Source organism: Setaria viridis, chromosome 3 (assembly GCF_005286985.2).
Source record: "Setaria viridis chromosome 3, Setaria_viridis_v4.0, whole genome shotgun sequence".
NCBI classification, from domain to species: Eukaryota; Viridiplantae; Streptophyta; class Magnoliopsida; order Poales; family Poaceae; genus Setaria; species Setaria viridis.
In genome coordinates this window covers 22,331,993-22,465,693 of record NC_048265.2, presented here as the reverse complement: position 1 = coordinate 22,465,693, position 133,701 = coordinate 22,331,993, and the positions used below count along the sequence as shown (strand labels likewise).

Genomic DNA, 133,701 nt, shown 5'->3' with positions numbered 1-133,701 from the left:
GACTTGATCACCAAGTCAGTAGCAGCAATATTACTCCGTATCAGTTAGTCTAGCAGCAGCACAGTTACAATCAAGCGAGCAGGTGCCAAAGGAGAATTCAATAGAAGAGTCTGGAAAGGGAGTCTATCAGCAACTCTTACATTTGTAATCGCATTTTCAACTCGAGTGCAGTTTTCACTTTTTAGACATATCACCTTGTTTTTCGAGGTGCGGAGGCCTGTTCGCTTCAGCTTATTCAGCCAGCTTATCAGCCACCAAACAGTATTTTTCTCTCACAACAAATCAGCCGTTTCAGCTTTTCAGCCGGCTTATAAGCTGAAGCGAACAGGCCCAGTATGCTTCCTGATCTTAATTTAAGTCGACTTTGGTAATTCATTGCATTCTTGTTATCTGAAATGCTATCTGTTGATTCCGTAACCGCACCGTGCCTCAAGCACTACTCCCGTCGCCTGTCCTCGGGGTGATGCTGGTGCGTCCTGCTAATGGCATCGCTCTTACGCCCCGCTGCAACGGTGGTACCTGTGGCATACTGGCGCAGGCTCATGGTCACCCTCGAGCCTTCGCGGAGTTTCCTGCTGGAATCCGCAGAAAACAATGGCGGCAGCGAAACGGCAGGCTTTCCCACGCTAACGCTTTGCGATCATCGTTCTTGATCTTCTTGATGGTGCATATCGAGAAAAGGCGATGGCGGCCGATGATGACGTGGAGACACGCGCACCTATGGTGGATGGAATCAGCTACTCCTTGCGCCCATCCGCTTGCAGGCAGCCGCGCCACCCGAGGCAATGTCCCATGGCAGCGGACAGGAACGCCGGCCTGAAGCTCCGCTGGCGCCGGAGCACGCTGGAGATTCCGCCACGTCGAGGTAGAGAGGGGAGGGACAAGGTCACAGGAGGCATGGGGACACGGGGTGGGTGCACACCATTGCGGCGCCCCCATCGAACGAAGTAGAGACAGGGGCGCCCGACGGCCTTGACTTGAGAGGGAAACGAGACTCGTGAAGCGTCGCAAAACTGCAAAGGTCGGGACGTGCGTGAGAGGGACGACGGCTTGATCAGCTCTGCAGAGGAATCCAACAGTCAAGAAATGTGGGCGATGTGGCCCAATGCGTTTCCGAGATCAGGTTTTGTAGCAATTCCAAGAGTGTTTTAAAAAATTCTTCCCCAAAATTATGTATTGGGAGTTCTAGTAAAAATTTCTTTCCCCAAAATCATGTTATACTATAGCAAATCACTAATAATAAATTCCCCAATATCCTCAGCTGGACCGCCACGAACGCGGTGAGGCTCGGCTAGTCGGCCACCTCCACACGGTCTTGCTCCCGCGCCCTCCTCCGCCTTGCTCGCCCAGCTCACTACCGAACCGCACCTCCTCACAGTGGAGGAGCTGCTGGGCTCTGCGGCCCGCCGCGCTAGAGAAGATGCGACAGTGTACTAAGAAGAGAAGACATGGCGGAACGGCCCAACATCGTCAGTGACCGCGAGCCCCACGGATCCCTGAGCTCCAGCCACCGGCAACCCCTCACTCACCTAGCTGAACAACTCCACCACACGCGTGCACGCACGCAAGCAGCTGGAGCCGGGAACGAACACGACATGACCCAGACGGAGACAGAAGGAGGAGGAGGAGGCGGCCATGGACTGGATACTGCTGGAGCAGCTCGTCGGGAAGGCGCTGCGGGAGGTGCTGGGTGCGGTGCGGGGCACGCTCTTCTGCCTCGCTGCATTTTTTCGGGAGGGGACCTGTTGGAGCCTGAGTTCTCGTATTTTTTTTCCTTAAATAAGATTTGGGGTAATATAAAGGAGCTTTCTCTTAGAGATGCTGACGTGAAGAAAAAAGAAAAGGGGGAAATATATTTTTTCCCAAATGAAAAATCTTTGTAATATCTTATGTGGAGCATGTTGATTTTATTTATTTTACAGCCTGTGCATTACAACGTACAGTAGACAATTGTGATAGCAATTATATACTCTATGGTAACAGATGAAGTTCTGTTCAAACCGACAACAAAAATAAGAGCAAATGTAGATACTACGATTAGTCAATACAGCTGTTGTGGCAACTGATAAAAAACATGATTGAGGTGATTTTGTTTATAGATAGCATACAAAGTTCAGTACACTTTGATTGTCTTCGAAACAGATCACATAGTTCGCAGTTGTGACTTAACTATATAGCCACTGAATGATTCCAAAAGATAGCACTACGAAGTCACGGGAGCTGTGCTTCAACTTGTTACTTTGTGGATCCTCAAGACCTGTGTTCTGCCGAGTCAGCCAATCTCTTAACTTCAGTTCTGAAGAAAAGATCAGTGCACATACCTAATCACTCTTTTGTTTGGGCCACTACCAGGTATCTGTTTAGTAGTAAAGGGTTGGGGGGGGGGGGGGGGGGGGGGGCTTTGCAGGAGGTTTTATCACTTGCACTTCAAATAAAAGAAAGCAAATATGTGAGAAAACGAACAACCATGTCTATGATAAAAAAAAAAAATACACTGCATTAGCAAGATGTAAGAAACTTTTGGAACTGAATAGACGATTTGTCACCAACACTTTTAGCAACATGTCACAGGGTAAATAATTGGATTCACCAGCATCGCACTGCAGAAATATATGTTGATTCGGCTCATTTAAATACAAACAGGGAAAAGATATTAGTATTGAATAATCATTAACTTACCGGAAGGTCCTCTTTCATGGTTACATCCTGCAAGATATTGTGGTTTGGAGATTCAGAACCATCTTGTTGCTTGCTCTAATCATCATCTGGAAATGTAAGAGCCCCTTTTTTTTGGCAGGAATAGCCTGGAAAGACAAAGAACATGACTCTCCTCCAATGATAGCAAAAGCTGCTATGCACTGTCATGGCCATCAGAGAACACCAGTGAGATCAAAAGACCACTGATTGCTAGAGTCAGAAGGTGAAGCCATAGGTTTTGGAATGTAACGCTTGCTTTCTGAAAGATTACATTCACTTGAAATGAGACATTTCTCTGGGCTAGGCTCTTTTGTGTAACAGATGCTGAGAAAGTGAATCTCTGGGAAATCAGTGCAGCCAGCTCAGGAAGAATATGATCAGTATCTGCTATTGGAATGTAACAGAGCCACAGAGGCAGTCAGACCAAAAGTTTGATGGATTAGACCAATAGCTGGAGCACTGAAAGTTACTTGCAATTCCTCTTTCAAAGACTGACGGTTGGGGCTTCGTTATACATATCCGTGATTCTGATAGAGATGTAATCTGTGCTGGGCATGATCAGATTGATCATTTGATTGATGCTTTTCAAGCTGAAGCTATTGCTTTCTTACAAGGTGTGCAGGCAACGATTCTTTTGGAAGAAGGTTGGTCCTTTTCCCTCCCTGTCTTGGATAGAGCACTTGCACACCAGAACCATATTCAGAGCTCGCTTGCCATAATGCCATGGCTCAACGTGCTTCTCCCTAAGAGGCCCATGAGAGGAGCCGACGAGCTCCTTGCCATTGGACCCGAGCTCCTGCGCGCGAGAGGCTCTACTTGATGAACTGACTGAGTGAGGTCGCTGTCGCTGCAGCAGGTGGCACTGCTCGAGGAATTGTGCAGAACTACAGGTCAAAAGGAAGGCGGAGATGACAGAATTACAGATGACTAGACACATGAGAATTACATGTTTCTTCAAAGCTTTATTAATTCTGCTAAAAACATGAGAAGGAAGTCAACGCTTTCTCAGAAAGCTAGCTGAAAGTCAACACATGACACGTCCTGCTGCATGCGCCTTGGCTCCCGGATCACGGTCACAGAGGCGCGGTGAAGTTGAAGCCACTGCAGGTGGCGCCCGAGCCCCAGAGAAGGCCGCTGAAGTGCAGCACCTCCTTGTCCTCTTCGAACACCAGCAGGTTGTCCTCCACCTGGTACCCGCCGATCACCACCGCCGGCGCCGCCGCCTCCGCGCCGTGCATCTCGACGACGGCCAGGCACAGCGTGCGCTCCGCCGCCTGCACCATGGAGTTGCCGGCGCCCACCGTCCAGTTCATCGTGGCGCCCGCGCCCAGCTCCAGGCGGATCGAAGGCACGTCCCACCCCAGCACCTTCACGCGCCGCAGCGAGAAGGTGTCGTAGCACAGCTCGAACGGCGGCACCGCCGGCATCGTCTTCACGTACCCTGGCCTGCCGATGGCCTCGCCGAACGCCTGGACGAAGGCGCGGTACACGTCGGGGCGCATGGCCGTGTACCGCCGCACGGTGCTCAGCGTCACGCCGCCGCGCCCGGTCGCGGCGTCGAGCTCGAGCGCGCCCGGCGGCAGCGCGGCGCGGGTCGGCGCCACGTTCCAGTTGGACCAGGACACGGAAATGGCCTCGACGGGGAGGTAGTAGCCACCGCTGCCCCTGGGGTTTGCGGCCAGCGGCGTGGACGCGATGGTGGTCATGAGGTCGGGAGGGTAGGACCCGAGGTGGATCGGGGTGTCTCCGAAGATGGCGACGCCGGGCAGGCACAGCGCGAACCGGCGCCCGAACCCGCGCTGCGCGGTCAGCTGCGACGGCAGCGACAGCGGCGCGCGGCCGAACCCCGCGACGCCCGCGGCGCCGGCGGGGAGCGAGCTCGAGCGCAGCAGCCAGTTCGGCGCGCACGCGCCCACGGCCTGGAAGGACACCGGGTACAGCGCGTTCCGGCCGTCGGTGGCGTTGGCCGACATCGCGAAGCTGGTGAGGTCCCCGGCCGCGCACCGGGCGCGCGTGACCGGGTCGCAGGGCCGCGCGGTGCACATGCAGCGGTGGTCTCCTCCATCGACTGCGGCGCCGCCGCCGCCGTAATCCTCCTGCCCCTGCGGGGGCCAGCTGAACCCGCTGGCGGCGGCGCACTCAGCGGATCCGCAGGGGAACGTCGGGTGGCCGGACGCGCACGCGCATGCGGACCAGATGAGCGGGCCGGCGAGGTCGACGACGAGTGGCCCGCTGCCGTCCTTGATGAAGATGGTGTAGAGGGAGGTGGCGGGGTCCTTGGCGAGAGGGGAGACCAGGGGAGCGTGGACAGCGCGGCCGCCGCCCCATTGCGCTGCGAGCAGCAGCGCTGAGACGGCGAGGAGGTGGTGGAAGAAGAGACGGCGCATGGGAGCAAGAGCAAGCTGCTTGATCGTTGACATGGCGTGTCTGGCTAGGCTGCAGTAAAGATCTGGACCATGGACGGAGATCGAAGCGGTTTATAGAGTTGACAAGCCATTATTCGTAGGCGCGGCGAGTATGGATTGGATCGAACCAATTTTGGATCCCCTAGCTCTAGTTGATGATTATATTGGAGTAAATATGACATATTGATAAGCCAACGGATTGGAGATACTCCTAGTACTGAGCAAACACCAGGGGGGTTGACCTTGATAAACTCGCTACTCTCCCAACCAATTGAAAATGGATAACTGCAGTAGCCCCTCACTCATGGTGATCGTACGTCTATGAAGAAATTAACCAGATTCCTGAACACTAGCGATCAACTCGTGCGGCTAATGTGTTTTAAAGCTGCCTGTTCGCTTCAGCTTATTCAGCCGGCTTATCAGCCACCAAACAGTGTTTTCCTCTCACAACAAATCAGCCGTTTCAGCTTTTCAGCTGGCTTATAAGCTGAAGCGAACAGGCTTGTATCTTAAACTTATTTACAAATTAAACTTGTAGCTAATTTTCAAAATTACTACTATCTCATTTTTTTCAATATTTCAACATAATACACATATATAGATATGTACTTCCAGTTGTGATTGATTTTTATTTAGTAACTACTCTATACACTTTTTCATTCACATTCATTTCATCTTGTATTACATCTCCACAGGGCGACGCCACGTTATGTCACCATGGTGCACATGCACTAGGGTAAACCAAAACTTTGTTAATAACTTGATTAATTTTCACCATATATCTAAGAAAAATTTGTATGTTGCTTGAGTTGTGCACCACCTCCATTTTGATGCTAGCTTCGCCCCTGCACCTACATACATTGTGTTATTAAAATCAATATTTTTCATCAATTTCTCACATACATGTATAAATAGCCTACATGCTCATACTCGTCATGCGTATATACTTTAACATAATATTTCTATATTAACAACGACATAAATAAGTAATTTAGAATTATATATTATTTTATTTTTGGATATTTCTGAACGATGCACATGAATTTAGATGATTAAGATTTAGGTGTTACTTAGGTTATTTTTAATAACGATATACGTGGGTAACTTAGATACAAATTTAGAATGTTATTTTAAGTTATACTTTATAATAATATGTATAAGTAAACTAGATGAAGATTATGGAGTCACTTTAGATTATTTTTTATAATGACCAATCTCAGTAATTTAGATAAAGTTTTAGATTTTTTTTAGTATTTTTATAATGATAGTGGTGGGTAACTTCTTAGAAATTATAATAGACCAATGACTATGATTATTAGAGTTTATAAGACTGATGTAGATATTTTTTTATTTTTATGAGAATTTCTAGGATTTGTCTTTTTTTTCTAGTGTGTCCTTTGGGAACTAATGAGACCACATTGCTATCAAACTATTACCTTGAGCTACCTCTCATTTCTTAAATATTCGAATATAATACTTATATAGATATATACTTATTATCTTTATCCGATTGTGATAGATTTTAGTAAGTAATTACTCAACAATATTTTCATCCACATTTATAATCTTTAAATTTTCACTTGCATCTCATGTATGCGCTTGAATCTGTTTAATAGATCCTAAGTTTGAGCTATAATTTTAACATAGAAATATATATTCTCACCACTTTCTCTATATCTTTATAAATGGTTATACACATCATGCTTATATACCTTAATTATTATATCATATACCAATAGTGTAAAAAATAGACGATTTAGAATCATATATTAATACATATTTTTAATTAAGGTGATTTGAATTCAAACGTGGAGTTACCTCATGTTATTTTTAATAATAGTATATGTGGATAATGTAGATGCAAATTTGAGGGGTTATTTTAAGTAATTTTTAAGTATTAGTAGTGGACAATTTAGTTACAAATTTAGGGGGTAATTTTAAATATTATTTATAATAGTATAAGTGGGTAATTTTTATGAAGATTGAGGGGGTTACTTTAGTTTATTTTATATAATGGCAAAGGTGGGTAATTTAGATGTAGATTTTGGGGTTACTTTAGGCTATTTTGATAATGGCATAGGTGTATTTTTTAGAAAACATAATAGATCCAGTGGCTATGATGATTTGAATCTACCGATTTATGGCTAGATATTTTGCTTTTTTTTGATAATTTCTAGGATTTCTCTTTTTTTCTAGAGTATCCACCTAGGATCCTAGGTAGCTTCACCTGAAAGCTTCAAAAGAAGCCTCTAATTAGTAATAGTAAGATTATGAATATAAATGTAATGGTGCCGGTGAAGTGATTGCTTTCATTTTCATTTTCTTGGCATAACAAAGCTCCCACTTTTATAACTTCAACGTTGGTTCATTGAGATTACGAACCACAAGATAGTTTATTAGTGTCAGTGTTTTATACCCAATAATCTACTGAGGGGTATCCCGAGGTAGTAGATTGGTTGGTGGGGAATCATCGGACCTGGAACTCGAAGGTAAAAGCGAGGACACATGACATGGATTTATACAGGTTCGGGCCGCCAGAGTAGCGTAATACACTACATCCTGTTTAGGATTTTGTATATTGCGCCCTACGCTTGAATGTTGTTTGGTGTTGAGGATTTGATCCTCTGTTGTAATTCAATAGGTCTTCGCCTACCGATCTAGGGACCCCTGCCCTCCTTTATGTACTCCAGGGGGTGACATTACTAGTTGGTTACAAGGAAGAGTCCTAGTAGGATTACAGGATATGAGTCCTCGTAAGATTACAGAGGAAACCTAGTAGTAGTCCGTCTTCTTCCTCCCTTGCGGGTACAGGGGATCTATCCTCAACAAGGCCCCGAGCGCTTCATAGTCGAATGCAACAGCCTTAAGTAGTTTTCAGATCCTCGCCGAGTAGTTTTGGTGCTCTTCAAGTACTTTGTCTGGCTGAATCTTCAAAGTTCCTCATAGTTGCCATGAGGATATGGTGTGCTCAAGCCCTTGATCATCTTGATTTTGTAATCTTCATCTTTGGAATGTAATATGGAGGGTGGCGGACGTCGCACTCCATATGGAGTAGCCCCCGAGCATTAGGTTGAATCGAAGAATTAGGTTGAGAGTCAATAAAACCTTAAATCTTCTTCTTTCATCTTGAAAGAATCAACTTCTGGGTGTAGCTTATCAACCCCCGAGCCTTGGAATGATTAAGTAATCAATCCGAGGGTCTTTGATCTTCACACAAGTCATCATCTGAGTAGTTTTGCAGTGTCCATCCCCCGAGCTTATGCGCCAGGTGAGCCGTAGGAGCCACGTCGAGTAGTTATTAGCACTTAGCCCCTGAATTTGAGAACTAGTGGAGCTACCGGAGGTATTTCGAGTAGTAATTGGCGCTTTAGTCCTCGAGCTTGGAAGCTTGCTGAGGCACTGAAGATATTCCGAGTAGTAATTGGCGCTTAACCCCCGAGCCGGGGGAGCTAGTGGAGCCATTATAGATACGCTGAGTGTCCTGGGGAGTCATTGCCGAAACTTGATCTAAAAAAAGAAATGCATACATTATGTAGCACATTTGAAGAATTTGGAACTACTGAAATATATTCAATGATGAATATAATGTAAATATTGTGTGTCATGCTCTTGTTTCGGCTATTTTTCTCCTGAGTAGTTTGCCTATTACGTTTAGGCTTTTAGTCCCTGTTTAGCCATTGCCACTGCTTGTGAGATCTTAATCTCGTGTACACATACTAGCACTGCTGCTACGGAGATCTTTGTCTCGTGTCCTAGCGTTTAGGCATGACAGAAGATCCGAGGCTATCATGAATTAAGGCGTCAACTACTCAAGGATATTGGCGACTGCTAAGAGAAGACATTTAAAATAAGTAGTCAGCATTGCGACAGAAAGAAAGTGTGATTTCTCTTAAAGTAGTCGTTGAGACTTTGTGCTTTTTGGCTAGAAGAGCGTGTGTTGCCGCGTATAGGATTTGTGCCTCCTTAGGGTGTAGCCGCTGTGAGCCTCCAGCACTCAGTGCACCAAACTTCGTGGCAGAGCCTCCTTTCAGTGTACCAAGCCTGTGGTGGAGCTTACAAAACTCGGTGCACCAAACCTGTGGCGATAGCCTCCGTAGTTCGATATATCAAGCCTATGGCTGTTGATCAATATGCCCCAGGAATAATTGGTAAAGTGTAGCTCTGGAGGGTAATTCCCGTTAAGAGACGTACACAAATAAGTAGTCGGCGTGTTGCCCTGCATGCGGAAAACAAGTCGGAAAATTTATATAAAATAATTAAAAAGTGACTTAGCTTGATTCGTGGATGATTGTCGATGAAGCCGTGTCGATTGTTGATGAAGCTAACTAGTTGGAGTCGATTTCGACTAGTTATTGATCACGTGGAACCCGCCCTCAACTAGTTTTCTAGTCGAGACAAGTAGTCAAAATAGACCGTCGTTGACTAGTTTTCTAGTCGAGACGAGTAGTCGAAGTAGATCGTCCTCGACTAGTTTTCTGGCGAGATGAGTAGTCAAAGTAGTCGTCAGCGACTTAATTATTTGCCTCAATCTGTGCGTGACTTGATTGATGAGCCGTATGCAGCAGCCTACGGCGGAAACCGACTCGGTCTTTGATTGGAACACGGAGCGCATCAATTCTGTCTCGACATAGATTTATCTGCTCGAAACTCTGACTCGGCGACTTGCTTCTTGTCAAGTAGATTGATCTTGATGATAAGGTCTTCAAGCTCGCTCGATGATCTCGACGATCGCCCCTACCTGACGTGTTAGATGTCGGTGTTTTATACCCGACAACCTACCGAGGGGTATCCCGAGGTAGTAGATGTTGGAGGTATGCCCTAGAGGCAATCATAGAGATGATGATATCTGATTGTATCCATGATTTGTATATTGTGTTCATTGAATATCCATTAAAGGCTACTTGAATTGATTTGCAATTATGTGAATTGTATGTGAAACTCTTTACTTGTATGGTTATTCTAAAGTTGTCCCTAGTCGGAGTTCATGTGAGGACACACATGAATATTAGACTAGCACATGTATTAGTTGATGACTATGTTTCACAAGTCATGGACATGGAGATGTCAAACTAATAATGTGAGCACTTATAGAGACATGTGCTAAGACTAACCCAACACGAGAAGTAGTTCTCTCTTTACACATCGTGTACGCTTTGTCCTTAGATCTGAGATTGTCGCATGTACTCAAGATGTGGATCGACTTACTTAGGGGCTATCAAACGCTACACCGTAACAGGGTAGTTAAAAAGGTAGTTTTCGGGTTTGTCAAGAAGCATGCTGTGAGGCATGGTCAATCAAGATGTGATTTGCCCCTCTCTGATTGAGAGTGATATCTCTGGGCCCCTCGAGTGATCGGATCAGGAAATGAATGGCCATGCTACGTAAGGTTAAGAGTTAACCTACAAAGGGATTCCGAATCACAGGATCGAGAAAGAGCGGTCGGCTTGAAGCTAGACCAAATATCATAAGGTAAAGGGAATAACATGTACATGATGACGGTTCGTTTGATATGATCTTCGTGTGCGTATAGGAGTTGGCACGTCTTGTTAGAGGCCGCTACCGACTATTAGGCTCAGTAGGATTACTCGGGCCATGTCTATACGTATCGGAACCCATAGGGTCACACACTTAAGGGGCTAGAAGCCCAATTCGGATATGATCCGAGTTGGATCAGGTTTAGAAGTACTAATGGACCTCGGACCTAGAGGCCCGTCAGGAACCTCTATAAATAGAGGGGTGGGGCGCCCTAGGGTTTCAATCCTTTTGGCCGAACGTCAGCCGCCGCGCCTCCCACGCCCTCGCCTTGTTGCAACTCGCGGACCTAGCAGTTCGGCTTGCAATGCTTCCTCCCTGCACGTGTGGATACCTTGGAGGTGTTGCACTTGCAGCACTTGGACGAGCCATGACGAGCCGCGCCGAGCCACGACGAGCCAACGACGAGCAGCGGCACGAGGACGACCTTGTTGCCCGTGGACAAGCTGCTGAGGAGCTGCTCGACGTCGACGTGTTCAACTACGTTGATCGACTTCACTGCCCCGATGCGATTCTACATCTTCCGCACCAGTGCGTCGAGTGGTAATCCCGTGATCCATATACGGCAGTTTTCCTGGTTTACACGGTAAAAATTTACTTTTGCGCTAGGGTAGCCTACCTCGTATCCCAACAGTATTATTGGTTGGTGGCGAATCGTCGGACCTGGAACTCGAAGGTAAAAGCGAGGATACAAGACATGGATTAATACAGGTTCGGGCCGCCAGAGTAGCGTAATACCCTACGTCATGTTTGCAATATTGTATATTGCGCCCTTCGCTTGGGTGTTATTTGATGTTGAGAATTTGGTCCTCTGTTGTGGTTCTATGAGGTCTTCACCTACCGATCTAGGGACCCCTACCCTCATTTATATACTCCAGGAGGTGGGTTTACTAGTCGGTTATAAGGAGGAGCCAAGATTACAGGATATGAGTCCTAGTAGAATTACAAAGGAAACCTAGTAGGAGTCCGTCTTCTTTCTTCCTTACGGGTACCGGGGATCTATCCGCGACACTAAGGCCCCCTTTGTTAGGGCTTCTCCACCGGCTCGTGATGAAGCCCTACCAAAGGGCATCACCAAAATGGATTCAGCAAAAAAAAGGCTATGTGATACTTGCTCTGTGGAGCTGAAAGTCGAATGAGGAGCTAAAAAAACTAGCTCCCCACGGCTTCACCCTTGAGCAAGGGGCCACCTGACATTTTGGTCCACCGGATGAAGGAGCGAAGGCGCGGCGGAGCACCACAGTCGGCGGCGTTGGGGCGGAGCGGTGGAGCACCACGGCAGGGGGCAGCGGCGTGGCTCGGAGCGGTGCGCCAGAGAGAGGCTCGGTGGAGATGCAGTGGCGCAGGAAGGTCTGGTGGAGACGGGACGGCGGAGATAGAGAGGAGGCGACGGGCAGCCTTATTAGATAAGGAAGAAAGAGAAACGGAAGGAAAGAAATGAGAGGGAGAGAAAGAGATGGGATGGAGAGAAAAATAAATGGAAAATGAAAATAAAAAAGAAAATAAAAGAAAAGAGTATTATGATTATTTCACTTATCTAGCTATTAGCTATTTTTAACTACTCGGAAGAACTGTTTTACCAAACGTTTTCTAACCTGAGAAAAAACTGCTCCATTGGAAAAGTTAGAGTCGCAGCCAAATGAGTGAGCCCCGTGGGTTTCATTTATGGGCCGTCGCTACGATTCGGCAGTGTCATTCCCCTTGGGCTGGCTCGGCCCGGCCTGCCACGCACCGACTCCACTCCTCGCCACGACTGATATATAAAGCCCCGAACCCTAGCGGCCAGCGCCTTCGTCACCAGGTCCAGGCAGCCTCTCCCCCTCGCCGTCACCTGCGCCGCCGCCTCCTTCCTACGCCCCTTCTCATCCGCTTCCTCAGGTACCGTTTCTTCTCGGCTGCTCCTCGCTTGATCTATGCTACTTCATGCTTTCGCGACTAGATTCGATGTTGTATTGTGCCGCATCCTCGTGCTAGTAGTGATTTGGTCCTCTGATAGTGATTGCGTTGTTGGTACTCGCATGTCCATTTCCCTAGGGTTTGTGGGTTATACGTGCTCGCTCGGTTCTAGGATTTGACTCTTATGGATGGATTCATTTGGATCCGGATAATTACATAGATTCTGTAGGTTGATTTGTTAGTCGTAGTTCTGGATCGAATGTTTATAGGTTAGGGTTGCTGCAGTTCCTTTATTTTGAGAGGCTTTTGCTGTGTAGTTGATTTGCTGTGTAGTTGATGTATATGTTAATAGTTGCAGCGTCTTTGTTTGATCTATTTTCCGATCTGATCTGTGGAATTGTTCTGTCACTGCTTTTCATCATTTTGTATACACTCCTAGCTTGTTAGCTGGCCTTTAAATTCTGCGCAGATGCTTGCTTGTTTGCTCTGGTTACTGTTTCTAACAACTGATTTATCTGATGCAGCGGTTTAAGCTTCACCGGCAGCCATGGGTAAGGAGAAGTCCCACATCAACATTGTGGTCATTGGCCACGTCGACTCTGGCAAGTCGACCACCACCGGCCACCTGATCTACAAGCTTGGAGGTATCGACAAGCGTGTGATCGAGAGGTTCGAGAAGGAGGCCGCTGAGATGAACAAGCGGTCCTTCAAGTACGCGTGGGTGCTTGACAAGCTCAAGGCTGAGCGTGAGAGAGGTATCACCATTGATATCGCCCTGTGGAAGTTTGAGACCACCAAGTACTACTGCACCGTCATTGATGCCCCTGGACATCGTGACTTCATCAAGAACATGATCACTGGTACCTCCCAGGCTGACTGTGCTGTCCTTATCATTGACTCCACCACTGGTGGTTTTGAGGCTGGTATCTCAAAGGATGGCCAGACCCGTGAGCATGCTCTCCTTGCTTTCACTCTCGGAGTGAAGCAGATGATCTGCTGCTGCAACAAGGTATGATCCTAGAAATCGAAGTGCCAATCATGTTTAATTGGATGACATCTTCTTGAATATGCATGTCAAGTCTTGATAGTTTGGCATTGTATAATTCCAAACTAGTGTACTTGCTGTTCCTTTTAGTAAACTGGATGCTTCATGTTTCAAGGAAATTGTGAGCATGTGAGTCATTTACTGAATTTGGCAGGCTTTCAATTTCATGCATAATGATTGCCCATCTGTTACCTATACATTTATCAATGTAGTAGTTTAGTCTTAAACGATTTGCCTCTTTTGAGTTTTGTTCTGATCTTAGCAAACACTTGTGTTGTAATATAGAATTGGAGCACATGCTGTTAATCATTTTGCTTTCTTATAAAATGCTTGCTATTGTTTGTATACTGTGGTCCTTTTACTTTTATTCTGGTGAAATCTGTTCGCTATCCTACTGTTAGTTGGATGTGCTGTTATGTGATGTCTGTCTGTTTGCTCTTGATCCATATTTGCTCCTACGTATTTGTTTGTCCATGCTATCTGCCTGTTTACATTTGCTTCTTGCTGTTGATATGCCATTGAAAAATGTTAATTATCTGGAAGCATTTTGGTTGGCATGTTAATTTTAATTGGTTTGTTCTTTGTTCTCTCGGTGAAAACTGTATCTGCTGTCCATGTTTCTTAAATAATTTTGGTATAAGTTGCTCATTTAACTGTTTGGTACTTCAAAGTTATTGGAATATTTCCAATGCGTGCAGGATGTTAGGGCAAAGTGTTGCATCATTAGTTGTATAAATATGATTGTGCTGTTACTTATGTACTGTGTAATTTAGTAATAGGATATGATGCGTTACCTTTTGAGGTCTGTATTTTTGTTCTTGCTTTATTTGTTGCATCCTGTACTAGCTAATTTTGATGTGCGTGGTATATGATGGTCTACCTATTAATGCAAGTGTGATACCTGTTAATGTTATTGATGTGATGTTCTCTTGTATATACAGTTTGCCTACTGTTCATGCGATCTCTTCCATTAAAGCTAATAATGATGTTCTCCTGCTACTCTATTTATATAGATGGACGCCACCACTCCCAAGTACTCCAAGGCCCGTTATGATGAGATTGTGAAGGAAGTCTCCTCCTACCTGAAGAAGGTGGGTTACAACCCTGACAAGATTGCCTTCGTCCCCATCTCCGGTTTTGAGGGTGACAACATGATTGAGAGGTCCACCAACCTTGACTGGTACAAGGGCCCAACCCTGCTTGAGGCTCTTGACCAGATCAACGAGCCCAAGAGGCCTTCGGACAAGCCCCTGCGTCTTCCCCTTCAGGATGTGTACAAGATCGGTGGTATTGGAACCGTCCCTGTTGGCCGTGTTGAGACCGGTATCATCAAGCCTGGTATGCTTGTCACCTTTGGTCCAACTGGCCTGACTACTGAGGTGAAGTCTGTTGAGATGCACCATGAGGCTCTCCAGGAGGCCCTTCCTGGTGACAACGTTGGCTTCAACGTGAAGAACGTTGCTGTTAAGGATCTCAAGCGTGGTTTTGTGGCCTCCAACTCCAAGGATGACCCTGCCAAGGAAGCTGCCAGCTTCACCTCCCAGGTCATCATCATGAACCACCCTGGCCAGATCGGCAATGGTTACGCCCCAGTCCTGGACTGCCACACCTCCCACATCGCTGTCAAGTTTGCTGAGCTCATTACCAAGATCGACAGACGGTCCGGTAAGGAGCTTGAGAAGGAGCCCAAGTTCCTGAAGAACGGCGATGCTGGTATGGTGAAGATGATTCCCACCAAGCCCATGGTGGTGGAGACCTTCTCTGAGTACCCTCCTCTGGGTCGCTTTGCTGTCCGTGACATGAGGCAGACGGTTGCTGTGGGAGTCATCAAGAGCGTGGAGAAGAAGGACCCGACCGGCGCCAAGGTTACCAAGGCTGCTGCCAAGAAGAAATGATGGGCCTGGTGGTTAATCCTGCATCTGCTTTTGCAATACCTAGATGCCTTGCCTCTATCACGCAAGTTTTGTCCGCCACCACTTCTGTTATCCTGTAAACTGTTGAGGTCTGCTGGCGGTGTGCCATGTGTCTGTTGTTTAGGTACCATCTTAGCTTTGTTAAAACTTGAATGCTCCAATACCATGTGTACCCTTTTGTGAGACGTTATTCGTTGGATGTATTGTTGGGAGTCTTTCTTATCTTTGTGCATTTTGTTTATTGTTTTCTACTGTTTTGCTCTTCTGATTGGATTGTGTTTTTTCAAGCCTTGCTCCAGTAGAAAATAAAGGGTATTTGTTTTTGAGTTTTAGTGTAGTCTTTGGTGTTTACTGCAAAACGTGTTTTTCCATTGCCATAATTTTTTTTAGATGACAGTATATTATCTGGAGTTGGTCAGGAGTTCAGGACTTTGTCATCCTCTGATGCTCGTATCTTTCTGGTATCTTTTGGGTGTATATAGTTGTTAGAGAATCGAAGGAATGGAAGTGAAATTGACAGAATGAAGTGAGGGAATGAATTCTCTTGTTGATTACTGTGTGTCAGTGTTTACATATATAGACCCAAGGGGCATGAAGGTGTCCCTTCTGAAGGGGTGTGTGGCCCCTTCGTGAAGTGGTCCCTTCGAGGGAGTAACTACCACATGTCTAATTACATAATTAAATATTGATGTAAACATTGTTTGTATAGCTCCTTCAAAAATCTTATGGGAAAAATGTAAAGAGTGTATATATATGTTATAGGAAAAACTTCCTTTAAATCCTTTAGGGAAAATATAGGAGAAAATGTTATATGACATGTGTTTGCTTTGATTATCATATGGGAAAAACTCCTCTAAAATCCTATAGGAAAAATATTACCCACTTGTATGTCCATATGCCATTAAAACTCCTTTAAAACTCAATGGGAAAATATAAGGAGAAAATGATATGGCATATTTATATTATTGTCTCATTTCAAACTCATATGAGAAAAACCTTGGAAAGGAAAACTCATAGGAGATCAATAATATTATGATTTGAGGATCATATTCAAATAACCTTCCCCAAAACCCAATGGAAAAATATGAGAAGGAATTCTATGTCTTTAATATCTTCTTAAAAACTCTTAAAGAGAAAACAGAAGATATGACATATAATATATCTTGAATACCACCTTTAAAAATCCCGATGGAAAAATAGGTGATATGACATATATTCTTGTATTGATATTGCCTCATTAAACCTTCTATGAGAAATCTTTGTGAGGAAAACTCATATAGGAAAAAAAGCACAATATGATGATAGGTTAGGGAGTCTCCCCCTGAGCCTTGCAAAATTTGAAGTTGTTACTCACCTCTTACCATGAAAACCATTCTACGATGTAGTGGTTAATAAGTACATTAGTGAGTATATTTTGCAAGATGTTTCTTCCCATAAACATTTTGAGCAATATGATATTGCTATTTCATCCAAGCAATACAAGTTGCATTATCATTTATGGATAATGTTAGTGATTATATGCAATCACATTTTATCATTCATGGAAGTCATGCACATATACATGTGATGCTTTAGAATGATAGATGAAAGTTATTATTAGAGTCTATTTTGATGACTCATATGAAACTTTATTATCAATATCAGTCTATGATCTGGTAATATGGGGATTAGTAAGCTAGTATCTTCATATCCCACTTTGTCATGTCTTGAAATTAATTAAGATCTTTTAGTATCATTTCTTGGCACTATGTTTATCATCCCAGGGTCTAAATGGATAGTAATCCATCTTTAGGGATTGAATGACCACAAGTGTTGATGGATATGCTTGTCGAATATTATTTAAATATTGGTACAATATTAATTGAATATTGATAACTGATATATAAGTCTAAGTTGCAAACTTAAACATAATTTGGTTTTACCCAAATTTCCATCTCAAATTACGTCATAAAATGATTGCATGTTTGTTTATGTGTGTTGAGATGATGGAAAATCCAATTCAGGATTTATTTGTGAATACACATATGCAATCATTGTGTTTGGAGTAATTCTTCTGCGGAAGATACTCTCTTAGTCAGTTGTACTACAATCAACTTGACTATTTCAAGCCATGTAGTGACTTGAGTTATACACAATATATGTTGTCTATCAAAGTTATTTGATCTGCCAATGATTAAATATAGGAACATAATTTTCATATATACCATGATGGTATCTTGCTCGGTCTCTACGTGAAACCATTGCTACAATCTCTCATTATATCACCACCTTGCTTTCATAAAGAATGCATTTGTGAGAACATGTATTCTGTGGTAAATACATCTCACTAGTGAATGAGAGAAATACTCCATAATTGCCACCTTTAATTTGACCCAATTTGAGTGTTGATACACTCTGCCTAGGACTTTTGGTCTGGATCCAGTTTAAGGTGTATAGCAATTTTGAGGAGCATATGTCGATAATTTGTAGTCTTTGTATAATTGATTAAATGGAACCAATAGAGCATGTGAAATATTAACCCTTTAAAACTCTTATCCCATTTCCCATGATAATAGAGTTAGGGTGTTCCAATGACCCAGTGCTTGAATTTATGTGCACATGTACTAGGCTTTTGAATGCTGAACATTCATAGGCTTTGGATTTCAATATCCATAAAGTGTCTAATAACATGCATGATGTTGATTTGCATTTACTATCTTGGAGGATATCTCCCCCCATTTCCATCCCTAGTGACCATACTTATCCCCTTGTTATTTTAAATTGGGAGTTGAGTGATCTTGTTAGATCAACACTCTGTCTGGCACACTAATTGTAGGGATTGGATATGATGACACTTTTGATAAGTAAATGCATTTGGCAGACTATTTGTAATGTTTTACAAATATAAGATGTTCTGAACTGTTGATTCAGACATTCTGTGGTATGTACGTGGATGTGAGGATTGAATATGTATAATATTCATTTTGGATTCCTAGCATTCTATGTGTGGTATTAATATCCCCATAATGCCTGGAATTATCCTCAAAGTGTTATCAACATACGGGCTTGTGTGTAAATCCCCATATGATGCCTAAGGTATTATATGAATGACGGATAAGAATACCCTTTGTGGTCCATAATGCCCATGATGTATGTTGCGGTGGTGATATTAGTATGTGGAAAACATAACCAATCACGCACATGGGAAATATTTGGCTGCGGCCAAGTTTCCACGTACCAACTGCAATGTAGGGAGCCGCATGATTGCAGTTTTATGAATTTAGATTATGCGGTGTGTAAGTCCGCATATTACCAACTTGATGTTGATAAACTGAATTCTATTTGTTGATCATGCAAATAAGATATCTCGATAAGAGATTCAGTTAAGCCATAATTGATATGGACATATGGTATTTAATGATATAGTTCCCAAAACCAAATAATTCCATATTAATGGATGTGATCATTATGATTAGTAAGGACACATGGGAGACTATTTGCATATGCATGCATGAACACTTTAGAGTGCCTGTATAGTCCATAAAGGGCTTAATATGGCCAACATATCTTGAATGCATTCAAGAAACTTAGTGGCTCATTATTTGAAATTTTAAAGTAAGAAGACCTTAAAATTAATTCCCTTGTGACACATGCGGTGCACAAAATTTGAGAATTTTAGGAATGCATGCTATGACCAACATAATTGATAATAATTTTTCCTATCATTCATGAGTTAGAATGATCAAGGCTATCATGCCAATTCTTGATGTAATCAAGATTGAAAAATTATTTCAACATGTCATATGGGATTGATGTATGTACATATAACATATCCAGATGATATGAAAGGAATATTTAATTTCCATGTCCATTGTACCGAGTTGAGTGCTGATATTTCATCATTACTCTTGGTAATAGGTTTCGATACAAAACCATACAAAATTGATGTCATGAAAATATATTTGGGTATTTGTAGAATACATGAGTGCATCTATAATTAATAATTGAATACCCATAATGAGAGTGTATCTCTCTCATAATTGTGATAGTGGTGATCCACTTAATGAAATTCCTTTTGTTTCTGGTTTGATCCCAAATGAATACCATGTACGAGGTACATGATATTAATGATGGACAATATACTACACATAGTAGTATAATATTGAACTAATGATGATAATTCAAGGGATAATATGGAGACATTTTGAGGTCTCATGTTTGAAATGAGTTTCAAATTTATCCCCATGAATTCGCTTGCCTCCAAAGAAGTGGAGGTATTGTTGAACCAAATATTTAATTTGGAAATAATTTGTACATGAGATGTACAACCACACTTTAGACAAACATGAGATTTGTCATTCTGGTCACTTTTAAAGAAAGTGACATTTTATGTATGAGATCCATTGTGTTGTAAATTCCAAGAACTGATTTTTCTATTCTTTGTTGATAACTTTAATGAGAGTTCAAATAAAAATGGATCTTGCTCCTTTGGATACTCAGATTTGTAAAATCTGAATGGAGGAAATGTAGTAGCACACAAAGGTACATGTGTGGTAATTTCAACAATGGATTGGGTACTTTGATTAGGGGAGAACAATGGTGGCATTGAAGCCTTGAGTCTCCTAATGATATCGTTGATATCAAGTTTCAATGGTGGAGAGTAAATTCCATCCAATGCGAATTTAGAAATTCCATTTTGGAAACATTTGTCATGTCCTACATGAGTAGATCATGTATTTAAATTCACTTGAGGTGTAAGTTATATAGCATGAATATATTATTGTGCAAAATTTAATCAAGTTGATACTTGATTACAAGTGAACTATTCTATGATTGACAAGTGACATAAGTCGTTGCACATGTTGTGCACTCCAATCTTGTGAGAATGGATGATCTGATGATCATTGCCAAAACATAGTCTTATGTATATATGACATAAGATAGTCACTTAAATATTTTGCACTTTTGTGATATATTATTTAAGCAAAAGTCGATGCTTAAATTTAAATTCAAGATAATTCTTGAATTATTTGATGCAAGATCTTGTATATTCAAAATGCATTTTGAATTACAAGTAGTATGCACCTTATATTTGTTACGCGATGAAATCACTGTTATTTTCGAGTGTGACTCGATCACCATGTACTAGTGAGTTAACACATCACAAAGTAATCACCAGAATGGTGTAAACTTTTAAAGTAGTGAACGAGGAACTTGTTCCTGTAGGCATAGTTTGCATGATTGCAATAAATGCCTAGTGAGTTAACACATATGTATTACACTAGTAATATTAGGAGATCACATGAATAGTAATCCCCATGTTGGTGTTTTCAGTATGCAAAAATAGTGAAGGCAAGTTGATACTTTGCAACACAATTAAGGTATAGGACATGTTAATTCCTGCAGGAATAAATGACTTGATAGTCATATGCAAAGTTGTCCATTTATATGAAAGTTGGATATACACTTTGAAGGTAATCATCATAAAGATGTAGATCTTATGAGCAAAAGCTGCCTAAAAGCATGGTCTCAGGGCAGATAAATTCTTAGAAAGAACTTATCGCAGCCAGTGCCTAGGTCGCATCACCTTGTGTTATTCCAAAATCATATGTATAGACCTTAATTTTAATTTTGCTTGTATTTTCTACTTGATGTAGAATATTTATTATGCAAATAAAATGCATATGTAAAATTGTTCTAAGCACCCATGATGATCTGCGGATCATAATGATGCTTTAGTACTGCGATAATTTTTTTATCCATAATACATAAGTGCTAATACCTAATGGTATTTCTAATGTGCATAACAACACATATATACAAGAACAATTTATCTAAAAACATGTAAAAGATAAGCCTGAGGGTTATCTAAAAATTTGGAGGAGTCCAAAATGTCAGCTTGCGGGCTTGACTCGCGCAAATTCGGCCTGTTGACCCAATTCGCGTTCGCGTGGCCTGGTGGCCCGACTTGCGCTCGCACCGACCTGCGGGCCCGCTCGCGCTTCGCTAGGCTCGTGGCCTGGTGGGCCGCTGCGGCAGCTTGGTTGGCCCGTCTTGGTCCGGCCTGGTGGCCGGCCTATTGCAGCCTGGTGGCGGCCCATGGACTTCTAGCCCGTGATAAAGGAGCGGAGGGGGGGGGCACGGTTAGGGTTCCACACCCCCCACTCCTTGGAGTGCCGCCTGCGGGCTGTGCCCCTTCGCCGCCTCGGGTGTCCCCTGCGGGCTGTGCCCCTTCGCCGCCTCGGGTGCCGCCTCGGGTCGTGCCCCTTCGCCGCCTCAGGGTGCCTCCTGCGGGCCGCGCCCCTTCCCCGGCCTAGGCGGTTGGCCATGGAGCATCTCTGGCCTGCGGGTGGCTGCCGTTGCCTGCAGGCGGGCGCCGCCGGTTGAGCCGCCTGCGGGCGGGTACCGTCGGCTCGTAGATCCTCCTGCGGGCGGGTCTCTCCGGATGGGACCGCTGGCGGATGGCCGCCGGTAAGTGCTGCCGAGCCAATCCATTTCTCATCCTCCTCCTTCATCATCCCGATGCCCCCCAGGTTTGCCGGCTTGCGCCGGCTGCCGGCCGTTGGCCGGCTTGTTAGTGGTTGGAGGAGAGACCTAGCGTGGCTAGGTTCCAAGTGCCGCGCCGTATCCCTAGGCGGCGGTCCACGGCCGCCTTGCGGCTGTGGTTTTCTAGTGCATTGGTTGCCTTTGCATCCTTGGTTGCGGATGATGCATATATTAGGGTACCATTCTCCTTGAAGAATGGTGCCGCCCCCCGTCGAGCCGCCATTGTCCCAATCACGAAGCTTGGGTGTGTCGCCTGGTGCCTGCCGATGGCGGTTGGGCTGGCCTGAGGGCCAAAACTGGCGATGTCGGTCTTTGCCCTTGGTGCGTTAGCGTCAGGGATAACCCCAATGCCTTGTATTCCAGTTCCATGGTGACGAATGCAGACTATTATCGGACGGTGAGTTTGTTCCTGTTGTGGTGTCTGCGTTGGAAGCCTAAGCACTGGCGTTGCCGTGCGAGTACGCTCTGATGAGGTATTTTCACTGGTTGTGGTCTTGTTTGTAGGAACAGAAGGACCAGGCCGCTGGCCTGGACTGCGTGGATGACCACGACGACCATGACGTTCACGGCGTCCTGCAGGACGCCGTGTGGAGGACTCTTGCCGGTGGCCGCGAAGAGGAAGAACAAGGAAACCATCCTCAAGTGCACAGAAGCGAAGAACTTCATCCATGGTGTTTACCTCTGTGATGTCGAGGCCTTCGTGCCTCTGTTCTTTACGGTCTTGCGTGCGTGAGGCTTTGCCCAGTAGAGGCTAGCGTGACTGATAACGTGTTAGAGAATCGAAGGAATGGAAGTGAAAGTGACAGAATGAAGTGAGGGAATGAATTCTCTTGTTGATTACTGTGTGTCAATGTTTACATATATACAGGCCCAAGGTGCATGAAGGTGTCCCTTCTGAAGGGGTGTGGCCCCTTCGTGAAGTGGTCCCTTCGAGGGAGTAACTACCACATGTCTAATTACATAATTAAGTAATTGATCACTAATTAGTGATTCACAACAATAGTTATAGCATGTGTTCTATGGAATTTGATCGTTTTCGTGGTGCTTAGCTATGAATGGCCAGGGAACCGGTTCCTCTGCCATGTTAGAGGGACTGCTTCATCCGAAGTTTTGGTTGAACGCTATGATTGCTATCTCAATTGTGGGAAAGTTGAAAATTGAAGTGCTGTACCACAACAATGCGAATCTTTTTCCTTGGCTGGACACTAGTTGTAAGGCTCTAACAGATCAAGTTGCTGTTCAAATCAACATATATTAAACATAAGAGTAAATGTAGATTCTACGATTAGTCAACAAATATACTACAGCTGTTGTGGCAAAACATGTTTGAGGTATAGCCTAGGAGCAGAGACAGTCTCTGTTTTTTGTTTATAGATAGCGTGCAAAGTTCAGTACACTTGGCAGGCAGGGAGGGAGGGGCTTTGCAGGAGGTTTTATCACTTATATGAGAAAATGAATGTCTATGATAAAAAATAATACACTGCATTAACAATAGGTAAGCGAACTAATTAATTTTCTGGAGCTGAATTGGATTTACGAGGACCACACTGCAGAATATATGTTGATTCAGCTCATTAAATAACAAGCAGGGAAAATATATTAGTTTAGACTATTATTGAACAATCATTTACATACCTGAAGGTCCTCGTTCATGGTTACATCATGCAAGATCTTGTGGTTTGGATTCAGAACCATCTTGCTTGTTGCGTGTCTCATCATGATCTGGAAATGTAAGAGCCTTTTTCTTTTTGGCGGCAATAGCCTGGAAAGACAAAGAACATGACTATCCAATGATAGCAGGAGCAGAAGGTGCTATGCTTGTGATAACAATATTATGGTATTTGGTGATCTTACTCGGCGATTTAAATCAGTTCACTTGCAAAAGAGTTTTTTCTGATGTCTCGGCACTTTCAATTTTGGTTTCCAGGCCAAACAAAAATGTGATTTAGGAAATGAGAGTAGCAGTTTTCAACCATTTTCTATCGTTCTTGTAAATTGCCCTTGCTCTTAAAGGGAAGGCCATAGCTGGTGGCTAGACCGGCAGCAAGAGATGGTCTAGGGTGCAGCAAGGCGGCAGTGGCACCACAAATCCGCGGGTGACCGGAGGATAGTTGGTGACTTGGTGGAAGGTCCTAGTGGATTCAGTGGTCGGAGACGCTTGAGACAACGATGGAGGGTGAGGGTGTTGTAGAAAATGATCCATAAGGCGGTGAGGAGGGGATGGTGGTTGAAAATCTCGCTAGAATACCACATCAGTATAGGAGGCACGAGGCCGGATCCGCCCTGCCGTGGCCTCCTCGACACTGCGGTCGGATCCCGCGCCTGGCCCTGGCTTCTGCGCCGCCGCGGCCGCATCCTGCCCCCTCGCATCCTCCACACCATCGCGCCTGTCGTCTCCGCGCCTCCAGTCGTCGTGCGCCGTGGCCTCCTCCCACCTCACCTCCTAGCCGCACGCGCCCTCTGCTCACTGTTGCTCCTCCGCGCGGCTCGCTGCATGACACCGCTCCCTCCACATGTCGTCGCGTCCTTCTCCCACCTCACCTCCTCCCACACGTGCCTCCACTTCCTCCACCGCGGAAAGCAGCTACGCAAGCGTTGGTTGCTCCCGCACGCACTTCCTGTTGCACCCTGAAATTTTTAGATTTCAGGATGTGATTGGAAAGAACAATTAAACAATAATTTCCTTATAATTTTAAAATTTTTTCAACACTTATTTTCTTGACTAGAAACTTAGTATAGGAAAATAATTGAGTGTTTTTATGAATTAAATATAATGGTTTTGCGTGTGTGTTGCATTCATTCATATGCATCTTGGTATTCATGAGTGCAAAGGTTTTAAAATGTGTTTAGATGTCGATTAGGTTCCTCTGAGAATTTTTCAAATTTTTCTGGTATTTATTCTCATTTTCCTAGAGCTAAATATTTTTATTAGAAGGCTCTAAAATCTTTTTCATGAGCTCCAAGGACTTTATTTAGATTCCTCATATCCCAATCTATCTCTGCGATTTTTCCTGGAATTATTGAGATTTTTAGAAGTATTTTTCATGGTTTAATCGAATTATCTAGATTTTTCTGGATTTTTCCTTTCACGAGAAATTATTTCTGAAAATAATCTAATCCTATCCTTTTGGGCCAAGCCCACACCCGCGAGCCCGACCCGTGGCCCATCTCTCTCTCTATTCCTCGGGTAGAGCCTGCGAGGCCCGGTCCAAGCTCGAATGGCCCCGACAGGCCCATCTGAGCCTGCGGCCAAGGCAGCTCTCCCCGAGCTGCACGCCGCCGCCACCGGCCTTAGCGTGCGCACCAAGCCGTGGGGCCTACTTCACGCCCCTATAAAATGCGCCGCCCGACCCCTGCGTGCCCCTGCTGTCGGGCATACTCCCCAGGCCCACGAGTAGGCCTTGGACGGCCCACTAAGGGACGTACTCGGATAAGATCAGAACAAGGATAGGCGTATCCTTCTCGGACTAGTCTTGTATGTTTATGGAAAACTACTCGGGCCAATACCGAGTAGAACTCTGTAATAGTAGCCGACTAGGACTCAGACTTGTAACCCTGCCCTCCCGCATATATAAGGCCGGGCAGGGACCTCCCTCAGGACAACTCGAGATCATCAATCCCCAAGATCAATACAAACCAACACACAGGACGTAGGGTATTACGCGATCTAGCGGCCCGAACCTATCTAAATCGTGTTCCTTGCATCACCATTGATTCCTTGATTCTCGACGACCCTTACCGCATAAAAGACCACCTAGGGTACCCCCTAGGCGGGTTGCCGGTCTAAAACACCGACAGCTGGCGCGCCAGGTAGGGGAACTCGTCGAGTTTCTCAGTGCGAACTCAATGGCAAAGATCATCATCAGGCCCGCCTTCTTCATCGAAGCCGGCGCCACCTTCGTTTTTGGATCCTGGCTTTGCATCGCTGAAGGCTCGGGATCATTCCGACGCTAGATCATCGACGTTCAGGAGAAGAAACCAGAAGATTTGACCAGAAAAAATCTAGATTTCAAAGTCAACGAATTCGAGTTCGACTACACATCGGATTCGACTTCGCCTCGGACTACTCCAACCTCCCGACCCCAGGACTCAGGGTCGGGCGAGGCGGAGCTACTCCTTCAAAGGGTCAGGCTCAGCCGACCCCAGGACTCGGGGTCGGACTCGCTTCGGACTCGACGGCAACAGTCAGCATCCAAGTCGGTTTCGATTTCAACGCGGTTCCCGCACGGACTCTGCAACGCAACCAAAGTCCACCAAGGCTTTCTTGCTCAACCCCGAGTCGAACTCAGGCATAACGAGGATTTCAACTCCGACTCATCCTACTCACCAGAGATACTATTATTTGGCCTAGCCCAAGGGTTGGTAATCACTTCGACATCTCAAGGCAGATTCGTCCACTGGCCGGGATTGCGACCCTCTCTTCCCGACCATGACTACGACTCACGCCTTGTCGCCCATATAGACGACCTACCATATCAAGAAGGCGTTCCACTCACTTCCAACCACGAAGAAAGTTACACAGAGATTGCAACATCAAGCTCCGGAAGCTACTACCCGGACAGGGAGATACTTATTATCACTCAGAACAACAACTTGGATACTAGCCAGAACAGAACCTCCAAGCGTTTGGCACAAATCGACTACATCTCCAAAGACGAATCTATAGCCGACGCCCCTCACGTCGAAACTTCCGAGCAGCGCAACCAACGAAGGGCGCGCAATGCCACTCGAGCTGAGTGACGACAGTCGATGGCTACAAATATTCCTATTACAAATCTTGAAAGGGCTTTCAACGCAGTCCAGGCTCAGGAGCACAATACTCCACTCGCGGCTATCGCTTCAATCAACCTTTTGACAACATTGATGCCTCAGGACAAGGATAATGCAGCCATAGCTCAACTCGTGCAGCGCGGCAACGGACTAATCGCACAACTCGTGGAGCAAGCTCACAAGCTACTCGACAAAGAATCACCAATCCCGTCCGTTCCTTGTATCACTTATCATCAAGAAGGTAGCAGGGGAGCTGCAGACAAAAATGCCGCCCCACGAAACAATGATGTAGTCAACCAACCCCGGCAACACAGCCAAGGTCCAAGCAAGCATAAAGCTCATACACGACAGAAGAACGCTGGAGAGGTCAGCTGCACCAACTCGGTTAAAAGTATCCGCCCTACTCGGAAGACCCGCGAGATGTCTAACTTCAGCGATCTGCGAGAAATTCTCAACAGTCGGCGTGAACGAGAAGTTGACAGCTACAACCATTTTCCCGCTTTCACAAACCGCGTAATGAAAACATAATTACCCGAAAAGTTCAAGCCAACCGGAATTACCAAGCTGTAACAACTCTACCTAAATTAAGTGCTTTAATTCTAAACCAGTGTCAAATCAAATCCCTAAGTTAAGAAGTGAAATGACCTTTATAAACCTAAGAAGCTCCTTTTGGAGTTTGATTTAAAGCTTGAGATTCTATATACAAACTTAAGTTTCTGCCCAAATAAGAGTTGTAAAACTTTTAAATTCCAACAACTTTTGTTAAAGGCACTTTGACCATTTCAGAGTGAAAGGAAGTCAAAAACAACAACCAAAGCCGGCTTTTCCTAAAGGACCCTGAAAATCTCTTAAGTCCTGAAATTCGAGTTTTCCTCCATCTTTGCAAGCTTTCATCTCCCGTTTTTCTATCTAAACTCGAGTCAAAGCCTTAATAGAAGTTGTAGTACCTCAAGAGTGTTCCAACTTTGTTACACTGACCCAGATCCAAATCAGACCCGAGCTTGTTCAAAATCCCGGTCAAAGTGAGGTAAACCAGTCAACCCACCCCGGATGCTTAAAAATCCTAAGTCTGGAATCCCAGATTTTTGCTAACTTTGGCCGGAAATATCTTTGAATCCTCTCACAATCAAAACCGACACCTTAAACAAAGTTTGAAGAACGATCAGAGTTGGGCAAGTTTGTTTAAAGGAGTTTCGGGAGTTGTGTTGAAAGATTCGGAGAAGGATCGCTCCAAAGCTGGTCGGGCTTGCTGCCCGAAGGGAGCCTCGACGCCCGCGCGCCCGAGCATGTTCGCTCGCGCGCCGTGCGCCGCGTGGCCGCCGGCCACCGGCAGCTCGCCGGCGCCCTATCACCAGCGCGACAGCGACAGGACGAGAGCCACGGCGCCCAACCCGCACCCACGACAGGACGGAGCGAGCGCAGAGCGAGCCAATCGCCGGCCGCGCGCAGGTCGCCTTCCGCCTGCCACGGCTCTGCTCCGCCAACCCTGTTCCGCCCGTTCGCCGAGAAAGCTGAGATGCCCCCGACGTCCCGCTTCTCCGCCCGCTCGCCCAACCCCCACGGTAGCCTTTCCGCCTCGCCCGCCCGACAGACCGGAAGCCCCAGACGCGCGCCGCCCAAGGCCAATCGCCGCCGAAGACCACCCGGAGCTCTGCCTCCTCCGCCTAATGGCGTAGTCGGCCAATGGCCGCCTTGCCCGCGCACTCGCCGCTCCCGGCCTTATCTTTTCCCTACCGGAGCCCCGCCTCGACCCTCCGCGCCACCCCGGCCCTATAAAAGGGAACCCCCTCACCGGCAATGCCACCCCTTTGCCACCGCCCGCACCGCGCCGCCGCTTTCTCCTCTGCGCCCTGCTTTCTCCTCTGAGCCACCGCTTTCTTCCCGCGCCGCCGCTGAGCTTCCGTGGAGCTCACCCCCTTGCGCCACCCCACACTCCGGCGACTTCGCCGCCACCCTCAAACCGCTTCTTCCAACACACCAGCCGCCCGCTCCTCCGCGCGGTACTAGAGCTTGCTTGTGTCCACCAGGAGCACGCCGCCGCCGGATCACCATCGAAGTCTTGCCGCCGCCCAAGCCTTCGTGCGTACAACCTTTCCGCCCCAGCCTGCTCCTGTTCGGCCCCAAGGCTTCGCCGGTAGATCTGGAGGTAAGCTACTTAACCTCCCTGTCTTTCCGTCTCGCCCGACCCCTGTCCTTTTCGTTTTGTCCGACCCCTGTCTTTCCGTCTCGCCCGACCCCTGTCTTTTTCGTTTCGCCCGACCCTTGTTTCGGTTCGCCTGACCCCTTTTCTTTTCGTCTCGCCCGACCTTTTTCCCGTTCGCCTCGCCCGACCCTGCCAAGTTCGTCGACCCTTTCTCCGCCTCGCCCGAGGGCTCGGTTGTAACTTTTTCCTTGACCCGAGGGTATCGGTGAAATGTTTTCGGGGATTCCTCTGTGTTGAGTCTGAGGACCTCGGTACGGTTTTCCTTAAAACCTGAGGGTCAGAGCCTAAGTTTTCCCCAATCTGACCCTCTCATCCTGCTCTCCACCAACGGAAGTTGAACTCCCCACCTTCTCTGTAGCTTTGCTACAAGTGTCCGTGTTAAAAACATGAGTGTGTTGAAATAACCATGTAAAATGTTTAACCCCTGCATTGCATTCCGTGTAGAGTTGAACCTCGCCGACGGGACGTACGAGCTTCATCCAGCACCGAAAAAAGACCCCGCCGAGGAGCTGCACCCCTTCGAAGGAGAGCCCGAGCCAGCGCAAGACCCCGAGGACCCGCAAGCTTTTTCTGAAGGCAAGCCCCGGTGCATAAACTCCCTGTTTTACTTTCATGCCACTTATTGATTACTTGATTGCGCATTTACGTTTCGAGGAGTTGTAATGGAACCTTAGATGCATAACTTAGTACCTTGTTTTTGAATACTAGTTGCTAAGACCGAGTAGTTGCATTGCTTAATAGGTTTCGGTAAAAGTCGAGTGATCTACTGTCACTCGCGAGTTGTAGGAGTTGAATGTTTTAGATTATCGCAACTATAAGGACGACGGACGGGGTCAGGCTAGTGTTCGATGCTTGGTGGATTGCCCCGTCTGTCTAAATGAAAATGAACTAAGGTCGAAACATGTCGGCGTTCGTGATCAAGTGTTTGAAAGTACTAATCTCATACCTAGTATGGGATGGGGAAACCTAGTACCTGACTGAACTGGGGCGTGGCATACCTTCCGGCTGTCGTTGGAACGTCGTTCCCATGGTGCATCATGTGGGTGCAAGTGCGGTCACAGTGCAGCAATAGGCCGGGACTGTGGAGCATTGCATGCCAAAGGAAGTTGGCCCTGACACGTGCCTAAGGGATCGATGGGGATGGCTGACAAATGAAGAGACCCTTCGTGGTGCGCGGATGTCGTGAGATTAGGTTTGCCATGCATGGTTAATAAAATTCAAATCGATTCGTCTGCCTCTCACAGATTGGGACTACTTGATCGCTATTCTGCACTGAGTAAAGAGGGAACATGATGATGATTTTAATCTTGATGTTTGTTAAGTAATTGCTTGGAAACCATGTTTGTGTATAAGTTGCTAATCTAGAACGAATATAGAACATAGAACATGAGCTAAAAGGTTGAAACAAAGGACTGACTTTAGACGCTTTTGGCAAGAAAACCCCATAGCCAGAAAGCCTTGCATGTCTAGGTCTCGGTCGTGTCTTTCCGACGGGTCAGTCTTGCTGAGTACTAGTTGCTCAGCCTTGTTGTGGCTAATATTTTTCAGGTAATGCTAATAGCTTGGGTGTTGGTACCACTTGGCCGACCCAGCTTCCTCCAGGCTGGACCGTCGAGTGGGATCCTTCGTCGGACGGCGAAGGAAGGAATTTTTGATGTCATGATCGGCTCCGTCATGAGGTCATGTATCGACGTTTAGCTTCCGCTAGTTTTATTTAATTCCGAACCTTGCAAAATTTCGGTTTGAATTTCCAAAAACTTTGATGTAATAAATCGTTGAACTATGTTGTCATGATGGAATGTTGTAATCTCTGTGCTGTCCACGGTTGTTGCGCTGTCCATGCAGCGTTAAACGCATGGGTGCCGTTTCTATAGCGAACGGTAATGATTGTGGACGCTTTCGTGAGTGCTGGCACGGAAGGTTCAAGCTGTGTTGTGTTTTTCTGCAGGTACACTAACAAACGTTGTGTTCGAAACGATGCCTAGTAACTCGACTAGTTATTATAGTGAGGGCCGTATTGTTGCCTTGCCACCGGCACTAACCACGTAAGTCCAAAGAATTTTGGCAATTATTTTTGGTTGAGAGGACGACTAGGACGTGCATGCATTCAGAAATAAAAACAAACTCGAGTACGTCGTAAAAAGTAATGCACCGCGTCAAGGATTGTCTAGCTGTCCTTTTTCCGACATGATAACTCTAGAAGATTTGTATAAGAAAGTTGTGCTAAAACTCCCAAGTAAAACTGCCACAAGGTACTACCATTTGAGTTAAGAGTTGTGATCAGTTTGGTGACCCCCTGTTGGCTGTTAGCCCAAAGTGCACACCAGCGGAGTTTCTGCTGTTTCGACCACCTTAAGGACCATTTCTGTGAGGAGTCCTTTAAGCAAAGTTTTTCAGAACTTAGTAAAGGACTTACTAGTAGAGTTTCAGCTTTGTTAAGTGTAACATCCGCCATTTTAGTCATTAAAGTGACTTTGAAGAGTTGGAAGCAATTCGAGAAGAAAGGAAAAAGAAATTGACCGAAAATCAAATTCGGGTCAAGTTTGGCCGAAATTTGAATTTTGAATTTGAAATTCAGAAAAAATTCGGCAAAAGTATAGAATAGAAGTGTAAAGATGATTAGAACTTAAGGGTCAAAAATTTGGAGTAATATTTGATCCTAAACACTCAAAAGAAATCAGAGAAGGAAATGAAAAATTACGTTTACTGTTCCCCGTACGAAAACGGGAAATCAGAAAAACGGCCTCCGAGTCCATTTTGGAAAGTGAATTTTGATAAATTTCTCAAATAAGTAAATCAGGACAACTATACCATGTTGAAGTATGAACTTTGGACTCCAAAATTTGGGTGTTGTTGATCAGGAATAGTGGAGGGAACCATTTTAAATAGAGGCCTAAATTTGGCACTTTGTCACAATAGGCGGCTTTGCTGGAATTTGGTTAAGTCTGGAAATGGTATTGAGTACATGACTTTAGAACCAATTTCTGGAGAAATTTCCTTAAAAGTGAGCAGATGTTTTTGGACATTAGTGTAATATGGACTATGGAGAAGGTAAATAAATTGTTTTTGTCCAGAGAAAGTGGAAGATTTGACTTCAAATTGGAGCCAAAATTCAGCAAATGAGCAGATTTCGAGCTCCTTGCTGAAATAACTCTAAGTCTGGAAAACATGATGAGTATCTATTTTTGAAACCGAATTCTGCCCAAATTTTCAAGTAAGTGAGCAAAGGCAACTAGACAGAGGTGAAGTATGATCCTTGGACATGTTTAATAAGGCGTTGTTGCTCAGAGATAGCGAAGGAATCAAAATTAAATCAAAGCTCAAAGTCAGCACTCTAACTGTTTCGGCCAACTCTTGAGCTGCATAAATTCTAAGTCTGAAAACAGTGTTAACTAGCAATGTTTGGAGCGAATTGCAGGAAAATCCAGTGCAAAGGTTATATAGTTTCTTGTGCAAAATGGAATCTTTATTGGTTGTAGAACACAAATGGTGAGTGGTTGGCCTATATGGAATACAATTGGGCTACTGAAATTGGTGCCAAAGAAGGGTAAATGACCACATTTGAGGACTGTCGAAACTGAATCGACAAGGTTTAGTTACAGGAGGTTCTGGCCGAACATCGAGCTTCAAAATCTAGGTGTTAGGGTGCTCATCTCGGGTAGAGGCCCATCTATCAATTGAAGTGCTCGGATTACTCTACAAGATTGCTTAAGAGATGTTCGAGAGATTGGGTTCGGATTTGCCGATTTTGAGGCTTGAACCTGTAGACTGGGAGGAGATAAAGGGAAGAAGACAGCAGGATCAGAGCAGAGCGGCAGTGCCGTGCTGCCGCCGGCTCTCGCGCACGACCGGCCAGCACGACGGCCACGTCCGTGCTCACGCAGGCGTTCAGGTTGTCGAGGTGGCACGCATGCACGGTGGAAGATCGCGACGTCGCTTCCCGCGCTTATCCGTCACCCTGCCGCTTTACATCATCACGAGCCGAGCTCAAACAAACCAACGCCCGCCGCCGGCCGATTCACTCACGTCATCGCTCCCCTGCGCGATTCCACCGCCCAAGGGTCCGCCCGGCATCTCGCCGACATCCCACACCCCACCTTATCTCAGCTCCCCGCCGTCGAAGCTTCGAATCGCCGCCATACCGGTCCGCCCACCACCACCACTGTCCTCCGGTGAGCCCTCCGCGCCGCCCCTTCTTTCACTCGTTTGGTCGGGTTTAGGGGGTGCTTGGGTCGTGTAGAAGCGTAGGGTGCGCCGCCGGCCGTCCTTGCGTCGCCGTCGTGCGTCGCCAGGGCCGGCCGAGGGCCAAGCCGCGGCCGCCCGTGGAGGGGCTGGCTCGGACCGCCTCCCGGCGAGCTAGCGGTGGGCACGGGCGCGCCTGGCCTGGGCGCCGCCGCTCCGGCCGGCTCGGCCGCCGGCGAGCCGCCGTTGGCCGGGGCCCCGTCCCGTTTTTCCTGCCGGCGTGCGCCCGACCTTGGCCAGGGGAAGAAGAAACCCCCTGACCGAGGGGGCCCGCCCGTCAGCCGCACGGAGAGGAGAAAAAGGAAAAGATGAGGGCCGGCCGCCCGTCGTGGGCCAAAGGAAGGCGTCGGCCCAGCTGGCCCGCGCGGCATAAAAGAAAAAGGAGGGGATTAGCAGGCCGGTCGAGTGTTGTTTGGGCCGGGATGCCGAGTTGCGGTAGGAGAGGCCCAGGTGGAGCGGGAGAGAAGGAGAAGGCCAGCGCCGTCTTGGGCCAAGGGGAGGCGACGGCCCAGCTAGCCGCGCGGTGTAAAGAAGAAAGGGAAGGTGGGCCGGTAGGTAAAAAGAAAGCCGTGGGCCGGATTGAGCAGGCCGATTGTTGGAGAAAGAAAAAGAAAAAGAAGAGATGGACCGGCCGGGATTGAGAAAGAGGAGAGAAGGGGGAACCGGCCCAAAAAGGAGCTGCCGCAAGAAGGCCCACTCGGGGAAGGTTAAAGTTGACGGGCCACTTTTTTTTCGGCCCGAGGAAAATGCCGGCCGTGGGCCCCACTTGTTAGTAGAGAAGAGAGGAAGGAGAATAGGAGGCCGGATGGGCCCTAGGTGGAAATGATGGTGGGTAGAAGCAAGCCGAGTGAGAAAAGTTTGGGCCGGGGGTTTTTGAATAAACCTTAGGTTTTCTTTTATTAGATAAATAGATTAAATACGATTTTCACCATTTAATTCACAGGAAATTCTAGAAGTGCCCAAAATTAGTGAAACCAATTTTATTAGGATTGTTTTATTTTCCTTTATGCATTAAAATTCTTAAACCCTAGGAAAAATAATAAAAATTCGGGTATTTATTTTAATGCCTTCCTTTTAAGGTAATTAAATAAATACTTAATCTTTATAAAATGTATAAAACTTGAAAGATGTTTTATTATCCACAAATCCTTATTAAGTCATAGGAAATAAGTTTTGAGATTAGAAAACAATTATAATGCTTTTAAAAATAAAAGAAAAGGTCTAAGTTAGGATTAGTAAAGGAAATAAAAATGGTGGGTTAATCTTTAGGGTTTTTTTTTGTGTGTTGGCTTGCAACTTTATCATGATAAATTGTATAGTCCTTGTTGGCTTGCAACTTTATCATGAAGGAAAGTTGTATAGTCTTGTATTCAAAAGTTTGCATCTCTAACTCTTGCATATACTGAATCGTAGACGTCACAACTCCTGAAGTGGGAATTCATGGAATTCAGCTGGAGATGGACATCATTCGCGAAATGTGGAGTGCCTCTTTTAATAAAGAAGTTTTCTGAAGAACTAACCTTTGTTGATCCCAGGCAAGCCCCCGTGCATTTATACCTATCTATTTTAGAGTCGTTATTTCATGTGTCCAATTATCGGTTATTTGCTATATGTATGCACTAAGTCTAGGAGTTGCTTGAAACCTATTCTCGTGTATAATCATACCTTGCTTTAAGGACATCTTTGCCACTTGTTCAAACCTTAGGACCTACCCAAGTCTAGAATTGCTTACTTGCTTACATGCTTGGTTTACCAACCTTAAGGAAAACTCTTAAGTCATACATGTTGTTTATGAAGGATAGCTTAGAAAGTGAAAGCGGACAGAAGCTAGAGATATAGTTCTGTCTGTTAGATTAATTTGGTTAAGGCCCGATTCGTGTCTTAACTGTTGATCAAGTGATAAGCATCTGATCACTTACTGGGTATGGGACCAGTAAAGCCCAGTAGATTAGTAAATTCTATGATCAGGAATGCTTCGTACCCGCGCTTGACTTGTGGAGATTGGCAGGGGTGTAGCCTGAAACTCACATGGAGATCAGGCCAGACGTGGGGTCCCATGTGGGGGTGCATCCCTGGGTCCGGGTAGTCGTATTCCTAATCATTGACTTTGCTAATCGAGAGGTTGTTAGTACGACCTGGACAGTCGTATAATGCTGGTGATCAGGGTACTCTCCTGCAGGATGTAATTAGATCCGGATCGCCGCAATTCTCGGTTATGAATGCACTTGATCACTGTTGAGCATCGTAGTATTACTTCATGCAATATAAAATCTTCTGTTGTCAAGTAATGTATGATTTAACAGCTATGGTTGCTTTTACTTCTGTTATCATTTAGAATGGTTAGGTAATGACTTAACTCAAATAAAAGATAAAACTAAGGCCTTACTCGTAGTAAGCTTTTTCGGCAAAAATTGTGTCAACCAAGCACACCCAAAAGGCTAACATGCATTCCAAAGAAAATTATTATATTGGTTAGTCGGGTAAGACTTGCTGAGTACCCCGTACTCAGGGTTTTCCCTTTGTGGTTATCTTTCAGAAGCTCCACAGGAGGCTACAGAGGAGGAGACCCCAAAGCCCTAGGGTATTGACCTAAGTCTCACAATACCCTAGAGAAAAGTTTTTCTACGCATCTTCTCCTGAACTATTTATGTTTAATCTTAGGACTTGTCTAACAATGCATCACTAAGTTTGTTTCAACTTATGTCTTGTAATAACTCGTACCTCTTAATTATGTATGTAAAAATGTAATGTTTGTTGATATTATCCCATCGCGGATTTTATCCTGATGTATGGTGATGAGGCACGCCGTGGATCCTTCGAGGAGTCCTAGGGACACTCGACGGACTACCGGACTTATGCTGTTTTAGGTGCGTTTCGGATAATTGTCGTTCCAACGGCGATTAGGCGCACTTAAACCAGCTTAAGTTGGGCGGTTCCGCCACATTAAGTCTCTGGTTTGGAAGTTGTGTTCAGTTTATCTTGACTCGGTCTGGAAAATTCCAACGGGTACAGTTAATGGGAATCTGAGATTATCACCTTGTTAGGTTCTGTTCTAGCCCTACCTTTGAATACCAACCTTGTTACATACTATCTAAAGAACATGCGGGTAAAATTTGAGAAGTTTTGGAGGAATACTTGCTGAGTTATGAGCTTTTCTCTAAACTGCCAGAAATCTGTTTGATTTCCAAGTGTTAGCTTCGTTTCTCACTTGACCTTTGGTTACAGATGGCGCAGCCCGTGCACGTTGCAGTCGGCACGGATGGCACCACCTACTCACGGTGCCTTCACTACGAGGGTTTTCCAGCTGTGTTGTGGGACACTCTGCGCTCTTTCGGGTATCAGTCGCCGCCGGTTTATGCGGGCCGTGCGTACCAGGACCACGGGATTCCGCGGAGCCGCGTACACGTACGGGTATCCCCGCCTCCGGATCAGCCACAGTGGCCGCTGTTGGAGGTAGTGGCTGAGGGACACACGCTCCACGACGCCTGGGAGTTCGCAGCCTTGCAGACCTTGACCTAGTTCTGCCGGGCACACCCTCTTGAGATCGTGCTAGACCCGATTGGGTTGTTCCTTGCCCGGGATACGAGGGACCCGGACTGGTTGGATCGTATGGAGTATATGGACTTGCTCGGGCTTATGGATCCTCAGCGCACGATTTTTGTTTCAGCTCGTTGCTTGAATGTGTTCTACAGGATGGTTGAGCTGCAGAGCCGAGCGATGGCTACAGTGATTGGGATGGCAGTGGCCAACCAGGTTGCCTTGTCTACCGTGCAGAGTGGCATGGTGGACCAGTCGCTCGAGCTGGTACAGACGGATGTTCAGATTGCTGAGATGCAGGACAAGATTACTCGTTTGGAGGAAGAGATTGTGGACATGGAGCACGATATGGAGATCTTGGCTGACCAGTTCTATGATGGGAACATGGAGCTGGCGAACGCCAATGAGCAGTTGCAGGAGCATCATGATGAGCTTAATGCCATCCACGCCTTAGAGGTGCAGCTGGATGAGCAAATGGCCCAGGAGGAGGAGCCTGAGGAGATCGAAGGCTTTTCGAGCATGGACTATGAGAATGCCTCACCGGAGCCTCCAGTTGGTGACGCTCACTATCTGGCCCTTAGCTTTGCCTCCGTGGGCAACCTCGACGACTTCTAGTTATGACAAACTAGGTTGAGCGGTTCTATTTTGTTTTTGTTTGTACTCCTCGGCGACCTATATTTTTGGCCAGTGATGTAATAGGTTAGCCTTGAGTTGAGTACTCCTCCTGTATGTAAGACCAGCAGTGAAATGATCTTGGTGAAAGCAGTTCCTGTTTTTCCTTTCACTCTTGACTCTTTTTCTGACCCTTGCGACACGCCGTGGATGCCAAGTTGTGTGGGTTTTAGTGCTGTGACCACGCAGCCATCTCCTTTGGGCCTGTCCAAAGCTGACCGACCCCGAGTCGCGAGGTCGGACCCGCTCGACCCCTCGCGAATGGTCTCCGCCCCGCCCGACCCCGGGATGAGAGGCTCCGTTTCGTCCGATCCCATGTTGGAAGGTCTCCGCCTGGTCCGACCCCGTGTTGAGAAGCTCTGTATCGCCCGACCCCGGCACCAGAGGTCGGAAATTAGTGGGACCCCGAGGATAAGGTTTTGGCTCGCCCAAGGGTGTGTGCAGACCAACCAGGAAGACACCGGATCTTGTGGACCCTACAAAACGTGGATCCAAATACCTTTCCGATCGGTAACAAGGATAAAATGACGCTGCAGAAACGGGCTAGTTGCTAGCTAAGATATGTGCACCTCTTTATAAGGATATGTGTTGTGCTGCAAAAGTTGCATTTGACGATTTAACGCATACAATCCCACATTTTATTTGGGATACTTCTGAGGTTATGGAACTAATGGGAAGGTGAATCTTGCAGATGGCGCATCGCACATGCTCCGGCTCCGTTCCCAGTGGCAGCGAGGTGCCTCCCCCACCTCCGCCTCCGACCACCCTCGAGTCGATCTTGGCAGCCCAGACCGAGCTGTTGAGGCACATCGCTCAGGGGCAGCAGCAGCAGCCCCAAGGAGGAAGGGCCCATCATCAGCCACATGTTGCTCGCTATGAGGATTTTCTAGGGACCCAGCCTCCTCTGTTTCACAAGACGGAGGACCCACTTGACGCTGATGCCTGGATTCGTGCTATCGAGTCCAAGTTCTCCCTTCTCACCGCATATTGCCCGGATGAGAACAAGGTTCGGTTCGCCGCGCAATAGTTGCGTGGTTCTGCTCTCCTGTGGTGGGAACACCACCACGCCATGCAGCCGGCCGACCACGTCGTCGGCTGGGAGGAATTCAAGATGGCGTTCAGGGGCCATCACATCCCTGAGGGTCTTCTGGAGCGCAAGCTCAATGAGTTCCTGGCTCTCACCCAGGGAGGCCGCGATGTCCTGCACTATGCGCAGGCTTTCAACGACCTGTGTCGCTATGCAGGCTATCATGCGGACTCCGATGAAAAGAAGAGGGACCGCTTCCGTAGAGGCTTGAGTTTGGAGCTCAAGGAAAGGCTGAACCCCATCAAAGTGGGTTCCTACAATGAACTGGTGAACCTGGCAATTTCCCAGGAAGATTGCATGAAGGCTCTCAAGGCTGACATGAAGAGGAAGGCCCCAATGCCGGCACCTAGCCCGCCTGCCCAGAAGTACAGAATGGTTCCCCCACAAGCGCCTCGCAGGCCTGCACAGCCTGGGAGATGGGTTGCTCGACCTCCACCGCAGGCAGCACCTCGTTTCCCCGGGTTCCAGCCGCAAGGGCCCCGCCCTGCTCTCCCGATGCCACTGCGCCCGGTCGCTGGAAACCGCTGTTTCACTTGCGGGAACTCAGGTCACTTCGCCAAGGACTGCCCCCGCAACCAGAATCAACGACCCGGTCAGAACAATACATCGGGCAACAAGGGGAAGAAGCCAAAGGTGCAGGTCTGACAAGGCAGGCTGAACTTCACCACCCTTGCTGAACTTCCAGAGGGCGCACCAGTGATGACGGGTACCTTTTCTATCTGTGATCAACCCGTCCTTATTCTGTTTGATTCAGGAGCATCCCATAGTTTCATTGGGACTAAAATCAGTGCTAAGTGTAGGTTAGATTTCTGTCACACCAAAGGTACCTACATAATCTCTACCCCGGGTGGAAAGGTAGCTTCACACCAAGTGAGCCGCAAAGTACCTATCCAGTTAGGGAGAACCCTCCTTAAGGAAGACCTGCTTACCCTTGGGATAGAAGGAATAGATGTTATCTTGGGTATGGATTGGATGACCCGACACCGAGTGACCCTAGATATCCCTGCCAGGGCAATCCATATAAATTCACCCAAGTATGGTAGCTCCACTATACACTTACCTCCCCGAGAGTGCCAAACTTCTTGTGCCTATCCCGTGTCTGAAGCCCGTTTGGAAGATATCCCAGTAGTGTGCGAGTACCCGGATGTGCTTCTAGACGATTTGCTGGGTATGCCGCTTGAGAGAGACATCGAGTTTGCCATCGAGTTGCAACCAGGTACCGCCCCAATCTCAAAGAGACCATATCGGATGCCCCTAGCCGAACTGGCAGAAATGAAAACTCAGTTGCATGATTTGTTGGAAAAGGGTTTTATTCGCCCAAGTACATCACCTTGGGGTTGCCCCGCCTTGTTTGTGAAAAAGAAGGACAATAGTCTGCGAATGTGTGTGGACTACCGACCTCTCAATGCGGTGACAATAAAGAACAAGTACCCTCTACCCCGCATTGATGTTCTGTTCGACCAATTAGCTGGAGCTAGAGTTTTTTCCAAAATTGACCTCCGTTCTGGCTACCATCAAATCAAGATCCGCCCGTGCGACATTCCAAAGACTGTCTTCTCTACACGATATGGACTCTACGAGTACTTAGTCATGTCGTTTGGGCTTACTAATGCACCGGCTTATTTCATGTACCTCATGAATTCGGTGTTTATGCCCGAACTCAACAAATTCATCGTGGTATTCATTGACGACATCTTGGTGTACTCGAAGAATGAACAAGAACATGCAGAGCACCTACATACTGTACTCCAACGCTTAAGAGACCACCAACTCTATGCCAAGTTCTCTAAGTGTGACTTTTGGCTGGACAGTGTTAAATTCTTGGGACACACCATCTCCAGAGACGGTATAGCAGTAGACCCAAGCAAGGTGCAAGAAGTAATGGACTGGAAGCCGCCCACTTCAGTTCATCAGATTCAAAGTTTCTTGGTTTAGCCGGTTACTACCGTCGTTTCATCCCTGACTTCTCAAAAATAGCTAAGCCAATGACGGAACTGCTGAGGAAAGGGAGTAAGTTTGTGTGGAGTGACAAATGTGAAGAAGCTTTCCACACCTTAAGGCAATTATTGACTTCTGCGCCAGTTTTAGCTCAGCCCGACACCACTAGGCCATTTGATGTGTATTGCGATGCCTCTGGCACTGGACTTGGTTGTGTTCTTATGCAAGACAGCCGAGTCATTGCCTATGCCTCGCGAGCGTTACGGCCACATGAGTTGAACTACCCTACTCATGATCTTGAGTTAGCGGCAGTCGTTCATGCTCTGAAAATATGGAGGCATTATCTCATGGGAACCCGATGCAACATCTATACAGATCACAAGAGTCTTAAGTATATATTCACTCAAGCAGACCTCAACATGCGTCAACGAAGATGGTTAGAATTAATCAAGGATTATGACCTAGAAGTGCATTATCACCCAGGAAAGGCCAACGTAGTTGCAGATGCACTCAGCCGCAAGGTCCATTGTAACTGCTTATCGGCGGTTAATTATGCCGAGACCCTGTGTCACGAAATGGCTAAGCTCAACTTGGAAATTGTTCCACACGGCACCTTAAGTCATATTTCTCTGGAGCCCACCCTGCTTGACCAAATAATTCTAGCACAGCTAGAGGACGAAGAGATAAACCTTATCAAAGCGAAACTTGCACAGGAGGACGAAGGATATAAACGTTTCCGACGGGATTGGAAAGGAGTGGTACTTTATGAAACTCGACTTGTAGTTCCAAATGATCCCGAGCTTAAGAAACAAATTCTGGACGAAGCACACCTGTCCAAGTTCTCGATTCACCCCGGCAGTACCAAGATGTATCACGATCTCCGACAAAATTTCTGGTGGAGTGGGATGAAACCCGACATTGCTCGATATGTTTCAGAGTGTGATACCTGTCAGCGAGTTAAGGCAAGCCACTTGAGGGTAACTGGCCCCTTGCAGCCGCTGCCTATTCCCTCATGGAAATGGGAAGACATAAGCATGGACTTTATAGTCGTACTACCCAATACCTCCCGCAAGCATGACTCCATATGGGTTATAGTAGACCGACTAACCAAAACGGCACATTTCCTTCCAGTACACACCACCCACACCATACAGAAATATGCAGAACTGTACCTTGATCGGATTGTTTCCTTGCATGGTGTACCTAAAACGATCATCTCTGATCGAGGTAGTCAGTTTGTAGCACGCTTTTGGGAGCAGTTGCAGTTTTCACTTGGCATGAAATTGATCCGCAGTTCCACATATCACCCTCAGACCGATGGGCAAACTGAAAGGGTTAATCAGATTTTGGAAGATATGTTGCGCGCCTGTGCTATTCATTATGACAAGAACTGGGATAAGTGTTTGCCATTAGCGGAATTCTCCTACAACAATAGTTACCGAGCTAGCCTGAAAATGGCACCTTTCGAGGCCTTGTATGGACGTAGATGCTGAACCCCTTTGAGCTGGTCGCAACCCGGAGAGAGAACGGTGTATGGACCTGACCTGGTCATAGAGGCCGAAGAAAAAGTGAGAGTCATCCGCGAAAATCTCAAGGTCGCCCAATCTCGACAGAAGAGCTATTCCGATCAAAGAAGAAGACCCATCCAAATTAAGGTTGGAGATTTTGTATACCTACGGGTTTCACCGACCAAAGGCGTACAACGTTTTGGAGTAAAGGGAAAGTTAGCTCCGCGCTATATTGGTCCCTATGAGATCGTAGAGGCAAGTGGACCCGTAGCGTACCGAGTAAAACTTCCAGAGAAGATTGCAGCGATACACGATGTTTTCCATGTCTCGCAACTCAAGAAGTGCATCAGGATTCCAACTGAGATCATTACCCCGGAAGAATTGGAGATTGAACCCGATTTATCATATAAGGAGTATCCAGTGAAGATCCTCGACCGGAAGGAAAGACACACTCGTCGGCAAATGGTGTCAAGATGTACAAAATTCAGTGGAGTCACCATACGGAAGACGAAGCGACATGGGAGACGGAAGAATATCTCAACGCTAACTTCCGCGGTTTTCTTTTCGATCAAGGAGGTACGTTGCACCAGCCACACTAGTTCTTTCTGCACTTGAATCTCGGGGCGAGATTCCTTTAAGGGGGGTAGGCTGTAACAACTCTACCTAAATTAAGTGCTTTAATTCTAAACCAGTGTCAAATCAAATCCCTAAGTTAAGAAGGGAAATGACCTTTATAAACCTAAGAAGCTCCTTTTGGAGTTTGATTTAAAGCTTGAGATTCTATATACAAACTTAAGTTTCTGCCCAAATAAGAGTTGTAAAACTTTTAAATTCCAACAACTTTTGTTAAAGGCACTTTGACCATTTCGGAGTGAAAGGAAGTCAAAAACAACAACCAAAGCCGGCTTTTCCTAAAGGACCCTGAAAATCTCTTAAGTCCTGAAATTCGAGTTTTCCTCCATATTTGCAAGCTTTCATCTCCCGTTTTTCTATCTAAACTCGAGTCAGAGCCTTAATAGAAGTTGTAGTACCTCAAGAGTGTTCCAACTTTGTTACACTGACCCAGATCCAAATCAGACCCGAGCTTGTTCAAAATCCCGGTCAAAGTAAGGTAAACCAGTCAACCCGCCCCGGATGCTTAAAAATCCTAAGTCTGGAATCCCAGATTTTTGGCTAACTTTGGCCGGAAATATCTTTGAATCCTCTCACAATCAAAACCGATACCTTAAACAAAGTTTGAAGAACGATCAGAGTTGGGCAAGTTTGTTTAAAGGAGTTTCGGGAGTTTTGTTGAAAGATTCGGAGAAGGATCGCTCCAAAGCTGGTCGGGCTTGCTGCCCGAAGGGAGCCTCGACGCCCACGCCCGAGCATGTTCGCTCGCGCGCCGCGCGCCGCGTGGCCGCCGGCCACCGGCAGCTCGCCGACGCCCTATCACCAGCGCGACAGCGACAGGACGAGAGCCACGGCGCCCAACCCGCACCCGCGACAGGACGGAGCGAGCGCAGGGCGAGCCAATCGCCGGCCGCGCGCAGGTCGCCTTCCGCCTGCCACGGCTCTGCTCCACCAACCCTGTTCCGCCCGTTCGCCGAGAAAGCTGAGATGCCCCCGACGTCCCGCTTCTCCGCCCGCTCGCCCAACCCCCACGGTAGCCTTTCCGCCTCGCCCGCCCGACAGACCGGAAGCCCTAGACACGCGCCGCCCAAGGCCAATCGCCGCCGAAGACCACCCGGAGCTCCGCCTCCTCCGCCCAATGGCGTCGTCGGCCAATGGCCGCCTTGCCCGCGCACTCGCCGCTCCCGGCCTTATCTTTTCCCCACCGGAGCCCCGCCTCGACCCTCCGCGCCACCCCGGCCCTATAAAAGGGAACCCCCTCACCGGCAATGCCACCCCTTTGCCACCGCCCGCACCGCGCCGCCGCTTTCTCCTCTGCGCCCTGCTTTCTCCTCTGAGCCACCGATTTCTTCCCACGCCGCCACTGAGCTTCCGTGGAGCTCACCCCCTTGCGCCACCCCACACTCCGGCGACTTCGCCGCCACCCTCAAACCGCTTCTTCCAACACACCAGCCGCCCGCTCCTCCACGCGGTACTAGAGCTTGCTTGTGTCCACCAGGAGCACGCCGCCACCGGATCACCATCGAAGTCTCGCCGCCGCCCAAGCCTTCGTGCGTACAACCTTTCCGCCCCAGCCTGCTCCTGTTCGGCCCCAAGGCTTCGCCGGTAGACCTGGAGGTAAGCTACTTAACCTCCCTGTCTTTCCATCTCGCCCGACCCCTATCCTTTTCGTTTCGTCCGACCCCTGTCTTTCCGTCTCGCCCGACCCCTGTCTTTTTCGTTTCGCCCGACCCTTGTTTCGGTTCGCCCGACCCCTTTTCTTTTCGTCTCGCCCGACCTTTTTCCCGTTCCCCTCGCCCGACCCTACCAAGTTCGCTGACCCTTTCTCCGCCTCGCCCGAGGGCTCGGTTGTAACTTTTTCCTTGACCCGAGGGTATCGGTGAAATGTTTTCGGGGATTCCTCCGTGTTGAGTCTGAGGACCTCGGTACGGTTTTCCTTAAAACCTGAGGGTCAGACCCTAAGTTTTCCCCAATCCGACCCTCTCATCCTGCTCTCCACCAACGGAAGTTGAACTCCCCACCTTCTCTGTAGCTTTGCTACAAGTGTCCGTGTTAAAAACATGAGTGTGTTGAAATAACCATGTAAAATGTTTAACCCCTGCATTGCATTCCGTGTAGAGTTGAACCTCGCCGACGGGACGTACGAGCTTCATCCAGCACCGGAAGAAGACCTCGCCGAGGAGCTGCACCCCTTCGAAGGAGAGCCCGAGCCAGCGCAAGACCCCGAGGACCCGCAAGGTTTTTCTGAAGGCAAGCCCCGGTGCATAAACTCCCTGTTTTACTTTCATGCCACTTATTGATTACTTGATTGCGCATTTACGTTTCGAGGAGTTGTAATGGAACCTTAGATGCATAACTTAGTACCTTGTTTTTGAATACTAGTTGCTAAGACCGAGTAGTTGCATTGCTTAATAGGTTTCGGTAAAAGTCGAGTGATCTCCTGTCACTCGCGAGTTATAGGAGTTGAATGTTTCAGATTGTCGCAACTATAAGGACGACGGACGGGGTCAGGCTAGTGTTTGATGCTTGGTGGATTGCCCCGTCTGTCTAAATGAAAATGAACTAAGGTCAAAACGTGTTGGCGTTCGTGATCAAGTGTTTGAAAGTACTAATCTCATACCTAGTATGGGATGGGGAAACCTAGTACCTGACTGAACTGGGGCGTGGCATACCTTCCGGCTGTCGTTGGAACGTCGTTCCCATGGTGCATCATGTGGGTGGAGGTGCGGTCACAGTGCAGCAATAGGCCGGGACTGTGGAGCATTGTATGCCAAAGGAAGTTGGCCCTGACACGTGCCTAAGGGATCGATGGGGACGGCTGACAAATGAAGCAACCCTTCGTGGTGCGCGGATGTCGTGAGATTAGGTTTGCCATGCATGGTTAATAAAATTCGAATCGATTCGTCTGCCTCTCACAGATTGGGACTACTTGATCACTATTCTGCACTGAGTAAAGAGGGAACATGATGATGATTTTAATCTTGATGTTTGTTAAGTAATTGCTTGGAAACCATGTTTGTTTAGTATAAGTTGCTAATCTAGAACGAATAAAGAACATAGAACATGAGCTAAAAGGTTGAAAGTAAGGATTGACTTTAGACGCTTTTGGCAAGAAAACCCCATAGCCAGAAAGCCTTGCATGTCTAGGTCTCGGTCGTGTCTTTCCGACGGGTCAGTCTTGCTGAGTACTAGTTGCTCAGCCTTGTTGTGGCTAATCTTTTTCAGGTAATGCTAATAGCTTAGGTGTTGGTACCACTTGGCCGACCCAGCTTCCTCCAGGCTAGACCGTCGAGTGGGATCCTTCCTCGGACGGCGAAGGAAGGAATTTTTGATGTCATGATCGGCTCCGTCATGAGGTCATGTATCGACGTTTAGCTTCCGCTAGTTTTATTTAATTCCGAACCTTGCAAAATTTCGGTTTGAATTTCCAAAAACTCTGATGTAATAAATCGTTGAACTATGTTGTCATGATGGAATGTTGTAATCTCTGTGCTACTCACCTTCACGTGAGCGATGCTTCTCGATCCTGTTATGTGGTTTATCGGAGGAAATCCGACGGTCGACCAAGTTAACTTGCTTAAAGTGCATAATCGCGTGTCAGGCGACTTCAATGCATTTTAGTCAGGTTAATTTGGGCGGTTCCGCCACACAAGTACGACGGCAAATAGGACCCTGTCCAATGTCTACGATGTTACTCACTAGCCGTCCAAGCAGCCGGGGGCAATAACGACACCAAAGTCATTCATTTCCCCATATGCATGGAACCCACGCCACTGACCTGGCTCGAGTCACTCAAACCCAAGTCCATTGATTCTTGGGCAAACTTGACAAAGGCTTTCACCAACAACTTCGCATGCTCCATGGCTAGACCAGGCAACAAGATTGACTTAAGACAAATCAAGCAGAAAGAGGGCGAGATCTTACGCGACTATCTGCAACGGTTCTTCGAAAAGAAGGCTACCATAGTAGACATCTCCGAAGCAGACGTCATCGAGTGCTTCCAAAACGGACTCTATGATCGACGAACATACCAAGACTTCGGTCGCCGACGACCAGCTGATGTCAAAGAACTCAAAGTCATGGTGCAACAGTGGGCTGATGAAGAGGACAAAGAGCGAGAACGGTTCGATTCCCACCGTAACAGCGGGCGCGACAACAACCACAACAATGAAACAGAAAGAACTCAGCATAACGATGATCGGAACTCCTATCCGAGTAACCACAATCACAAAAGGAAGCCCGACAACACCGTTGCTGCCATGACCAGCTCCGGCAAAAAAGGACATCGCAGAAACGACGTAGGGCCATCCTTCACAAAGCTACTCAAAAAGTAGTGCCCATGGCATCCAACTAGCAAGCACTCAGCGATAGACTGCTACAGCATGCGCCGAGTCATGCAAGACTTACCCGTACCACCAACTCCTAAAGAGTACACCAAAAACAGAGATAAGGCCAAAAATAAAGCCCGCAATAAGGAAGATGAGGACGGCGACTTACAGACAGCTGCAAAAACCGTCAACGTCATTTTCGGCGGCATTCCAGGCACTGCATCCAAGCGAGCTAACAAACTCGTACTCAGGGAGATCATGGCCATCGAACCTATGGACCCCACACCGTTAAAATGGTCGGAAGTTCCAATTTATTTCAGCAGAAAAGACCAATGGACAAAATTTTCAGAACCAGGCTGTTTCCCACTAGTCCTGGATCCAGTCGTGGCAGGTTCAAAGTTAACTAAAGTACTCATCGACGGCGGAAGCGGCCTCAACGTCATCTTCGCCAAGACATTAAGGAAAATGTGCGTCGACGTCACTGAAATGCTCACCCCAACAGATTCACCTTTCTACGACATTGTACCCGGCAACGCGGCCATACCACTCGGACAAGTTGTCCTTTCAGTCACCTTCAGAACTAAGGAACATTACCGCACCGAGTACATCAGATTCGAGGTCGCCGACTTCGAGACACCTTATCATGCCATACTCGGACGGCCAGCACTTGCCAAGTTTATGGCTATACCACATTATGTCTACCTGGTACTCAAAATGCCAGGCCCTAAAGGGGAGCTCATGCTACGGGGAGATCTCCGAAGATCCTACGAATGCGACACTGAAGCCGTGGAAATTGCTGCGACTACTCAATCTCCTAGTCCCATGCAGCAAGTCTTCATAGCCTCCAAGAAGCTGCAGCCAACCAAACTAGAGATCCCAGAAAACAAGTCAGGCTCCACAAAGGTGAAACCCACCAATGAGCAAGACTTCAAATCGGTCGACCTCCAGACCGGTAATCCTTCCAAGACAGCCCTGATCGGAACAGGGCTGGATCCTAAATAGGAATTCGTGCTCGTCAGTTTCCTTCGAGCTAACCATGATATCTTCGCTTGAAAACCGGCTGACATGCCAGGTGTGGCCAAGGAACTGATCGAGCATTCCCTCAACGTCGATCCCAAAGCTACTCCAAATTGGCAATGACTACGCCGGTTCACTCAGGACAGACGAGAGGCAATCAAGAAAGAGTTAGCCAAGCTACTCGCAGAAGGATTCATCAAAGAAGTCTTTCATCCTGACTAGCTCGCCAATCTTGTGCTTGTTCGAAAGAAAAACAACGAATGGAGAATGTGTGTCGACTACACCGACCTTAACAAACACTACCCGAAAGATCCTTTTGGGCTACCCAGGATCGATCAAGTGGTCGACTCCACCGCTGGGTGCGCCTTGCTATGCTTCCTCGATTGCTACTCCGGCTATCACCAGATAAGCCTCAAAGAGGAAGATCAAGCCAAAACAGCGTTCATCACGCCCTTCGGAGCCTTCTGTAACAAAACAATGTCTTTCGGACTCAAGAACGCAGGAGCAACTTACCAAAGTTCCATACAGATGTGCTTCGAAAAGCAACTTCATCGCAATGTCGAAGCTTATGTTGATGACGTAGTCGTCGAAACAAGAAACCGAGAGGAACTCATTGCTGACTTGGAGGAAACTTTCTCCAGTCTCCGCACTTTCTGAAGGAAACTCAATCCTACTAAGTGCGTCTTCGGAGTACCTTCCGACAAATTACTCGGGTTCATCGTTAGCCACCGCGATATTGAGGCCAACCCGGAGAAGATATCTGCCATCACAAACATGCAGGAACCAGCTAGCATTAAGGATGTGCAAAAACTCACAGGCTGCATGGCCGCTCTCAACCGGTTCATCTCGAGACTTGGAGAACGGGGACTACCCTTCTTCAAGCTTCTCAAACGCCAGGACAAGTTCAAATGGACGGAAGAGGTAGATAAGGCATTTACACAACTCAAAGACTTTCTGTCAAAGCCTCCTGTACTCACCGCTCCCTCGCCGAATGAAGACTTGCTCCTATACATCTCCGCTACTACTCACGTCGTCAGCACGGCAATAGTAGTCAAACGGTCTGAACCGGGCCACGCTTACAAAGTCCAACGACCTGTCTACTTCGTCAGCGAAGTACTCTCGGACTCCAAAACTCGGTATCCACCGATACAAAAACTCTTATATGCTATTCTGCTCACCTCCCGGAAGCTGCGCCATTACTTCCAAGAGCACAACATCACCGTCATCTCCGATTTCCCGCTCGGCGAAATTCTCCATAACAGAGATGCCACGGGTCGAATTTCCAAATGGGCAGTCGAACTCGGAGCCCTCACTTTGAACTTCAAGCCAAGGACAGCCATCAAGTCTCAGGCTTTGGTCGACTTCATAGCTGAGTGGACTGAAAATCAAGTTCCAACTCCAGTCGAACGACCAGAACATTGGGTAATGTACTTCGACAGATCCCTCAAACTTGAAGGGGCCAGCGCAGGTGTCTTACTCATCTCCCCCAAGGGAGACCAGCTCAAGTACGTGCTGCAGATATTTTGGAAAGCATCTAATAATGAAGCCGAGTACGAAGCACTGCTACATGGCCTTCGCCTCGCAATCTCCCTCGGCATCAAACGTCTACTGGTGTACGGCGACTCCCTAGTCGTCATAAACCAGGTCAATGACGAGTGGGACCGAAACAAGAACAACATGGACGCCTATTGCAAAGAAGTCCGGAAACTGGAAAAAAAATTCTCCGGCCTTGAGTTCCATCACATCGTCCGCGACAACAATGTTGCCGCCGACATTTTATCCAAAATGGGCTCAACTCATGCAGAAGTTCCAGCAGGAATTTTCGTACACGAAATACGCAAGCTGTCCATACCTGAACATGTCATACCGCCAGTAGTCTCGACTACTGACGTCTCCCAAGAAATCATGATGATAGAAGTCGACTGGAGGGAACCCTTCATCGACTACATCACAGATCACCAGCTACCATCCGACAGGAATAAAGCTGAGCAAATCTCCCGACCCGTAAAGAATTACGTTCTAGTCGGAGACAAGCTCTACAGGAAAGGTGCATCATCTGGAGTACTCATGAAGTGCGTCACCAGAGAAGATGGCCAAGAAATCCTAGAAGAGATTCACAGAGGAATCTGCGGCACTGCGGCAACCACGCATCTTCAAGGACACTAGTTGGCAAGGCTTTCAGAGCGGGCTTCTACTGGCCAATAGCTTTGGCCGACGCCAAACAACTGGTTCAGAAATGCAAAGGTTGTCAATTCTTCAGACAACAGCAACATGTGCTGGCCTACAAGCTAGTCACAATACCTCCAACATGGCCATTTGCCTACTGGGGGCTCGACATGATTGGCTCGTTACCAACTGCGCCAGGAGGATTCAACAGAGTACTCGTGGCAATCGAAAAGTTCACCAAATATATCGAGGTCAAACCGGTCACTTGCCCCAAGGCAGACCGAGTCCTCGACTTCTTGGATGAAATCGTACACCGCTATGGTTTTCCCAATAGGATTATCACAGACCTTGGGTCAAACTTCAATAATCATGACTTTTGGGAATATTGCGAGAACAGCGGCATCGACGTCCGCTATGTCTCGGTTGCTCATCCGCGAGCCAATGGATAAGTCGAGCGTGCTAATGGCATGATACTCGATGCTCTGAAGAAACGACTACATGACATCGGCAACACCAAAGGTGGCCGATGGGGCCTACGTACCCAACCATGCAAGACTACGGGATTATCACCCTATTTTCTGGTATATGGCTCGGAAGCCATATTACCCGCTGACATAATGTGACAATCACCATCCGTTGAGCGCTACGACGAAGAACTTGCAATAGAAACACGGCGAACGGATATAGACAGTTTGGAAGAAACAAGATGCGCAGCACTAGTGCAATCTGCCAGATACCTTGACGGTTTAAGGCGTTATCACGACCGCAACGTCAAGGAAAGATCTTTCAACTCGGGCGATATGGTCCTCAAACGTATTCAAGACACGTCAGGATTACATAAACTCAATTCACCATGGGAAGATCCTTACATCGTATCAAAGGTTACAGGACCCGGATCTTACAGGCTCCAAGAGCTCTCAGGAGAACAAGTGTCAAATTCTTGGAATATCGAACATCTGTCGCTACTACCCATAGCAGCACCCGAGTAGTCGCTTCAAGGCCGCTACTTGGGCCAACTGCCCGACTACCAACTTCAAGATAGCTTCGACATGAGTTCTCTACCACAAGGATCATTGCCCCAGTACAAAACTCTTCGTATTAATCTCTACTGAAACAAGAGTACATCATGTTACATACGTGTACAAGGACTCGGCTTACACGAAGACTACAAGCAACTGCCTACTGGCAGGCTGCATTTAGGCCTCAGGCTTTTACTATATCACAAGGCCACTCAGGTCTGCCGACCACAGGAAGGGCCCACACGCAAGGAAGCTGTGCAAAACGTAGCCACGCCCAGGCACTCTACCCAAGGCAACGCCAGGTACTCCATCATCGCCACTGCCTTGACAGCGGCAACGCCAAATCCGGCAAGACGCGCCTAGAGCGAACCAAGGCTGCTCTTCTGCTAGCCTTGCGAAGCCCATCTACTCTACGGCTGCACCTCCACCTCTTTTAGAGCGGGATAAAGACCGCGGCACTCGTCACCCATCACTCGCGAGTTCCAGCGCGTACTCCACTGGATCACGAGCTGCAAGATGAGGCGTGCGATGAAACCTCCTACGAGGATTCTTCTAGCATCGTGACTATCCCTACGAGCGCAGGAGTCTGTGGAGCGAAGGTGGCCTCAACCTACGAGGAATCTTCTAGCACCGGTGCACTCTTTGATGGCTCTCTACACTCAAACAGAAGCAACCGTAGGCAATCCATCGCTACTCAGGAGCTTGAGTTGGTTCGCCCTCCAGATGGCCCTATTTATAGCCGAAAGCCCCAACTACCACATGCTCAAGAGTTACTATGCACCCGTGATCAATGAGTCTGACGACTCCTGACTCTGCCCATGTGACTGCACTCATGCCACAACAGACAAAGGAGTACACTACACCCGTGCATCCGCAAAGGACAAAAGAGCACAGTACACCTGTGCATCCACAAAGAACAGATGAGTACAGTACACCCGTGTCCCTCAGAAGGCGAGTACTCAAATAGCATTACGACTACTCGGCACTCGGGACTAGTACAAGCCAAGCATGGCCTACATCTCAGGGGCTTCGACTACTCTGACCCCAGGTCGAGCGAGGCGGAGTTTTTTACCCTCGAAGAGATCAGGCTCAGCCGACCCCAAAGGACTCAAGGTCAAGCAGGATGAATCTTCCCCCCTAGAGTGTCAGGCCCAGCCTACTCCAGTACTCTGGATTGGACAAAATGGAGTAGAGCTACTCTTCGCAAGACAACGAGCTTCAAAAACCAAAGGCTTGATATTCAAAAGTATCAAAGTATTCGGTACAAGAACAAGAGTACACACAAAAGCTCAAAGCTCCTCTAAGGAGACAAACTCCAACATCTTGGCGGCAATAGGCTCCGCCGCCTCGAGGTACTGCACATATGCATCCTTTGTGCAGTTGCGAGCCACGCCATCTCCAGCTGCCGCCAAGTCTGCCCTCGGGTAGTAGGACTTCACAACTGCAAGAACCTGTTTGCAAACAGTCTTGCAGAGCCCCGCCACTTTACTAGGGGCAGCTCTTAGTCGCTCTACTAGCGATTGCGGCCCTGCACCTTCCTCCACGGGGGCTATGGCATTCACCAAGACTTCGGCTGCTCCAGACAGTTCTTGGAGTTCGCCCCGAAGTCTTCCCAAGGTTTGGGCATGATCTCTACATACCACCATGGCCATGGCAAGCATCACACCATTTTGCATCTTTCGGTCCCGCTGATGTTCGCAAGCGGCTTGTGCTTCCGTCAGCGCCGCCCGAAGATGTTCGGCTTCATCTGCCACCTGGTCGTGAGTGTTTCTCCAATCGAGTTTCTTGCCCGTCGTCGGAGCCTTGCCCTGGATCTTCTCGGGTTTCTTGCCCATCTTCTTGGTGCGCATTCGATGGACTCAACCTCAAGTTAAGAGGGGGGCTCACACTCGAATCTCTCTCACAAAGCGGCAATGGCGGAGGCGGCGACACTGGCGGCGGCGAAACACCGGGCGGAGGCGCAGTGGGGGAAGGAAAAAGAGATCTGATTACCGTACGGCGTAACAGCAACCGAAAGGAGGTCTTCCCGTTTTATCCTCGCCGGATCCGGTTTTCCACGTATCAATTGCGCTACGGACAGATTAATCGCGTATCAATCACCTTAAACATCCAATGGCTACACTATTCAACGGATTGCTGACCACTTCAACGACAGAAATCGCCTAAGTGCTCGGGGGCTACGGGTACCGTACCAGTTGGTCAGTTTTTTCTTTTCAAGATCTCCAAGGTAAAATGGATAAAAGCTGGTTTGACCTTAAGCCTGACTCTTCGACTCAACCTAAGGCTCGAGGGCTACTCCATATGGAGTGCGTTTGACATCGCACTACCATATAAAACTACTCGGGAACGAAAACAACTCGAAGCTACAGAAAAAAGTACCTTCCAGCCACGCGACAGTACTCGAGCACTTCAGTCTGCAAAACTACTCGGGTAGTGCCTGCAGTGCCCAAGACTATGGTGCACGACTACAAAGTACTCGGGGGCTTGTCGGGCATACTCCCCAGGCCCACGAGTAGGCCTTGGACAGCCTACTAAGGGACGTACTCGGACAAGATCAGAACAAGGATAGGCGTATCCTTCTTGGACTAGTCTTGTATGTTTATGGAAAACTACTTGGGCCAATACCGAGTAGAACTCTGTAATAGTACCCGACTAGGACTCAGACTAGTAACCCTGCCCTCCCGCATATATAAGGCCGGGCAGGGACCTCCCTCAGGACAACTCGAGATCATCAATCCCCAAGATCAATACAAACCAACACATAGGACGTAGGGTATTACGCGATCTAGCGGCCCGAACCTGTCTAAATCGTGTTCCTTGCGTCACCATTGATTCCTTGATTCTCGACGACCCTTACCGCATAAAAGACCACCTAGGGTACCCCCTAGGCGGGTTGCCGGTCTAAAACACCGACACTTGCCGCCTCGCCCTGCGCCCTCACCTCTGCACAGTGCCGCCACTTGCTTTCTGCTCGATTCATCGGTTCCCCTGGCCGTCGGAGGAAGCCGCCGCCTCTCGGAGCTGTGTGACGCCGAGCCGCGTCCAGAGCTCTGTTCCCCGTCTCCAGATGCCCCCGGAGCGCCCCGTCCAAGCTCCATCACCGGCCGCTGCCAAATTCCGGCCATCTCCGTCCACCTCCGACGCCGGTGAGCACCTCCCTCAGTTCCTGGTGACCTCCTCTCTATCATGCGCACAACCTCCACAACCCTAGGAGCCCGAAGCGCCGGCAATTTTGCTTCCAAGAGCCGCCGTCCACCATGACCCTGGAAGTTCTATGAGCTTTTGCAGATAACCCCTGAAAACCCTTGGAAACTCGCAACCACATCTAACTATGATTTTTTTATAGATCTAACCCCAATCTTTAGCCTTTTGCAAGCCCTATTTATAGTGTCTTGTTAATCTTACCTGCTACTCCTTTAGATCCATGGATAATTCTGTTTAGATCCCTAGAACCTTGTTTTAGCCATCCAACCTTTATTTTGGCTCCAATTCGATCCATTCAAGTTGCTTTAGATTCATGATAACATAAATTACACGTCAGTGGTGATATTTTCCATTATGCATGTTTTGAAAATAAATTCAAATTTAATTTGATTAAGGCCTATTAAACATGTCTTCTTTAATTAAAAGCTACTTAGAGTTATACACCGCTTTTCACAATAAATGTTCATTTGATTAATCTTACTTCATATGCTTTTATAAATAAAAGTTATCTAGTGTTATACATCGATTTTCATAAATAAAGTTAATATGCTTAATGATATTATAAATGCCTTTTCGATATTAATATGTTTAGTTGAACATGAAACACAAAGTTATTGGATTAGATGTTTCTACATGCTTTGTATTTCTAAAGCTAATTGTTAAATTGCATAACTTATACTTGAGTAATTATAAATAAAATATGATTAAGTTTATTATGTTTTCAATTTTCAAATATACTTTCTGATAATTCCAAATATAGTATTTCTCTGAAATAACGTATGTGCATGATTTTATTTAATTAAAATAAATCAAGCATATAGTTTTTTTTATTTATTTTATAACTCAAACCTCTCGATAGCTTTATCTTTTCAACCATAGTTCCATTCCCAGTGTTTCTTGTGTTCACGTGACCATAGAATCGAGCCCTATCCTTTAGTACGCTCTTTTAAAACTTTTCTTTTGATTGGTGCTATTCTTAGTTGTGCTTGTTTATTTGATTGTATGTTTGTGCCGATGATTGGTGCGAGTAGAAGGAACATCGTTCGAGAGCTTTGAATAATAAGAGCTCAAGATAATCTTAGCAGCTATTCTTTGGAGAAAGCCAAGTGTGTCCTTGTGCTTTTATCCCAATAACTATATTTAATCACTTTTGCATTGCTCTGCATTTTGATAGGATCATGTGATGCCTAGATGGGGGGGGGGGTTGAATAGGCTCGATTTGAACACCTGAAAATTCTTCGTAGTAGAATTAAATATGTCGGAACTTCCAACAATGTGCCGAAACTTCCGACAGGGTTGGACATTCCGGTACACGGGCGAAACTTCCGATAGAGTAAAAAGTACTCTACGAAATTCAAATTTAAATGTTTCAGCAGAATCTATTTGAATCAAAAGTTCAGGAAATATGTATAGAGATTACTGCAGCTGATCTTTATGAGAGAAACTTCACAAGAATATAGATCGGCACAAATCAAGCTCTAGGTCAACAAGAACTTGAAGAACACAATAAGCACACAAGACAAAGGATTTGTTTATCAAAATTCACTCCCACAAAGGAAGCTACATCTCCGTTGGGGAGCTGACAAAGAGCCGGGTCCTCACGAACCCTTTACCTCTCAATCAACCACAAAGGAGGATTGAGTCACTTACTATGAATCCTCAAGAGAATGGGCAATACAAACTTCCCGGGCGCACCACAACAAGAGGGCGCTCAAACGAGCAACACTGAACCATCTAGAAGCAAGCTTCAAGAGTAACAAACGCGAATCGAAGACCGAATATGCTTCAAGTGCTCTTGAGATGAACTTGGTCGACCTCACACTCAAAGCTAGAGTCACACACCTCAAATCCTTCTCTCACCCAGGCCCTAGCTCAAAAACTCTCAAAGATTTAGCTCAAGGAGGGAGTAGGGAGGAGTATTGAATGCTCCTAGAGGTGTTTGTCTCGGGTTAGGTTAGCAGCAAATGAAGAGGGGGCTGAGGGGGTATAAATAACTCAGCCCCAAAAACTAGTTGTTGTTGTGCTGTTAAGTGACTGTCGAAACTTCCGACACTGGGTTGGAACTTCCGACCCTGATCAAATATATCTGCTGAGCACCCCCTGTCAGAAGTTTCTGAAAACATCCGACATGTGTCGGAACTTCCGACTCGGCATCGGAATTGTGAACACTCATAGAAACTGTGAGAAATAAAATGTGCAAGTGTGTGATTAAAGGTGTCTCTCATGGGTAGTTAGCATCTCAAGTAAGCACTTTGACATCTTCAAGCCAACTAACCGCGTCCCCCTTTATAGTACGATGTTCCTATACTCAAATTCAAAAATAGAAAGTAATAAATCGATTTTCATTTATGCTTGTACACCTTTCCACAAGTACTTAGGGGTCCTTTCTTACACATTTGCACTTCTATAGATTTGAACCTGTCAATTTCTCGATTAAATCATTAGTCCCTTAATTATGCATGTCATCAACTCCAAAACCCACTTAGGGGGCCAAATGCACTTTCAATCTTCCTTTTTTTGGTGATTGATGACAACAGAATTAAGGTTCACAAAAAATATATAATCATTTTGAATCCAATCATATAGGTGAGCTCCCCCTTAATATGTGCATTTTTCAAAATAGAATCAAAATGACCTCAAATGCCATTTGCGCATATTGTAAGAGTTCCCTTTATATCCTTACATTCGTGCGGGTTCAAAGTGTAGCATGAATATCATGGTGATGCATATGATAAAATATAGCATAAAAAAGTGGAAATAAATAATACATCAAACCATGATCATCACACAAGCATTAAGTTCTAGATCCACACTAACATAGCAAAGCATGAATAAGTCTTACAAATTTAAAAATCTCACTTGGCGCACCACACATCACACCACGTTAAATGTCTTACATGTCCACAAGCCAACAAACTAAAGCCCATAGCGAAAATATAAAAGGATAGATAGCAACGACCACATACAACACATGGTCTATGGTGAGCTCACTCCCCCTTTGACATTAAGCTCCAAAAAGGGGAGGCCCTTCCATAACCATTATTCATCATCATCGCCGTCCTCAGCATCATTTTCACCTTCATCAGTAGGAGTGTTAGCTTCGGGGGCATATTCTTCTTCCTCTTCCGACTCCTCGTGCCCACCCAAATCTTCATCATCTCCATCATCCTATTCTTGTGGAGCCCCAAAGATCATGGATGGTTGTCCTATTTCCTCAAGGGTTATAGAAAACCGGTGGAGGAGGATAATCCATAGGAGTACGAATGGGAGAATGAGGCGTGTCATTCTTTGCCATGAGAGCCTTTTGCCTCTCCTTAATCTTTAGCAGCTGCTCATCAACATGCTTCTTGTGAGCATAAATCTCATCTGCATTGTGGCGACCCACATTAAAGCAAGCAAATAATCCTTGAGATAAGAATTGATAATCCCTTCCTTCTTAGGAGCACGAGAAGGTGGAGGGTCTTAAGAGCTACATAGTCCATGAGAAGAGGAAGGTCCATGAGATGAAGATGCACCATGAGAAGATCCTTGAGGTGGAGGAGGAATAGCATGAGAGCCAATCTTGAGAAGACGTTCAATGTGACCTTTATTGGGTTTATAAACCGGATGGCCCTTGTCTATTAAGATCTCCAAGTTTGTTACTTCCTTGATCATAGCAAAGATATAGGGAGCAGAGTGACAACTCTTCTTCGGTGAGTAGGAACAAATGATGATCTCTTCCCAAATGAAATCAAACACACTAAACTCACCCTTTATTGGATCCATTTTTGCTAGCAAGTTCTTTGACATGTTTGAGATGTTATCCGCATCACCACCTTTGGGATTGAGAGTGTACCAAAAGAGTTGATTGAGAAATTTATAATAAGGCCTTTGTGGTCCCAAACTCAATGTGGCCATAAGTAGTATCATAGATAAAGGCCATCTCGCCATCCCCAAGCATATTCTCCATCTCATGAATCTTGTACCTACCAAGATCATCATCATTAAAGCCAAGAATGTTAGCAAACTCTGCATATGTCACTGAAAGAGGCTTCCCTTGGATGGTCCAATGCATCGTTTTGTTAGGGCGGTCAATGTAGAAATTTGCATAAAATTGAGCAACCACTTCTTCATTCCAATCACAGTTGGAAGTCATTAGGGAGGAAAGATGCTTGTTCCTACACACTTCCTACACTTCTTCAATGATGGGCATGTCAAGTTCTTCCAAGTAGTTCCAATTTATAGACTTCATATCGGTGGTGGGATGAGACTTGCATAAGAGAACGGACTCGTACCAATCAGCGTGAAATGCATGCAAAAGCGAACATCACCAACAAACTCCTTTTGATATTGAGAGGGCCTATCAAAGCATGGAGCTCTAGTGTCATGGTTGCCCTTCTTGTAATCCACCATACGGAGTCCATTGTACCCCACTCTCTCTTGTCGAATAAGTTTAGACATGCGAAGAATGATTCGTTCAAGAAAATCCAAAGAGATCCCCGCATTGTCATCAAGATGAGCACCCGAAGTGGAGGCATTCTTCATGCGAGGTCTACCACCTTGACTAGAGAATCCACCTAGGATAGGCCTGCACCGACCTTGAGCATGCTTGGGAACCTTAGGGGCGTCCTTCCTTTTCCCTTGGCGTTGAGCAATAGGAACTTCTTCCTCGGAATAGGACTCAATCTTGGGAGTCTCCACACGCTATTTTCCTCTCTTGTCACGAGCCATCTGATAAGGTACACACTAGAATTATGATGGACTTAAGAGATGAAACAAATGAACTATCACAGAGCTAACAGACAGTTGTCGGAACTTTTGACCAGGGGTTGAAACTTTCGACAGAACCCAAGCCCAGCTAATGTTCCATGAACTGAGAGATTTAGCCCACCAAACTTGACAAGATCAAAGACATGAGTTCTATGGCATATTTAAAGGCTATCCCACAAAGTAAATCACTTAACTCCAACTACATTGAGAGATCTGGCACCAGGATTTTTGAATGAATTACCCTGAAGATTTCCTACGCGAATCGAAGGAACTCTGATGGGGATCGGAACCTCCGAGGAGTGGGCAATCCAAATATAGCACTAGCAAATAAATCCCATGGCTAGAACACAAGATCCCCTCATGGGATTTTGAGAGAAGAGAGAGGGAGGCACCGGTTTAGAATGAGAGAGGAGTTAGGGTTCGAAGGGGTATCCAACAGGTATATATAGTCCCTGGCAATCTGTCGGAAGTTCCGATGGAGAGTTGGAAGTTTCGATGAAAATAAATCCAATCTCCTGAGCACCCTCTGCCGGAAGTTTGTTGAAACTCCCGGTGGTCATCGGAAGTTCTTACGTTATGTCGGAAGTTCCGGTAGCTTAATTTCCATTCTCGTGAGAACCTTCTATGGCATTTTGCTCATACTTCCGGTAGTTGTCGGAAGTTCCAGTGATGTGTTGGAAGTTTTGATAGGTACTTGATAGCTCCAAAAAGATTGATTTGAGATAGATAAAGATTGAGATTTTGAGATTTATGGCTTATGGACATATACGACAACTTGACACTTAGTGATCAGTTAACAAGCAACATTACATAACAATGATCACTTGAGTCAAGTTTTGATCCAAAGATCAAAATCAAAGTTTTGAAAGAAACTCAACATAAAGAAATCCATTTTTCCTATCTAGTCAACAATCAAGTATGTGCAATAAGTCAAGCCAAGTGACGAGAATCCAAGATATTTAGCTCATTCCTCAAAGCACAAAACCTTTAATCATCAAGAGGCTTAGTGAAGATATCGACAAGTTGCCTTTTGGTGCTCACATGACGTAAAGCAATATCTCCCTCAGCCTCATGATCCCTTAAGAAGTGATGTCTAATATCTATGTGCTTTGTTCGGGAGTGTTACACCGGATTGTTAGCTAGCTTGATGGCACTCTCATTGTCACACAAGAGTGGGATCTTCCTAAACTCACAACCGTAGTCACTCAACGTTTGCTTCATCCACAAGAGTTGGGCACAACAAGCACCGACTGCCACATATTTGGCTTTGGCGGTGGATAAAGCAACAGAATTTTGCTTCTTAGAGCTCCAAGACACCAACGATCTACCAAGGAATTGGCAAGTCCCCATTGTACTCTTTCGGTCTATTTTGCAACCGATAGAATCCGAATAGGAATAGCCAAGTAGATTGAAAGTGGAGCCCATGGGATACCACAAGCCAAGGTTAGGAGTGTATACTAAATATCTCAAAATTCTCTTAACAACCATCAAATGACATTCCTTAGGATTGGCTTCAAATCTTGCACACATGCACACACTAAGCATAATATCTGGCCTAGATGCACAAAGATAAAGTAGAGAGCCAATCATGGAGCGATATATGTTTTGATCAACCGACTTTCCTTCTTCATTGAGATCGAGATGTCCATTCAATGCCATTGGTGTTTTAATGGGCTTAGCATCGGCCATGTCAAACTTCTTGAGCATATCCTTTATGTACTTGGTTTGGCATATGAAAATCCCTTCCTTCATTTGCTTGACTTGAAATCCAAGAAAAGAACTTCAATTCACCCATCATGAATATTTCAAACCTTTTGGTCATGATCCTACTAAATTCCTCACAAAACTTTTGATTAGTAGAACCAAATATAATGTCATCAACATATATTTGGCAAACAAAGATATCCTTATCAACTTATGAGTACAAAGAGTAGAATCAGTTTTGCCCATTACAAAGCTATTCTTGAGAAGAAAATGCTTAAGGCATTCATACCATGCTCTAGGAGCTCGCTGGAGCCCATATAGCGCCTTATGGAGCTTTTACACATGGTTGGGAAATTTAGGATCTTCAAAGCCCGGCGGTTTGTTCCACATACACCAACTCGGATAGGGGGCCATTCAACAATAACAAGACCATATTTGTTACCGCCAATGCAAACGTAAGCAGTGGATCCAAATAAATCAATGTGTAGAAGCTTCAATGGTCTTGAAGTAGTCATGATATTCTTGGCGAGGTGTGAAGCATCAACTTGCTTCCCGGCTTGACATGCACTACATAACCTATCTTTCTCAAAGACAACATTTGTTAGTCCTAGGATGTGATCGTTCTTTTGAAGTTTGGCCAAGTTCCTCATGCCAACATGGGCTAATCGGTAATGCCAAAGCAACCCTAAGTTAGTTTTTGCCACTAAACAAGTCTCATGCTCAACTTTATCCATTGTGAAATCAACTAGATAGAGCTTGCCTTTCAAGCGACCATAAAAGAAATAGAGAAATCCTCTCTTTTAAAGATGGTCACACCCTGATTATTAAAGAGACAATTATAGTCCTTCTCACAAAGTTGTGAGATGAACAACAAATTGTATCCCAAAGATTCAACCAAATAAACATTAGAGAGAGAATTGTCATTTGAGATAGCAATGTTACCCATTCTAATTACATCCCCTTTGCTATTATCTCAATAGACAATACTTTCTTTAGCTGTGTCATAATGATCTAGGGATGAAAACATATCCTTCTCCCCGGTCATATGATCTGAACATCCACTATCAAGCAACCATATGGTGCCACTGGAGGAGTAGGCCTACAAAACAAGTTAAGCTTGAAATTTAGGTACCCAAAAAGGTTTGGGTCCTTGTAGGTTAGAGGGATACATCTTTGGAACCCATACACTTCTAAAGATAGCCTTCTTTGTGTAGGCCCCAACATACTTGACCACTATTTTACCATTGTGGTCCATTGTAATCATGTAGTCGGTGGTATAGCTTGGTGAGGGCTCATGTGCAACCACCTTGTCTTTTGACTGTGTCATGAATTTTTCCACAACGTTTACCTTGGTAGTTGCTTCAACCATTGGCTTGACTTGAGTTGGATTGATCTTTGTCACACCATGTACCATGTCCATCAATGTCGGTGTTTAGATCCGGCAACCTATTGAGGGGGGTGCCCGAGGTAGTGCTTAGTGCGTGGGGCTCGCCAAGATCAGGAACTCGAAGGTGAACTCGAACACATGATTTGAACAAGTTCGGGCCACTAGATTGTGTAATACCCTACGTCCTGTGTGTTGGTTGTATTGAATTGCTTTAAAGGTGGTGCTTGTCTCGCCTTATATTGCCCAGGGGCAGGGTTACAGGTCGGTTGTTTACAAGAACACTATTTGGATTCGACTAGATGAGTTCTACTCTAATTGCTATGAGTAGTTTCCTAATCCTCGACTAGTTCCTATCCTGCCATGTAGACTACACCGTCCTGCATCGTAGTCTCCATGTCTGACATGTCTCGGTGTCCAGCCCTGTATCTAGGACTGACCAAACCTTCTGGTGGGCCCATAGATGTATGTACAACAAGCCCCCCGAGTACTTTTTATTCAAATGTAGCAGTTCCGAGTACTTTTGTAGGCTTCTTCGACTAGTTCTGGTGCTCTTCGAGTATTCCATCGAATTGAGTCTTCAAACATACTCGAGCACTGCCATGCGGCTAGAATGTGCTCAAGCCTCATTTAACTTGGTCTTTAATCTTCAATCTTGAATTTTATATGAAAGTGCGATGAAAGTCGCACCCCATATGGAGTAGCCCCCGAGCCTTAGGTTGAATCGAAGAATTAGGCTAAGGGTCAATCTACAATTTGCACCTCTTTTTACTTAAAAACCAAAGAAAAAACTTTTTAGCTGATGGGCAGGTGGCACAAAGCCCCTGAGTTGTTACACAACTAGTTTGGTCGGTATAAGGGTCAACCTCTGCTCAACGTGCTCATTCGCCAACAGTAACCTTATCTCTTCCGAAAATAATGGAAACTGTCAACCAGGTGCAAAATCTTCGAGCCATTAAACCAGAATATTCCCTTTAATCCCATTGTTATTACCGCATTGTGGTTATAAATAATGGAGGAAACATCCCTTCCATTTTACTTGTGCCACCTACTCTTTCAACTTCCGCATTATAGCCCTAGCGCCGCCGCTACCCGATCCTTGAGCTCTAGCGCCACCATCCCCCACCACTTAGCCCCCGAGTGTATGTGAAAGAAGGCACTCGTGGGAACAAGGATGGGGAAGAAGGCAACCGCATCCAAGGTAGTGAAAGGTGGGAAGAAGAAGGCAGACAAGAAGAAGGACATCCAACTGCCGGCTCCCAAGTATGAAAAGACTGACCAGACCGCCCCGCCATTCCCTGCTTGTGCTTGGAAGCGCTCATGGCCGAGGGAAGAGGATATCAAGGCACTGGTGGTAGCCAACCTCCTCCAGGAGAAAGATGTCATCAACTGGAGGTGTGCATTCAGCAACCCATGGCCGCTGGAGACATACGCTGATGAGACAGTAATCTTCTCCCATTTCATTGAGCGCGGACTTGCTTTGCCTACATCTGACTTCTTTCAAGGCCTCCTAGACTACTGCAAGATCGAACTTGTGCACCTCAATCCCAACAGTATTTTGCATGGCGTGATTTTTGTTCATCTCTGCGAAGCATTCCTTGGGATCCAGCCACATTTTCAGCTTTTCTGCAAGTTTTTCTGAGTCAAGCCTCAGCCCAAGAAAGAGCATACGGAAGTAGTCAGAGGGGCTGGGATCTAGATGAGGGAGAAGATGAAGTACTTGGACTACGAATTGATTGACTCGCATTCCGGGTGGAAGGAGAAGTGGTGCTACATTGGTAACCATGAGCCCAAGCTCCCTAAGTTAACAGGCCACCACCCAACTTGGAATAACAGATGGTTGGATGAGCCTTCACACGAGGACTATTTGTAGCTACTCAAGCTCCTGGATAGAAATGCCAAGCTCAAACAACAAGGGCTAACAGGAGTTGGGGTAGCTTTCAGTATCATGAAGAGGCGAGTGCAGCCCCTGCAACCCCAGTGTACATGGGGCTACGACTACTCCGACGTCGACGACCCGTCTCGGATGTCACCGGAGGAGCTTAGTGCTGATGAAGTCATGGCGCAGTTGAGGCGCCTATTCAAGAATGCAAGTGAGATCCCGACGATTGTGCGGGAATTCTGCGCTGCCAGCTCGCCAAGCAGTGTAAGTACCCGTGGCCGCAGCCCCCGAATACTGATTTTTGTAATTCATGATGTACTAACTTGTTTGCTTGTGCAGGAGGAAGACGTGAACTTGTACTACTCCGCTCCTCCTCCTGGATTAGATGACTCTGAAGCTGCTCCTCGTGTACATATTGCTGCAAGTGTACTGAGTGAAGTGAAGGAGGAGGAAGATGAAATCGAGTCCTTCAGCAACTCCAACTCTAAAACTGTGGAGGATTCTTGCTCAAGGCCTGGCCGTCTAACAAGGCTAGGTCTTCCTCTGGATCATCAAAGCGTGTAGCTGAAGATGATCTGGAGGGTGAACTAGCACCGCCACCAAAGAAGAAGTGAACCGTCGTTGTGAAATGTGTGGTGAAGAAGCCTCTCACCACCGAGGACGTGCCTCAACCGGTAATAACCTTCGAAGCAAGGCAAGATCCTAAGTATCGAGTACTAGTAAGTGAATCCCTTACCACCATGTCTACTCAATATGGCATTGGTGGATTGCAGATAGTCGGGGAGGTGACTGAGGCGGAGAGGACGGCTACCAAAGTCATGCAGCAGCAGCTACCAGCAATCGAGGAGATTATCAAGATTGAAGACGACTCAGAACCCCTCGTTGCTAGGGCAAACCCTATCAGCGTACAGACTACAGCAGAGCCGGCAACGAAGGTTGGTGAGGATCGCGCTGTGATCTAACAAGCCATGCCAAAGAACCTGTCTTCGACCATCAAACTGATGCGCTTGTAAGGTGAGCCCTCTTTGAAGCTCAGGAGATCCTCAAAGTAAGTATTGGTACTCCATTCGAGTACTAATTGTGGCTTGTTATAGACTTGTAGTAGGTCTTCTGACAACTTGTCTTTTGTAGGAAATCCTCTAGCATGGAGCTTGGAAGCCCAAGCCTGAAGCCCACGGTCGATGGTAGTAGCCACTCGGTCCAGGACATCATCCCGACGCCAACAAGTTTGCCGCTAGAGGAACAACCTGCACCGGCAACAAATCCATGTGCCGTATCACTTTTAGCTGGATCAATGTAAGATGTGATTTGTTCGTTGAATGATGCTTTAGTGCCAGCCCCCGAGCAACCAGTACCTAAGGCCGTAGCGGCAACTACCTCTAGTGTCGTGGCTACTCTTGTAGCCCCCAAGCCAGAGGTAGAGACCGAAGCCATGGTGGCAACTACCTCTGGCGTCATGGCTACTCTTGTAGTCCCTAAGACGGAGGTAGAGACCCAAGCCATAGAGGGACTGCAAGCTATGGCAACCGTCTCCACATCCGAGTCAGGCCCATCAACAAGTCATACCCTGGTTCCACTCGGCATAGCAGAAACTGAAGCGAACAGGGAGCCACTGGTAGTAGAGGTTAATCTCGAAGATATTCAACTAATTGATGACCCACTGCTAGACATTGAGATGGCGGTCGGGATGATGTAGATGTACCGTTGTGTAGGCAAATATGCAGCGGTAAGCTTTTCATCCCATTGATTCTTTGACATTTAAATTGGTACCCGTATCTTCACACGAGTACTTGCTCTGTTTTGCATGATGTAATCAAGCGCTTCGCGGAAGTCCCAAATGCTCCAAGGTTACGAGGATACCATAATTTGTGTTGAGGGACTCACCCAGGAGCTTGCCAAGGAGCAGGAGTACATCTCCCAGCTGCTGATGAAGTATGACGGTCAAGCCACCGAGTATTGGAACACTGTCCAGCAGTTTAAGGAGGACAAGGACCGCCTCTGAGGTAATTGATCTTCTTCATTGGTCTTCGAGTACTGGTTCCGCTTGTTGATACTGAATTCCTTTGGAATTGTTCCTGCAGTGCTTGAAAAAATAAAGGGAGATCTTCAAGGCTAAGCTGTTGAATGACAGAACTCCTACTACCGGGTGACGGACAAGCATGACAAGTTGTTTGTGCTATACAAAAACTTGGAACATCACCTGGAGAAGGAGAAGAAGTTGCTCGCGGATGGGGAGGTTGACTTGGTCCACACCATGAAGACCCTCCAGGAGCGCGTGGCTGAGCTGGAGGCTACAATCTGAAGGAGCTAACTGAAGCAGCTCAGCCCATTGCAATTATGGTGCAGCCCGCGACCAAAGGTGTGGAGCCCCACCCTTTGTCTGAGATACTTAAGAAGGTGCCAAACAAATTCACTGGCTACGTCCAAAAGATAGCAGAGTCGATCTACAAGCAGTTGTTGGCCTTTGTGAAGTCCTTTTATCTGCAGGCGGACCTAGCTCCTGTTGCGGAAGGGATCGCAGAGGACTATTCTGATGAATAGTTCCATTAGCACCTACAAGAGATGGGTCCTATCGCAAATGAAGTAGCTAGTCACTTAGACCTTGAGTAGTCTCTGTAAAAAGTGAAGATTAGTTCTTTGTAATATAAACATGATATGAATGAAATGTAAATTATTCGAAGTCTTGTTGCAATTTTTATTGCTGTCAACTTGTTGCTTTAGTGCATCTTACAAACTACCCTAATAACTGCTCGTACGGTAGTCGTAGTGTCTACGCACAAGGCTACTTTGATGAGCCTCTTCAGATACACGATGTAGAGTACTTTAGGATGCGACTCCTTTCTACGGAGTACGAGTACTCAGGGCGTCTAAGTAGTTATACTCTTTAGGCAAGTAGACTCTTCAGGATTTCTTCGACTGGAGCCTATCTTTGCAACCTCTCTAGGTTGTTCAGATGTTGTGCTCAAGAAAGCTTGGAACTGCAAACTTGTTGTTACAAGCCGCGACTAGATAGACTTGTCTAGATAGGAACTCGGGTAGTTTAAAGAACTCCGAAATTGCTGACGGCTTCTTTTCTGAAGGCCACCGAGGGACAGATTTGTCCAAATAGTTGATTAACTCCCGAATTTAACTACAGGCTTGTCTTTGCAAGCTGCTTCAGACAAATTTGTCCGATGAGTTGAATAACTCGAAACATATTTGGTAGACTTGTTATTACATGCCACATGTAGGCAATTTTACCCCTAGAAGCTAAATAGCTTTGTACACACTTGTTATTACAAGTTGCGAGTTGGGGATAGTACGCGGGGAGTTGAATAGCTCTACGAACTTGCCTTTGCAAGTCGTAATCAGGCAGAAATAAGTAGTCTTTTTACAACAAAAGATAAATATGTTTTATTGAATTGTAATTATATAGCTGAGGCCGATGGCCAATTTACAACTTTTAAGGATAAAATCAACAAATTTGCTTGATGTTCCATGAGTTGTCGACGTCTTCACCAGAGAGATGTTCGAGCCTGTACGACCTAGGTCCAGTGACCTTGGAGACGATGAACGGTCCCACCCATGGCAAATTTAGCTTGTGCAGTCCCTTGGTGTCTTCGAAACGCTTAAGAACCATGTCGCCCATATTGAACGAACGTACTTTGATGTTGCGATCATGATAGCGGCAGATTCCTTGAAGGTACCTTGCAGACTGGACGAGTGCTGCATAGTGAGCTTCTTCGAGGCTGTCTAAGTCTAAATACCTTGTTTCTTCTACTACGCCTTCTTCGTACTGCTCGACTACTGGAGATTTTCACATGACGTCGATGGAAAGGCCAGCTTTTGATCCATATACCAGGAAGTAGGCCGATTGCCCTGTAGGCTTGCACGGCTGGGTGCGCAACCCCTAGAGGACATTGGGTAGTTCCTTGAGCCACTTGCCCCCTTTTGTGTTTCCAATGTCGTGTGGTCTTTTCTTTAGAGCCTCCAGTAACATCCCGTTGGCGCACTCAATCTGGTCGTTGGCTTGTGGATGAGCAACGGAGACATACCGGACGTCAATCCCGCTATTCTCACAATACTCCCAGAACTCATGGTTGTTGAAATTGGAGCTAAGGTAAATGATAATTCGATTGGGGAAGCCGTAGCGATGGGCAATTTCGTCGAGGAAGTCGAGTACCCTATCTGCCTTGGGGCAAGTTATTGGCTTCACCTCGATCCACTTGGTAACCTTATTGATTGCCACCAGTACTCGATTGAATCCTCCAGACACTGTAGGCAGTGGGCCAATCATGTCTAGCCCCCAGCATGCGAAGGGCCAAGAGGGTGGTATGGTGATTAGCTTGTAGGCGGGGACGTGTTGTTGCTTGGCAAAGAATTGACACACCCTTGGCATCGGTGAACTAGTTCCTCAGCGTTAGCGAGAGCTGTAGGCCAATAGAACCCTGCTCTGAAAACTTTGCCCACGATCGTTCGTGAAGATGCGTGGTTACCACAGATGCCTTTGTGAATTTCCCCCAGTATGTCCTTGCCATCTTGCCATGAGACACACTTCATGAGTACTCCTGATGATGCGCATCTTCTATAGAGTTTGTCTCCAACTAGAACATAGTTCTTGCCGCGTCGTGAGACTTGCTCTGCTTCTATTTTGTTTAGAGGTAATTTGTGCTCCTTGATGTAGTCGATGAAGGGGGTTCTCCAGTCTACATCAATCATCATAACCTCCCGGTCTGGTACGTCGTGACCTCGGTCAGTGGTTTTTGATGTCGCCGGCTCCGTTATGGATGGCTTGTATAGCTCATGGATGAAGACCCTAGCTAGAACTTGAGCGCAAGTATATTAGAGCTTTGATAGGATGTCTACGGCTATGTTATTGTCATGAGCCACGTGGTGGCAATACAGACCGAAGAACTTGTTCTCTAACTTGCGTACTTCTGGGCAGTACGCATCCATGTTGTCCTTGTAGCGATACCACTCATTGATGACTTGATTGATTAACACTAGTGAGTCACCGTAGACCAACAGTCGCTTGATTCCAAGCGAAACTACCAGGCGGAGCCCATGCAGAAGCGCCTCATATTCAGCTCCATTATTGGATACCTCCCAGAAGATTTGTAAGATACATTTGAGTTGTTCGCCTTTGGGAGATATTAAGAGTACTCCTGCGCCGGCGCCCTTGAGCTTGAGTGATCCGTCAAAGTACATAACCCAATCCTCTGGATGTTCTGCTAGTGTTGGTACATGATTTTCCTACCATTCTGTCATGAAATCGACTGGTGCCTGAGATTTAATGGCAGTCCTCAACTTGAATTGCAGGGACAGTGCTCCGAGTTCTACCGCCCACTTGGATATTCTCCCTGTTGCATCTCGATTGTGGAGGATTTCTCCCAAGGAGAAGTCTGTGATGACGGAGATGTTGTGTTCCTCGAAGTAGTGCCGTAGCTTCCGTGAGGTGAGTAGTACTGCGTATAGCAGTTTTGGACTGGCGGGTACTTGGCTTTGGAATCTAACAATACCTCGTTGACGAAGTAGATGAGCCTCTGTATTTTGTATACATGGCCTGGTTCTAGTCTTTCAACCACGATCGCCGTACTAACGATATTAGTAGTCGCGGCGATGTAGAGCAATAAGTCTTCATTGTGATTTGACGCTGTGAGGACTGGTGGCTTTGATAGGAAGTCCTTAACCTATTGCAGGGCTTGATCTGCCTCCTCGGTCCACTGGAATTTGTCTTGCCACTTGAGTAGTTTGAAGAAGGGTAGTCCCCGTTCTTCAAGCCTTGAGATGAATATGTTGAGGGCCGCCATACATCCAGTCAGCTTCTAGACATTCTCGATGCATGATGGGGTGTCCATATCGGTGATGACGAAGATCTTCTTGAGGTTAGCTTCAATCCCTCAGTGGCTGATGATGAACCCGAGTAGTTTTCCGGAGGGTATGCCAAAAACGCACTTTGTTAGGTTTAGCTTCCACCGGAATTCTCGCAAGCTTGCGAAGGTTTCTTCCAAATCTGCAATCAAGTCCTCGGAATTTCTGATCTTCACAACCATGTCATCCACGTACACCTCTACGTTGCGGTGTAGCTGTTTCTTGAAGCATTCTTGGATTGCCCGTTAATAGGTGTTGACGCTAAAAATTGGTCGACGACTCTCGGCGTCGGACAGACGACCCGGGAGAATCTGCTTAGCTCCTATTCGGGTTATCGCCCTGGTACGGTTCACGTGGTGTGCCAGTCAATCTGACCTGTTGATTGATAAGGAAAAAGTGTTAAATTCTAAGGTTTTCATCGGCTAGAGTTCCGATCTATTTCGAACTATGTATCAGTGAATCGGCCAAATTACTTTAGAGATGATCGGCTATGGAGCAGCCAATGATCACGTAGCAATTGTAAAAGAAACTGCTAGAGTAACCTAAACAATGCTATAAAAGCAACACTTGAAACAGATCTAATCGGCTATATAATAATAAACAAATAATATTGATAAAAAGCTAACAATTCGTGTCTCAAGCTGGATAACTGGTGATAAAAACTAAAATAATAGGTAAAACCTATAATTCTAGCAAATATCGATAACTAGTGAATAAATCTAAATGAAACAACAATGATGCGCTCGAAGTTAAAGCTTAGATATTACTCGATAAGAGGAACTTACAAATTAGCCGGAGGTCGTGTTTGATGCAGTCCTGCCAACTCATATGAACTCGTGAAAGGAAAAGGGTTTGGCGAAGTCGCCGACTTCAAAGTAAAGTACGAGGAAAAAGTAGATTTGTATTGTTGATTGATGTGTTGATTTTACAATGACTGGAGGTACATATTTATACTCTGAACTAATAACTCCTAGAAAGAACCGTATCAAAGTACCTGATACGAAATATCAAAACAAAAAGAAATATTAAGATACACAGACTCTAACTTTCCTTACGTAAAGTCCTAATTAATTAAGCTTCCTTTTTCATATTGCCATCAGGTCCTTTCTCCTTCTTTCTTCCACACGTGAGCCTCTAATATGCCTTGCTTGTTTCAGCCAACTTGCATGTATGTGCCAGATTTTTCCTTGATCAACTCACATATTGATTAGTACCTTCCAATATATATACACATGCAGAGAATAGTCGCATATGACACCGATGGCCTCATATTCTATATTAAGGGATTCGATTAAAATCTTGTATCAACACAGGCCCCCCAGTTTCAGAGTATGAAGGCTTTTCATATTCCGAAACTAATTATAGAAGTCCGATGATTCGGTGTCAACAATAGGTAGCGCCTGCATTCTTCAACCCGAAGGACATCGTTGTGTAATAGAAAGCTCCATATGGGGTGATGAACGTAGTCTTGATTTGGTCTTCTTCCTTGAGAGCTATCTGATGATACACCGAGTAGCAATCGAAGAAACAGAGTAGGGCGCATCCAGCTATCGAATCGATGACTTGATCAATCCTAGGGAGCCCGAAGGGATCCTTTGGACAGTGCTTGTTGAGGTCCGTGTAGTCGACACACATCCTTCACTCTTTTTTGTTTTTCTTTCGCACCAGGATGGGATTGGCAAGCCATTCTGGACGATAGACTTCTTTTATGAAGCCCACCACGAGTAGTTTGGCCAGCTCTTTTTTTATCGCTTCCCTTCTGTCTTGGGCGAACCGCCATAGTCATTGTGTTTTTGGTGTGTGTTTTTTGATCCACATTCAGTGGGTGCTCGATCAACACCCTGGGCACCCCTGGTATATCTAATGGCTTCATGCCAAGATGTCTCGGTTGGCTCGAAGGAAGCTGACGAGCGTGTTTTCCTATTTTGGATCTAGCCCTGAGCCAATCAAGTCTGCCTTGGAGCTATCTCCAGTTGCAAGGTTAATGGCTTTGACGTCTACTTCACCTGCCGGCTTGACCTTGGTTGCCCCCAACTTCTTCTCTAAGATCTCAAGTTCGGACGGGGATAGTTTCTTGGAAGTGGCGAAGACTTGCATCATTGAATTTTGAACTTGTGTAGTCGCTGCTAATTCCACAGCTTCTATGTTGCAATCATATGATCTCTTCAAGTTTCCGTGCAAGGAGAGTACTCCCTTTGGTCCTGACATCCTAACACTTAGTCGCAATCATGAATTTGGCCAATGTAGATCTTCCGAGGATAGCATGATATGATGTTTTGAAGTCTGCTACCTCGAACCGGATCTACTCTGTTCGGTACTGTTATTTGGTCCCAAAAGTAATTGGCAAAATGACCTTACTAAGGGGTACAACCACGTTGCCTAAGACAATCCCATAGAATGGAGAGTTCATTAGGGGTAAGCATATCAGTAATGTCGAGGCCCATCTTTCTCAATGTCAGTGAAGAGCATGTCACCATCGTCTTCGTCTTTCTTGGCCTTGCTCTTGTCCTTAGTTCCAGAAGGTTCCGGCAGGTCTTTCATAACTCTGCGTAGACTGTAACAGTCCATCACAGTGTGCTTATGATACAGATGCCATGGGCACTGCTTCTTCAAGAGCTCGCTGAACGGAGTGCCACTATCTTTCTTGGATGACTGTGACATTGCCGCGACTGTATTGTCTGGCTTCCTCTTGTGATTCTGACCTCCCGAGTAGTTATTTCGGTTGTCATTGTTGGGGCGATCATTGCGATTCTTGTCATTGCGTTGGCCATTGTTCTAATTATTGTTGTTCTGGCTCTTGTTGCAATTAGACTTGAACCTCTTGATCTCCTTATTTTCTTCATCTGCCCATGCCTGTATCATGATCTTGAGAGACTTGATATCATCGGGGCATCTCCTGCCCAAATCTTGGAAAATCCAGTGGTCATAGAGACCGTTCTGGAAGCAATCTATGGCGTCTCATTCGAGATGTCCACGATTGTAGCCTTCTTGTCGAAAAAATGACGTAGGTAGCTACGCAGGGTTTTGTCTTCTTATTGTTTGACTTGGGACAAGTTGATCCTATTACTAGGACGCTGCAGTGTCCCGTGAAGTTTTTGGTGAATGCCACCTTGAGATCCTTCAATGTGTCAATGGAGTTCTTGTCTAATGACTCAAGCCATGTGAGTGGCACTGTCTCCATGCAGATGGGGAAGTAGATGACCTTGGTGTCGTCGTTCCCTCCTACTGCCTGTAGTGACAGTGAGTAGCACCGCAACCATTGGACTGGATCTTGCTTGCCATCATACTTGGTGATACCTGGAGGTTTGAATTTTTTGGGCAGAACCGTCCTACTCACACATCGTGAGAAGGTAGGAAACCCGTCATAATCCTCTCCTAGGTACTCGACTTCTTGCTTGCGCTCGCAACGGCGTCCATCAATGATTGTACGGGCATCGCGGCCGGTGTTGATCTTGTGGCGAAGATCCTGTACAGGGTGTTCAGGCTCTGGGTTGGTCCCACAGTGGTCGTGGCCTCCTGAGGGTCCCACCCAACTACCCTTTGCTACAGGTTGACTTGGTCTGGCACCTCCGATTTGACATGGTATGGATGGAGTGCGGCTATAGCTACTGCCATGCAGGAATGGGATGAGTGGAACTGAATGTATCGGGTTTTATTGATCGAGTTGTTCATACACGCGCTCCGCCAGTACAGCCAGTTATCTAGTGTACTTGTCCTGTGGCATTGCGCAGGTAATAAGATCAATGGATGCGATAGTGGCAAGAGGAGTACGATGTTGACACGATTGAACTGCTTTAAACGCGTGATCCAAGTTCAAGATTGCCAGGTTTGCTGCGAGGTAGCGGCGATGCTCTAATCTTGCAGCGTTTCTTGCTCGCCATCGAGTTCTTTAAACCTTAGTTTCTTCTCCGATAACATTAGCGGTGAGAACATCCTGCGAGACATCATCCAGGTGACGTTCATGCCGCGGATTCATCTCTGGTTGCTCTTCCTCTTCACCTTCTTGTGCAGTAATGAGAGCAAAGAGTTCTCGCTCTGGAGAATAGCTTCCCAAACTCGACGTGATGACCTTCGTGGAGCTGCCTTCTTCGTAGATGGGCGATAGAGAAGTTCCCTCCAGGTATGGGACGGTGTCCAGGTAGGCGATGAGACGTGAGTCGTCGTTCTTAGCCAGAGTAGGTGGCTTCATGTTAGATCAGTAGACGAATCTAACTTGCGGGGTTGATGTGATTATCAAGCCCTGTTGTGGACCTAATAAAGGAGTCTCCTCGTCCGGGTCCGAGTAGTAGTCGGGATCCTCGATCATATCTGTGGTCGAATTGTGATCTGGATAGGGTAGCTTAGTAAATAGCACTCGTGTTTTGGAGTCCGAAAGGGAATCAACCTGGGTCATAGTCTGATTCGCACGATGGCTTAAGCACCGGCTCGTGAAAACCAATCCGACTAGCGGGAGAAGTCGAGGGTTACTCAAACTTGTTCCCCCAGCCTCTGACTAAATCAGAAATTGAAAATTCGCCAAATTTCTCGACGAGATCCTCCAGAGCTTGACGCTGGAGCTTCATGACGTGCTGTTTCTTCTCCAGGGCCTGCGCAATGTGGCGATGAAACTTTCCAATGCTATCTGCGACGCAAACCTAAGAGCCGAAGATGAACATCGCGCCCGCTTCGAATGCGATGATTGGCTTGATAATGACTTGGGCCATCGAGTTCGCCATTGGATTCTCAGCGAGAGCCCCTACCTGGCGTGGCAGCTGTCGATGTTTAAAATCGGCAACCTACCAGGGGGTGCCCAAGGTAGTGCTTTGTGCATGGGGCTCACCAAGATCAGAAACTTGAAGGTGAACTCGAACACACGATTTAGACAGGTTCGGACTGCTAGATTGCGTAATACCCTACATCCTGTGTGTTGGTTGTATTAAATTGCTTTGGAGGGGGTCCTGCCTTGCCCTATATTGCCGGGGTGCAGGGTTACAGGCCTATTGTTTACAAGAATATTAGTCGGATTCGACTAGATGAGTCCTACTCTAATTGTTATGAGTAGTTTTCTAATCCTCGACTAGTTCCTATCCTGCCACGTAGACTACACCGTCTTGCACTGTAGCCTCCATGTCTAACACGTCTCGGTGTCCAGCCCTATATCTAAGACAGTCCAAACCTTCTGGTGGGCCCATAGATGTATGTACGACAATCAAGTCAGCAAGGTTTGAACCCTTGTTGAACATGAGGACCTCCTTACCATTTACCACCTTGCGGTCATTCACCTTGATACCCTTGTAATGTCCAAGCCCATCTATATGGCTAGGATGCCTCTCGACCTTGCACTTGATCTTGGGCTCGAGCTTGGCTCTACCTTCATAACCTTATGCCACTAGCATGTTCAATCTTTTCATTTGAACATCCCTTTCTTGAATTTACTCTTTTAGCTTAGCAATGTTAGCAACACAAGCATTTACATCAATTTTATAACATCTTGAGTAACCCTTCACTTGTGGAGACATTGGAGTCAAGAGTTGCCTTGGAATTGGTTTTGTGCTTTCCCAAAGAACGCTATAGTTAACTTCAAGTTTCTTGTATTTGACCGTTAAGTATGAGAAGCTTTCTTGAAGTTCACTATGAGTGACGTTTAGAGAAGCTAGAGATTCATTTGTCAAATTGTGCTCTTTTGACATCCTCTCATTTGAATCATTAGCTAGAGACAAGTCAATAGCTAATTTTTCAACCTTCACCTTTTCTTCGGTAAGGGCCTTCTCTAAAGCAAGATTCTCTCCTTTTCAAGGATGAACAAATATTCTTGCCTATCGAGAGACTCATTCTTTTTCTCCAATTTCTCCATAAGCATCTCTTTGTAACATTTCTTTCCAAATTATTTTATCATGTTAGATTTATATTTTTCTTCTTCATCTACCAAATTATTTTGCATATTACTAGATATGAAGGAAGAGAGAGAAAATTAAGTTGTTGTTTCTTCTACCTTGGTTCCTCTTGCCATGAGACAAAAATAAGTGTCATCATCATTATTGGAAGTGTTGTTGAAGACTCTTGTTGGTGCAGGAGACTTGAGTATGGTTAGAGCTGCCATGCATTTCTTGTTAGAGTCTTCATCACTAGAATCCCATTCTTGACCAACATGAGCTTAACCTTGATATTTATTCTTGTAGTCCTTGCTTTTCTCCTTGTACCTCTTCTCTTCCATGTCCTTGTTTTTCTTGTATGGACAATCGGCAATGTAATGATCCAATTCCTTATACTCATAGCATCTTCTTTGTGATGTCTTCTTCCTCTCATCATCACTTTTCTTGAAACTCTTCTTCTTAATGAACTTCTTGAAATTTCTCTAGACCAAAACAGTTTATTCATCAGTGCTTCCCTCATCACTTGATTCTTCTTTCTTTGACTTGAGAGCTTTAGGGTTTGACTCAACCATGATACTTGAGCTAGTGTTGAGAGCAACACTCTTATTCATCTTTAGACGAAGTGACTTGGCCACGTCTCTTTCAACCAACTTTTGATGTAAGATTTCACCAAGAAAATGATTAGGTATCTTTGTTTTGAAGTTTGGATCCCTTCTAATTATAGTGGCAAGAGTAGGGTTCCTTGGTGTGAAAGCCTTAAGCATCTTCTTTGTGACCTTATGATCATCCCAATCCATGCTTCCAAGAGATCTAATGTCCGACACAAGGAGCATTAGTCTGTCAAACATTTGCCTCACAGTTTCTTCATCAAGCATGACAAAGTGCTCTAGCTCTCCATGAATCAAATCCATCTTGCCTTCTCTAACTTGATCGGTCCCCTCACATGCCTCCTTTATTGTATCTCAAATCACCTTGGCAATCTCAATGGAGCGGACCTTGTTGAACTCTTGAGCACATAGAGAGCTTGTGATGACCCTTACGGCTTGTGCATTACGGAAGTAATCTTGAGCTTGCTCGGCCGTTGGTATACGATTCTTGGATGGAGTTACACCTACAACCACAACTTCCCAAATAGAAGGGTGAAGCCCGTAGAGATGCATTTTCATATCATATGACCACTTGGGATAATCCGTCCCATCAAAGTAAGGAGGTTTTTCCAAGTGGACCAATTGAAATTGTGAAGGAGGATATTGAGATGATGCATATGCATAATTACGAGGAACTTAATGTAACTCGTAGAAAGGAAGCTTGTCTCTTTCTTCCTTGATCCTTTTCTTCACCAACTTCTCCGTCTTCTTCTCAATCTTGGCTTTCATCCTCTCTTTTCTTCTTCTCTTTGCTTCCAAGTCCTCACACTCAAGTTCATCACTGGAACTAGAATCATCATCAGAGCTTGCTTCATGAATAGAGGGTGGGCGAATCCTTGGTAGCTAGCCTTGAGGATCCACGGGACCTTCTCCAAGACCTGCATTAGCAGCAACTATAGCAGCAAGCAACTCGAGCAGCGGCTTCTTCGACGGCGGCGGCACCATCCCCAACTAGAGACATCTTGAATCCCTTAGCGGTTAAGCCTTAATCAAGAGATTAGGCTCTGATACCAATTGAAAGGATCGTGTGATGCCTAGAGGGGGTGAATAGGCTCGATCTGAACACCTGAAAATTTTTCACAGTGGAATTAAATACGTCGAAACTTCCGACACTATGCCAAAACTTCCGACAGGGTCGGAACTTCCAATACAGGGATGGAACTTCCAATAGAGTAAAAAGTACTCTACTAAATTCAAATTTAAACATGTTTCAGTTGAATCTATTTGAATCAAAAGTTCAGAAAATATGTATAGAGACTACTACAGCTGATCTTTATGAGAGAAACTTCACAAGAACATAGATCGGCACAAATCAAGCTCTAGGTCAATAAGAACTTGAAGAACACAATAAGCACACGAGACAAAGGATTTGTTTACCGAAGTTCACTCCCACAAAGGAAGATACGTCTCCATTGAGGAGCTCACAAAGAGCCGGATCCTCACTAACCTTTTACCTCTCTCAATCAACCACAAAGGAGGATTGAGTCACTTACTGTGAACCCTCCAAGAGGATGGGCAATACAAACTTTCCGGGCACACCACAACAAGAGGGTGCTCAAACGAGCGATGCCAAACCATCTAGAAGCAAGCTTCAAGAGTAACAAGCGCGAATCAAATGCTAAATGTGTTTCAAGTGCTCTTGAGATGAACATGGTTGACCTCGCACTCAAAGCTAGAGTCACACACCTCAAATCCTTCTCTCACCCAGACCCTAACTCAAAACTCTCAAAGATTTAGCTCAAGGAGGGAGTGGGGGAAGAGTATTGAATGCTCTTGGAGGTGTTTATCTCGGGTTAGGTCAGTAGCAAATGAAGAGGGAGCTGAGGGGGTATAAATACCCAAGCCCCAAAAACTAGCCATTGTTGTGCTGTTAAGTGACTGTCGGAACTTCCGACACCGGGTCGGAACTTCCGACCCTAATCAAATAAATTCGCTGAGCACCCCTTGTCAGAAGTTTCTGAAAACATCCAACAGTGTCGGAAACTTCTGACACTCATAGAAACTATGAGAAATAAAATATGCAAGTGTGTGATTAAAGGTGTCTCTCATGGGTCGTTAGCATCTCAAGTAAGCACTTTGACATCTTCAAGCCAACTAGCCGCGTCCCCCTTCATAGTACGGTGTTCCTATACTTAAGTTCAAAAATAGAAAGTAATAAATTGATTTTCCTTTATGCTTGAACACCTTTCCACAAGTACTTAGGGTCCTTTCTTACACATTTGCACTTCTATAGATTTGAACCTATCAATTTCTCGATAAAATCGTTAGTCCCTTAATTATGCATATAATCAACACCAAAACCCACTTAGAGGACCAAATGTACTTTCACATTTAATATTGATGGGTTCTATTAAGGTTTGCCTAGTTTTTACGATCATTCCTTATCAACCTAGGTTTTATATTTCTGTTGGGTAGCTATGCTTAGATGCTATATTTGGGGTTACGGTGGTATAAATGAACTCAATGATTAAACTTGTTTTATTTATACTATACCTTCCATTAATACAAGATTACCATGCTTAATTGGAACATGGAGTGACCACCCAGGAAAACAGTACGACTACAAGAACTATATGGCTCTGGTCTTGTCTAATTAATTAGAGACTTTAGTTTGGGGTAATCTAACCGAAAGGGCAAGAGAAGAGGTGTTGATAGGGTATAGCCCGGCCTTTAGGTTGATCTGCTCTATGGTAGCTTCGCAGTCTTGAGAGAGGTTTATGCTCTGCTTTGACCTGAAGCCTTAGCAGGTTACCACTTATTAGGGAATCTTTGTAAAGGCCTCGTAGCGTCCCTATGCAGTCACACCTCAGTAGTGTGATGAGTGCCTAATCGGCACATTATGGTTGGGTTTAAAGTTCTCTTGAGCTTTTACGCGACTTGTGGGTAAAGATGTAGAACCTCTGCAGAGTGTCTAAAACTGATCGATGAGTCGTGCTCACGGTCAAGAGCGGCTTGGACCCTCACATGATTAATAAACATGAAAATGGACTTAAATTGTAATTATGGTTGTGGTTATGTTTCTGTCATATGCTTATGGCCTATGTTTATGTTAATTGTGGGTTGGTATATACTTATACCTTAGTAATGAGGACCAACTAAAATTGCTTATCGTTGTAAACCAATAAGCATTTCCTTGTTTAAGCCTTGCATTCATATTTTCCCCACACTTGATGAGTATGACCTATGCCCACTCTTGCTATAACCAACGTTGCTCAGAAAAAGAAGCTGTTATGAAATTGTTGTGAAGACGGTGCTGAGTTCTAGGCGTACGTAATCTTCAGTCGATTGCCTGTGAAGTTTGAAACCTTTGTTTCTAGGATTAAGCTGTAAATCTCTAATACACTCTACATTTTTTCACGTGATATTGTTACTGTTATTTATTAATAATGTCACTATATGTATGAAACTAGATCATAGCATACATATAGGTAGTATTTGATTTTGTTTTAAAACCAGGTATGACACTTCCGCTCCCTCCACCGTGGCCCCATCCCGCCCCATCGCATCCTCCATGACGGCAGCGGGTTCCACACCGAAGGTGAAGCCCCCAGGTAGCGAGCAGATCGAGGGGATGAGGTGGACCGCTGATGGCGTGTCTTCTCCGTCTCCTGTGCTAGGTCGGCGCCAAAGTAGCCACCGAGGGACAGACTGAGGCTAAGCTCGATGTTATCATCGACGGCGACGACGCTTCCACCGCCCACGCCACGGCCTCCTCCCACCTTGCCTTCTCCCAGCACCAGCCCTTCACACATCGCCACGTCTCTGCGCCGCTCACCGCACGTCGCTGCTCCCCTCTGCGAGCAAGCAGAGTGCGCATGAGGAAAAATGAACCGAGGGTGAGACGAACGTATTAGGAAGTATATGTGTATTTTAGGATGTATTTATTCTTTCCTTGTACACTTGATATATTCCTTATACTCCAAGCCATATTGGCCATATATATAGAGATCACCCCCTCATTAAGATGTGTGGTGTTTTCCCATCTACTTCTCTACAGATTGACCGCTTCCAGCCTGCACGGCGTGGAATGATCGATTTTGATGTTCCACGCGGTGCATGCTGGAAGGCCTCTTTTGCACCGCGCAGGCCTGACACGGGAGGCCGATCAGCAGGGGCGAAGCTACGTTGAGCTACCATGGTGCACATGCACCAGGGTGAAGCAAAAATTTACTACTAGTTTACTCAATTTTATCATGTAAATTGCGCTAGATTTTTTCTAGGGTGCTGATCAAGATGGTGAAACGAGGGTTATTTCAAACCTAACTTCACCCAAGCTAGCAAATATGCAACCAGCTCGGTCTGGTCCAACCTCCGTCGAGGTGCCAAACGGACAAGTGTCCATGCGTTCAAGTTGCAGCGAGGTCGTGAATCTTGTGATGGTCGGGCCGTTTGCTCCGAGCAATTGAGTAGAGTTGGTAGGTCCCGTCGAAAACGTTACTTCCAACAGGCGACAGGCCACTTGCATGTCCTATATGGGCCTCCCTGGGTTTCATGAATGGGCCCTTGGCCACAATTCTGCGGCAGGCCGGCCATTCCTTGGGCTCGCCCGGCCTGCCCTACGCACCGACTCAATTCCTCGCCGCCGGCCTATATAAAAAGCCCCAAACCCTAGCTGCCATCGCTCTCGCCACCAGGTAGCCTCCCCTCCTTGCCGTCACCCGCGCCGCCTCCGCCCCGCGCCCCCTCTCCTTCGCTTCCTCAGGTACGGTTTCTTCTCCGATGCTCCTCGCTTGATCTATGGTACTTGGTGCTGTCGCGACTGGATCGATTTTGTACTCTGTCTCCTCCTCGTGCTAGTAGGGATCTGGCCCTCTGGTAGTGATTGCGTTGTTGATACTCGCATCTCCGTTTCCGAAGGGTTTGTGGGTTCTGCGTGCTCGCTTGATTCTAGGATTTAACTAATTATGGATGTATTCATCTGGATCCGGATAATTCAATTGATACTGTAGGTTGATTTGTTAATTGTACTAGTGGATCGATGTTTAGAGGTTACTGCTGCTGTAATTCCTTTATCTTTGAGAGGCTTTTGCTGTTTAGTTGATGCATATGCTAATAGTTTGCAGCGTCCTTGTTTGATCTATTTTCTGATATGATCTGTAGAATTGTTCTGTTACTTGCTTTCATTTTTATATTATTACTGGCCTTCAAGTACTGCACAGATACTTGCCCGTTTGCTCTGTTTAGTGTTCCTAACTTATTCATCTGATGCAGCAGTTTAAGCCTCACCTGCAGCCATGGGTAAGGAGAAGTCCCACATCAACATCGTGGTCATTGGCCACGTCGACTCTGGCAAGTCGACCACCACCGGCCACCTGATCTACAAGCTTGGAGGTATTGACAAGCGTGTGATCGAGAGGTTCGAGAAGGAGGCCGCTGAGATGAACAAGAGGTCCTTCAAGTATGCGTGGGTGCTTGACAAGCTCAAGGCTGAGCGTGAGAGGGGTATCACCATTGATATTGCCCTGTGGAAGTTCGAGACCACCAAGTACTACTGCACAGTCATTGATGCCCCTGGACACCGTGACTTCATCAAGAACATGATCACTGGTACCTCCCAGGCTGACTGTGCTGTCCTCATCATTGACTCCACCACTGGTGGTTTTGAGGCTGGTATCTCCAAGGATGGCCAGACACGTGAGCATGCTCTCCTTGCTTTCACTCTTGGAGTGAAACAGATGATTTGCTGCTGCAACAAGGTATAATTTCAGAATCCTATCTCACTTTTGTTCATGATCTGAGATGCTCTTAGATACGCATGTCAGTAGTCCAGCTATATTCGTTTGCACTCAATGGTACTGTCTGTTTCTTTGTAAGTTTGATACTCTACATTTTGATTACAATTTTATGTACTGAACTTTTCAAAGTGCAATAAGCTGCTATTGCTTCAATTAAATAACCATCTTTTTCCTACATATTTATCCTAGATCGTAATAGTTCCCATTCATTAAATTGCATTGAGTTATAGAATATTTTCTATAATTTTGTTATGAGTTTGTTGTTAAAACTGTTTTGAGCAATTTTTGGAGTTATTGGAAGCACAAGTGTTGCATCATTAAATTTATTCACATGATTGTTATTGTTATTTAACTTAATGTACTGTGTTACAATTTCATGATAGGATAGGATGCATTGACATAGACCTTGTGAAATCTGTATTTTGGACTTGCAATTTTGTGTTACACCCTGCACTAGCTAACTTGGATACGTTTGAGACAAGTTGAGACTAATAATAGTTGCATCATTTAATTATAATGAAATCTGTTCTCGCATATATACTTGTAATGCATACAGAATGCAAGCACTTGTTGCCTCATTTAAATGTCTTCATATGATTGGTATTGTTACTTAATGTGCTGTGCTACAATTTAGTAATAGGATGTGTTGACATACCTTATGAGGACTGTATATGTACTTGCTTTATAGTTCTTATAGCTTGCACTAGCTAACTTGGATATGCATGTGATATTTGATGATCTACCTATTTATATTTGTTTACTTTGAGATGCCACTTTAAACAAGTTTATTCCCTAAAGAAGTGCAGTGTAGCAGTTTTTGATTGATGTAATGTTCTTCCGTGCTTAGTGTTTGCTATGATCTCTTCCATTATAAGCTAATGATGATCTTATGTTTCTATTCTGTTTGTAGATGGATGCCACCACTCCCAAGTACTCCAAGGCCCGTTATGATGAGATTGTGAAGGAAGTCTCCTCCTACCTGAAGAAGGTGGGATACAACCCTGACAAGATTGCCTTCGTCCCAATCTCTGGTTTTGAGGGTGACAACATGATTGAGAGGTCCACCAACCTTGACTGGTACAAGGGCCCAACCCTGCTTGAGGCTCTTGACCAGATCAACGAGCCCAAGAGGCCTTCGGACAAGCCCCTCCGTCTTCCCCTTCAGGATGTGTACAAGATCGGTGGTATTGGAACCGTCCCTGTTGGCCGTGTTGAGACCGGTATCATCAAGCCTGGTATGCTTGTCACCTTTGGTCCCACTGGCCTGACTACTGAGGTGAAGTCAGTCGAGATGCACCACGAGGCTCTCCAGGAGGCCCTTCCTGGTGACAACGTTGGGTTCAACGTGAAGAACGTTGCTGTGAAGGATCTCAAGCGTGGGTTCGTGGCCTCCAACTCCAAGGATGACCCTGCCAAGGAGGCTGCCAGCTTCACCTCCCAGGTCATCATCATGAACCACCCTGGGCAGATTGGCAATGGCTACGCCCCAGTGCTGGACTGCCACACCTCCCACATTGCTGTCAAGTTTGCTGAGCTCATTACCAAGATTGACAGACGATCTGGTAAGGAGCTTGAGAAGGAACCCAAGTTCCTGAAGAATGGTGATGCTGGTATGGTGAAGATGATTCCCACTAAGCCCATGGTGGTGGAGACCTTCTCCGAGTACCCTCCTCTGGGTCGCTTTGCTGTCCGTGACATGAGGCAGACGGTAGCTGTTGGAGTCATCAAGAGTGTGGAGAAGAAGGACCCTACCGGCGCCAAGGTTACCAAGGCTGCAGCCAAGAAGAAATGATGTGTCTGGTGGTTGATTCCGCTTCTGCTTTTGTTATACCTAGATGCTTCAATATCGCTGAAGTTTTGTCTATGGCCATTGCTGTTGTCATGTGAACTATTTTTAGTCTCAGCTTGCAATGTGTCATCATTCTGTTTGTCAGTTCAACACAGTTTTAATATTTTGGATTCTGCAAAACTTAAATTACCTGAGACTGATTTGTGCCCTTGTCGGTGCTTGTTAAATGCAAGTACTTGGGTTCTTCCTATCGTTGTTCCGTTGATTAAATTTCGTTTCTGGTATGTTCTGAGGTTCAAATCGTTGTTAATCTGATGATGTTTCGAGATTTCTGTTCCTAATTTGTTCATTGTGTTTGTGTTGTCGTCTTAATTCACAAGGTTCACTTTCAGTCTTGAACGTCCTTTGAATTTTGTGCTATCGCCTATCGTCAGAAAGCATTTGCGTTGCTCTAGCAGATTATTAGCGGCCAAAATCTGCCGGAGATTTTAGCTTTACCAGATTAAAATTAGTTTTATGAAAATTTGGTGATATGATGGAACATTCTGTAAAAATTTATGATACATGTATACGATGCACTCAATGTATACACGCTTGTCCAACATATGTTTTGGAAATTATACATTCGGATATGTAGCCAAGCAAATTGCTTCCGTGTCTGTGGGACAAATTCTTTCATCTGATAAGATCTGAACTTGGGTGTAATTCTCCGGATAAAATATGTCTGACACTGCTAATTAGTATTGGCACTAATTTGTCCAACATTTAGTACGAATTCGAATACTCATTTTGATTCGTACATATTTCAAAATATGCACATGCGTGTTTCACCCAGCGTTGTCCTATGCTGCCGGGGTGGCTACTGGTGTAGATGCCCTGCAGATGTTGGTAGATCGTGTACTAATTTGTTTATGGCTCGTTTAGGAGGCATGGCACATTTTGTATTCAATGGAAATTAAACTGTTTTTCGTTCTTCTTTTTGATTGAAATGCTAGGTTCCAACTTCCAAGTCCATGACGGATTTGTACTGAAGGATGAGTTAGTCTAATATTTATAAAACTTTTGTTTTCTTTTTTCCGAAATACAAAACTGTTCTTTTCAAAATCATAATTGTTTTTTAGGCCAAACATTCATTATCCCAGATATCTACAACTGCAAGAAGCCATTCAAAAACTACAAAATTGTTATGTATCCTATAAAAACTTAAATAATGAAGGCCAACACAACAATAAATAGGTTAATTGATTATTCAATGTTCGAACTCTCATCTGTTGTTTTATGTTACACTATTTCAATCATTTAAATACCAGTCCCTTGATACCAGCGATGCATCCCTTCCCAATATCATAAAAGTGAAATTCCGATTCATGTAGTGACAATCAAGCGTTACGTTAAAACACATTAGTTTCTAGGAAAAATAGCAAAATATCATGGTAAAAATATATATATATGACGAGGCTAAAATGTATCCAGATACATTCTGTAAAGCAAATACACTAACTCCCACCCTACGTCCCACACGTCAGCGCGTCAAGGAAATTAAACGGAGATAACTAACCTATATATCTTGTATCTCTTCTAATCAATCTACTGTCCCCATGCTACATGCCACATGCCACAGCCCATTCTTTCAGTGAGGAAGTCCACAGTAGCACGGCATCGCCGCACGGATGCTTGAGACATTGAGACATGATCACCTGGGACATGAAAAACAGAGAGCAGCTGATATCCTACGCAGGACCATCCGCAGTGAAATTTTCTTGAAGTAAAATGTTGAAGAAAAAGGGAAATAGCTGAGAACTCAGCACAGATGATGTCAGAGTTCTGACCATTGTGACCCAGACACTTCCATCTACTAACCTACCAACCTGTAAAAACAAACGTGTTTTCTAAGTGCGGTAAAACCAGGGTGAAAGCTACAAAACTACAGCTATAATTTTCATTTAAATTAAAATGTGTAAGAAAAATTTCTATTATGAGTACTCAAACAAGTATTACACGTGAGCCTATATCCATATAACGCGTGTTCCAGTACTGGCAGCATGTGCTAGTTTCCCAAAAATTAAAGTTTCTACATGAGAGAATAAGCATCAGGGATTGGTCTTGTGCTTATATTTCCAGCAGTAAAATCTAACAAAGATGGGGAATAAGGGAATGCAACAAATTTTAGATGTGCACCAGCTTATTTGTTTACTCCTTGGCTGTAGTATATATTTAAATTATGTGACAACGCAGAGCATGAGGTGCCACTTGCAAGTACCCACTTCTTAAAGCTATCGATGAGATATGCAAATTGGTCTATTGACAATTAACTATTCTAGTTAGGTTTAGTGACTAGTCATATTAACATCAAGTTCAAGTAGCTATTTATTTAAGGCAACCTTTTAGTCCTGTTTATTTCTAAGAGAACCTAATTCCCAGAAATAATTAAGAATTTGACTACTTAAATAGTAATACAACGTATCCAAGCCAAAATGCAATTACATCTTCAATTCACTGCTTCAATTGATTAATACTTACTCTTTTAAAAAGGCTCGGAAGGTGCCACCTATTGTTACTGAATCAGGGATCATACTGAAGGCTCCACATCCTTGAAGTTTTCGGACTGTTATAACCTGCAGAACAAAGCATGGACCCAAAGGAAAGAATTATATGCTGGAAAGTAAATCTTTACCTATTATCAAAGCAAGTAACGTTTCTGCCTGGATTTTTCGTCCGTCGGGCTATTTTTCAAAAAAACCCCTAACATTTCATGATATCAACCCGCAGTCTCGGGGTCGGATGCGCCCGACCCCTTGAGGGTGGAACTCCGCCTCGCCCAACCCTTGGTCCCGGGGTCGGATGCGCCCGACCCCTTGAGGGTGGAACTCCGCCTTGCCCGACCCTTGGTCCCGGGGTCGGATGCGCCCGACCCCTTGAGGGTGGAACTCCGCCTTGCCCGACCCCGAGTGAAGCTCCACCTCGCCCGACCCTGAGTCCTGGGGTCGGGAGTGTCCGACCCCTGAGCGGAACGTTGGGGTAGTCCGAGGCTATTTTTCAAAAAAAAACCCTGATATTTCGTGATATCAACCCACAATCCAATTTGAGTATACGCCCGACCCTTGGTCCCGGGGTCGGATGCGCCCGACCCCTTTGAGGGTGGAACTCCGCCTCGCCCGACCCTTAGTCCCGGGGTCGGATGCGCCCGACCCCTTGAGGGTGGAACTCCGTCTCGCCCGACCCTTTTTCCCGGGGTCGGATGCGCCCGACCCCTTGGTCCCGGGGTTGGATGCGCCCGACCCCTTGAGGGTGGGACTCCGCCTCGCCCGACCCCGAGTGAAGCTCCGCCTCGACCGACCCTGAGTCCTGGGGTCGGGAGTGTCCGACCCCTGAGCGGAACGTTGGAGTAGTCCGAGGCGAAGTCGAATCCGACGCGTAGTCGAACTCGAACTGGTTGACTTTGAACGTCTCCTCCTCCTCCACTTCCAGGAGGAGGCTCCCGCCCGTCGAGAATGGCCACAGCCACGACGGCGCGGCCGTCACCTCCAGGAGGTCCTCATGTCCACCGACGATATCCCGCCATCCTCCGACGTCGACGCCATCATCCTCCGATTCTTACACCACTTCAGGGACCCGCACGACGCCAGCCGTGTCGACCAGGTAATGGCCACCGCATCCTCGAGGCGGCAGCGAAGTGGGCAGCGATTGGAGTGGAGGCCAGACTGCCAGGAGAGCTCGCTTCCGAATTGGATCGGAATCGAAGCTGACTCGGGGCCAGACTGCCAAGAGAGTTCGCTGCCGAACCGGATCAGAATCGAGGCCGACTCGGATAGAAATCGAGGTTGCGTTCTTGCCTGTATAAATAGCTGCAGAGTTGTGGCCAGGAGCCCAGGACCTCCTCGCCATCGAGAAACTGCTCAGCAACACGCGTATAGATCACCTCCATCAACGCCAACACGTGAGCAAGTAATGACCCGTAGCAACGCACGGGCATTTCTGCTAGTAAGAATAAATTCCGAAAGTTCCAACATAACGGCAGTGCTTTTTAGTCAGTGCACTGAACAAACAGATGGGGACCTGGGAGTAATAAATCGAATAAATAATTTGTATAATTCTTGTGGTGCAGAATCATTTTTGTATATGAAGTACAAATGCCTACACTGAACAACTTATGAGTGTAAAACTTAAGTTTTGAATATTAAATAGCAAGGAAACAGAACAATCTGTGCTGTCTAGCTATTACACGTCCAGGCAAATTAGGGCTCGCCTCCTGGATAGTGTACTAGTTCCCATGTTACTCGCAGGATAAAAAGTTCAACACAATCTTGACAAATTTTAAATAGATTTCCCAGCACACCACAAAATCATTCTATAAAATTTGTTATTATTGTTCTGTAATTTAGACCAACAGAATAGTATAACACGGAACTTCTACGGAAGGGAGCTATGTAAATCATATAAGTAGAAAACGAAGTTAACCAAGAATATGCTTCCTTGCTTGGAAATTTGTGGCATACAACACCAAATTAAGTCGCAAAAGATGGGACAGTGGTGTAAGGGCGTGTTTGGATCCTTGTCTAAAGTTTAGCCCTTGTCAATGTTCAGATGCTAATTAAGAGGGCTAAGGGGGTGTTTGGATACGAGGTGTTAAACTTTAACAGTGTCACATCGAACGTTCGAATACTAATTAGGAGAACTAAATATGAGCTAATTATAAAACTAATTGCAGAACCCTATGCTAATTCGCGAGACGAATCTATTAAGCCTAATTAATCCATCATTAGCAAATGGTTACTGTAGCACCACATTATCAAATCATGGACTAATTAGGCTTAATAGATTCGTCTCGCGAATTACACTCCATCTGTGCAATTAGTTTTGTAATTAGCCTATATTTAATACTCCTAATTAGCATTCAAACATCCGATGTGACAGGTGTTAAACTTTAACACTGGTGAGCCAAACAGGCCCTAAATATGAGCTAATTATAAAACTAATTGCAGAAGCCCTAGGCTAATTCGCGAGACGAATCTATTAAGCCTAATTAATCCATCATTAGCAAATGGTTACTGTACCACATTGTCAAATCATGGATTAATTAGGCTTACTAGATTTGTCTCGCCATCTGTGCAATTACTTTTATAATTAGTCTATATTTAATACTCCTAATTAGTATCAAATATTCGATGTGATGGGAGCTAAAGTTTAGCCCGTAGGAAACAAATACCTCCTAAGTCCAACGGATCAGCTTCCCCAGAAACAAGTTGATGAAGGCTCACAATAACATTTGAGGCAGCCAGTATCGGATCTGTAGTGCGATGAGGAAGTGCAGCAACCCTCCCTTTCCGGGGGTGTTTGGATACGAGATGTTAAACTTTAACAGTATCATATCGGATGTTCGGATGCTAATTAGGAGAACTAAATATGAGCTAATTATAAAACTAATTGCAGAACCCTGTGCTAATTCGCGAGACGCATCTATTAAGCCTAATTAATCCATCATTAGCAATTGGTTACTGTAGCACCGCATTGTCAAATCATGGACTAATTAGGCTTAATAGATTCATCTCGTGAATTACACTCCATCTGTGCAATTAGTTTTGTAATTAGCCTATATTTAATACTCCTAATCAGCATCCAAACATCCGATGTGACAGGTGTTAAACTTTAACACATGGTTGCCAAACAGGTATTACAGCCTCAAAGATACTACCCTCGGCCATCATAGGCCCTTCCCTGGATTCCAGCACATCTATAGGAACATCGTTAGCTATGCGAACCCCAAAAATAGCATTTCCAGAGCTCCAGCTTCTATCGTTTTCTGGGCCCCACCACCTCATTCCTCGGCTGGTTCGAAGACCAGGACTACTGTACTCTACAGTAATCAACCCTGTATTCATAACCATATAAAATTCCTAGGTGACTAAAATTCAAAGACTACAAGAAAAATCATATAACTGATATGGAAGCAACTGAACTAAGTGACCTCACCAGGAGAATGGTCGATGTGCACAATTACTTAAATCAAATTTTGAATGACTAAACAGTCACACACACTTTTTCTTTTTTTTTTCAAGAATACGTAGGAGTGTTGCGTAAAGAATACGCAGGAGTATTGCGTAAGAAGAAATTGTCAACATTTTACAACGCGGGTCATATACCAGGCGCACGCACACGGTGGCACATCAACTGAATCGATTACACAACAAATTGACAATATGAAAACAGACTAGCCTAGCAGTCTATGTGCCTGACGATGTAGCAGGCCAACCTATAGCTGCCAGAAACTTTGCTCCAGCTTGGATCCACAGGTGGCCTTCCTCCATGACGAGAGCTGCAACTTGGGCTGCAGAGTTCTCCGGTTGACTGCTGATGACTCTTCCGTTTCTTTCCTTCCACAACCTCCATGATATTAGCATGAAAGCAGAATCCAAACCTTTCTGCTGCAACTTGTTCAGCCCTCCTCTCTTGTTGTTCCACCAGTCAAGGACCTGCATTTCTGGGGCTGGAGCTTGACTAACTAGCCCGATGGCCGAGCTGATGGCGTGCCACACCTGCTGTGTGAAAGAGCAGTGGCAAAAAAGACGGCATGCAGGCATGCAGTTTCTGTTTCTTGGGTCTTGTTTAGTTCCATGCAAACTCCCAATTTTGACACTATGCAAAAAGAAGATTCCCGTCACATCAAACTTGCGGTACATGCATGGAGTACTAAATGTAGACGAAATAAAAACTAATTGCACTGTTTTGTTGTACTTTGCGAGACGAATCTTTTGAGCCTAATTAGTCAATATTTGGACAATAATTCACAAATACAAACGAAACGCTACAGTATGCTACAGTGCTACAATAGTAATTTTGGACACCCAAATTCAGGGCAACTAAACAAGGCCCAACACAGCTTACAGGCGATGTTGTCTTGAAGGCCCCTTCTGTGTCTTCTGTCCGCCGTCCATAGCCGGTGACGAGCAGCCAGCCACATGAAAAACTTCACTTTTATAGGGGCCCAAGATTTCCAGATGATCTTTGCGCCCGCAAACCTTGTTGCTCCTTGAAAGAACATCTTGTAAGCTGAGCAGGCAGAATAAGTACCGGTCGGCGATCATCTCCACGTCACGATGTCTTCCACCCCTGCTCGAAGTTGCACAGCTTCCATGATGTGCCAAAGCTCCAGATATTCAGCAATGGCATTTGCAGTCAAAGGCCCAACAATATCTCCTAACCATTGTTTGCCTGGTAGCGCAGCTGCCATACACGCTTTCCCTACAAAGAGAAACATAAGCAATTGACACAAGTGCTAATCTAAGATTAAAAACAAAGAAATAAAATAGACCAATAGAGAGGCAGAGAGAAGCGATATATCGCATTTAATAGGTCTACCCCTGAGGACAAAAAGTGAATGACTTTCTTGGACTAAAAGAAGCTACCTCTTACAAAATATAGCACCCATTTTTAAGTTGTCCAAAATAAAATATAAGGAAAACACCAGTAGAGAACATTATAATACACTCTGTAGTTATAGGGGATTGTGAATTAGAAGAATGAATATCATTACAATATTTTTTTTCCAGAAAAAGATAAAAAACAGAGCCTGCTTCCTTTTCGCGTGCCCAAATCCAAAGGACTGAGGATGCTTGATTAATGCAAAGAAAGTAAGGGAATGATTGCCGTATGCAAGTTTTAAAATCTTCTATAGGTTTGAAGGCTATTCTCTCATTATTTATTTAAACAAATCTCCCTTACCATTGCCGGACATACAGAACATGCATCGAATCATCCATGTCCACTGCAACGGAGAATCGGATATCCAACTGTTGCTAAACCATTTATTGTTTATCCATATTTGATTTCAAGTTCAGATACCTCACTCAAAGTTTAAAGGGAAAATATCAATTATTTCAGAACTTTCCATCATACAATTTGCTTTATAACTAAAGAAAAATATTTTAGCCAACCGTCAACTCATTATGATGCTCCTGAAGAATCTTGGCAGATCCCAACAGCATAGCAGCATTTGCATCATGTCCTGTCCATGGATCTTCCCAGGAACTTTGCTCTTGTGCTTCCATTCCACACTTTGCTGTAACAAGGCATCAATTTTAACCAATGGACAAATACAGACTAATCATACTTCAGTTTGGGCTACTGGAGTTTACCACAATTAAACTATCAATAATGAATAGCTGAAAACTGATACTAAAAAAAGGTTTAAATTTAGGGATTAGTACATTGAGAAGCAGCTCTCCTTATATTGACTGTACTAATCAATTGGATTGAACGAATTATGGACCTATTGCACCACAAAGATATATACAGCACATGTTAAAATCAGGTTGTCCGAGAGATGGCAAAACAGAAAAGAAAGAGGACAGTCATTTTAACGTCGCACAAGAGATGGCAAACTTTGGAGTCATTTCAAGAAGAAACGAAGGGGCTGAACTTGAGCCATGTATAGGGACCACTCCAATAACACGCGAAATCCAGCAGATCTACTCAGCTCCAGTAAGGCCATCTTGACTCGCAACTAGGCATGAAATGAAAGTCTCGGAAGAAACAAATAATCATGAATTTACCAGGGAACCAGTGGCAGCTTAACAAGATGCAGTAGCAGAAGTGGACAGCAGGAGGGCACACAGACGTCGCGTGCGGGTCAACGCAAGCTGCCAAGCTCGACGACGTCGACGAGGCGTGGGCGGCGGAGGCCTCGGTGGCGAGGAGGTCGGCCGCGCCGAAGGCCGCTTTTGCATTGGGCCTCCATGGGTTTCACATATGGGCCGTCGCTTCAATTCGGCAGTGTCCATTCCTTGGGCTGGTTCGGCCCGGCCTGCCACGCACCGACTCCACTCCTCGCCACCGCATTGATATATAAAGCCCCGAACCCTAGAGGCCAGCGCCCACATCACCAAGGCAGCCTCCCTACGCGCCGTCGCCTCCGCCTCCTCCCCACGCCATCCTTCGCTTCCTCAGGTTTGTCTCCTCCTCGTGCTAGTGGTTTGGTTGTTCATACTCGCTTGCTTCGAGGATGTGATTCTTATGGATGGTTTCATCGGCATTCAGATAATTATTTAGATTCTATAGGTTGATTTGTTAATTGTGCTTGTGGATCGAATGTTTAGATGTTGGGGCTGTTGTAATTCCTTTGCTTTTTGAGTTCGCTGCTATACAGTAATATTTTTATTTGACCTAGTTTCCGATCTGATCTGTAAAATTGGTTTGCTACTGCCTTTCCAATTGTTTATGTATTACTGGATTTCAAATTCTGTGCAGATGCGTGCTCTTTTTCCATACTTAGTGTTTCTAACGATTGACTCATCTGACATCTGATGCAGCGGTTTAAGCTTCACCTGCGACCATGGGTAAGGAGAAGTCCCACATCAACATCGTGGTCATTGGCCACGTCGACTCCGGCAAGTCGACCACCACCGGCCACCTGATCTACAAGCTTGGAGGTATCGACAAGCGTGTGATCGAGAGGTTCGAGAAGGAGGCCGCTGAGATGAACAAGCGGTCCTTCAAGTACGCGTGGGTGCTTGACAAGCTCAAGGCTGAGCGTGAGAGGGGTATCACCATTGATATCGCCCTGTGGAAGTTCGAGACCACCAAGTACTACTGCACAGTCATTGATGCCCCTGGACACCGTGACTTCATCAAGAACATGATCACTGGTACCTCCCAGGCTGACTGTGCTGTCCTTATCATTGACTCCACCACTGGTGGTTTTGAGGCTGGTATCTCCAAGGATGGCCAGACCCGTGAGCATGCTCTCCTTGCTTTCACCCTTGGAGTGAAGCAGATGATCTGCTGCTGCAACAAGGTATTATTCCAGATATTCCTGTGTCAGCTATGTTTATGGGATACGGTCAATATGCATGTCAGATTCTTAGTTCTTGAGAGTCCAGCATTTGTATAATTCCAAACTTTATCAATGGCTGTTCCTTGAGGTTTCATGGTTCAAGGAAAATGTGAGTTTGATAGATGGTTTAAATGCATGCATAATGACTGCATTATGAACCACCTTTTCTGAGTACATTTATGCATGATTTTAGTTTAGCCTTGAATGATTTTCTATGAATGTTTTCAGTAATTTAGTTATAAATGCTCGCCTATTTGATTAATGTTCTGATCTTAGTGGATGCTTAAGTTGTCATATGGGAATCTGAGCACAAGCTGTTTGTCAGTTAGCTAGCTTGCTTATAAAATGCTTTCTGTTCATATGCTGTGTTCCTTGATTTTGTTGTCATACGCCGTGACATCTGTTTGTTTGCTGTGTTACTATTACTCACATGTGGTCATATAACTCATTATGTATGTACAAATACTTGCTCTATATTTGCTACTAGGATGTGCTTCTCCAAGCTTACCTACCTGTATGCATTTGCTTATTGCTGTTGAGATGCCATTTAAAAAAGCTAATGCCCTGAAAGAGTTTTTGGTTGGCCAGTGAATTTTTTGATGTGTTCTCTATTCTCATGTAAACTGTGTATGCTTAGTGTAGAGGTCACTTGCCTCATCAACTAATAGTTATGTTCTGCTGCTTTTCTGTTCGTAGATGGATGCCACCACTCCCAAGTACTCCAAGGCCCGTTATGATGAGATTGTTAAGGAAGTCTCCTCCTACCTGAAGAAGGTGGGTTACAACCCTGACAAGATTGCCTTCGTCCCAATCTCTGGTTTTGAGGGTGACAACATGATTGAGAGGTCCACCAACCTTGACTGGTACAAGGGCCCAACCCTGCTTGAGGCTCTTGACCAGATCAACGAGCCCAAGAGGCCTTCGGACAAGCCCCTCCGTCTTCCCCTCAGGATGTGTACAAGATCGGTGGTATTGGAACCGTCCCTGTTGGCCGTGTTGAGACCGGTATCATCAAGCCTGGTATGCTTGTCACCTTTGGTCCCACTGGCCTGACTACTGAGGTGAAGTCAGTCGAGATGCACCACGAGGCTCTCCAGGAGGCCCTTCCTGGTGACAACGTTGGGTTCAACGTGAAGAACGTTGCTGTGAAGGATCTCAAGCGTGGGTTCGTGGCCTCCAACTCCAAGGATGACCCTGCCAAGGAGGCTGCCAGCTTCACCTCCCAGGTCATCATCATGAACCACCCTGGGCAGATTGGCAATGGCTACGCCCCAGTGCTGGACTGCCACACCTCCCACATTGCTGTCAAGTTTGCTGAGCTCATTACCAAGATTGACAGACGATCCGGTAAGGAGCTTGAGAAGGAGCCCAAGTTCCTGAAGAATGGTGATGCTGGTATGGTGAAGATGATTCCCACCAAGCCCATGGTGGTGGAGACCTTCTCTGAGTACCCTCCTCTTGGTCGTTTTGCTGTCCGTGACATGAGGCAAACGGTTGCTGTTGGAGTCATCAAGAGTGTGGAGAAGAAGGACCCAACAGGCGCCAAGGTGACCAAGGCTGCAGCCAAGAAGAAATGATGTGTCTGGTGGTTGATTATGTGTCTACTTTTGGGAGACTTAGATGCTCTATTATCATGTCTTATTTTTTGTCCATGGCCATTTCTGTTATCGTTTGAACTCTTTGCAGGCAAAGTGCGCCTTGGTCAATTGTACTAGTACTGTTTTGTTATTTCAGCCTAGGCAAAACTGGAATGCTTGGACTTATTTGTGCTGTTATCGTCCATGTTCAATCCGAGTCTTTATATAGCTACAAGTAAAGCTTTGTTTTCTTCTAGTTCTGTTTGCTCTGGTTATTATGTTGTTAGCGTTGGCTTCCTTTTGCATTTTGGACCTGAAGCCTTATGCTACATCCATGAACACTAAATAGTTTTTGGTTTACTTCGAGTGTCGTTTTGTAGCGTCTACCTGTACTTGTGTATTTTGATACGCATCCTACCTGACATTTTAAACTTATGATCGTTGTCTCAGAAAGGTTCAGTGTGTACAGGCTTGTTCATTTTCGTTGTCTTTGGAGTACAAAGTTGATCTTTCAGGATGTGGCTGGTAGGCTTGTGCTTTGCTTTTAGCTGGTCGTCGATTCGATTCTCTGTTTTTTGGTTGGACGGGTGAAATGTTTGTCCCCTATACTACAATGTTGCAGAAGGCGTGGAAGAAGTGTGGTTACCCTAGGAAACGCTATTTCAGATTCGGATCGTTGCAGTTGCAGAAATTAAGATTTTTTTTATTGTAGTTATGCTGGTAGGACTGGAGAATTACGGATCACTGAAATTCGGATCGCAGTGCTTAGGAATTACGAATTACTGAAATTTGAATCGACAGTGCGTAAAGTTGAATGGCTTACGGCTGTTAAGATGGCCGACATCCTAAAACTTTTGAAGTTATTCTAAGCATCTCATGTCCATGGCCACCAACTAAAAAGCAAGTTGAAGCTGCCGTTTTCAAGAGTACTGTGTTCTCTCTCAGAGCCTGTGGAGAATCATTCTCACTCAACATACCGGTTCAAAACGCTGGTAGACATATCACCTTACCCGATGATCAACCAGTTCGCTTGCTTTCTGATATTATTACTGCCAGCGGCCAGCGGAATGAAGAGTAATCCGTGATGTATTTTCACATATGGATGCTGATGCAATCGTGTGTTCTTTGGGGAGTGCAGAGAATGATTTTTGGGCGTAGTCGATGGAAAGCCATTGCAACTACTCGTGCAATCAGCACACCGGTTACTGGACTCTGAACACCAATAGCATGAAGAGGATGTACCTCCAAAGGTAAAGGTCTTCTGGTGGCTGAGTCAATCATGGATTTTTACCTGCACGCCAAATTTTACACGAGTGCCACATAGATTCAGACCAAGGAACTAACATTCTTTGTGGCATGTGGACTCTCTTGATGGCAAGAAACAAGAGAAGACACGGAGAATCCGCAATGTCAATGAAGCAATCCATTATCCATCTTTTGTGCTAGGGATACGGAGTTTGATCTCTGGCATATTCTGCATCCAGATAAGAAAAGTAATGTTTCAAATGATCAACCGAGATGGTCCCAAACCGTTAAGAGTTGTGAACAAAAACAGAGAGTAGCTGAGGATCCTATGCAGGACAATCCACAGTGAAATTTTCTTGAAGTAAATTGTTGAAGAGAAAATAGCTGAGAACGCACAGACGAATGCCTGAATTCTGACCATTGGGATCCAGACACTTCCATCTAATAACCTACCAACCCGTTAAAACTATGAAAACTTGTTTTCTTAGTGCTGTAAAACTATTACTATGGTGAAAGATACAAACCTACAGATTCATTTAAGTTAAAACGTGTAAGATAAATTTCTATTACGAGTACTCAAACAACAAATTACAATGAGCCTGTATCCATGTAACGCGTGTTTCAGTATTGGCAGCATTGTTACTTTCCCCAAAAAAATGTTTCTTTGTGGCATGTGGACTCTCTTGATGGCAAGAAACAAGAGAAGACACGGAGAATCCGCAATGTCAATGAAGCAATCCATTATCCATCTTTTGTGCTAGGGATACGGAGTTTGATCTCTGGCATATTCTGCATCCAGATAAGAAAAGTAATGTTTCAAATGATCAACCGAGATGGTCCCAAACCGTTAAGAGTTGTGAACAAAAACAGAGAGTAGCTGAGGATCCTATGCTGTCCCACAGTGAAATTTTCTTGAAGTAAATTGTTGAAGAGAAAATAGCTGAGAACGCACAGACGAATGCCTGAATTCTGACCATTGGGATCCAGACACTTCCATCTAATAACCTACCAACCCGTTAAAACTATGAAAACTTGTTTTCTTAGTGCTGTAAAACTATTACTATGGTGAAAGATACAAACCTACAGATTCATTTAAGTTAAAACGTGTAAGATAAATTTCTATTACGAGTACTCAAACAACAAATTACAATGAGCCTGTATCCATGTAACGCGTGTTTCAGTATTGGCAGCATTGTTACTTTCCCCAAAAAAATGTTTCTAGGGACTGGTCTTGTGCTAAAATTGCCAGCAGTGTCTAACAAAGATCGAGAATAAGTGAATGCAAAAAAAATTTAGATGTGCACCAGCTTATTTGTTTACCATATCCTTGGTTGTAGTATATACTTAAATTAGGTGACAGCCCAGAGCTTGAGGTGCCACTTACAAGTACCCACTTCTTAAAGTTATCAATAAGATGTGCAAATTGATCTATTTGATAATTAACTATTCTAGTTAGGTATAGTGACTAGTCATCTTAACAGCAAGTTCAAGTAGCTATTTATTTAAGGTAGCTTTTTATACTTGTTTATTTCTAAGAGAAACTAATTCCGGAAAATAATTAAGAAATTGACTACTTAAATAGTAACACAATGTATCCAATCCAAAATGCCAATACCTCTTCAATTTGCTGCTTCAATTGATTAATACTCTCTTTCAAAAAGGTTCGTAAGGTACTGAATCAGGAATCACATTGAAGGCCCCACCTCCTTGAATTTCCCAACTGTTATAGCCTGCAGAACGAAGAAGGGACCTGAGGTAAACAATTATATGCTGGAAAGTAAATAAGAATAAATTCCCAAAGTTTGAACATATCGGCAACGCTATAGCAGTGCACTGTACAAACTGATGGGGACCTGGGAGTAATAAATCGAAACAATTTGCATAATTCTTGCGGTGCAAAATCATTTTTGTATATGAAAGTACAAAATACAAATGCCTATGAATGTAAAACTGAAGTTTTGAATATTATGTAGTAATGGATACAGAACAATCTGTGCTGCCTACTTATTACACGTCCAGGCAAATTAAGGCTCCCCTCCTGGGTAGCCTACTAGTTGCCAAGTCAGTAGAAGGATAAAAAGTTCCACAAGTTCTTGACAAATTTTAAATAGATTCTCTGGACACCACAAAATCATTCTATAAAACCTGATTTTCTTATTTTGTAATTTTGACCAACAGAACAGTACAACTCGGAACTTCTATGGAAGGGAGCTATGTAAATCATAATCAGTAGAAATAGAAAAGGTCAACGAAGAACATTCTTCCTTGCTAGGAAATTATGGCATACGACAAGAAATCAAGTTGTCAAAAGGTGGGATGGTACCTGTGAGTCCAAGGGAATAGCTTCCCCCGAAACAAGTTGCTGAAGGCTCACAATAACAGTAGAGGCAGCCAATCAATCTAAAGTGTGATAAGGGAGTGCAGCATTCCCTTCTTTTCCACTTATTATGGCCTCAAAGACTCCACCTCTGGCCATAATAGGCCCTGGCAAGGAATCCAGCACATCTATAGGAACAGAGTTAGCTGAACCCCAAAAATGGCACGTATGTTTTCCACAGCTCCAGCTTCTATCATTTAATAGGCCCTGCCGCCGCCTTCCTTGGCTGGTTGGAAGACCAGGACTACTGGACCCTACAGTAACCGACAAGATATTCATAACAATATAAAATTCCTAGGTGATTAAAATTCAAAGATTACAAGACAGTTCTTACAACTGAGATGGAAACAACTGAAATAAATGACTTAGCCTGTTAACCAGGAGAATGGATGATGTACATTAACAGGATTAGTTGTGTGTTATCTAAGGATAATTACTTAAATCAAATTTTGACAGACTAAACAGTCACGCACGCTTTCCCTACAAAGAGAAACATAAGAAGTTGACGCAAATGCTAATCTGTTGCCAAGATAAAAAACAAAGAAACGAAAAATAGACAAGAGAGAAGCAATGTTGTGCATTTCCCCTGAGTGTTAAAAAAAAGGCGAATGACTTTCTTGGACTTAAGAAGCTACCTCTTCCAAAATATAGCACCCTTTTCTAATTGGTTCAAAAAAAAAATAAGAAAACCACTAGTAGATAACAGTATAATACACTGTTGCTAAATGTATCAAATCATCCATGTTCACTGGAACCAAGGATTGAATATCCAACTGTTGCTAAACCATTTACTGTTTATCCATCTGCAATTTCAAAATTCAGATACCTTACTCAAAGTTTGATGGGAAAACATCAACTATTTCAGAACTTTTCATTACACAATAAGAAATTCTCATTGCTTTATAACTAGAAAAATATTTTAGCCAACCTTCAACTCATCATGATGCTCCTGAAGAATCTTGGCAGATCCTAACAACATAGCAAAATTTGCATAATGGCCACATCCATGCATCTTTCCAGTAACTTTGCTCTTGTGCTCCCATTCCACACTTCCCTGTAAAATAAGGAATCAATTTTAACTAATGGACAAATGCAGACTAATTGTACTTCAGTTTGGGCTACTGGATTTTACCACAATTAAACTATCATAACAAATAACTAAAAACTGATACTAAAAAAAGGTTTAAATTTAGGGATTAGTACATTGAGAAGTGGCTCTCCACATATCGACTATACTAATCAATTGGATTGTACGAATTATGGACCTATTGCACCACAAAAGTATATACAACACATATTAAAAATCAGGTTGTTCGAGACATGGTAAAACAGAAAAGAAAGAGGGCATATTTTAACATTGTTCAAGAAAAAAAATGAAGTTTAATTTACAACATATGCTCCGGAGTCCATTAGTACAAAACTGAAGATCTAAAACAGTATAGTTAAATGCTCATTGTATTTGAAAAGATCTATGCCTAAGAATGGAGAATGCTCTCAAGTCTCAACATTATCACAACATCAACTGACATATATTACATCAGCAATGTCCTAACATTTCCCTCTAATACAAGTGACCGTAGAAATGAATGAAGGCATGATCTATTACTATTACAATGCAACTACTGATTGCTAACAGACCATAATCGCCAGGATATCAAGTTAAAATCAGCATTCCCATCCCATATCAACTACTGAAACTCATTGCCATTCTAATAGATCATTGTGCATTTCCTCAAAAAATAGATCATTGTCCACGTTCACCCAGATTGCTGTTGTTCTGATACCGATAATGTCAAGGATCATCTGCACGTTCTCACCACATTAGCTAGCTGCAAAAAATTAATTGTGAGGGGGAAAACAGCTTATACCAAACACCATTCCTTGGTTGCAGGAACAAGTAATGCACTGTCAAGTGTCAATAGTCAGCACAAGCTAAATGCAGCTGTGTACTACACCATCATGTTGAGTTCTGACAACTCGTCAAAGGTGCACAGTGACAAGATTCAACATGAATGGAGCACACAAATTGGACCTTTTCAGATACTGTCAACACCCAATTGCAAACAACCGAGTACAAGCTGGCTGGTTGGGTGGACTGCAGGACTGGGTGAATGGTAACGAACTTGAACTGCAAAAACTGTTTTGAGCCTGAACTGCAAACTTTGGAGTCATTTCAAGAAGAAACGAGAGGACTGGACTTCTGCTCCAGCAAGTACATCTAGGCACGAAATGAAGGTCTCCGAAGCAAAAAAAATATTCATGAATTTACCAGCGAACCAGAGGCAGCTGAACGAAGAAGTAGCAGAAATGGAGGGCACACAGACGTAGGGTGCGGGTCGACGACGAGGGGTGGCGGCCGAGGCCGCGGTGGCGAGGAGGTCGGCCGTGGGTGGACGGCGGCGAGGGGTTCAGCTGAGACTCCACTCGCTCAGCACCGGCAACAGTGATGGTCGACTTCTCTATGGGCCTTGTTTCATGTATGGGCCCTCAGCCACGTTCCGGCAGTCCATTCCTTGGGCTGGCCCGGCCTGCCACGCACCGACTCCACTCCTCGCCGCCGCACTTGATATATAAAGCCCCGAACCCTAGCGGCGAGCGCCCTCACCACCAGAGGCAGCCACCCCGACTAGTAGCCGCTTCCTCCCCCCACGCCGCCTCCTTCGCTTCCGCGGGTTTGTGCCTCCTCGTGCTAGTAGCAATTTGACCTTTCTGGTAGTTTGATTTGTTTGTTGATACTCGCATCTCCGATTCCGTAGGATTTTTGGGTTTTGCGTGCTAGCTTGCTTCGAGGATTCGAGTCTCATGCATGGTCTCATCTAGATCCGGATAATTTCTTAGATTCTGTAGGTTGATTTGTTCATTGTCCTTGTAGATCGAATGCTTAGAGGTGGCTGCTGCTTTATAGTCGATGCATATAGTAATAGTATTGTTTGATCTAGTTTCCGATCTGAACTGTAAAATTGTTTTGTTCCTGCCTTTCTAAGTGTTTATGTACTTCTGGATTTTAAATTCTGCTTAGATATTTGCTCGTTTGCTCTGTTTAGTGTTTGTCACAATTGATTCATTTATTTTCTTTTAGAGGCTGCTTCTGTGTATCCGGTTGTAATAGTTTATGTTTATATAGTTGCAATATCCTTGTTTGATCTAGTTCCTGATCTGGTCTGTAAATTGTTTTGTTACTGCCTTGTAAAAGTTTTTATATTACTGGCTTCCGATTTCAGTGCTGATACTTGCTTGGTTGCTCTGTTTTGTGTTTCTAACAATTGACTCATCTGATGCAGTGGTTTAAGCTTCACCTGCAACCATGGGTAAGGAGAAGTCCCACATCAACATCGTGGTCATTGGCCACGTCGACTCCGGCAAGTCGACCACCACCGGTCACCTGATCTACAAGCTTGGAGGTATCGACAAGCGTGTGATCGAGAGGTTCGAGAAGGAGGCCGCTGAGATGAACAAGCGGTCCTTCAAGTACGCGTGGGTGCTTGACAAGCTCAAGGCTGAGCGTGAGAGGGGTATCACCATTGATATCGCCCTGTGGAAGTTCGAGACCACCAAGTACTACTGCACAGTCATTGATGCCCCTGGACACCGTGACTTCATCAAGAACATGATTACTGGTACCTCCCAGGCAGACTGTGCTGTCCTTATCATTGACTCCACTACTGGTGGTTTTGAGGCTGGTATCTCCAAGGATGGCCAGACCCGTGAGCATGCTCTCCTTGCTTTCACTCTTGGAGTGAAGCAGATGATCTGCTGCTGCAACAAGGTATAATTCCAGAAATCCCTAACTCATTCTGGTTCATGATCTGAAATGCCCTTAATAAATACACTTGTCAGTAGTCCATCTTTATTCGTTTGCACTCGGTCGTATTCCTCTCATTCCATAACATTGCTACTAATGTGGTATGTACGTTCGGCACTGAATTTGGCAGTGCATTAAGTGCCTTCCTGAATGATCTGTTTCCTACATATTTATGTTTGATAGTAGCTGTTCAGCTTCATTGAATTGCATTTTCTGATATATGTGTGGGAATATTTTTCTCTGTTCAGTTTCTCGTTCAACTGTTGGAGTAATGTTCGGAAGTTATTGGAATACATATAATGCATGCAGATTGCAAACACTAGTGTTTGTCTTATTTAACTTTCTTCCTATGATTGGTATTGTTCACAGTGCTTTGTGAAAATTTGGTAATAAGATGCATAGCAATACCATAAACAACTTTATTCCCTAAAGAAGTGTGTACCATTTAATATTTGATTGATGTACTGTTCTCTTGTATGTACAGTTTGTCTGCTGTTCATGGGATGTCTTCAGTTAAGCAAATAACATTGTTCTTTTGATATTCCCTACAGATGGATATGCATGTGCCATCCGAAGATACACTAATAATGATGTTGTTTGGCTATTGTTTATAGCCTGCACTAGCTAATAATGATGATGATGATCTAGCTATCTATATTTGCTTGTTCCTGTTGTGATGCCACTTTTGACAAGTTTGTGCCCTAAAGAAGTGCAGTGTAGTAGTTAATTTTGATTCAGATCTTGCCTATATGGTGTATGCTTCCTGTTCATGCATCTATTCCATTATGAGCTAATAATGATCTTATGTTGCTTTTCTGTTCGTAGATGGATGCCACCACTCCCAAGTACTCCAAGGCCCGCTATGATGAGATTGTTAAGGAAGTCTCCTCCTACCTGAAGAAGGTGGGTTACAACCCTGACAAGATTGCCTTCGTCCCCATCTCAGGTTTTGAGGGTGACAACATGATTGAGAGGTCCACCAACCTTGACTGGTACAAGGGCCCAACCCTGCTTGAGGCTCTTGACCAGATCAACGAGCCCAAGAGGCCTTCGGACAAGCCCCTCCGTCTTCCCCTTCAGGATGTGTACAAGATCGGTGGTATTGGAACCGTCCCTGTTGGCCGTGTTGAGACCGGTATCATCAAGCCTGGTATGCTTGTCACCTTTGGTCCCACTGGCCTGACTACTGAGGTGAAGTCAGTCGAGATGCACCACGAGGCTCTCCAGGAGGCCCTTCCTGGTGACAACGTTGGGTTCAACGTGAAGAACGTTGCTGTGAAGGATCTCAAGCGTGGGTTCGTGGCCTCCAACTCCAAGGATGACCCTGCCAAGGAGGCTGCCAGCTTCACCTCCCAGGTCATCATCATGAACCACCCTGGGCAGATTGGCAATGGCTACGCCCCAGTGCTGGACTGCCACACCTCCCACATTGCTGTCAAGTTTGCTGAGCTCATTACCAAGATCGACAGACGATCCGGTAAGGAGCTTGAGAAGGAGCCCAAGTTCCTGAAGAATGGTGATGCTGGTATGGTGAAGATGATTCCCACCAAGCCCATGGTGGTGGAGACCTTCTCTGAGTACCCTCCTCTTGGTCGTTTTGCTGTCCGTGACATGAGGCAAACGGTTGCTGTTGGAGTCATCAAGAGCGTGGAGAAGAAGGACCCAACGGGCGCCAAGGTGACTAAGGCTGCAGCCAAGAAGAAATGATGTGTCTGGTGGTTGATTCCACTTCTGCTTTTGGCATGCCTAGATGCTATAATATCACTTAAGTTTTGTCTATGGCCATTGCTGTTATCTCGTGAACTATTAATCTCAGCTGGCAATGTGTCCTCGGTCTGTTTGATGTTTACATACAGTTTTTATATTTGGATTTGGCAAAACTTAAATTACCTGAGATTGATGTGCTCCTGCGATTGTTCAATGCAAGTGCCTGGGTGTCATTAAGTTTTGTTTCATCTGCTGATTGAATTGGCTTCGGAGGTTCAAAAGTCAACACCATGCATATCTGATGGTCCCGCTTTCATAAATTCTGCCATAGTTCGTTAATTGTCATTGTAGTCTTAACTGTTCGGATAAGCATTTGCTGGTTCGGCAAGCAGAGAATGTTCACTCAATCTGTGGTAGCATTGTCATCTGATTTGTCAGTAACGTATATGGTCAATTATTGTTGGCATTTGTGTGACGATTACGTACGAATTTTAGTGCTCATTTTGGTTCGTACGAGTTTTGAAATACTGAAGGGTGATTGTTTCATGTTGTCCAGGACTCCAGCTAGCGGGCTCGTGCACTTTGCGAGGTTTTCGAATTTTGTAGGACCCAATATATGGGAAGAGTTAGTATGATATCTATAGAACTTCTACATGTGTTTCTAAAACCATTAAAAATTTATGCAAGTTTTTGCGACTAAGAAGCCATTATTTTTTTTAAAAAAAACCAATGTGTTTAATACTTGCTTGCAACTACATGAATAGGAATTTTTACATTATTTATATTGGGAGGAAGTGGAGAATTGCTAGAGTACCGTATTATAGAAATTGATGATGTATGCATGGCTGGTATGAACTATGAATTCTGAGGGAAATCTTGGCTAAGTTTGACAAACATTTAGTCAAGTTAATAATTTTGATTAAATAAACTACTAGCTCCTCTTAAATACTCCCTGCATCCCCTTTTGATGGACACATGAGTTTTTTCACCAAGACCGAGGAACAATTTACTCCCATGCGCCGATCATACGTAGATTTCTTTTTCGTTAAACTATATCAAATGGGTGTGGAGGGAGTATATGACACCATTGAGTTTTTTTTATTAATTTGACCATTCAGTTTTACAGATATTTATGGAAATAATAAATCTCAAGTACTTTAGATAATCGATGCAATAGTACTTATTTTTACTTTATTTGACTAATCCATTAAATAGATATTATTGGTAAAAGTTTGAGAAAAAAAGTCAATGATGTCATATATTGAAGAACGGAGGTGTAGGATCTAAAATACCGAATAAGGGGGTGAGTAGGTGGTTTTAACTAAAATCACAGCACTAAATAAATTTAATTAGTAACACAAGAGAAATTCTATTTCTACTCTTTCTAAAGCTAGGTGAGGGTTTGCAACTGTTGGTATAATTAACGAATGCGAATGAATCCACAAGCGTACGGATATTGTTGTAGCTTTCACCTCAGAGTATTCCAAGGATATCGAATCCAGAGGAATGTGTGTGTATATCTACGACTCTAGTATCAAGGACAACCAACCAATAATAGGCGAAGGGTAGAGAGGATTCCTATGGATAGCACTAGATAAGTTAAAAGGTCGATCTCTTGGGTTAAGGAAACTCACTTCGGGCACCGGCTTACCCTGAATTAGTCAGGTGCCTTTGGCCAACGACTCTACGCTATATCCGAACGTGGAGGATTACAAAGGATGGACAGGGCTGTCACCACTTGCCGCTTACCTCTAGCAACCTGTGGGATATAAGGCAAACGAAGGATAACCCTTAGCCTAGACACCACGTCTACGCTACTGATTACTACTACAATCTAACTACGTCTGTCAACCCGTAGCAGATAAACACTTCGTATAAATACGGAGCGACTAACCCGCGAGTAAGAGAACTAATCTCACTTATAAATAAGCACTAAACCGGATAAGGAATCATGAATACTCACTTAACTCAGAAGGAAGACAACATCCGTAGAGGTACATGGTCGGAGTAGAGTGCTGAGGAACTCAGCACTCCTCCGAGCTACTCCCTCTCTCTCTCCCTATCCTAAGCACTAGCCTAAGCAAGGTTTTGCCATAGAGCTCTTCTCTAGATAGAAGTGGAGGCACTCCTCCAAGTGGAGGTGAGGAAGGTGTTGGTGTTGGTGCTGGGTGTGATTTGAAATGAGACCCTTCCCTTGCTATTTATAGGCACTTGGGGTCGGTTCCCGAGGGGAATATCTGGGGAATCTTCCTTAACCGCCATTGCAAGGTCGGTAAGTGGCGATATGTGGCGGCTAGAGGCGAATGGGGCCACTAGGGGTTTGGCCGACCCTGGGGAACCGCCTTTGGCTGGGTGACTGCCATGTGGGTCCCCATGTGGGTAGAAGTGTTTTACGGTGAACCTTGTCGGTTTACTCCCATTTGTGGGCCCTTCAATCCATGTGATTGCTCCTGATTGGTTGAGAGTGTATTTCCTTGATCTTGAGGTGTCTTTTCTCCTTTAATGGACCCGTATACAAATATTCAACAACACTTGTGGAATTCATTAGTAATAACTCCTACCACTACTCTTGATGCTCCTCTTTTATGTGTTTATGCAGGAGTTGACGGTCTAGATATGGTACTTAAGAGCCGTCAACAGCAACCTAGGGTGACAAGATATAATTCAATCTCTATGAATGTAATTACTCAAAGTCAATTGCAATATGGAAATTGAGCAAAGAAATAACCGAAGACAAAAGACGAATTTTATCCCGTGGTGTCGATGACTTGCCGCTCAACCCTAATCCACGTTGAGGTGGATTCAATGTTTCAACTACTCCCCTATCAAGACTCCACTTGATCTTGAGCCGGCTTGAATCAAAGAACCTCTCCAAACCTCGATTCCACTAGAGTTTGAAAGCACCTAGGCCCCTAATTTGTGTTTTGGTAATTAATGGCAACCTTTGAGGACTAACAATTTCATTGAAGTTATGAGTATAGGTTAGTCCTAGAGATGAATTGAGCTTCAAAGGATGCTATGGTGATAGCTTGGGTGAATTCACTTTGGAAAGCTCACGGCAAAGGTATATGATAGGGCTTTTCTATTTTACCGGTCAAGAGGTGCTTAGTGGATGATAATTGACCGGATTAATAGGCTAGATCGCCGTACTATCAAGAGGGGTCAATTTCATTTGCTTGACGGTTCAATAGTTCTACTTTCCTCAAACAATTGCATCACATGCATATAAGTCTATCTTGTTTGAAAAGTGGGAAAAATGATGGTAAAAATATGTTTCGAAAATGGCTAACTTGGTGTGAATGGCGGACGGTCTCCCTTGTGAAGGCGGACTGTTATTTGACTTAGCCATTTCTTCGAAGATGTTCTGTTGCGCTGAAAAATGAAATGGCAGACGGTCCAACACTGAGAGGTGGACGGTCCGCCACTTGGTTTGGTTTTTAGACAGATCTAGTTCCTGCTCTAGTGGGGTGCAAAGATATAGAGGCAGACGGTCCAGCCCTGGTTGGTGGACGGTCCACCACATGATCTAATTTTTGGACAGAACCATTCTTGGTTCTGAGTGGAGCTTTAGCATGAATTGCGGATGGTCTGGCCCCTAGGGGTGGATGGTCCGCCAGCTAATTTGAAAAGTTAGACAAAACAAGTTTCGTTCTGGTGGTGCGCAAAATCTTAAGGGCGAACGGTCCGCCACATGTTCTAAGTTTTTGATAGAACCAGTTTGGTTCTAGTTGATCGGGGGAAAATGAACGGTAGATGGTCCGCTAGTTTTGGACGGACGGTCCGCCTCACTAACTTTAAAAGTTGACATGTCCTAGACGTGTCTAATAGCTCCCTGTGTGTTTGAGTTTTTGAACCGCGGATGGTCCACGCCTATAAGGGTGAACGGTCTACCTGTGATGCAACGGTCATTTCTGACACGCATTTATTGCTGTTCTAGCCATTGTGATCAATGGCGGACGGTCCATGCTCATAAAGGCGGACGGTCCTTGAATCCCCCCGTTTCTGCGTGTTTTGAACATAACGGCTAGCTTTGGGGGAAGGCTCTATAAATATCTCATGCTCAGGTGTGGGAGAGTTCTCTTGGCACTTTGGAAAACTTTCTTGACATACTTGAGCCTTCTTCCTCCTCTCTCTCACTCACTTTACTTAGAGGTTGCATTCTTATGAGATTGAGAGCATCCTAGTGCATTGCATCAAGAGTTTGAGCTTTGTGGCACTAGGGAGTCTTCAAGCAAGCATTATTGGCTTGTTACTCTTTGAAGTTGCCGCCTCCTAGATGGCTTGGAGGCTGTGGAGTCATTGAGCCCTTCAAGAAGATTGTGAAGGAGCCCCGGCTATTCTTGTGAGAGGTTCTTATGCTCACCTCGCTAGAGCGGTGAAGAGCAACTCTAGTGGAATCGAGGTTTGAAGAGGTTCTTTGATTCAAGCCCGGCTCAAAATCAAGCGGTTGATAGAGGAGTGGTTGGAACATTGAATCCACCTCACATGGATTAGGGGTGACCGGCAAGTCCTCGACACCACCGAAAAAATTCGTCTCTTGTTTTCAGTTATTTCTTTGCTCAATTTTATTTATTGCAATTTACTTTGAGCAATTACATTACTAGAGATTGAATTGTATCTTGCCACCCTAGGTTGCAAACCCTCACCTAGTTATAGAACGAACATATATAAAATTTCTCTTATGTTACTAATTAAATTTATTTAGTCTTGTGATTTTAGTTGAAACCGTCTATTCACCCCCCTTCTAGTCGGTATCCTAGATCCTACAAGTGGTATCAGAGCTTTGGTCTTTGTATTTTAAGGATTTAACCATCCCAGAGTAGGATAAATGGCTAGTGACAACAATGTTCATGTGAAGAAGCCACTGTTCTTTGATTGGAACAATTATAATTATTGGAAAAGTAGAATGGTGGTTCATCTTAAGGCTATGGGCAAAAAGATTTGGAGAATTGTGAATCATGGATATGTTATTCTAGATGAGAAGAATAAAACCGAAACCAATGATGAAAATGAGTTACTCAATGATCAAGACATGAATGTGCTTTATGGTGCTCTTGATATTAGTGAATTCAACTGGGTGAAGAATCTCACAACTGCTAATGGAATTTTGAAAAAGCTTATGGAAATTTATGAGGGAACATCCATTGTGAAAGAAGCAAAATTATGTGTATACAAGGGAAAGTTTAGTGAATTTGCTATGAAGAAAGATGAAGGTGTGTTTGTTATGTTCAACCGATTGAATGATATTGTGAATGAGCTAAAGGGTCTTGATTTCAATGTTCCGGATGAAGATTTTTCTCACAAGTTTCTTAGGTGCCTCTCGGAGAAATATGAAACAATTGTTACCTTGCTTGTGAGATCAAACTTGAAGACAATGATACCTACACAAGTGCTAGGTGAAGTGTTCACTCATGACATTTTCAAGCAATCACAAAGGGAAGCTCATGGCCTAACAAATGATGATGGAAATAAAAGTATTGCATTCAAGGCTCAATCATCAAAAGAGAACAACAATGATGAAAATGGCAATGATGATGATTCCGATGAAGAAATGGCTCTTTTTGTTAGAAGGCTCAAAAGAATCATGAAGAATAAGAATTATGATAAGAAAGGCCAATCATCAAAGAAGAATCCATTTGAAGATAAGACGTGCTTTGAATGTGATGAAATTGGTCACATTGCCATGAATTGTCCAAACAAGAAGAAAAACATGAAAGGTGATGACAAGAAAAAGAGGAAGTTTTACAAGAAGAGAAATGGTCAAGCCTACTATGTTGAATGGGATTCCGATGCAAGCTCCGACTCGGATGATGATGATGATGAGAAGCCTTCAAAAGGAATTGCCAGCATTGCATCAAGGAAGCTCCATCACTCTTCTCTACGCCCTTTTGTCTTATGGCAATAGATGACACAAAGGTATCACAAGATGATGAACTTGATAATGAACTTACTGAGGGATAGGGTACACACAGGTCCCCATGGACCAGGATACTGGCCGTGTTGACAAGCAGGCCCCGCCTGACCATAGCGTGCGGGGCAAGGCATAAAGACGCGTGGAGCACAAGCTTGGAGGTCGAGCGAACCAATCCAGCCCAGATATCACGAGATACTTGTTGTAAACCGACTCAGATTGATTTTCTTGTAATAACCGACTAGGATTATATCCTACCTGACTGTAACCCTAAGTCGTCAACCTATATAAGGCGACCAGGGGCGGCCCCCGAGGGCATGTTAACCCTTCACACCTGCAATTAGCAATACAATCTACCAGAACATAAGACATAGAGTATTACTCCCCAGAGGCTTGAACATTTCTAAACCTTGCGTCCCTATGTTACCATTCAAGTTCTTTGTCTGCCGGTCACTAATCTACAAATCTACCACTTGGGTAACCCCGTGGTGGACTGCCGGTCACTAAATCCGATAGTTGGCGTGCCAGGTAGGGGTGATCGTGAGATCCTTCCCAACGAGCTCGATGGCATCCCGCCCCGAAGTCATCTTCCTTGGGAGCATGAAGGACTTCCTTGCAAATCCGATCCAGCTCCGCTTCAAGAGCATGCTGTTGGACTCTGACTCCATCGCTGACTCGACGTCCGTCGCCAGCTTGGCCTCCATCGAATCCGCATCAGCAACACAAGGTCTCCACCCAAGGATCATCGCGCCGATCATCCAGCAGGTCGGTGACCTTTCTCTCACGGAGAGGGTCCCACACATCCTCGCGACAACCCGCCCACCGGCACCCTCTGATCTAATCGCGGGGCTAGATCGCATCAGCAGCACCATCGCTGAATGCATCAACCTCTCTGAGTTGGCTCTATACTCTGGGAGGTCGGGCTAGAGCCATTAACAACAACTTTGCTTAAATAAGTCACTTAGATCACATTAAGGCAATAGCCAACCTGCCTTACAGTTTGAAGAGAAATGCACTTACACCGTAATGAGCCTTATTCAAAGGTTCTCTTCTCTCAGTCAAACAATGGCTTGTTTCACCATCCTAATTCATGGGATCTCCGATCACATAGGACAGGTTACCACCAGAGCATGACTCACATACTGGGTCTCAAGCCCAATTCCCTAGATGCATTGTCTATCACATTTCGTGAAAGACCCTTTGTGAATTGATCTGCCATATTTTTAGCGGTTTGGATATAATCCAAAGATATCACTCTGGAGCTTCTCAATTTCCTGACAGATTTAAAATGCCTCTTTACATGCCTAGATGACTTCATGTTGTCCTTTGAACTGTTCACTTTGACAATCACCGTCTGATTATCACAGTTCATTAGGATACCCGGTATTGGTTTTTCAACCACCGGTAAATCCATTAAGAGTTCACGAAGCCACTCAGCCTCTACAGTGGCAGTATCTAATGCTGTAAGTTCTGCTTCCATAGTTGACCTTGTTAAGATGGTCTGCTTGTAACACTTCCAAGAAACAGCACCACCTCCAACCGTGAACACATCCGCTCATGGCTTTTATCTCATCAGCATCAGAAATCCAATTTGAATCACTATAACCCTCTAGTACCCTTGGGTGACTAGTATAGTGAATCCCGTAGTCCGCAGTGCCTTTTACATAGTGCATCACTCTCTCTAGAGCACGCCAGTGATCATCTCCTGGATTTGAAACAAACCGGCTTAGTTTGGTCACAACAAACGAGATGTCAGGCCTCGCAGCGCTAGCCAAGTACATAAGCGAACTAATAATTTGAGAGTATCTCAGCTGATCTCTCATTATCCTTTTGTTTTTCCTTAAATCACACTAGCATCAAAAGGTGTTGAAACAGGTTTACTGTCACTATAACCAAAGCGACTTAAAACATTTTCCACATAGTGGGATTGCAAAAGTGTAACCCCACCATCACCTTCTCTTACTAGTTTTATATTAAGGATAACATCAGCCTCTCCCAAATCTTTCATCTCAAAGTTTTGAGACAAAAATTCCTTGACTTCCTTAATCACATTAAGGATTGTCCCAAAAATCAGTATGTCATCAACATACAAGCACAATATCACTCCTTCACCTCCACCAAAACGATAATACACACACTTGTCAGCTTCGTTCACAACAAAGCCAACAGACATAAGAGTTTTACTAAACTTTTCATGATAATGCTTAGGTGCTTGCTTGAGGCCATACAAAAATTTTAACAACTTACACACCATTCCTTCTTGACTTTTCGCTACAAACCCATCTGGCTGATCCATATAGATCTCCTCTTCCAACTCTCCATTTAGGAAAGCTATCTTAACATCCATTTGATGAATAAGAAGACCATAAGAGGTTGCTAGGGAAAGTAACACTCAAATTGTGGTCAATCGAGCAATAGGTGAATAAGTGTCAAAGAAGTCTTCTCCTTCTTTCTGAATATAGCCCTTAGCCACAAGCTTTGCCTTGTACTTTTCAATAGTACCATCAGGCCTAATGTTTTTCTTAAACACCCACTTGCATCCTACAGGTTTACACCCATAAGGACGATCAACAACCTCCCAAGTTCCATTAGACATAATAGAATCCATCTCACTCCTGACAGCTTCCTTCCAATAGTCAGCGTCAGGAGAGGAATATGCCTCTTCAATGGTTCTAGGAGTATCATCCACAAGGTAATCAATAAAATCATCACCAAAAGACTTTGCAGTCCTTCATCTCTTTCTCCTTTTAGGAACTTCATTGTCATCCTCCTTTGGATTACTCACAAGATTTTGTTCATTGTGTTCTATCACATCAGTTGGATCATCATTTGTAATAAATTCTTGACTAGTATTGCTATAGTCCTCTCGCATAGGAAAAATATTTTCAAAGAATGTATCATCTCTGGACTCCGTAATTGTGCCAACATACTATCAGCCACTCTAGATTTTACTATTAAAAATCTATAACCAATACTGTGAATAGCGTAACCAAGAAATACACAATCAACTGTTTTAGGTCCAAGCTTGCGTTTTTTAGGGATTGGCACATTTACTTTGGCCAAACACCCCCCAAGTATGCAAATATGAAAGATTTAATCTTTTCTTCTCCCATTCCTCGAATGGAGTGATCTCTTTATTCTTTATAGGAACACGATTTAGGACATGACACGCTGTCAATATAGCCTCACCCCACCATTCCTTGGAAAGTCCCGCTGTATCTAACATGGCATTAACCAAATCAGTTAGAGTGCGGTTCTTTCTTTCGGCAATCCCATTTGATTGAGGTGAATAGGGAGGCATCCTCTCATGAATTATGCCATGTTTCTCGCAGAACAAGGTGAACATATTTGAAAAATATTCTCCACCACGATCAGACCTTACACGTTGATTTTCCTTTCAAGTTGGTTTTCTACTTCAGCTTTATAGATCTTAAAATAGTGTAAAGCTTCATCCTTTGACTTCAATAGATAAATATAGCAATATCTAATATAATCATCTATTAAGGTCATGAAATACTTTTTACCACCTTTTGTCAACTCGCCATTCATCTCACATAAATCAGAATGAATTAGTTCAAGTGATGTTAAATCCCTTGCCTCGGCAGCTTTATGAGGCTTGCGAGGTTGTTTTGATTCCACACATACATGACACTTAGAACCTTTGACTAAGGTGAATTTCGAAATTATATTCAAATTTGCTAGCCGTGCCATACAAAGAAAATTAATATGATAGAGTCATGAATGCCAAATATTAGACTCATCAACATTAACCACATTGTTCACAACTCTATTACATTCATCTGACAAAGATAAATGGAATAAGCCTCCGCATTCATAACATTTACCAACAAATGTCCCATACTTAGACAGTACACATTTATTAGATTCAAAAACTAATTTAAAACCATATCTACACAGTAGAGAGCCGCTGACAAGGTTCTCCTTGATGGTGGGGACATGCTGCACGTTCTTCAATCGCAAGGTATTTCGTGAAGTAAGATTCAGATCGACCGTACCAACACCAAGAACATGCGCATGTGATCTGTTCCCCATTAACAAGGAGAAAGTCCCCCCTGACCTGATAAGATAAAAATAAGGAAATATCAGCACACACATGAATATTAGCCCCAGTATCAATCCACCACTCCGGTGAATGACAAACTGAAAGAACTGTAGGTAATGAATTACCATACCCCGGCGTTCCTGCAGTTTCGCCAATAACCATGTTTGCTAACTTGTTGTTGCCTTTCCACTTGCGGTTCTCACACTCACTGGCAAAATGATAAGGTTCACCGCAAACGTAGCAATTATCCTTGTTCTTCTTCTTCTTAAAAGTGGTTGTCCGCTTAGTATTTGCATTGTTATCTTGCTTCTTCTTCTTCTTATTATTATTACTGTGGAAGCCATTGGGATTATTCTTCTGCACCAGATTGGCACTAAAAGACCCAACAACCCCTTTCCCGCGAGTGTCTTTCGCCCTCGCCTTCTCTTCAACATCCAAAGATCCAATCAGATCAACAACGCTGAACTATTATCTCTTATGTTTCAAAGAAGTAGCGAAATCCCTCCAAGAGGGTGGCAGTTTAGCAATAATGCCCCCTACCACAAACTGTTCCATAATATACAGCTCACTCCCAGCGTTAGAGACCCCAAACTTTATCTCAAGTGCATCCCACAGTTCCTTTGCAAACGCAATGTGAGATAGACATCCACTAAGTTTTTCGCAAGAACACTAATCACGCGTCTCGAAAAAGGTTATTGGCTGCCAAGAAAACTTGCTCCTCCTCTGGAGTAAATTATTCTGGCTTCCCCTTTGCGACATGAATAATGTTCATAGCAGTTAACCAAAGGATCATCCTATCACGCCAACGTTTGTAATTTGAGCCATCAAAAACATTTGGTTTAAGAGCAGCAGCAAAACCAGTGACCGTAAGCCTAACACAAATATCAAAGTTTTTGCATTGTTACAAATTTAGGCATTTTATGGTATATTTTAATTCCGAATATTATTAAGTAAATCATGATCATTGTGAGTGACACATGGCATGTGCAAGTGTTTCTGTTTAAAGCACGCTTGAACATAAACAGAAATAAAAAGAAGAACTAGAGAAGGTTCAGAAAGTAGAAGGTTCAGAAAGTACCCAAGGGCGGGACCATTGCCGGCGGCAATGGGTGCGTCATTCCCAGAATTGGACATATCAGACATTGTGCCTGACACATCGGTTCAGGCTGTTTGATGTAGTCGATCAGAGTTGATGCCATAACGAGTTGATGCAGAGCAGTCCCTTGAACGACCTTCAGGAAGTAGGACGCAGAACGGCCTTCAAGAAGTAGTAGGACGCAGCGAGCAGTCGCGCAGAAGGTGCGCTCCCCAAAAACTTGATCGCCCGCTTACTCGTGCAAGTGTCGCAGCAGGACGAAGTTTCGGAGGCCTGCTCTCGCAAGCTATGTGAAGGTAGCAGCTAGCAGTAACAAAAGGAAGAGGAATTGGTTTTGTGTAGCAGTATTAAGCAGAGGACAAGCACCTCTCTTATAGGCGCAGGAGAGAGGAGGTTCAACGAATCTGGACCATGTTCCAGGTCAGGTAATTGATAGCCATTAATAGTATAAGTTACCAGTAACCTCCAGCCGTTACTAGTCATTGTTGTCAGCATTTAATCCATGTTAGTTACTAATTAGTCATTGTTGTCAGCATTTAATCCATGTTAGTTACTAATCACTAAACACAACATCAGTTACTAGTCATCAACTCGTGATTAAAAACGGCAAAACCCATCACCGTGGCACGGCTCGGTGAGCAAGCGAGCACGCGCATGTGGCACCCTCTCTCTCTTCGCATGGTCCACCAATTTAAGTTGGTTAAGATACTCCTTAACTACCCATTTGGGATTAACCATTTTAACCACCTAGCACCTTGAGATTGTTGAATTAATTGGGCCTAGCCCAAATATTCCAACAGGATATAGACTACAGGCTTTAGACATTGTGTTTGTTCTTTCTTAACTACCACCAGCTTCAGGTAACTAATTTTTTAAGTAGCTATAACTAATTGTTTTTTCTTTTATCACTTTACACTATCTTTGTTGATTTGGCCAGAAATTCTTCTGCATTGAGATAGAATAGTTTCTTGAAAAGATTATGTGTGGAAGAAAATTATCGATTGACATACCAGTTCCTCAATGTTGTTCTTCTATAATCAATGTTACACAATAATGGATTGATTTAGGAGGATTTTAGACTGTTTCTTTTTAAGAGAACCATCCTGGCAGTGAGGTAGAATAGTTCTGAAAGCTAATTTCGTCTTTGTTACTTTATTTTAGATGCGCATGGCTTAGGGTGATCTAGAAACAATATATGAACACAGGTGATGTTCTTTGTGACGTAATTTTGTCATTTTTTATTTTATATCAAACCAAAAGGATTGGATAATCATTCTTGCCAAACAGGATAACCTACAGTGGTAGCTCTGTTTTTCTGTTAGGACTTAAATTAGTATAATCATTCTTTCAAGATTTGAGAATTTAACTTATGTTGATCGATCAGCAAGTTCGTGGTACCTTTTGTGCATGTCATGATGCTTCTTCGGTTCACTCCCTTTATGGATTTTACTTGGGTGGTTATCATTGCAGTTATCCTAGGTGGTTGATTGCATAAGGTCACTTGAGATGACACCATTTCTTGATAGGCAACATTAGGGAATTTCTAATTAGAGTTCAGTTAGAAACACCATTAGGCTTGTTAGTCCGGATTTGCAAAATATCTACAGGGTTCAGACTTCAGAAGCACTGATCATTGTTTCGCTTGTAGTTATGACTTGAATTTTGCAACGGAGCGCTCCATTTTACGGAAGTTTGGTTTACAGTTGAGTACGTCTTGGTATTTTCTGGATGTGCTACATTGTCAGCATTTTGCTGCAAGTGAAGCTTGTGCCATCTGTTCTGAAGGCATCCTTTTTTTCTGTATTATATCACGCAAGGGAGTTCAGTATTGATGTTGAGTGCAATCATGCTACTCTATCTGCACATAATAGCTACAAGTGATAGTGTCATAATTGCATTCAGAAATTGCAGCTGCCATCATGAACAGATTATAGGCTACTTCGAAATATTGATGCAAACACTTTTGAACCACATGGCCGGATGTGTCATGATTATATGACTCCTTTGATCAATTAGCATCTGCCCAACATTTTCTGTTAAACTGGAGGCATACATGATTCTTTTTATAAAGAAAATAATAGAAAATTGATTGCATTTTGGTTAGTCAATAGGGCAGGACCATGGGTGGAGGGCAGTCTCATGGAGCACCTATGCATCTGTGGTCTGATCTGTTTACTTGCTGCTGTTGCTGGACGCCATCTTTGTGCAGGTGTGTCTCCCAGCCCCTCTCTGCCATTGGATGTGTGTCCCCTTCTCCCGCATTCTGATCTGCTGGAGGCCAAGAATGATAGGTGAACTAGTCTGTAACAAGAAAGCGATGACAGTGTGGCTGAAGCTTGGCTTTCATTGGGGAACCCTAGGCATGGAGCAAAACCATCTTTTGCCCTGCAGTTGTATATTTTGATGGCTATTAGTTGCGGGAATTAAAAATATGGGATTGGTTAGAAGCTACCTCTTATGGGGGGAAAAAAGTTTACTAATCTCTTCACAGGAAAATATTTGACAACTACAAATACTAGGCATGGTTAATCAAATCTGACCATTATTGTTTCATAATTAGTACACTATTCTTGATAATGATTAGTGATCCGTTTCATGCGGTGTCAGCATCTTCACGTCCACATGACTTTCGTAATTCTCTGTTGTGAAGTGGATGATTAGGAAGTCCTGGAGGCGACAACATCGAAGATGGACGCTGTGGTGCAGTGTGAAACCACACTGAGTTCAACTTCTCAGTTGAGACATGACCTGGTGCACATCAGTATGTGCAAGGATTCCGGTGGTTCCAGCATTTTCGGCAGTGATTTTGTCAAGCAATATTAGGAGTGGATTGGCTTGTAAATTGCGGTTTAGTTTTATTTTTGTGTGTGAAAACAACGTAACCAAATCTGAACGTCGTGGGAATTTTAGACAATAATGCCACCAAGTGCTTGACATGACTTACCAATACAATATGCAATTCTAAATTGATTGAGCCTCCTGGGTCATGAGCATCCTTACTCTGTTTTATCATCAGATTGATATAAATCATGGTGGGTTGGCAACAAATCGTATGTGTGCATTGATTTTGCCAATTTATTTATTTATTTATTCCCACCAACAACTTCCAATAGGGGGGTCTCGGTAGTCATGCCATCCACTTTTGCCTATCGACATATAATCCTAACCTTGTTTACTTTTTTTTACATGTGTGCCGCACATGCACTCTACTAGTAAAAGAAAAAATAAGAAAATAGCCACTAGGTATTGTTGCTATGAAGAAATTAGAATAACATAGAATATAGATATTTTTCTAGTGAAAACTCTAGAAGGAGGCACATGTCATCATCCTATGAACTCCCTTGGCCTATAAACAAAGGTCCCCTTCCTTGCCATACCATTCAACCATGAGCATGGTAGATGAGTGGAGTATGGTAGAAGTAAATGATGAATGTTAGGCTATCCACTAAAGAGAGGGTGTTTTACACTCTTGTATAATATCAAAATAAAATAAAATAAAAAAGTAAAATAAAAGAGTAGAAAGAAGAATAAATAGAAATAAGAAAATAAAATAAAAACTTTGATATGTACTAATAAAAAATAATTTAACATCACAAACAAATTAGAAATAAAAAAATAACACCAATACAAACAAATAATTCTACATGAGTAAATAGATATACAAAAGAAAACAAAACGACAAATGAAAAGAAAAAAGAGAGAAAGACAAGAAATGAGTGTAAAAATAAAAATAAAAATAAACTTAGTGCTAGCAAAAAAGAAAAGGAGAAAAAAGGGAAAGGAAAAAAATAAAAAAATGAAATGAAATAGAATAAAATGAAAATAAGTTAGTGTTATAGAAAAAGTAGAAGGAAAAAAAGAAACAAGATTGAGCCGCAAACATAGTAGAAGAATTTGCAGGCGAGGAGGGCTCTGTGTGCACCCTCCAGCAAGGAGTTCAGTGCTCTTGTTACTTGAGTCGAGAAGGCTGAAGCCGAAGTAACCAGTATGAAGTTCGGGCTCAAGACAATGAATAACGAGGTTTATTTTTTTCTAAAAAAATTCTTATTGTAATGCATTCTTCAAAATGAAAATTTATTGGGTAGTATATGGTTCTTTTGCATTACATGGCGGGTATGGCATCGCTGATTAAGGATGTTGAGATATGCAAGAAAGATTTCAGTATCCACAAGAGTGAAATCGCGTAAGTTAAAAACTAAGCAGCAGAGTAGAGTGTGTGTGATGGATCAAAGTTTAATGATCTGACAAAATATGTTTTGTCTTCCAGGTTAAAGCTTTCTGAAAATCACAACAAGATGTTGGGTGGTTTTCTAGGAGTCTCAATTTTCATAATGACAACATACCGGTTCCTGTACGTTGATGGCAAAACTTGTAAGTGTTCATTTGCTTCCCTCAGACAATGTGGATATTGAACTCTCCCTATCTTCTCTGCTATCGCCCCCCTTCTTTGGGATGCACCTTTTCTGCTAGGAATGCTTGGAATCCAGGGGTCTTCCCATATTCTGATTTTGTCCCTATTGCCAATTCTCCATATGTATCCCCGTGATAGGACTAGAACCTTGGCTTATATTAGCTATAGCAATGGCAGATTACATATTAGTTCTCCTTCCCTTGGAGGCTCTGAACTCTTACTCTATTTTCTGCTTACATCTAATTCAACTCCAACTCTATCTCCAACTCTATCTCTATTCTTATCCTAACAAACTGCTGATTTTACCAACTACCCAGGAGATCAGGCGCAGGGGGGGGGGGACTTTGGCGCCTTGTTTCTCCTGCTGTACACCTTGCCAACGAAAGAGTATATAACACCCCGCTTAAAAGTTTACAACCCTTCTACAATACTTTGCCATGTAAACGATGATCCTTTTTTGGGTCCAGCCTTCAAGAGATCACCATGGGGATAGTACTTTACTCGTAGGAGATGCGTGCATAGACTTCCTGGATTATCAAGTAGTCTCCAAGCTTGTTTTGCAAGCATTGCTAAATTGAAACTATGAAAGTCTCATAAACCCATACCTCATTCTTTGGATAACACATCTTCCACCATGCAAACCAGTGCATCTTCTTCTGAGTTTCATCATCTCCCCACCAAAACTGAGCTATAACATCTGTAATACCTTTGCAAATTGCCTAGGGTATTTTAAAAAATAAAAACTGACATGTACACCTATTTCCTTTTCTCTTATTTGCATAAACCTGTTTTGTTGCTGCATTTTGAATTATTTGCTACAAATGTCTTTTCAGCGATGGGTCCTGTTCCTGTCTAAAGAAGATGCCAGCACGTGCCAACGGAGCCTCCAGACTCCCACCTGCCGCTACAAGTTTTGACGTGTGATACAGTTTAACAGAGAGTAGAGATGGATGGATGTGGGGATATCTCTTCAACATGTGATCTGTGCTCCAGTCGGTTGGATGTTTCGACATTGTTATGCAATTTGCGGTGGTTTTTAGTGGTTGCGATTGCAAACATGTTAAACTGCTTCCCTCTCCCAGAGGTTAAATGCCTTCAGCCTAGCCATCTATCCTGGGCGATTGTCCCACGCCGTCCTCTCGCGACAGCCGCATCGTAAATATCGGCGGACGCCGTGGCGAACTCGGCCATGGCACCGGTGACCGCGGCCATTCCAGCGCACAGCACTCGCCCGGCCATGCCCTCCATCCCGGTGGCCGCGCCCGAGCACACCGACCCGACGCCGGCCACAAAGAAGTCCAGCCCGTCCATCACCCGTGCCTCCGTGTCCGCGTCCATGGCGTGCCCCCACTCCATGCACACCAGGAACGCTGGCGGCAGCACGGCAGCAGAGAGGGTAGGACGCGCCCCGCCCGTGACGCCGAGGCAGCGGCGCGCCCATGCGGCCAGTGCGCGCGCATAGGCACGCTGCGCCGATAGCCAGGTCTCCAGGGCTTCTCGCCAAGCCTGGATCTCGGTTTCTAGCGCCAAGGCAGCCGGAGGGGGAGTTGCAGCCTCCAAGGGGCCAAGGGAGATTGCTGTGGCGGTGGAGGGGTAGTGCTGGAGGAAGAGAAGTTTGGCGTCCTCGATCGTACGTTTCTGCGCCTTGTGTCGTTCAGCCATGGTGCGCCACATCCGTGAGAGGCTGCATAACACGAGGACGAGGTTAGTTGTAGTTGCAGTTATGTAGAATTATAGCGTGTTTCCCTTAATGCTAACTTACAAAAAGTTCAAAAACAGTGTATAAAATGCTATAATCGACTCAGCTCTTACAGAGTCATGATGGGAATGGGTTCATACATGAGTAAAGAAGTTTGAATCAAATACAGCCCTTTAGTTGCCTCTAGTTATGCTTCATTTTGTATTATTTAAGTATGCTGAGCGGAAAAGCTTCAATTTAGAATTCTTGCAATGTTCTGTTACACATGAAGAAATTCATTTTGCAAAATAAGCCTGTCAGTGATGAGTTTATGAGATATTGCCCTACTTTTGATGTTTGAACCTTATGGTCCCTTTCTGCTTCAATTTATAATCTCAGACAGGGTTTTAAACCTTCCATGGAAAAATATTTTCTTTGTAAAGTGCTAGCGATTAATTGATTATTGTTAGATACATCATTCCCAAACTGCTGGATTCATTTATAATCAGCCTTCAGATTGTTCTAGCACTTCGCCTGTTTCGCCAATAAGCAGAGAGTTATTTATTTTTTTCATTTGTTTCTGAAAAGCACACCCCTTCAGATCACAAGCTATTTGTCTTACATTAGCTGAAAACGTAAACGGCAGCAATATTAAATTTTAAGAACCTGAAGTTTGATGATCTTTGACTGCTCTCTATTAGGTCGTTTTGGAGGTAAATACAGTAGGGGAGGTCCCTACTGTGGTAAATATGTTAGATTAGGGCTCTTTATTTAGTCTTGATTACTGATGCTTTTCAACAGTCAACATTTTATTTTTAACCTATATGGCTCCAAGAAAAAAAGATCAAGTGATCGCAAATTGCAATGGTATATTGAAAGTTTTCATTTGCAGAATCTCTATAGTGAGCAGAAGCATACCCGTGGATCAATTCCATAAGCTGAGGATGCAGCTCCTCATCCCTTAGAACTTTAATCCTCCTTGATATTGACTGAACTGTGTGTATTGACACCTTCAACCGAGTATGCAAGCTTCTCAATGCTGCACGAGTCCTATTGACAGAGGAAGGTTCTTCGCCTTTCTCATCCTGGTTCCTCAATTGAGTCAACGTCTTCTCATACTCGATTCCTAACCGCTCACCCGCCTGCAAGTTACAAAAACAGTCATGTCTTCCACTTTTGTTTGTCGATCGATGCAAGTTCCTGAATCCTGACAAAGATTATACCTTTACTTCTTTGTATAATTTCTTCTCCCATGTATACAATCTATCCAAGGTAGACTGATGACTTCCAGACATTGTACTACAAGATTCTTCGGAGTGACAGCTGCTTGTCTCATTGTCAAAGAGATCATCTATTGAGCTAGAAGAAGCCAGAAGGAAACGGGAAGACGATGATCACGATGATGCAGAGCGCAAAAGTGCAACTGGGTTCAGCATCTTTGCTGCAATATACAATTGACAAGGTAAGTTCAGTGAGTATTAAATCTGACATCTTTAAAGTAATTTCAGTATTGGTTTGTAAAAGTGGTACCAGAAAGATCATTTGAGGTTGAGTACTGAGCTCTACTTGCCTCCAACATCACTGAGACTTCCCGAGCAGCATCACATATTCCCAGAAAATGACAGTCAATATCCTTCATGGCCTCAACCAAGCTCGCTGGCCTTCGATTCAGATATACTGTGAAACCAGGAGTTTCTTCTGCATTTGCTACTTTGTTCCTCATCAATTCTTTCTTGTGTGCCTTTATCTCAAGTTCTACTGTCTTGCGAGGTTGAGGTGCTTCAGCACACTGAACACCTTTGGATTCAAATCCCTTTGTTTCTTGCTTGGTATTGACCTCAAAATTCACAGAGCAAGCACCCTCATTAGAAGCAATACACTCATCTGAATGCTCACATTCCTCATCATCATCTTCCTCATCATCTTCTTCTTCATCGTACTCATCATCATGCTCTTCTTTTTCTTCTTTTCTGTGCATTGGTACATGATCTTGACACTCATCATCTTCCTCTTCAAGTTCTGGGATTCCTTCTTCCTCTCGTACCCGCTGTAACCATGCCAGTTCATCATCAGTGACCACATTATCATAGCTACTCCGAGGGTGAGGATATGCAAAGCTGTCTAACGACGAGAATGGGTTCCAAAAGAAGTCCTATGGTGATGATTCCTGCTCCTGGGGTGACGGAGGTGGGTAGCTTGGCCTGTCATATGAAGCGCGATAAGAATTCCTCACTGGCTCCTGGGGTGATGGTGGTGGGTAGCTTGCTCTGTCATAAGATGCATAATAAGACGTCCTCATTGGCTCCTGGGGTGATGGAGGTGCATAGCTTGGCCTGTCATAAGGCATGTAATAGGAAGAATTCCTCACTGGTTCCTGGGCCGATGGAGGTGGGTAGCTTGGTGTTATAAGGTGGCGGGTAGTATGAAGACGATCTCATCGGTGAAGAATGCGTCGGGGAGAACCTATCCGTGCCACTGTGGTTGTCCATGGGTTAATGTGATTTGACACGGACTGTTTCCACCGGTCGTGGGTGCTCCTCAACTGACACTGATGGATTAGGTCCTGACCTCAAGTACTTTGAGACATGAATGGTTCTCTTCTCATATGAACCATAAGGAAGGCTGAGCATCTCTGGCTTCTGTTGCTTGACAGGAGAGATGAATGTATCGAAGATGAGCTCATGGTGATCATCTACAGCAACAAACCGCTGGAGAGCCATTGAAACGCGCTTCAGGGACTCAATGTAGGCAATGTGTGATGATGCAAAACGGTTGCGCTGATCCAGTGCCTGCTTGATGAAGTCCCTTCTGTCCCGACACATCTTGACAACCTCCTCATCTTCTAACCTGGAAGCAGCACATCCCATCTCTCCAAAGCCTTGTAATGTTCAAGAACCAGTCATGCTTGTATCATAGCTTCAGAGCTTTGAAAATAAGAAGAAACAAACAAATAGAAAGTTACACAAAAGCTTCAGCTTCAGGAAACCAGGCATTGCTTCAACCATTACTGTGGCAATTACCTAAAACTGTAGAAAGGTCGCTTGTTGATAGCAAGAACACTGCTTCTGAAGCCAACGAATGGGAAGATGATCTGAATCAACCCTACGATTTGGCAAGTTTTAGAGAGTTCAGAAACAACAGTGATGATGCACAATGATTATATACAATCAACTTACTACATGTATCAAAAGGGAACTCAAGCATATGTTATCTGGTGCAAGTTGAAAACCAGAGAAGATTTGACTGCTTATCAAGCTCTGAAACTATCTTTCCCAAAAGTGGAATGAAAGCTACAGGACATCAGAAAGATGATCCTTTGCAAATGAAATACCCCACTGCAAAATGCCCTACACTGCACTACACATTTCGTTCGGTAGCAACCACATTCTTTTTTTCTCCTAAAATAGGACCAAGGAAGCATGAAAGTGAAGAATATCATCCTTGGCCCACCAAGAGGACCTTCTGCCACTTGCATAATGGTGGTTACAGTAAACGGACTCAACAACTAAACTAAATTCAGTTCAGGATACTGTAAAGATACAGAGTGAGGACAGCGCCTTGAAAACTAGCAGTGCTAACTAGCAGTGCTAGTACAATGCAATACCATGCCACATTTTTTCAGGCAGATTAGTACAAACAAAGCCATCATTAATGTCTTTAAACTACAGACAAACACAAAAGGCAATAAAAAGATATCATGGAGGTGAAAATGAGGGATCAGCCGCTGAAGATTTGAACAGTAAAACAAGAGCACGATTATATGTCCAAACACTGTTAAAACTGATGAATCTGGATGAAGCAATCGTTTCAGGCATCTAAGTAGTTGGCAAAGTAAAAACGCAGAAACATACAAAACTGCAGGTAAAGCCTGAAGTTCTGGTGATGGTTATAGCTAATAATGACTGTCTCTTTGCACATTGAGAGAGAGAGAGAAACAGGTCTAAGGCTCTTGGCAGCACAGAAATTCAGAGAAACAAAGCTGCTTCAGTGAAAGGAAGCTGCTACTGCATATGAGCGGAACCCAATGTTCAGTTTCTCCTGCTAGCGTGACAAGAAAAATGGAGTGGAACGGGAATCTCTACAGAACTCCTGTTTACCACTGAAAACTTTGATCTTTGAACAAATCAAGGAAGTGCCCCATTGTATGCCAAGATGTGAAATAAGCGGCGAAACCATGAACCCAACTAAAAATGGCAGGGCACGCATGTTCTCACTCTGCAACATCACATGATCCATCCTGGACCAAACACTGGCCACGGATGGCTGCTTCAAACTAATTCCACCATCTTGCGAGGAACTACGGCACAATCCTGACGAAATTCCAAAGGTAAAGGAGATGGAGGAAAATCAGAGCGGGGGAAATAATCGAAGAACAGGCTGCTGCAGCAAGAACCGGGAACAATTCCCCACTTGCCACAGCAAAGATCGAACGGCAGCAATAAAAAGGGGAAAAACGAAGGCTGGGTGAACAGGAGCACTATCATTCTGAAGTGCGAAGGAAGCAAAGGCGAGCAACGGAACATAAACAGAGACGGCGGAGGTCCCGGGGGGCGTACCGAGAAACCAGGGCCGCGACGGGGTACATGTTCTTGAGGCGCTCAAAAGGACGCGCGGAATTCTAAAGATCAAGAGCAGCTAGCTCTACAAACAAGAACCCTCCATTTCTCTCTTTCTCTCTCTACCCGCTTTCGCCCGTACAGATTTCTCGCCCGACTTTTTTGTATTTTGACCCTTTTCGCAAAAAAATCTCACAAATAGACCCCTGACGAAACCAATTCCGAAAATGGACCCTTAACTTGCCAAGGTATAACGTCCATCCTGGCGCCAAGGTCCCCCACCGCGCCTCCGACGTGGCGCCGGCCCGCTGACGTGGCGCCGAGGCTTGGCGCTAGCCATCCTGGCGCCAAGCCTTCCACCATATATACCGCCCCCTTCTTCCTGCCCGAGAGTTACTCCTCATTATTCTCCACTCTCTCGGGTTTTTAACTCTCCCTACTTCGCCCTAGACTACGAATCGACATTGTAGCTTAGGAACCTTTCATTTGATCTGTGGATCCTGAAGAGCAAGGTATCCTCTCTCCCTCGTACCTTTTTTTCACATCGATTCGCTATATATTTCTTGCATTTTTGAACTTAGGGTTTCATGCAAATGTAGGAAGCCGAGGCGTGGAAAAGCTAAGAAACTAAGGTAATCTCAACGCACGTAGTTATGTTATATACTCATTGTTGTGGATCAAATGAAAAAACCTTAATTGTAGGTTTATTGTTAAGTGCGTTTGATTCATAGAACGAAATAAACTAAATTGTAGTTATGGCGCAAAGAAGACCGGAAATGCGTTCGATCCATTGCCTCTGCCTAGTGGTGTTCCAGTGCCGATGTGCTTTTGCGGCGATCCTTGCAAGGTAGCCAAGTCCGAAGAACATGCCACGTATAGGTAGAGGTATTGGATGTGTTCCAACTTTGCGTTTGAACCTACACTTCGTCAGCGCCGCATTAACATGTTGGTAAGGAAATGTTGTTGTCTTATAATTATTGTCCATAATTTTTTTGTTTTATAACAATTGCATTTGTTGTAGACCCCTCCACCGCTATGTGATTTTGAGCAGTGGATCGACACTGAGATCAATCCTGAAGACAAGGAGTTTTTGGAGTATATGAGTTTTTGGAGTATATGATGCGCTGGGATGCAGAGAGGAAGGAGGTGTACGAGAAGAGGCTCATAGAGGAGGCTGCGGAAAAGGAGCACAAGGAAGAGGAGGAAAGGAGGCGGGTTGCTGCGAACAGGGAGGAGAGAGAGAAGAAGCTTGAGCGGGCACGCCGAGCGAAAGCAGCGGTTGAGGAGAATCCCGATGCCTTAAGGAAGGGAAAGTGGCCTCGTTGCACTCAGTAGCCATATTTAGGTTCTAGTTCTATGCTTTATTTATGAACAATATTTTCTACTGTGAGACTTTTATTATGTTGTCATGTAATAATGCACTTTAAGTATGGACACGCAATTTGTAGACGACATATGTTCATTTTGCGATGTAATGCATTTCGAAGTCGTAGTCTACTGAAATATCCGTAGAAAATAAAAATTGGTACTTGTTAGCGAAATTTCGGCAGAATTTCCCCTACTTTTTGATGCAATCCATACAAAATTACAAGATGAATAGTGAATAATACAAGCATAGAAGCATATGACACAAGCATATGACACATTCAGAATAGAATCCACAATAGTTGAGAATGAAAGTCCATATATATACAAATAGTCCATATGATACAAAGTTCGCAATCAGAATCGTCACTGCCTCCTAGTCTTACCCTTACCCTTGTGACCAAGGACGTCGGTGCCTGGAGTGTAAGGAGAACGTGGACGACGTAGTCTAGTGCCCCCTACAACCTATGTAGGCTGAGTCAAGGGAGCCTCCTGGAGCTGAGACGGGCCAAGCTCCTCGGCCCTCTGCTCATCGTCGTCGTCGTCGTCTTCCTCGGATGCAATTGATTTCGAACCTGAGGGGCCTTGGCTAGACGTACCGATGCCTCCTTCGCGTAGGGATGGAACGTGCATGTCTCGCGTCGTGGCAGTCCTGCAACCACAACGAGCAGCGGCACGGCGAAGCCGATTTGACAATCGCTGCAGTAGTAAAAACAAGTTATACGAAAGAAGAATGTAACGTATTAATAAAGTATTAGAAAGAATAATTTGAGACTTACCTCTAGGAAGCTCCGCGTCTCGGGGTCCCTAACTCTAGGACGGAAATGCTCTATATCTCTAACCGAGCTTTGTAGGGTACGCCCCTGCAACAAATGACTAAGTCACTAAAGCAATAAATGATTTAGTCATTAACTTACTTACACACTAAGTCACTAAATGACTAAATGATTAAGTCAAATGATCACTAAGTCCTTATCTAACTAAATAAATCTCTAAGTAACTTAACATAGAACATAGAAAAGTGAAGCAATTGTCTTACCATCCTATCCAGGATTGGTCCTGCCTCCACCTGCCTTCCAGCACGAGTACTCTGATCGTACACCGTGTCTTCATCATCGGATGAGTGGATATCGGCGTAGTCATCTTCCGTGCACGCTGCCCTCAGCCTGTGACGCGTCGCACCTTGGTACCAACTCTGGTATTGCCTGTACGCACTGTTTGTGTGCGGCTCGTAGTTCTCGTCCACGTTGTCCTCAAACTGGTCCCATTCCTGAATGTACGCGTGGTGGAACGCGGCCCACTCAGAGACCTTCCGTTTCTTCTTTCGATCCACGCTGCACGTCACGTTACACGTTACTGTTAGCCAAAATTTAGTTAATAGTATTGAAATATATGAAATAGGAAAAGACTTACTTGTGTAACTCCATACTAGTCGAGGTCGCCTGTGGTGGCCAAATCTGCCTCATCCCAAATTGACGTGCTACTCGATGTGGCAGGTGGTACTCAACAGCATAGAAGCAAATGAGAGGGCACACCATCCTATAAAGATCATCGTCCGGCGCACACATGAAGCTAAGGGGAAAAGGAAGTGGGTCATCTCCGTCGTAAGGCTGCCAATTTACCTGCAAAATGTGAATCAAAAACGTTAGTTGTTATACTAAAAGATTACAAAGCATGTTAAAAAAATTTCACTTACACTATGAGCAGTGAGCGCGTCTATCTCGTTGATGTAATCCAGGTACGCGCGGTCCAACCTCGTATGGCTAACCTTAACCTGATCCCAAATATATGCCCATGTCGGCTGTCGTCTCGGCGGCTCACCTGGGAACCACGGTCGACGCGGCATAATCTCGGGCCGACCAACAGGAAGACGGGCCCACATCCATAATTGCAACAGGTAGACACACCCACCAACTGACGGGGAGCCCGAAGTCTGACGGCACGCCTCGCACAGCTGCTGGTATAGAAAGCACAACACAGCTGATCCCCAGCTGTAAAGACCAGCCTGGTGCCAGTCAGTGAGGCAGTGGATCCACATCCAAGACGCAGTGTCACCTGTAGCGTCTGGGAAAGAACGCAGGCAAAGAGGTGTAGTATCCACGCCCTGCAGTAGTGCCCAACTGTCTCAGCATCCGCGTCCTGGGGGCACTGGCCGAAGTGTTCCCGCAGCCATGAGATTAGCACTCCAGATGTGCGAGTCCCCTGCTCCTCAACCTCTCGCCCAAGGAAGGCTGCGACTCATGCTCTCCAACCCTCTGAGACGCACGGTCCAGTGACTGCCTCGCCCCGAATCGACAGACCCAGCATCTTCTGACAGTCCTGTAGGGTCACTGTCATCTCTCCGAACGGGAGGTGAAAGCTGTGAGTCTCGGGCCGCCACCTACATTTCGCAAGATTATTATTTGTTAACATGTAAAGACATAATAAAATGAATATGAACGAAGGTAATAGTACCTGTCAACCAACGCAGTTATAGCCGCTGAGTTGAACTTGGGCATCCCACGACGAACCTGATACGAGATGACATCTAGGCCAACCATCTCTAGCAAAGGAGTGTAGCGGTCGTCGTACTGCAGCGCCAAAAACCCATCATGGGCTCTAGAACGAAGGAGCGGAAGGACCTGCATGCAAATAAACCGAGTCAAACATTTCTTAGGACACAAGACGTGGACGCTTGCAAAGCTTTAATCATGAATTGTAGATTATTACCTGCCCTGCCGCTATGAGACGACCTCGGTGGGTCTGGTCGTACGCTGGGTCTAGAAGGTGGAAGTGCTCCATCCTACAAAAAGGCAAAAAGAAATAAGATTAATAAACAATAAATCATGAAATTAGAGATGTAAAACACAACCTGTATGAATAAAACACATATCAAGTAACGAAAAGAGCTACTAGTCGCACCTCACTAATCTGCCAACGGCAAGTGCGTGAATTATGAACCAATCTTGCCGCACTCGTTCTGTTCTGGATCAGCAAGAAATGGTGTTGCTCTACCACGCCTCGTTCTTCCGGATACCTGATCCATAGTCATGTTATGCCTCGTCCGCTTCCTTGTTCCACGTTTGTTCCAACGGTATGCAGGATCCGCAACATATTTTGGCCCATCATACGGAGGCCACTCTCTAGGATCCCGGAAAGGCACGAAGCGGGGGCTCCATGTCACAAGGGTGTCTACGCTGAACTCATGAGGTATCATGCTCTCGATATCAAAATAGCGATGCCTAGCTGCTGCCACCAAATGAGAACATACGAAGTGGTACTGCCTTGGCCTACCACAAGTGCACTTGAAATCTCGGAGGACTACCACATGTATCCTCGACTCTCGGATCTCGCCATCGGACATTGTACCGCCCCTATGCTCCACCTGATAAGTCCCTGAGCCGAGATCAAAACATTGCACCTCATGTGTGGAAGCCCTTTCATTTGCAATGATGAGATGTCTCTTTGGTTTTTCAGCCCATCTCTCCCCAGCAATCTGCAACGCTTCTGCTTTTGCGTGTCTTTCATTGAACCACGCAACAAGCCTGTAGAAGGTGAATTCAACGATTGCGTTCACAGGCATACCACGTATCCCCAATAACAACTTATTGAATGACTCGGCCATGTTACTGCACTGAAACTCGTACCTCCAACCACCGGCGTCGTGAGATCTAGTCCACTTATCTAAATCTCTCATCAAACCAGCGAGCCATTGTCTACCTTCTGCATTTGTTGCAGTCCTTACCTGCTCCAATTTGCGCTGAAAGTAATAGTCCTCAAGCTGACGTGCTGCAACTTGAAAGAAATTAAAATTATCCTTCACACCATCCTTCCGAAGAAGGTTCTCCGCAAGGTGCCGAGTGCACCAATGATGATGCAAAGGTGCATAACCCTCTATCTGCTCTTGCACAGCATGAAGTATGCCCTGATGCCTATCGGATATGACGCCAACCTCCCTACCAGGACCAACCACATGTATCCGGACTAGTCTTAAGAACCATCCCCAACTGTCATTATTCTCCCTCTCAACCAATGCAAATGCCAAAGGAACCAACATATTATTCGCGTCACAAGATATGGCTATAAGAAGTGTGCCCCTATATTTGCCAATCAAAAACGTACCATCAATAGAGAAAACAGGACGACAGTGCCTAAAGGCTTCCACAGACTGAGGGAAGCACGAGAACGCACGCCCGAATATCTGCCTCCCATCCTTCCAAGCATTTGGCTTTGGGATGTACTCATAATGCATGCCTGGATTCACCGCTTTAATTGCATTAAAAAGCACTGGCAGCTGCTCGTACCTAGACTCCCAATCCCCATAAATCATCCTCCACGCTCGCTGCTTAGCCCTCCAAGCTTTACCATAAGTTATCACATAACCTCCATAAATCTCCTCAACAGTTCTGATAATTGTTCTCACTTTCATGTTGGGTTGTTCCTTCAATATTCCCATCAACCGCTTCGTAATGAGGGTAGATGTTAGCTGCGGATGTCTCACTGTAAGCTCATGGTCAGCACAATTGTGTGGACCGACAACTTTTGTGATCTTCCACTTCCCGGTGATATTTTGCTTTCTTGCACAAACCCTCCATGGGCACCGTTCCTTGTCACACACAACTGTGTAACGGCGCTCCGCATATGAATGCAACACTTTGTACGGTCTCTTCCGTATCACCGCAAAAGCTTGCAACCATCTCTTCAATGCGGGAAGGTCCTTAAATACCCTACCCTCCTCAATAACCATACTAGGACCAGCTTCAGGAGCTTCTAGGAGCTCATCATCACGTCCTTCTGCAAACGTCTGATCGGAAAGAGTCAGGTCGCTAAACTCATGAACTATCGGATCACGACGTCCAGGGAAGATACGCCTGAACATCTCAATATCACTCTCTATCATCTCTCCAACAGGACGATCATCATCAGAATCAAGATCCACTCCCATCTCGTATGCATCTTCATCATTCAAAATTTCAACACTATTAGAGCCACGCAATCCATCTCCACATTGCACTTGCGCATCAACTAGAGGCACATCCACATTTTCTGGAATATCTCCTGCGCCATCAAGTACAAATATGAGTAAAGCATAAGTGGATGGAACGACTGGATTATCTCTCAACAATAGAAACCAGTAAGACACTTACTCGGATCATTCTGAGTGAAAAGGAACTCATTAGGAGAGTCCGCCACATCATCAACAATCCGACAACCATGTCCAACTACTTCATTAGGGGCAGATTCAGCATCGGGAATAGTAGGTGCAACATCCACGTCCATAACAGGTTCTGGGACGGGAGGATCAAAATGTGCCTGTTGACCCATTGGTCGGGAAAACCGACGAGGATTTGGATCAACTCCCACCAAACGAACAACCACTTCAACACTTGGGGAATGACCATTCATAACCGTCCTCACATATTTTTCCCACTGGCCTGCACACCGAATTGGGACCATCTTCCTTTGAATGTTGAGAGGGGAACCTAGGTGAAGTATGCCCTCGACTGTGATTTCATCATTTTTATGACAATGTAACTCCTCCCGAGCCCTTGCAAGCAACTCACTAAACGATGGTTTCTCATCGAATATGACAACCTCGCATTGCATGGCAACAAACTTAACACATCCATATTCATCCCTTTCCACAGTGCCTCCGTGATATATGCTCACTACGTTCTCCATCTAGTATATCAATATAACGACGCACAATTCATTTAGTCCATAATAAATGAAACATTCTAACTACAAGATCTCTAGTATGAAATAAGATAGTATCAATTGCCTACTAACTACCAAATACATCTAACTAACTATGTCATACAACTAACTAACTATGCAACCTAATAGTTAGTTAGGTACGTACCTATACAACTGCTTAACTACATAACTAGTTTACTATGTAACTAACTGTACATCTAACTACGTAAAGAAAATTGGACATGCATCTAGTTAAATAGTGTCATGAGTATCCTCTAATCTTTCTATCATTGCACTTCATAAAGATAAATTTTCATATCTAACAATTTTACCTACCTATTCTAATTTATGTATCTAACTATTTCATCTACCAATCTACCTACCTATCTAAATTCTACCTAACAATATAATTCTAATTCATCTATCTAACTATTTTATCTAGTTAACTATAACTCTTCTTAGAGTTTTACCTCACCGGTGAACACCGGCGGCAAGGCGTG

The 133,701-nt window shown here is 44.9% G+C and overlaps 4 protein-coding genes, 2 long non-coding RNA genes and 4 pseudogenes across 8 annotated transcripts; 5 read left to right on the top strand and 5 right to left on the bottom strand.

The window, feature by feature from the left end:
* The first annotated feature begins 12,351 nt into the window (after positions 1-12,351).
* LOC117849607 (elongation factor 1-alpha) lies at positions 12,352-15,710 on the top strand. The gene is made up of 3 exons (XM_034731216.2): positions 12,352-12,512; positions 13,055-13,539; positions 14,589-15,710. The coding sequence occupies exons 2-3, from the start codon at positions 13,078-13,080 to the stop codon at positions 15,468-15,470; spliced, it is 1,344 nt and encodes a 447-aa protein (XP_034587107.1). The 5' UTR covers positions 12,352-12,512; positions 13,055-13,077; the 3' UTR covers positions 15,471-15,710.
* A 44,477-nt stretch (positions 15,711-60,187) lies between these two features.
* Positions 60,188-60,754, bottom strand: LOC140222193 (secreted RxLR effector protein 161-like). The gene has a single exon (XM_072292392.1). It carries the CDS (start codon positions 60,752-60,754, stop codon positions 60,188-60,190), a length of 567 nt encoding a protein of 188 aa, XP_072148493.1.
* Positions 60,755-80,950: 20,196 nt separating this feature from the next.
* LOC117847180 (elongation factor 1-alpha) lies at positions 80,951-84,156 on the top strand. 2 transcript variants are annotated; one of them, XM_034728343.2, is made up of 3 exons: positions 80,951-81,086; positions 81,596-82,080; positions 83,030-84,156. In XM_034728343.2, the coding sequence occupies exons 2-3, from the start codon at positions 81,619-81,621 to the stop codon at positions 83,909-83,911; spliced, it is 1,344 nt and encodes a 447-aa protein (XP_034584234.1). In that variant the 5' UTR covers positions 80,951-81,086; positions 81,596-81,618; the 3' UTR covers positions 83,912-84,156. The 2 variants fall into 2 exon arrangements, with proteins under 2 accessions (XP_034584234.1, XP_034584235.1); XM_034728344.2 differs by having other exon boundaries at positions 80,957-81,086; positions 81,599-82,080.
* Positions 84,157-85,495: 1,339 nt separating this feature from the next.
* LOC117849144 (IAA-amino acid hydrolase ILR1-like 1) lies at positions 85,496-93,238 on the bottom strand (annotated as a pseudogene).
* On the top strand, positions 92,758-95,570 carry LOC117847181 (elongation factor 1-alpha-like; annotated as a pseudogene).
* Positions 95,571-96,940: 1,370 nt separating this feature from the next.
* Positions 96,941-101,368, bottom strand: LOC117847182 (uncharacterized). 2 transcript variants are annotated; one of them, XR_004638553.2, is made up of 5 exons: positions 101,206-101,368; positions 99,865-99,990; positions 98,883-99,190; positions 98,175-98,289; positions 96,941-97,348 (listed from the first exon to the last, which is right to left on the bottom strand). It is a non-coding gene; the product is annotated as an uncharacterized lncRNA (long non-coding RNA). The 2 variants fall into 2 exon arrangements; XR_004638552.2 differs by having other exon boundaries at positions 99,865-101,368.
* Positions 101,369-101,455: 87 nt separating this feature from the next.
* Positions 101,456-104,632, top strand: LOC117847179 (elongation factor 1-alpha). Its single transcript, XM_034728342.2, has 3 exons — positions 101,456-101,608; positions 102,218-102,702; positions 103,564-104,632. The coding sequence occupies exons 2-3, from the start codon at positions 102,241-102,243 to the stop codon at positions 104,443-104,445; spliced, it is 1,344 nt and encodes a 447-aa protein (XP_034584233.1). The 5' UTR covers positions 101,456-101,608; positions 102,218-102,240; the 3' UTR covers positions 104,446-104,632.
* Positions 104,633-120,553: 15,921 nt separating this feature from the next.
* On the bottom strand, positions 120,554-126,282 carry LOC117847012 (uncharacterized; annotated as a pseudogene).
* A 123-nt stretch (positions 126,283-126,405) lies between these two features.
* Positions 126,406-127,663, top strand: LOC117847013 (uncharacterized). Its single transcript, XR_011897820.1, has 3 exons — positions 126,406-126,792; positions 126,914-127,109; positions 127,182-127,663. It is a non-coding gene; the product is annotated as an uncharacterized lncRNA (long non-coding RNA).
* A 699-nt stretch (positions 127,664-128,362) lies between these two features.
* On the bottom strand, positions 128,363-130,930 carry LOC140222192 (serine/threonine-protein phosphatase 7 long form homolog; annotated as a pseudogene).
* Positions 130,931-133,701: the final 2,771 nt, after the last annotated feature.

What these genes read in the sequence shown, in the direction of transcription:
- LOC117849607 (XM_034731216.2), top strand. Translation starts at nt 13,078, where the DNA reads ATGGGTAAGGAGAAGTCCCACATCAACATTGTGGTCATTGGCCACGTC. An exon ending in TGATCTGCTGCTGCAACAAG is followed by an intron (nt 13,540 to 14,588) that starts GTATGATCCTAG and finishes CTATTTATATAG; the next exon opens with ATGGACGCCACCACTCCCAA.
- LOC140222193 (XM_072292392.1), bottom strand. Translation starts at nt 60,754, where the DNA reads ATGGCCGATGCTAAGCCCATTAAAACACCAATGGCATTGAATGGACAT.
- LOC117847180 (XM_034728343.2), top strand. Translation starts at nt 81,619, where the DNA reads ATGGGTAAGGAGAAGTCCCACATCAACATCGTGGTCATTGGCCACGTC. An exon ending in TGATTTGCTGCTGCAACAAG is followed by an intron (nt 82,081 to 83,029) that starts GTATAATTTCAG and finishes TTCTGTTTGTAG; the next exon opens with ATGGATGCCACCACTCCCAA.
- LOC117847179 (XM_034728342.2), top strand. Translation starts at nt 102,241, where the DNA reads ATGGGTAAGGAGAAGTCCCACATCAACATCGTGGTCATTGGCCACGTC. An exon ending in TGATCTGCTGCTGCAACAAG is followed by an intron (nt 102,703 to 103,563) that starts GTATAATTCCAG and finishes TTCTGTTCGTAG; the next exon opens with ATGGATGCCACCACTCCCAA.